The sequence below is a fragment of the Neofelis nebulosa genome, chromosome 3 (genome assembly GCF_028018385.1).
Source record: "Neofelis nebulosa isolate mNeoNeb1 chromosome 3, mNeoNeb1.pri, whole genome shotgun sequence".
Lineage (NCBI taxonomy): Eukaryota > Metazoa > Chordata > Mammalia > Carnivora > Felidae > Neofelis > Neofelis nebulosa.
The window spans coordinates 82891655-83035833 of record NC_080784.1 but is presented as its reverse complement, the minus strand read 5'-3'; the positions used below and the strand labels follow the sequence as shown (position 1 = coordinate 83035833).

The 144179-nt window shown below is 39.4% G+C and overlaps 1 protein-coding gene across 2 annotated transcripts; it reads left to right on the top strand.

Moving 5' to 3' along the window:
- Window positions 1-44210: 44210 nt before the first annotated feature.
- On the top strand, window positions 44211-123981 carry SMAD1 (SMAD family member 1). Of its 2 annotated transcripts, none has more exons than XM_058721259.1 (7): window positions 44211-44342; window positions 75848-76430; window positions 106572-106829; window positions 109352-109468; window positions 112622-112843; window positions 118528-118784; window positions 122601-123981. In XM_058721259.1, the coding sequence occupies exons 2-7, from the start codon at window positions 76031-76033 to the stop codon at window positions 122742-122744; spliced, it is 1398 nt and encodes a 465-aa protein (XP_058577242.1). In that variant the 5' UTR covers window positions 44211-44342; window positions 75848-76030; the 3' UTR covers window positions 122745-123981. The 2 variants fall into 2 exon arrangements, with proteins under 2 accessions (XP_058577242.1, XP_058577243.1); XM_058721260.1 differs by lacking the exon at window positions 44211-44342 and adding an exon at window positions 45152-45169.
- The last annotated feature ends 20198 nt before the right edge of the window (window positions 123982-144179 follow it).

Sequence of the window (144179 nt, the reverse complement as noted above, 5' to 3'; positions counted from 1 at the left end):
AGGTCTCTAGGGACCTTACTAAGAGCATCTGTGGTAAAGACAATCCAGGGTGGAGTGGATGGAGTTTCTGCTTGACAGAACTCTGGGGAAATCTTTCAGTGCAGAACCACTGTCCTACATGGGACACTTTCTCTGAAGCATAACTGGTCTCAAAGTTCATCCTCAAAGAAGTGAACTAGGCAGAGCTTCAAGGAACTGGGGCTGGAGAGAGGCTGGCTTGCACAGAGGGCACATGATGACAGCAGTGTGGCTGTAGAGATCCTGAGCCTAGTGGCCACCAAGGAGATAGGTGGGGGAAGAAAATATCTTCAATTTAGGTCCTGTGGCAGAGACTGGCATAGCCAGTAGGCTATGCTGTTAAAATCCATCCTACCCTTTCCTCATGGACATACAACTAAACTACATCCATCAGCCTCTTTCAGCTAGTTGTGGTTATGTGGCAAAGCTCTTGTCAATATGAACGGGAGCTCGGTGGGCAACTTTTGCTCCATTGACTTAAGAGAAACCCCAGGCCCACAATATCCACTTTAATGCCCTTTATACTACCCAAAATGGCAATGACTAGGTTGACTTTGGAAGCCAAAGATATCAAAGACAACAGAGACAGTGTAAGCCTGGGCCTCTGAACAATTGGGTGGAACAAAGATGTCCACTAGTTCTAATGGCTCACCTTGAGATTGGTACATAAAAGAGAAATAAACTTCTTTGTTCTTTAAGACACATTGTTGAATCTCTTGTTACAGCTGCTTAACCTATTATCCTAATAGAAGATTGCTACCCAGAACATGGTAAGTATTGTACCACCAAAACAAAAAACTAAAATCATGCTCATTGACTTGGCAGGGAGTTTGCAAGTGGTCAGAAGACAGATATTTCAGTCTGGAAAGCTGGTGACCCCATTAATATCATGGCAAAACATTTAGTAGAATTTTGCCTGCAATAATTTAGAAGACAGTGTGCCCACAGAGCTGTAAAGCTCTCATGAAGGGGTGGTAAAGATCCAAAATAGAAATTTCTATTACCTGCTTATCAGAGGTAGATATATCATGAAGTTCTTGAAACTTATGTTTCAGGGCCCCCCCTCACTGGCACAGACCCACAAGGAGACTTGGGAACAATGTGTTCATATAGGCACATGTTTTGTACATGTTTCAGAATTAATATATTTCATCTATAATCAGTTAAGACCATTCTCTCTTTATACTCTAACTTTCCCTACATCGCATGTCCCCTGTCTTTAAGTGATGATGGAGTAGCTGCATTTTAGGATCTGGTAAGGGGAAGTTGAATTGATGATGCCTTCATTTTGGGTGGAGTGAGACATATTTATATGGTTTGCTGTTACTTTCATGTATTGGCAGGTTGTTATTAGCCATCCTAGTGTAATAATGGCTTCCAGAAATTTTATTACTGTTTGGTGGGTCATTTCACTGAGAATCATGACAGGAAGACTTGGCATTACTTTATGAATGAATTACTCCTAAGACACTCAGCATCATTTGTATTAGATAATGGTGAAGAAACAATCTATAAAATGTATAAAACCAGAAGCTAGTCTGTGGGAAATTCTTTCAATCATCTAACATATAAAATTATAAATATAATATAGCTATGCTTGGCATGGAAAACTTATTACTTTTAAAATATGTGCATTGTTCTGCATATATATTTTATGTAATTTAAAAGTTTAAAATTTTGGGGGCGCCTGGGTGGCTCAGTCAGTTGAGTGTCTGACTTCGGTTCAGGTCATGATCTCACGGTTTGTGGGTTCGAGCCCCACATTGGGCTCTGTGCTGACAGCTCGGAGCCTGTAGCCTGCTTCCGATTCTGTCTTCCTCTCTCTCTGTCCCTCCCCTGCTCACACTCTGTCAGTCTCTCTCTTGAAAAATAAATAAAAACATTAAAAAAATTTTTAAAAAACAAGTTTAAAATGTTTAAGCAGGAAATTTGATTCTTATCAACGCCTAGTCAAAAACTAAAGTTCCGGTGCGCCCGGGTGGCTCCGTCAGTTAAGCATCCGACTTCGGCTCAAGTCATGATCTCAAGGTTTGTGAATTAGAGCCCCGCTGTGCTGACAGCTCAGTACCTGGAGCCTGCTTTGGATTCTGTGTCTCCCTCTCTTTCCCCCTCCCCCACTTGTGCGCTGTCTCTCTTTTCAAAGATAAAATAAACATTAAAATTTTTTTTAAAAAGCTGAATCTTCTTTCTGTTAGGGATATACTTACCAATATAATCTATGCAACTTAAAAAGTACCTTACAGTTGTGTTTTTTTTCATCTGGGATCTACATATCTTTAAACTACACTATTCAGATCATCTGCTAACAGCCCCAATTGCTGTTCCACTGAATCGATCACTGCATTCGCCAGCCAATGAGTGAACATGGCAGAGGTACTCAGGTCTACTGAGGCAGGCCCATTTTGGGAAAGGCAGGACTCCTTCAGTAGGTCAGTAAGGCCTGAGGACTCCCCAACAGCCTGGAAAAACTTCACTGGAAATACACTGCAGTCTAGGACCCCTTCCCTTCTCTTCTGTCCCTTCAATTACTTTCCTTTCCTTTCCCCTTCCCTTGTCTCCCTTCTTTCCTTCCCTTCCCTTCCTCTCCTTCCTATGCTCTTTCCTTCCACAGATCTCAGACCTGCAACATGGTCTGAAGGCTCTCCCTGCCTTCTGTTGCTCCATCTACCAATAAGTCTTATGTATATCTCATCTCATGTTAGCATCTCCTTCTCAGTGAACCTGAACTAAGGGAACTGATCCTGAGAATGTTCCAAAGAGCAGGCAGTAAGATGGATATTTGAGACTGGTTTACCTACTGCCCAGAAGGCAAAGAGGACATCATCTTGAATGATAGGTGGGGCACCCTGGCCAAAGGTGGCAGTTCAATTGTTAAAGATTTTAGTGGTGACAACATAAGGAAATGCCCCAGGGGAGGGAAACAAACTTGCAATGGTTCAGACAGACATGGGATCCAATAGAATGCAGCATACAACCAAGAGGCCCTCTTCACAGTGAAGGAGGTGTGAGAGTGGGCCTGTAGCCAAGCGATCCGCCAGTATCTGCATATCATCATCCAGAAGCAGCCAGCCTCGTGGAATACTGGAATGATGTTTTAAAGGTACAATTTCAATGGCAGTTTTGAAATAATACACTGCAAGGATTAGGTACCATGCTTTAGGATATAACACATGCATTTAATCAGAAAGCTATGTTATGTCTCCACTAGAAAGAAAACATGGTCCTAGAAACCATGGGGTGGAAGTATTATGGTCCCACTTGCCATTAATGACCCACTTCAGATTTTGTTTTTCTCATCCCTATGACTCTGGGTTCTGCAAGGTTAGAGGTCCCCAAAGGGCCCACTCTTGGTGTCCCACTCTTACCAGTGACACAACAAGTGTCCTGTTGAAAACAAACTAGTTTGGCTACCCCCAGTGCACTTTGGATTACTTATGCCTAGGGACTGGCAGGTGATAAGTCAACACCGTGGCAGGGGTAATTGACCCTGGTCAGGAGGATGAAGAAGGTTACTCATGCACAACAGGAACGGGAAAGAACCCATGTGGAATCCAGGTACTGTGCCTCCTGGTGTTACCTTGCCCTTCCCTAAGGGTGACTATGATCAGATACATGCAGCAACCCTAGTCGGGGAAGGGTATGATTGCCAAGAGCTCAGACTCCTCAAGAATGAAGGTTTAGATGACACCATCACGTAAGTCACAAACGTCTGCTGAGGTGACAGTGGGGAGTGATGGCAATTAGGAATGGATAGTGGAGGAGGGCAAGGATGAGTCCAGTCGTAGATCTGGGTCCCACTGCATCAGTGGAGGCTGTAGTTCATCCCACTGACCATCACTTCTGAGTGTGCCCAGAAAGAGTTCCATGGAAACCATGAAGGCGTTCCTTTCTGAACCTGCATGGAGAAGTAGATCTGTGTGGCACAGGCTGGCTGTGTAGCCCTGAGAATTTTGCTGCAGGGAGCATAACTGCCTGCTGGCCCAGCTCCTGCCCCTCTGGACTCAGCACTGGGTTTGTGCTGAGGCTATACTCGCAGGAGGTCATTCACAGCCAGGGACTAAGCGCAGTGGGCCCCAAAGCAGCCAGTTCTGGTGAGGTGAGGGACTCTTCCAGCTGGTGACTTGGCATAAGGACTCCCCATCAGCCTAGCTGACAATCCTCGGAACTGTGCTGGAGTCTGAGAATCTTTCTATTTTCCTTCCTTCCCTCTCTTCTTCCAGACCTACATCACAGGCTAACGCTCTCCCCACCTTCTCCTGCCCTCCCTAAATAAATCCCTATCACATCTACCTGGCATCTGTTCTTCAGTGAGCCTAAACTATACACAATGAAATAAAACTGATCAGAATTCCTATATTTGTAAGCAATACTACAAACAGACTGTGAGGCTGTGTATTTTATGCACACCGTTGTAATTTTCCTGACACATCAGGTCCTGTTACAGATGAAAACTGCCACTACCATAGTCATATGGCCCGATGATGCAAGTATTCCAATGAGAAAACACCCTCCCATATTCATAATAGGTCAATGTATGTATGGTAAAGGTAATTTGATTATGAAATTTTAAGTGTATTTTTAAATGCTCTTATGTTTGCCTTCATTTCTGATTTTTACACTTTTCAGAATTACTGATAATACCAAACTGAGAATTTTATTTTGATGAAAATGGTGATGAGAGTCTTTCATTATGGTGATATAGTGAGCAATAATTTCATTCGCTATTTTTTTTTAATGTCTATTTACTTTTGAGACAGAGAGACAGAGCACAAATGGGGGAGGGGCAGAAAGAGAGAGAGACACAGAACCCAAAGCAGGCTCCAGGCTCCAAGCTGTCGGCACAGAGCCCAACGTGGGGCTCCAATTCAAACTGCTAGACCGTGATCTGAACCAAAGTCGGATGCTTAACCGACTGAGCCACCGAGGTGTCCCTCATTCACTATTGATTAGTGAGAGTTGCTTTTTTTTTTTTTCCAAAATCAAGATTCTCATAGTATTTATAGATAATCAAATAGAACATACAGTGAATCAAAGAGGTGCTTCTCAAGTGGGTATTTGAAAAATTTTCGAAGTGGCAAAACTGTTGTTTTTTTTTAAATTTACTTTAAAAATGTAAATATCTCCCAATAGTTAACAGATAAAGAAAATACCATACTGGTTTAGTTAATGTGGTTGTTGTATTTTCTTTTCCAAGGAATACTGATTAGAAATATTTACACACCCACTTTTAAGTCCATGTTTAGCACTCTTATTTGTATGGCTTTAAAAGTTATAGCACAAGATCTTTACATTAAGGATCAGGGGAAAAAAAATCATTCAAAACAAAGCCTGATATATTATATACATGTTTTTCTCTGTACTTTATTTTAAGTACATTAATTTTTAAATGATGTTTCTCTTTTTTCCCTTCAGTTGCCATTAAATTAAATTTCTCAACCTAACTTAAGTTACCAAGAAAAAGAGTTGCTAGTTGCCATTATAAGCAAAAACATAAAGTACTATAGCATCGCCTACATTGCTCCTTACAACAAAACTTCGAAAGAACCAGAGACGCTTTATAGAAGTTTAGTTGGTTTTGAAAAGGCGCATGGGTGTGCTTTGTTTGCTCTTCTTTTGCATTCTAGAAATTTTGCCACCACTGCTGTTTCTGTTGGAGAGATGACATCTGTGACTATCAGTGTAGACAAGAAGCGTGTTCAAACTAAAGAAAGCCGGAAGCTGAAATTTTAACCGCACAGTAACAATGTACTTTTCTTCATACAGCCTTGTGTTTCCTACATATCCAATTTTCTAACATGCATTAGAATACATAAACTTGTATTCTAATGATTTCAGGTTTGATTTTACAACACAGAAAAAAATCTGAGAAGGGACCTGGGAAAGAGAGAGGGGAGAACCCTTATCACAATGAAAATAAATACATTCATACCCAACTATATAACAAGAATATAATCCTTTTGGGATGAGCACTGGGTGTTGTATGGAAACTAATTTGACAATAAATTTAATATAATAAAAAAAATAAAAAGAATATAATCCATTTAAGCTTCCAGAAATAATACTTCTCAAAGCTCCCCATTCACTCATGGGAAAGATCCTTCCTGTGTGGCGTTAAGTGGAGGGGTGCGGGGATCAGTTTGTTTCAACAGAAACAGTTCAGCATAACAGGAAAGACTTTAACTTTGCTCCGCTTGTCTACTAGCTTTAAGGACAATCACACTGCCCAAGAAGTGATAAAACTGTTTTGAGATTCTGGCTTACTCTAAGGCTGAAAATTACATATTTTGTTTTGTTTGCAATTTTTTTTCAGTGAAATGGATGTACTTATATCAGATCGATTTTCTGGCTGAATGTTGTATTGAGATCCTCTTCAAAGGTCATCTGGGTCCCCCAGAGCAAAAGAAAGCAAGTTCACCTGAATTACACATAAATCAAATAAAGGTGCGCTGGACAGATAGTAAACCAGGAAGAATATCCAGTTTTATTTGGAAGTAAAAAGAGTAGTCTGCTTATTTAATTTTTTTTTAAAGATTTTTCTTTTTTTATTATCTATCTACCTATCTATTTATTTATAAAGATATTTTAAGGTTATTTATTTATTTTGAGAGAGAGAGGGACAGAGCACATGATCAGGGCAGGGGCAGAGAGAAGAGAGAGAGAATCCCAAGCAGGCTCTGCACTGTCAGCACAGAGCTTGATGTGGGGCCTGAACTCAAAAACCATAAGATCATGACATCATAACCTGAGCTGGAACCAAGGCCTAACTGACTGAGACACCCAGGCACCCTAGGATTTTCCTTTTTTTAATGTGTATTTATTTTTGAGAGGGGGGGAGGGACAGAGACAGAGAGGGAGACACAGGATCTGAGGCAGGCTCCACACTGACAGCACAGATCCCGATGCAGGCGCAGACCCATGATCCTGTGAGATCATGACCTGAACCGAAGTCAGACACTTAACTGACTGAGCCACCAAGCATCCCATGGTTATTTAAGTGAAAGGAGTCTGCCTTTCAGGGATCACAGTGTAATGTGGTGCACTTCAGGCAGTGGAAATTTCATGGACTGTATCAAACCAATTGCTAAATCTGATCTTTTTTAAATTTTTATTCCATAAGTACATGGAAATATGTCAAAATAAAAGACTCAATGTGACTTATTTATCCAGGATAGTTTATGAAAAATTGATAAAAACAATGTGGAAAATATGTATATAATAAACCAGACAATAGATACTATTCTGTTCTTGTCGATGCTACCCACCAGATATAACAAATACTAACCAGATGATAATTATTGTGTGACACAGGGAATTCTAAGAGTTATTTTTAATTTATTTTTGCTGGGGTGCCTGGGTGGCTCAGTTGGTTAAACATCCGACTTCAGCTCAGGTCATGATCTCACGGTTTGTGGGTTCAAACCCTGTGTTGAGCCCTGTGTCAGGCTCTGTGCTAATAGCTCAGAGCCTGGAGCCTGCTAAGGATTCTGTGTCTTCCTCTCTCTCTGCCCCTCCCCCCCACTCAGTTTCTCTCTCTCTCTCTCTCTCTCAAAAATAAATCAACATTAAAAAACTTTTTTGTTTCTTTTTGCCAACCAAAAATCATCTTTCATCCTTCTGTTATTTTATTCAGCAAAGTGAAGTTCTGGATGGTTATAATCTGCCATTGAATAACAGTCATGATAAATCTTAGAATAACACTCCTGTGTGATCTTGAGGACAAAGGAGTGCAAGCATATCTTAAAACATTAATGAGTTTGCATATGTGCTATGTAAGGGTCACTCCTTTCATCTCATCTAAGTTTTGCAAAGTTATGTGTCTTTCCAGTTTGCCCATTGACGGACTGTTTTAAATATATAGGCTGTCATGGGCTGAATTGTGGGCCCCCAAAATTTATGTGTTAAAACCCTAACCCCCAGTACCTCAGAATGGGACTCTACTGGAGGTTGGGTCTTTAAGGAGGTGACAAAGTTAAAATGAGGCTGTTAGTTAGGATGGTTATAGTTAGTTAGTTATAAGAAAAGATTAGCATATAAAAAGAGATATAAAGATATGCACAGGTAAGAGATCATGTGAGGACACAGAGAGAAGGCAGCCATTTGCAAGCCAAGGAGAGAGGTCTGAGAAGAAACAACCTGCCAGCACCTTAATGTTGGACTCCAGAATGTGAGAAAATAAATTTCTATTGTTTAAGCTACCTGGTCTGTGGTATTTTGTGATGGTAGCCCTAGAAAACTAACACACTGGCTAACTTGGGTTTTTCTTTAAAAAAACTAAATGTATTCAGATGGTCCACCCTGAATAAATCCATTCAAGTCTTCCATTTTAAGGATAAGTTATGTTTTCAAAGATTCAAAAGAGGAACCTAAATATAAATCCATTTTAATTTCTGAAAAATGTTTATTCAAAAAATTAATACAGCAAATTATGCCATTTTAACTGCAATTCGCACAGATGTTTAGAATATTAACAATAGCCACTCTGAACATATATAAAGGTTATTTTCTTTTGTCATTTTTAACTTTACATATTCAACAACAGAAGGAAAACTCTATTAAAATTACTACAATGTGAACGTGATAATGCTGATTGATGAAATCAATAGGGATTATTTTGGTTTAAAGCAAATTGTAACAACAACAGCAAAAAACATTTTCAGGTCTTACCAAAACCCATAAATCATTAAGAAAAATAGATCCATTTCAAACAGAAATAATGAATAGTTTCTTCAATTGTTCAGTAATGCAATTGATGGAAAGAAGGATACATTCAAATACATAGGAAAAATAGAAATTCCTAGTTGAATTGGCAAAATTTTGATATCATACAGATGACATAAATTCATAATGTTCTGATAAACAAGTACATCAGTCTTCCATGACAAACTATTCATTGAGTGTTGTCAGTTCAAAGGCTATTTAAAATAATTCCTACAGGAGGAGAGCAGTTAAGATGGTGGAGGAGTAGGGCAATCCTAAACTTGCCTCCTCTCTCACTCACAGCTAGATAAATATCAAATCATTCTGAACACCCAAGAAATAGATCTGAAGACTGAGAGAACAAAGCTGCAGTTCTACAAGTAGAAAAACGACCACCTTGTGGAAGGTAAGAGCTGCAGAGAGTTGATTTGGGAGAGAAAAGAGCCGTGGTCACTGCAGAAGGAAGGGAGCCTTGATCACAGAGAGGAGTAAGAGAGAAACAGTAAAAAAAAAAAAAAAAAACCGAATGAAAACACACACAAGGAATTGCACAAGAAAACTTCTACCCCAAACCATTGACTGGGAAAAAGAGAGGGGTTAAATACCACAAGTTTTTTTTATAAGTAGCAGAGAGCAAAGTCTGAAGTTTTAGAGGTCCATGCCATTGCCAAGATTGCACCTGGCAGGATTAGCAGTGCTCCTGTGGGGAAGGAGAGCAGAGACCCAGAAGTGAGCAGCATGGTGTGAGGATCCCCTGGGTCACACAGGGAGAAGCAGTTCCTCTGCTTGGAATGCATTTGGGAGAGGTGGCATGGCCTCTCTGTAAACAAAAGACCATTCAGTAACCATTGAGCTGGCCCATTCACCTGCATAGGAATAAAGATGCCAGCAGAATACAGCATAGCCTTGGTCCCAGCTTTCTGCTGCATTTTACAATAAACTCCAAGCCACTGAGCAGTCACACAACCATTTTCTGGAACAAACTGGCACCCTGCCACAGCACAGCAAGACCCTTCCCAGAGGATCAGTGTGGGTCTACACTACAGGGTTTTCTGAAGTTTGGAGTTTTGAAACCCAGCCACGCCTAAGATAAAACATGGGAGTACTTTGCCGCAGGGCAAGAGGACAGCCTGCGGACAGACAAGGAACATTCGGGGTTCTGACAGAAGCCAGGGACAAAGGAGGGGTGATTGTTTTCTCTTCTGTGAGGGCTTCCTGAAGAGCAGTGGGCCCAAACTCCCTGAGCTGGAGACTAGAGAGGGAGGCAATGCCATTTCCACCCCTGCTTCATCAACATTGACCCATTTTGGTGAGAAAAAAAGTGCCACCAAGTAGAAGCCATGGCTTCTTACACCAAGCCCTGTGCCTCTGTGCCCTTCAGGTGCATTTCCACTAGGGCAAGTCAGCCTGAGAATCAGAGCAGCAGGCCCCTTACCCAGAAGACCAGTACAAACCCCTTGCACATACCAAGTATATTAGTTTACTGATCATAGAGTCTTGAAAACCTTCAGCTCTAGCAGAAACAAGATTTAGCTTCCTTTGGGTTTGTTTTAGATACAGAAAAAGCAATTTTTTTAATTTAACTTTTTAATTTTAATTTTAATATTTTTAAATTTTTAATTATTTTATTTTTTTGGATCAAACTTCTCTTAACAAGCAGGCCAAGACACACCTAGTATCTAGCTTCCTTTTTTTTTCTTTTTATCTCCAGAAGGACAAGATGGAGAAAGTCATCCCCCAAATAAAGAACAGGAAGAAGTCATGGCCAGAGATTTAATTAATACAGTTATAAGTAAGATTTCTGAACTAGAATTTAAATACAGTTTAAATACAGCCAGAGATTTAATTAATACAGTTATAAGTAAGATTTCTGAACTAGATTATAAGGATACTAGCTAGGATTTAAAAAAGCACAGAAGACACTAGAGAATTTCCTACCACGGAGATAAAACTAAAAACTAGTTGGGCTGAAATTTAAAATGCTACAACTGAGATGTAAACCTGAATTATGCAATAACAATGAGGATGGATGAATCAGAGCAACGAATCAGTGACAGAGACGATAAAATTATGGAAAATAATGAAGCTGAAAAGTAGAGGGAAAAAGGTACTGGATCACAAATGTACACTTAGGGAACTCAGCAACTCCTTAAAACATAGTAACATTCGTATTATAGGAGTCTCAGAAGATGAAGAGAGAGAAAAAGGGAAGGAAGGTTTATTTGAGCAAAGTATAGCTGAAAACTTCCCTAATCTGGGAGAGGAAACAGACATGGAAATCCAAGAAGCACAGGAACTCCCATTAAATTCAATGAAAGCCAGCCATCATAAAGACATATCACAGACAAATTCACAAAATGCACAGACAAGGAAAGAATCCAGAAAGCAGCAAGGGAAACAAGTCCTTAACCTACAAGGGAACACAGATCAGGTTCACAGCAGATCTGTTCACAGAAACTTGGCAGGTCAGAAGGGAGTAGCATGTTATATTCAATGTGCTGAATGGGGAAAATCTGTAGTTAAGAATATTTTATTCAGCAAGACTGTCATTCAGAATAGAAGGAGAGATAAAGAATTACCCAGACAAGCAAAAACTAAAGGAGTTTGTGACTGCTAAACTAGGCCTGCAAGAAATATTAAAGGGGAGTGGAGTGGAGTTGAGGGGAGATAAAAAGACCAAAAGCAACAAAGACTAGAAAGGCACAGAGAACATCACCAGATACACCAGCTCAATAGGTAACACAATGGCACTAAGTTCATGCCTATCAATAATCACTGTAATGTAAATGGACTAAATGTTCCAATCAAAAGATGTAGGGTATCAGAACGGATTTAAAAAATAAAAACAAAAACCAAGACCCATCTATATGCTGCCTATAAGAGACTCATTTTAGACCTAAAGACACCTGCAAATTGAAAGTCAGGGAATGGAGAACCATCTATCATACTCATGGATGTCAAAAGAAAGCTGGTGTAGCCATAGTTACATCAGATAAACTAGATTTTAAACCAAAGACTGTAACAAGAGATGAAGAAGGGTATTACATTATAATTAAGGGGTCTATCCATCAAAAAGATCTAACAATTGTAAATATCGATGCCCCCAACTTGGAACACCTAAATATACAAATCAATTAATAACAAACATAAAGAAACTTATTGATAATAATACAGTAATAGTAGTGGGGACTTTAACACCCCATTTACAATAATGGGCAGATCATCAACAAGCAGAAAATCAACAAGAAAACATTAGCTTTGAATGACACACTGGACCAGATGGACATAACAGATATATTCAGAACATTTCATCCTTAAGCAGCACAATACACATTCTTTTCAAGTGCACACAGAACATTTTCCAGAATAGATCTCATACTGAGTCACAAATCAGCCTTCAATAGGTACAAAAAGATTGATATCATACCATGCATATTTTCAGACCAAACACTAAGAAACTTGAAGTCAACCACAAGAAAACATTTGGAAAGACCAGAAATGCATGGAGGTTAAAGAATATCCTACTAAAGAATGAATGGGTTAACCAGGATTAGAGAAGAAACAAAAAAGTACATGGAAGCAAATGAAAATGAAAACATGACCATCCAAAACCTTTGGGATGCAGCAAAGGCAGTCCTAAGAGAAAAGTATATTGCAATACAAGCCTAGTTCAAGAAGCAAGAAAAATCTCAAACACACAACCTGACCTTACACCTAAAGGAGCTAGAAAAGGAACAGCAAATAAAGCCTAAAGCAAGCAGAAGAAGGGAATTAATAAAGATTAGAGCAGAAATAAATGATACAGAAACAAACAAAAAACAGTAGAACAAATCAATGAAATTAAGAGCTGGTTCTTTGACAGAATTAATAAAATTGACAACCCCTTAGTCAGACTTACCAAAAAGAAAAGAAAGGACCCAAATAAATGAAATCAGAAATGAAAGAGGAGAAATCACAACACCACAGAAATACAAACAATTATAAAAGAATATTATGAGAAATGATATGCCAACAAACTGGGCAATCTGGAAGAAATGGACAAATTCCTAGAAATCTACAAACTACCAAAACTGAAACAGGAAGAAATGAAAATTTGAACAGACCTCTAACCAGCAAAGAAATTGAATCTGTAATCAAAAAGCTCCCAACAAACAAAAGTCAAGGGCCAGATGCCTTCCCAGGGGAATTCTACCAGACGTTTAAAGAAGAATTACCTATTATGCTCAAATTTATCCAAAAAATAGAAATGAAAGGAAAACTTCCACACTCACTCTGCAAGACCAGAATAACCTTGATTCCAAAACCAAAGACCCCACTAAAAAGGAGAAATACAGGCCAATATTCCTGATGAACAGGGATGCAAAAATTCTCAGCAAGATACTAGCAAATTGAACCCAACAGTACATTGAAAGAATTATTTACCACAATCAAGTGGGATTTATTTCTGGGCAGCAGGGGTGGTTCATTATTCACAAATCAATCAATTTAATACACCACATTAATAAAAGAAAGGATAGGTACCATGTGATCCTCTCAATAGATGCAGAAAAAATGCATTTGACAAAATACAGAATCTATTCTTGATAAAAACTCTCAACAAAGTAGGGATAGATGGAACATACCTCAACATCATAAAGGCCATATATGAGAGACCCACAGCTAATATCATTCTCAATGGGGAAAAACAGAGAGCTTTTCCTCTATTGTCAGGAATAAGATAGGGATATCCACTCTCACCATTACTATTTAAAATACTACTGGAGATCTTAGTCTCAGCAATCAGACAACAAAAATAGATAAAAGGCATCCAAATTGGCAAGGAAGAAATCAAACTTTCACTATTTGCAGACAACATGATACTCTATGTAGAAAAGCTGAAAGTCTCCACCAAAAAAACTGTTAGAACCAATACATACACCAATTCAGCAAAGTTGCAGGATATAAAATCAACATACGGAAAGCTATTGCATTTCTATATACTAATAACAAAGCAGCAGAAAAAGAAATCAAGAAAATGATCCCATTTACATTGCACCAAAAAACATAAGAAACCTAGGAATAAACCTAAGTAAAGAGGTAAAAGACCTGTACTCTGAAAACTATAAAACACTTATGAAAGAAATTGAAGACACAAAGACATGGAAAAACATTCCATGCTCATGGATTGAAACAACTTGTTAAAATGTTTAGACTACCCAAAGGCATATACACATTTAATGTAATCCCTATCAAAATACCACAAGCATTTTTCACAGAGCTAGAAAAAACAATCCTAAAATTTGTATGGAACCACCAAAGACCCCAAATAGCCAAAGCAATCCTGAAAAAGAAAAGCAAAGCTGGAGACATCACAATTCCAGACTTCAAGCTATATTACAAAGCTGTAGTGCTCAAGCCTGTATGATACTGGCACAAAAACAGACATATAGATCAATGTAACAGAACAGAAAACCCAGAAACGGACCCACAACCATATGGTCAACTAATCTTTGAAAAAGCAAAAAAGAATATCCAATGGAAAAAAGTCTCTTCAACAAATGATGCTGGGCAAACAAATGATGTTTCATTCCAAAACAATGAAACTGGACCACTTTCTCACACCAAACACAAAAATAAATTCAAAATGGATGAAAGTCCTCAACGTGAGGTAGAAGAGAACACAAGCAGCAACCTCTTTGATCTTGGACATAGCAACTTCTTACTAGACACATTACAGGAAGCAAGGGAAACAAAAGCAAAAATGAACTATTGGAACTTCATCAACATAAAAATCTTCCACACAGCAAAGGAAACAATCAACAAAACTAAAAGGCAGCCAACAGAGTGAGAGAAGATAATTTGCAGATGACACATCTGACAAAAGGTTAGTGTTCAAGATCTATAAAAAACTTATCAAATTCAAACCTAAAAAAAACAAATAATCTAGTTAAAAATGGGCAGAAGACATGAATAGACATTTTTCCAAAGAAAACATCCAGATGGCTGACAGACACAGGAAAGGATGCTCAACATCACTCATCATCAGAGAAATACAAACCAAAACAATGATGAGATACCACCTCACACCTGTCAGAATAGTTAAAATTAACAACACAAGAAACAACAGGTGTTGGTGAGGATATGAGAAAGGAGAACACTCTTGCACTGTTGGGAGGAATGCAAACTAGTGCAGCCACTCTGGAAAACAGTATGGAGATTCTTCAAAAAGTTAAAAATAGAACTGCCCCATAATCCAGCAATTGCATTGTACCCAAAGGATACAAAAATACAGATTTGAAGGAGAACATGCACCCTGAAATTTATAGGCATTATCAACAATAGCCAAACTATGGAAAGAGCCCTAATGTCTATTGACTGATGAATGGATAAAGAAGATATGGTATATAGACACAATGGAATATTACTCTGCCATGAAAAGAAATGAAATCTTGCCATTTGCAATATCACGAATGGATCTAGAGTATATTATGCCAAGCAAAATAAATCAGTAAAAGAAAGACAAATACCATATGTTTTCACTCATATGTGGAATTTAAGAAACAAAACAGATGAATATATGGGAAGGAGGGAAAAAAGACAGGGGAACACACCATAATAGATTTTTTTCTTATTTTTTTTAATGTAGGCCTCATGCCCAGTGCAGAGCCCAGCACAGAGCTTGAACACATGACCCTAAGATCAAGACCTGAGCTGAGATCGAGTCAGACCCTTAACTGACTGAGCCACCCAGGTGCCACTATAAAAGACTCTTAACGATAGAGAACAAAATGAAGGTTGAGGGAGGGAGTTGGATGGGGGATGGGTTAGATGGGTGATGGGTCATAAAGAGGGTACCTGTTATGATGAGCACTGGGTGTTTTGTATGTAAGTGATGAATCACTGGATGCTAGTCCTGAAACCAATATTGCACTGTATGTTAACTAACTAGAAATTAAATAAAAAATTTAAAAATAAAAAATAAATAAAATAAAACAAAATTAGTCCTACACTAGAAAACTTGAAATGTCCTGAAACCTTATAGCCCATACATAAAAGAACCTGGATTGAGGTTTTCCCAAATTAGACAACAACCCTAGAAATTTGAGAAAGCATCAAAAATGAAAAATAAATAAAATCCACATACATACATAGAAATTAAAAATAGACTACTAAGTCATGGTTCAAAACAATCACTTTTAAAAACACTTAGAAATGAGTGAAACGTGAACATTTCAAAACTTGTGGAATGAGGTGTAAATGGCACTCTGAGGGAGTGTTATATAAAAGAACAGAGATTGACAATTAATGTGATAAATGTCCCACTAGTAAGTTAAGGGGTAAGAAATAGTGTAATCCTGCAGGAAAGAAATAATAAAGATAAGAGCAGAACTTGGGGTACCTGGGTGGCTCAGTTGGTTGAGCCTCCAACTTCAACTCAGGTCATGATCTGGCAGTTCGTGGGTTTGAGACCCGCATCAGGCTCTGTGCTGACAGCTCAGAGCCTGGAGCCTGCTTCCAGTTCTGTGTCTCCCTCTCTCTCTCTGCACCTCCCCCACTTGCCTCTCTCTCTCTCTCTCTCTCTCTCTCAAAAATAAATAAACATTTGGGGCACCTGGGTGGCTCAGTTGGCTAAGCGTCTGACTTCAGCTCAGGTCATGATCTCACAGTTCATGGGTTCAAGCCCCTCATAGGGCTCTGGGCTGACAGCTCGGAGTCTGGACCCTACTTTGGATTCTGTGTCTCCCTCTCCTCCCTTCCTCTACTCGCACACTCTCTCTCTCAAAAATAAACATTAAAAATTAAAAAAAAAGAATAGCAGCCAGCTATTTTAAAAAATAAAATAAATAAATAAACATTTAAAAAATTTAAAAAAGATAAGAGCAGAACTTAAATTAGAAAAATGATTGCAAATGAAAAAAGCACTAAAATCAAAGTTGGTTCCTTGAAAATACTTAATGAAAAGTCAATCTCTTTCTTGTAAGATTGATCAAGGAAGAGAGAGGGAGCGCAAGTAATCAATTCCTAGAATAGAAATAGGAAGCGTAAACTCTATTGTATCCATGGTTATAATACCAAGGTTACTATGGACAAGCTTATGTCAATATAAACTTGAAAATAAAGGTAGAATGCATAAATTCTTAGAAAAATATATCCCCAAACTGACTCAAAAAATATTTATTTATTGTGTATATGTAATAGGCAAACCTTGCCAAACTTCATGAAATTAATAATTCTAGTCTCATACAAACTTACACAGAGATGTAAAAAGAGGAAAAAATCAGGAGTGCATATTCTGAGGAATTTTAACTTTGATTCTAAAACTAGAAAAGAGTGGCACTGGTCAATCTGAATTAGGAACATAATGAAAAAATTTTAAATAAAGTATTACTAAACTGAATCTAGCATGCAGAAAAAACACACGATTAAGTTGCATTTATTCTAAGAATGCAAGAGTGGTTTGGTATTAAAAAAATCTATGTATGTCAGTTACCACATAAATATATTAAAGGAAAAGAACCATGGGATAATTGCAACAGACCTAGAATTAAAATCATATAAATGTATCAATCATTTTTGACAAAAAAAAAGTGTCTATCAAATTTTTTAAATCCCTATCAAAAATAGAAACAGAAGAGAATTTTCTCATCCTGATAAAGGCTAACTACCAAAAACTTATATAAACCATCATTTTAGATGGGAAACATTGAAAATATTCCCTTTCAGGGGCGCCTTGGTGGCTCAGTCGTTAAGTGTTTGGCTTTGACTCAGGCCATGATCGTGCAGTTCATGAGTTCGAGTCCCATGTCAGGCTCTGTGTTGATACCTCAGAGCCTGGAACCTGCTTCAGTTTCTGTGTCTCCCTCTCTCTCTGCCCTTACCCTGCTCGTGCTCTTTCTCTCTCTCAAAAATAAATAAACATTAAAAAAATTTTTTTTTTTAAAGAAAACATTCCCTTTAAAATCAGGAACAATACTGGGGCGCCTGGGTGGCGCAGTCGGTTAAGCGTCCGACTTCAGCCAGGTCACGATCTCGCGGTCCGTGAGTTCGAGCCCCGCGTCGGGCTCTGGGCGATGGCTCGGAGCCTGGAGCCTGTTTCCGATTCTGTGTCTCCCTCTCTCTCTGCCCCTCCCCCGTTCATGCTCTGTCTCTCTCTGTCCCAAAAATAAATAAAAAACGTTGAAAAAAAAATTTAAAAAAAAAAAAAAATAAATAAAATCAGGAACAATACAAAAAGGCCCACTGTCGTTGAACATTGTGTGAGATACTCTAAGCCAGCTCAGTAGGTCTAGAGAAAGAGATGAGAGATACAAGGAATGGAAAGGAAGGGGGGAAAACCGCTATTTTCCATAGATGATATATAATAAAAGACTCAATGACACTATAGACAAATTATTGCAATTTGTCAAGGTGTTTGGCCAGAAATCAATATACAAAATTAGTTGCTTTTATATGTGACAGCCGCGAAGAGCAAATAGACTCTAAAACTTTCACTTGCAATGGCAATAACAACAAATATGTACTTAAGAACAAACCTCGCCAAAAAATATGCAAGACCCTTATGGATAAATTACAAAATGCTATTGAAAAACACTAAAGTACTAAATAAATAAGAAAGATCCCATATTCATGAATATGAAAACTTGATTCTCTAATTATGTGAAGAGTCTTCAAGCTGATAAACTGTTTAAACACAGCACAATTAGAATCCCTATAACGCTTTTGGTGGAACTTGATGAAACGTTTCCAAAATGCCTATGTACTAGGAATCACCAATACTCCTGATGAAGAGAAACAAGGTGGGTGTATTTGCTCATCAGCTATTAAAATAATTTAAAACTCTAATAATTAAGATAGTATTGTCTTGGTGCAAGAAGAGACAAGCTGATGAGTAGAATAGGATAGAGAGCCCAGAAAGTAGACATGTGTTGTATGGCAGAGACCATACAGCAGTTCTGTGGGGAAAAGATAAGACCCTTGGTAAACATGTTAGCATAACTGCTTATCTTCTACAGGATTTGTCGTCTCAGCCTGCCATAAAAAATACTCCAAACCAGGTGGCTTAAGCAACAGAGATTTATCTTCCTGACAGTTTTGGAAGTTCAAAATCAAGGTGTTGGTAGAGTGGGTTTCTGATGAGACCACCCTCTTTGGCTTGCAGAGGATGCCATCTCCCTGGATTTTCACATAGCCTTTTCTCCGTGTGTGCATGCTTTCCTGGTGTTCCTTCCTCTACTTGTGAGGACATTAATCCTATCAGATTAGGGCCTCACCTTATAACTTCATTTAACCTTAATTATCCACTTTAAGATCTATCTCCAAATACGGTCATATTGAGGGGTTAGGGCTTTAACATACTAATCTGAAGAGGACACAATTCCAGATGATCAAGGACTTAAACACAAAGGACGAGAGTTTAAAACTTACTGAAAGTGAACATAAGATATTGAGCAACAGTTTTCAGACACTGGCCATCAGGCAGCACAGGACAGCAGTCCCTGAGGGAATGGAAATAAATACCAGAAAGATTGCTGCAAAGAGAAGAAAGACCTACATAAAAAGAGTTCTAGAAATTTGCAGAGGTTTCCCCCTTGAATCTTCAGATGATTATTGATTTGTTCATGTATGTGCTGAGAGCCTGGGAAAGAATCACCAAAAAAGAGCAGTTGGAAAAATCCCCAGAGATCACACAAGTCTAATGTAGCTGGAGTGGAAAAACCTCATACTACACAGAGCAACAGAGTTCTCTGAAAGGTATTTCTTCAGGAATGGGGCCAAATTAGCCCTAGACTAAAGGCTGCTCTTGTCCTACATAAACAAGCTTAAAAGCAAGCTTTGAAAAGACCAAACTGATTCCAAGTAGCTTAACTGCATCCCAGAACAAAGTTCAAGAATACTTAAAGGAATAAAGACATCCAGAATGCACAATATGAAATTCACAATGCCTGGCATCCAATCGAAATTTCCAGGCATTCAAAAAAGAAACACAATATGTCAAAGAAGGAGGAAAATATGATCTATGATGAGGTGGAAAATCAATAAACAAAAACAGACTTAATGAAATTAATTATAGAACTAGTGAATAAGGATGCTAAAATAGCTATTATAAATATACTTCATATGTTCTAGAAGGTAGAGGAAAACATGAGCATGTTAAGAAGAGACATGAAAGAGATTTTTAAAAGACCAAATAAAACTGCTAGAGATGAAAAATATAGTATCTGAGATAAAAGATACACTAGATGGGTTCAAGAGAGTAGACCCTATTTTAAGAAAAAACTGGTAAAATTGAAGACATTTAAAGACATAGCAATAGAAACTATCCAAAATGAAACAAAGAGAGAAAAGGAAGGAAAAAAAGAGGGAGAGAAAAGGCCAGATCATCATGGGGGTATGACAATGTGTAATTGGAGTCCCTACAGGATAGGAGAGGAGAGAAAAGGGAACACAAAAAGGAATTGAAGAAATAATGGCTGAAATTGTTCCAGATTTTATGAAATACATTAGAAATTTATCCCGATTTTAATTAAAACTAATTAAATTCCATTGTGGATAGATAGATAGATAGATAGATAGATAGATAGATAGATAGATAGATAGATACCACATCTTCTTTCTCCATTCATCAGTTGATGGACATTTGGGTTCTTTCCATAATTTGGCTATTGTTGATAGTGCTGCTATAAACATTGGGGTGCACATGCCCCTTCAAATCAGCAGTTTTGTATCCTTTAGGTAAATACTTTGTAGTGCAGTTGCAGGGTCATAGGATAGTTCTGTTTTTAATTTTTTGAGGGACCTCCATATTGTTTTCCAGAGTGGCATTCCACCAACAGTGCAAAAGCATTTCCCTTTCTCCACTTCCTCACCAACATCTGTTGTTTCTTGTGTTGTTAATTTTAGCCATTCTGACAGGTGTGAGGTGGTATTTGATTTGTATTTCCTTGATGATGAGTGACGTTGAGCACCTTTTCATACATATATATATATATATATATATATATATATATATAATGTAATACTACTTGGCAATGAAAAAGAATGAAATCTTGCCATTTGCAACAATGTGGATGGGACTAGAGTGTATTATGCTATGTGAAATAACTCAGCCAGAGAAAGAAAGATATCATATGATTTCACTCATATGTGGAATTTGAGAAACACAACAGTTGAACATAGGGGAAGGAAAGGAAAAATATGATAAAAGCTCAGAGGGAGGCAAGGCTTTTAGAAGACTTTTATAAGTCTTTTATAAGACTCTTAAATACAGAGAACAAACTGAAGGTTGCTGGAGGGAAAGTGGGTGGGGGGATGGGCTAAATGGGTGATGGGCATTAAGGAGGGCACTTGCTGTGATGAGCACTGGATGTCATATGCAAGAGATGAGTCACTGGGTTCCACTCCTGACGCCATGACAACACTGTATGTTAACTAACTTGAATTTAAAATAAATGAATACATACAAACATACATACATACATAACAAATAGAAAAATAAGAAAACATGGTAAAAAACCATCAGCGAAAAACTATCAAGACACTCACTAGGTATCCATCGATGGATGAATGGATAACAAAAATATAGTGTACATGCACACACACTGGAATACTGTTCGGCCATAAAAAAAAAGCAAGTCATGCCATTTGTGACAACACGGATGGACCTTAAAAGCACTATGCTAAGTGAGATAAGTCAGACAGAGAAAGATGAACACCATATGATACACTCACATGTGGAATCTAAAACAAACAAACAAAGCCCAAACTCCTATGAGTTTGTTACATAGAACAGATTGGTGGTCGCCAGGGCTTGAGGGGAGGGTGGCACACAACATGGGTGAAGATGGTCAAGAAGTACAAACTTCCAGTTACAAAATAAATAAGTCCTGGGGATGGAACATACAGCATGGTGACTATAGTTAGTAATACTGTATTGTGTATCTGAAAGTTGCTAAGAGAGTAAATCTTAAAAGTTCTTATCACAAGAGGGGTGCCTGGGTGACTCAGTCTATTGAGCATCTGACTCTTGATTTCACTCAGATCATGATCTCATGGTTGTGAGATTGAGCCCACATCAGTCTCCGTGCTGAACATGGAGACTGCTTTAGATTTTCTCTCTCTCTCTCTCTCTCTCTCTCTCTCTCTCTGTCTCTTTCTGTCTCTCCCCACTCTTTCTCTCTCAAAAAAAAATTTTTTTTAAAGTTCTCAGCACAAGAAAGAAAAACTGTAACTATATGTGATGGTGGATGTCACCCAGACTTACTGTGGTGACCATTTCGCAATATACATAAATATTGAATCATTATGTTATACATCTGAAACTAATATAATGTTACATGTCAATTATATCTCAATTAAAAACAAAAGAAATTCAACAAAGTTTCCAAGGGGTTTTTCTTGAAACCCTTCCAGTCATTAGAAACCTCACACACAGAGATTGATTTTTTATGCTGTCATAAAAAGACATCAGTTTGTAGTTGAGAGAGAAAGAGAGAGAAGTATACCAAATATTGGAAGTTTCCTACTTTCTCAGAGTAGACATTGGTGACTTAATTCTAAATGACTGATGATTTTAGAACTGGAACCACAGTCCACCTTTATCCATTTCCTGTGTTTATAAATGCTTGAACTGAGAACGAAGAAGGTAACTAAGTTAAATGACTTGCCCAAGGTGACATAAACTGTTACAGAATTGTCACTAGCATTTAAGTTCCTTCGTTCACAGTGTAGAGTGCTTTCCAGTAAATCAGATGAAAAATACCATGGTTTTTTCTTCTCTAAATCCCTGTACCCTCCCAAACTATTTAATAATCTTTCTTATTTAATAAGAAACAAATTGTTTAATCACAATACTTACTTCAGAGAATATCCCTGGAAATGTGGCTGTGCTTAGGGGATAAAGAATAGTCTGGTTTAATGGGAATATGAGGTTTGGTTGAAAAACAGTGATAGAGACGCAACAGCAGTGGTTCTCAATGCACAATCTGGAGACCTGCAACACTTTCAAAGGGTCTGAGAAGTCAAAGCTATTTCCCCATCCATACTGAGATGTTATTTGCCTTTTCAGTCTCCTAGGTATATAATGGAATTGTCCAGAGGCTCCGTGACCTGTAATATCACAATAGATTGACTGCAAAAGCGAAAAGAATACAGCTGTCTGCTATTAAGTCCAAAATTCGAGAGATTTACTAAAATGTGAAACAATGCTGCTCCTTTTTTGTTTTAGAAAACAGTTGGGGCGCCTGGGTGGCGCAGTCGGTTGAGCGTCCGACTTCAGCCAGGTCACGATCTCGCGGTCCGTGAGTTCGAGCCCCGCGTCAGGCTCTGGGCTGATGGCTCAGAGCCTGGAGCCTGTTTCCGATTCTGTGTCTCCCTCTCTCTCTGCCCCTCCCCCGTTCATGCTCTGTCTCTCTCTGTCCCAAAAAAAAAAAAAAAAAAAAAAAAAAAATGTTGAAAACAGTTATTTTTCATAAAATGTGGTCTCTATGTTAATCTGTGATAAGCTTATTATTGTCATTTAAAATATATAAATATTTAAAAAATTTCTTCACTCTTAATTTCTAATACAGTGAATAGTGATATAGCCCATATAAATGAAAGTTCTTTGGTGTCCTTGAGCATTTTTATGAATGAAAAGGAATTCTAAAACAAAAATGTTTGAGAATCACTGTTATGGAGGAGTTTCTTCCTTCTTTTCTTTCTTTCTTTCTTTCTTTCTTTCTTTCTTTCTTTCTTTCTTTCTTTCTTTCTTCCTTTCATGTTAATTTACTTAGAAAGAGAGAGAGGGAGAGAGAGAATCCCAAACAGTCTTTGCATTGTCAGCGCAGAATCCGATGCAGGGCTCAATCTCACAAACCACAAGATCGTGACCTGAGCCGAAATCAAGGGCCTGATGTTCAACTGACTGAGCCACCCAGGCACCCCTGTTAAGGAGGATTTCTGAAACTATGTTGAAGAATTTGTCTTCCACTCACATGTAGTGACTTGTCACTGAGGAGTTTTGAGCAAGGAAGTGCAAGATTGGAGTCGGGCTTTTGGAAAGACTCAACCTGGCAACTGGTGGCAAGGTAGACAACCATGGGGGGAAGTGAAGATAAACCAATCAAAGGCTGTGCTAGTGCAGTTGAGAAGCAGTGAGATGGTAGGACTAGAAGGAGAAGCAAGTTAAAAGATACAGCAGTAGAGGGGCACCTGAGTGGCTCAGTCAACTAAGCAACCGCCTCCTGGTTTCGGCTCAGGTCTTGATCTCATGGTTTGTGAGTTCAAGCCCAGCATGGCTCTGTGCTTGCCACACAGAGCCTACTTGGGATTCTCTTTCTTTCTCTCTTTCTCTCTGCCCTTCCCCCACTCATGCACTCTCTCTCAAAATAAATAAATAAAACTAAAAAAAAAAAAAAAGATACAGCAGTAGAATTTGTGGGAGAAGCAATTGAGGGGACCCAAGGTGCAGGGGAGAAGAAAATGATCAATAAGTTCCATAGTTGACTCGAGAGTGGTCATGCCATTAAAGGGGAATAGGGAAGTGAGGCAGGGGGAGTATTTTAGGGTGGTTTGACTTTACGCTCTGACAGGTTAACCCTGAGGTAAAATTGTAGAAGGTCACTGGAACTGATAAGAAAAAGTAATTTGAAACCTTCAGGAACAGTGTCAGTGGGCTACTGGGGACCCCCGATTTTAGAAGGAAAGACTAAGTGGTGACAAAGAGGAGGCACCAAGTGTAGACTACTCATGCAAAATCATCACTGGGACAGAAAGCACTTTATAGTGAGGTGGTTGGGGACATGTGCTCTGGAGCCCGAATGCTTGGGTGTGAGTCCTGGCTCCATCTCTTTCATGTTGTATTGTCTTAGGCAAATTACTTAACCTTGAATGGGGCTGACTATAGTATTTGCCATGTAAAGTTTCATGAGGATTAATTATGATGCTGCACGTAAAGTGTTTAGCAGGGAGCCAGGTATATGGCTGGCACTCAATAAATATTAGGTGTTATTATTGCTCATCAAGTTACACTTCTATCTATTATATTATGAAATATGAATATGCATAGTAACCTTGGGCCTCTGAGAATTCAATTAATATTTACAGTGTACTCCCAATTATGTATGCTAATGGTAATATAACATGAATATACAAATTCATTACTAATAAATATTTATTGAAAACACAATGCCTGCACATGTGCCAGGGATAAGGAGATAAATGAGTTGTTATCCTTTCCTTAAATGCTAACTGGCAAGCAAAACAGAAAAAAATACATAGCAATACAGGTCAGCCATACACCATGTTCTAAATATGTGATCCAGACCAAAGTGGTTCTGGAGTTTGAAGGTTAGGAACAAGTTGGAATGGATAAACTCTCAGAGGGTGAAGGTATTTGGAGAAAGAACAGACATCCCAGATAAATGCACTGTTAGAGTCAGAAAGAGCAACAGGATTAGCCAGTGTCTAGAAAATGAGAGTGGCTAGGGCAGAAAAAGAAGAATGGGTAACAGTTTCAAAGACAGAAGTCTAGTAACACCTGGACCAGGGGGAGGTCAGGGTCACAGCGTGGTGAGCCAGGACTCTATTCCCTCAAAAACAAAAGCAAAACACACAAAGTTACAGGTTTAGAAACTTTCTGGAGGTGTTAAAATATTAAACTTTCAAGAGCAGTTTCTTCCAAAAAGTAGGACTTAAGGAGATTTTATTTTTGTATTTATTCTGCTGTAGAATTGAAAAGTTTTCAATTTTTAGAATCATGAGCCTGTATTTCTTTTATAATTAAAAATAGTCATGATTTTTAACAATTTGTGCCAAGGTCAAAATTGTAAACAATCTGTCCCTGTGGAATAGGAGAAAAAAAACAAACAGGTGTCTCTCACTCATTATTCTACATATTTATACTTCACAATTTCTTATTGTGCATAAGCTTTTTTATAATTAAAAAAATTTAAGAGTTTCTAAATATTTTCACAAAGAAGAAAAACAAATCTTTGGTGTTGTATTCTATGGTGTTCAAAGTTTAGCACTAGGAATGAGGATACATGCCCTTGGAAAGGAAAGACATAGGACATAATGTAAAGTAACTTCTAGGACCTAAGTCCCAGCCTATGTTTTGGAGATAAAGAATAGTCTAGTTTAATGGCAATATGAGACTTGGTTGAGGAGCAGTGAGAGAGAAGGGCTTAGTGGTGGTTCTCAATACACAATCAGGGGGCCAGGGGATCCTTTCAATAGCCATAGTCCTAGAAACAGACATTTTAAATTTTTTTTTTCAACGATTTTTATTTATTTTTGGGACAGAGAGAGACATAGCATGAATGGGGGAGGGGCAGAGAGAGAGGGAGGCACAGAATCGGAAACAGGCTCCAGGCTCTGAGCCATCAGCCCAGAGCCTGACGCGGGGCTCGAACTCACGGACCGCGAGATGGTGACCTGGCTGAAGTCGGATGCTTAACCGACTGCGCCACCCAGGCGCCCCTAAAAACAGACATTTTTAATGCAAAGTTAGTATTATAATGAGGTCCCTTTCTGCCATATGGCCAAGAACAGTCCCTTGCAGGATATTGCTTCATCATAGCGAATGATTTAAAAGACCCTCCAAGTTATGAAAATACAAGGCAAATAGGCAATCCTTGTTTGTGAAAGTTTGTGTGTGAAGTGTGTGTGCTAAACACCTATGTTTTTGTTGTTTAACAACATCTGTCTTTCCTTTTTATGAGCAACAGGGAGATCCCTTGGTGGGAGATGCTGATGTGGTCCCAAGGCAGGGAACGATGCCACAGCAGACTGAACAAGGCTTCCTGGGGAAGATCTTTCCAGTATGACAGGAGGCTGAGGCAGGGTCCCCCAGCCATGGCCCACTGGGCACTGTGCTAAGCATTAGGGGGAAATGGCTGAGTGTGTGAGTATGATCTACAAGAGATGTGGCCTTGGAGCTTGGGGGCGGGGGGGGGGGGGCGGGGGGGACACTACTGGGTGATGGGAAGAAAAGAGCTGAATCAATAGGCATATTGTAGCAACCACAAACAAATTTCCTGACATCAGAATGTGCAGGACCCACCTGTGACCCAAGCCACTCACACTTCCTGGTTTTCTCCTTCCTGGCTTTTTGCTGCAGGACCCATGTCTTTTGAACTGAGTTAGTTCCTAGTGTTCCTGCCCAAGTAAGGTGGTTGGAGGAGGCCTTGGGAAATAAGTGGACTTCCCGTCATGAAGGGCAGGTGGGTGCTCAAGCAATAAATTGAATAAATAAAAGTGAGGCAGTTGTGTTTGTACTCTAAGCCAGTAAAATGATCATTCCAGATACACTACTTGACATGAATTTCTGCAAAATGAGTCATTTCCCTTACGGTCTTTCTTAAATTTCTTCAGTGTATTCCCACAACACCTGTGGTTAAACTCAATGTTTCTGGGAATATAAGAAGCAAGGCAGGCAGTCTATCTATGAGAAAAATGGACCTGCAGGGTAACAGTGAGAGCTTTGAGAACAGGAAATCGGCATGCACTAGTCTGGTTCTTTGTGCCTCTTCTTATATACTAGCATGTCGCCTGTTGGAAGGCACCTCACAGGACATTTGCAGGATCCACTACGACAACTGTTCCGTGAAACCAAAAGTTCTGTATTGCTGATTGACCTGCAGGGGGGCCTGGTAGATGCTCAGGAAATATTCAGTGGACAAGCAAATGTATCTAGTAAGCTAACAGACATGAAAGCATCCAAACATTACAACGTAGGGCTGAAGATTAATGAGGGTTAATTTTTGTCCATTGAAAACATTCCTAGGAAGGGAGACATTTCCTGGGAGATGATTGGAGAGAGAGGAAGAAACACATTAATACAAATACATTGGTGAGAAACCCTGTGTGATGGAGGGCTTCAGCCCAGGTTCCTTTAAGCCAAATTGAACCAGAGACCATTTCCTTACTGAACAGTATCCCTACCTAGAGGAAATTGCTTCAGGGAAGGGGAAGTAAATCTTGATTTTCTGGGCCTGATGCCAGATATTCTAGCACACTAAACATGACAGACAAAGGAAACAACACCTATTCCAAGTTGTGTATTTCCCTCCTCTGTGGGTTAGGCAGCGTTGAGTAATGTGTGTCCGGGAAGTAATAGAGGATGTGGGGAAAGAAGTTTCTTTCTCTGTAATTTTAGGAGCCACACCATCAGGGAGGCTTGAGGTCTTAAGGCAGACTGCAACGCCCAAACTAAGTGAGAAGAAATGAGAAGATGAGAAGACATACCTTATCCAAGGATTTTTATGGCTAAGCACGTACTAATAATAGCTGATTTCTTCAAGAGTAACTGAAAGGGTCAGGATAGCTTCTACTTCCCGGGAAAGAAGATTTTATCTTTGATAAAAAAAAAAAAAATTGTTACACTGTTGGAAAACTCTATTGCTGCAGTTCTTCTGGGACTTTGTACAATATTTTTTTCTCTATGCTACTATTGAGAATGATCTAGTAAATCAACTGTATCTTGCTGTTTTTAGTGTAGGAAGAGTTTTTGAAAGGTAGAATCTTGCAAAGGCACAGGATCTCTCTGGCCTGAAAAGTTTATACCTCATTCAGACAAAATGGAAAGGCTTTCTACAAAATTGGGAATGTCAAAGTGTAGGAGTCTGAAAGCCTCGAAGGACAACAGGCTTCAGAAATCTTAGCAGGAAAACACACATTCAGGGCTCATGCAGGCTTGGATTCTCACTACTGGCAAAGTAGAGGTAAAATTTAGTAGGCAATAGTACTTTATAATTCATAACGCATTTCCTTGTTAGGGAAAGGACGATTTAAATGTTTGAAAGCAATTTTTCCAAAAGAATACACTGGTGGTGAGATTGTTTTGCACATTTAGCATTACTGACATTTAAAAAAACATATTTATAATAAAGTCAACTGAATTATAACATGTATTTGTCATACTTTCCAGTTTTGATTTGGTGTACTGCTCTATTAATAAACGTTTCACTGAAAACACTATACTGATCACATAGCAGCAGAGACTTAGAGCCCATTCATTGAGTCTTCTGTCTGAATTGAAATTAACACCAAGGAAATGAATTCATTTACAAATATGTATTGAGCACCTATTATGTGGCAGATCCTATGCTAGGTGTTTTGAACACATTGCTGAATAACTCCCAGGCATTTGCCCTAAGCAGCTCATAATCTACCTAGGACATGCCCACACAAAGATAATTCATAAAAATAGGTAACACAGGGGCACGTGGGTGGCTCAGTCGGTTGAGTGTCCTACTTGGCTCAGGTCATGATCTCACATTTCATGTGTTCTAGCTCTGGATCAGGTTCCTTGCCAACAGTGCAGAGCCTGCTTGGGATTCTCTCTCTGTCCCTCTCTCTTTCTGCCGTGCTCTCTCTCTCTCTCTCTCTCTCTCTCAAAATAAATAAACTTTTTTAAAAAGTTTTTTTTTTAAATAAGTAACAGAGCTCTTACCAAGTGTCAGCCAGCACTATACACAGTTCTCATAATCTTACAATATAGGACCTATTAATCCATTTTACAGATGACGAAGTGAAGACCATGAGTTTCTTGCCCAAATTCACACTGCTTATCTGGCTCCAGAGCCCTGGAAATATTCTTCTGCTTATATGTGGTATGTACAATGATGGCCATACATGCACTAATATAAAAACAGAGAAGTAGGGGGCCGCCTGGGTGGCTCAGTCAGTTAAGTGACCAACCCTTGATCTCAGCTTAGGTCATGATCTCATATTTCGTGAGATCAAGCCCTGCATCAGGCTCTGCTCTGAGCACAGAGCCTGCTTGAGATTCTTTCTCCCTCTCTCTCTGTCACTCCCCTACTTATGCACTCTCTTTCTCTCTCTCAAAAACAAACAAAAAACAACAACAACAAAACACAGAAGTAGGGCTTTTGGCTGAGGCAGAGATAATAGTGAGGGAAGTCTTGTTAGAGGAAGTCAGGCCAGAATTTAGCCTGAAAAGATGAGGGTGTGTTGAGTTGATGGTTGCGATGAGGCAGGCTGGAGCCAGATCATGGAGAGTCATGTGTACCCTTCCATGGGGCTGGGAAATTTTCCTTATTCAGGAAAATTCTACCAAGGGGTTTTAAGTAGGAAACAGCATGGCCAGACTTGCATTTTAGACAAATCTCTCTGATGGTGTTTTAGGGCAGTGAATTTCGAACACTAGCACGCATGTCAGCATCACCCTAAGGGCTTTTCAAACAGATGTCTGGGCCCTACTCCCTGATTTTCTCACTCAGTGGGCTTGGTGTGAGGCCTGAGGATTTGCATTCCTAACAAGTTCCAGGTGATGGTCTGTGGCTTCAGGGACCACGTTTTGAGAACCCCTGTTGTGAAGGATGCTTCTGAAGGGGGCTAGACTGGAGACTACCCAGTAGGCTATATCGCTAGTCTAGGAAAGAGAAAAGGAACAACTAAAGTCAAATCCAAAACTAAAATATAAACTCTGTGAGAGCAGGGCTTTTGTCTGTTTTATTTAATTTTGTATTTCCAACACCTAGAAAGCGCCTTGCATGTGGTAGTGCTCAATAAACACTTACTGAATAAACAAAGGAATAATAGGGGTGCATAGCTTGGTTAGTCAGAAGAGCATGCAACTCTTAATCTTGGGCTTGTGAGTTTGAGCCCCAACTTGGGTGTGGAGATTACTTAAAAATAAAATCTTAAAAAAATAAAAAGAAAAGAAAACTCTTAAAAAAAACCCAAATGAATAATAGGTTTAATAAATACTCAGGAGAGAAAATCAATACTACCTGATGATATGGGAGGTAAGATAGAAAACACGTCAAGACTGGCGTCCTCATTTCTGGTTTACATGACCATGAGTGATGTCATTGACAGTGGCAGAAACTAGAGAGTAAAGGGCAGATTTGGGGTGAGAATGATGATCTGCTTGAGATATGTTGCATTTAAAGGATGTGCAAGATTTTCAGGAGAACATAATCATTAAATGGTTGGATATGAGAATCGGAAGATGAGAGAGCGAGAGATCTGGGCCAGAGATACCAGTTTGGAACCCTCTGGTAAACAGATAGGTGGTACTCAGAGCTAGGAGATTTCTGAATGAAATCACTCGAGGGGGGGTAGGTGGGGTCCGAAGAGCAATAAGCTAAAAATGAAACACGGTATTTTATGGGACAGGCAAAGAAGAAGGAACACATGAAAGGAGGAAAGAGAAAATGGTCAGAGAGGTAGAAGAGAACTGGGGAGTGCAGTGCCATGGGAGCCAAGGGTTTTTATTTAATTGTTTTATGTTTTATTATATAAAATTTGAAACACAAAGAGTAGAAAGAAAGTATGATATTTTCCCATAGAGCCATCAATAATGGTCAACTCATGGCCAATCTTATTTTACTTATTTTTTTTTAATCTTATTTTATTTGTATCTCTACCATGCCTTTCTACCAACTAAATTGCATTATTTTTGAATTCTTTTTTTAACGTTTATTTGTTTTTGAGGCAGAGAGAGACAGCATGAACGCGGGAGGGTCAGAGAGAGGGAGACACAGAATCTGAAACAGGCTCCAGGCTCTGAGCTGTCAGCACAGAGCCCGACGCGGGGCTCGAACTCACGGACCGCGAGATCATGACCCGAGCTGAAGTCGGCCTCTTAACCGACTGAGCCACCCAGGCGCCCCAGAATTGCATTATTTTTGAAACAAAGTAGGTGTCATGTTGGTTCATTAGCAAATATTTCAGTAGACATCTCTGAAAGATAAGAGCTCTTCTGAAAATGTCACAACAATATCATCATATCAACAAAAAAATTAACAATTCCATAATATCATTAAATATTTAGTTAATATCCAAAATTTTCTAATTGTCTCTTGGTTTTACGGTTCGGTTTGATTTGGTTTGATTTGGTTTGCTTGAAGCAGGCGCCAGATAAGATCTGCACAATGCAATTAGTTAATATGTCTCTTAGATCTCTTCTGACAGTTCCTCCCCACCCCCCACTTCCTATCTTTCTTTCTTTTTTTTTTTTTTTTTTGGCTATTTATTTATTAAAGAAACTGGGTTCTGTAGAATTTCCCACATTCTGGACTTTGCTGAATGCCTCCATTGTGTCATTTAATATATTCTTTATCTACTGTATTTCCCATATTTTGGTAATTTAGATCTAGAGGCAAGGCTTGACCAATTTATGTTCCATTTTTTGGCAAGAATACCCTCACAGGAGGTATTGTGCACTTCTGGTTATCTTTCTTTTGGTGATAGGGCAGTCATTGATGATTATTACCTAGATCTATTATTTGACTAGAAATTATAGTAGTAGTATGATTCTATCATTCTTTTTCATGTATCACTTTTTCATTTGTTAATGCAAATACATTATAAAGAGAAATCCCCATATCACTTATTTGGTTACCTGGAAGTATAGTCATATTAGAAATAATGCATCATCCTTTCTTTTTATTTACCAGTGTTCAATATAAGTTGGTTCCCTAGCAACCAATGTGATCAAATGGGTGTTTTCAAAGTATTATCATAAAGTCATTTATTTAAATATTTTTGTGTATTTCAATCTATGCAACTATTTTATTGATACACAAATTGTCCCATCTTTGGCCACAGGAGCTTCTTCTTTTTGTTTTTAAGTTTATTTATTTATTTTAAGAGAGTGAGTGGGGGAGGAGCAGAGATAGAGGGAGAGAGGATCCCAAGCAGGCTCCACACAGAGTCCATTGTGTCAGTACAGAGTCCATTGTGAGGCTCGAACTCAGGAACCATGAGATCATGACCTGAGCTGAATGAAGTCAAACGCTTAACTCTTGAGCCATCTAGGCGCCCCTACAGGGGCTTCTTTGAGTCCATTTCTGAGTTTTCTGAAATAACTCCAGTAACCATTGCTTCCTTTGCTTTCTAGTATGATAGGATGATTCATAGTCATCTTATGTTTTTCTTAGTACAGATCCACAATCAGTTATTTCTCAAAAAAGTTCTGGTCTCCTTAATGGGGCATGGTATTCAGAGACCACAGTTTGGGAGCCGGAGGTGCTCGTTGCTATTACGTTGGTTATTATTTGTAGAACTTTTTCCTCAAAAGAGCCTTTTTTAAACAAAATACATCATGAGTTCATACTGATATTTCTAATTCAAAAATAAGATTAAAGCATTTTTATCTATATTTGTATTGCTTTTCTCCTATGCTGAAAGTCTTGGTTTGCAACAATGTTTAAATAATTATTTTTATTATATATTTTTATTACAACTTCAGAAAAAAATGCCAAATGTTATTACTAACAATGTGACTTGTGAAAATAGTTGAATTTTTTAAAATTTCTTTTTGTCCTTAGATTATATCCCACTAGGTATTTACAGTCAGACTGCTGTATTTTTTTGTCATTTGAAATATTTCCCTTTTTTATATTACAGGCTTGATTTCCAGTTCGGTTCATTTGTTCATTTTGATTTTTGTTTTTTGTTTCTTTTTAAAAATTACCTTTGCTTTGTAATTAGGTAAAACATTTTAAGGGTTCTAAAGTCAAATCCACAAACATGATATATTCAGAGAAATCTAGTTTCCATCTCTGTTTACTTTATTCTCTTTCTCCCCTGTATATAACTTGTTAAAAAAAGGTTTGGTTTATCCTTCCATTTTTGTTTGATATGAGCAAATATATAGAGAGATATATTCATATCCCTCCATTTTCTTTTTTTTTTTAAGTTTATTTATTTTGTGTGTGTGTGAGAGAGAGAGAGAGAGAGCAAGCAGGGAAGGGGTAGAGAGAGGAGAGAGAATCCCAAGCAGGCTCTGTGCTGTTAGTGCAGAGCCCAACACGGGGCTCAATCTCATGAACCATGAGATCATGACCTGAGCCTAAATCTAGAGTAGGACACTTAACAGACTAGCCACCCAGGTGCCCCTATCCCTCTGTTTTCTTAAAATAGATGATAACATACCTACGTAGATGAAAACTATACACACTTTTCTCCACCTTACTTTTTTTCACTTAACAATATATCTTGGTGATACATTCATACAGAATATAGAAAACAATCCTAACTCCTTATTACTGTTCCAAAGTACTCCATCATATTAATTCAACTAGTTCTCCAGGAATGGATGTTAGCATCATTTCCAGGCTTTCACAAAGCTGAAGTTTTTGAGAATAAACAAATGATAAGTAGTGTCCAATGAATCTGAACCATCCAACAGAAGACAGACAAGCATTCAATGGATTTGGCAATATGAAGGTCAATGAAATCTTAACGAGGACTGTGTAGTATATGCACAACTAACCCAGCAATGTGCAGTGGTCCTAGCTTAGCAAGAATAGTTTCAATGCCATGGTGCAAACTGAAATCGGATCTTAGCGGGTCACAGAGTGAATGTGATATAAGAAATAAGAGACAGCAGGAAATATAAACTGCTTTCTCAGGAAGTTTGAATGAGAAGGGACATAGAATAGATATAACTAGGGAAATATTTGGGAGCAGGATTGGTTTTATTTTAGTGGCTCTCTTTTGTAGGTTTATGAATGTTTGTGTAGTTGTGTTTTTAGGATAGCAGATATTAGAGCATGTTTATTACTTGGGGGAAGGGGCCATGAAGAAGAAAAGTTAAAACAAGAGGGAAAAAAGATATTGCTGGTGGAGAAATCTAGAATTCTTTATTTGTGAAGAGAAGACTCTTGAGGTTGTTGAGAGTGTGGTTGGAAAATATAAATGTGTGACCAGCATTATATCTATATCTATATCTATATCTATATCTATATCTATATCTATATCTATATCTATATCTATATCTATATCTATATATCTCCCTGGCCCAATCCTTGTCCTCTTGAAGCTCATAGTACAAGAAGTATTTATCCTTTTTACAGTGTTCTCTCTTCTGATCCATCACTGTCACTAACTCCTAGTCCAAACTACTGTTTGTTTTCTCTTATGACCACTGTCACAGCATCCTACATGGCCTACCTGATTTCCCTTTTGATTCTTCTGTTGTTCCTACTTTTCTATAGAGAAGCCAGGAAAATGTAACCCAAATCCTGTCTCTTCCCCGCTTAAAACTATTCAATGACTTCCTGTTGCACTTTGGATAAAATCCTAAATCCTTATGAGGGGCTACAAAGGCTCTGTAACTTCTTCCCAGCTTCCTTCGCATTGTCCACATCTCAGCTTAAAATTTTCCTCTCAGGTAGGCCTTCTCTGTCCACCCTATCTAAAATAGAACGCTGCCCACTCCCTGAAGGTCACTATCACATTACCTTGTTTCATGCCCTCACAGCTTAAATGATCATATCATAACTTACCTAGTCTTCCCTTGTTCATTGTCTGTCTCTCCAATTAAAATATGTGCCAACCAAAAGTAAAAGCTACTTGTTCACTATTATGACCTTGTGCCTAAAACTATACCCAGCGCATAGTAGGCACTCAATAAACATTTCATGACTGAACTAATATTGTTCTTTGTAATCTTCCCATCTTTTACCTATTATTTTCTTGCCTTTGGTTTTACACAAGGCATTTCAGGTTAGCAGTTACAGTTTTGGGGGCCAATACAACTCCAGAAACTTTGAAATGGATAACATTTGGGTTTGGACTCCATAAAAACAAACTGCAAACTTCAGGCAACTTTATTTAGGCAAAGTGGAGTATTCTTGGGTTAATCAGGAAAACAAAAGAAAACAATAAGCAACAACAACAACAAAACCCTGATCACCTGGTCTCAGATGGAAAAGGGCAACGTTATGCTTTCTTTTGAAAAATGAGCTAACTGGGCATATGCAGAGTGAAAGAATCCTCTAGGAAACCAGAAGAGGATTCTCTGTGAGGGAATGACCCTTTTGATCCACAGTTGTACAAATAAATTGCAGTCTGTGGCTGTTCTACTATGCTAATGCATGAGACTTTCTAATTTGGAGGTAAAATATTAGCAAGTCAGTTTGGCCACAGCTCTATGGCTACATGTTACCATATACTTTCTAATTAGCAAAGATCATATTTTGAGTTCCATCTGCCTAACTTCTGGGTTTCGTTCTGGTTTGCCTCCATACTCAGGACAGGAAGCAGGTGTTATTTACTGACTATCTTCCAAAAATTCCTGAACAGACAGAGCTCAAATGTGGTTGGCTCAGTTGGATACCCAAGCCTTCTAGATTAATCACTACTGATCATTGTTTTTATTTTCAAATTAGATTCCTCATCACAACTGCTACGGTTGGATAACATTCACTAAGGTAAATCCTACACAGCAAGTTTTTTAAAAGAGAAAATATTTTAAACAAAAAAAAAAAATTTACTATCTTCAGTTATGTAATGGACTTTAGAGGTAACAAAACAACACTAAAAATTCCTGTCCTAGAAGGAAGTATCCAAAGAGATAAAAACTTAAAGTTTAATGCAAAATTTCAAAGGCTTTTTCTTGTCCATTTATCATAATAAGAGAAAAAGAAAAAGCTAAGATACATTTTGCAACTCCAAATCATATGTGACTTTGTTTCTGGTATTCATTTCTAAATAACCTAAATTCTATTTTGCAGGTAAGAGCCCTTGGGTGGGGTCATGTTCACAAGCCCCTGAGGTTTTCTTCTCATTTTTTGGCTCAGCTCCTGAAATCATTTTTCTTATTGCCTCCCTCCAAACCAAAGGGAATGCATTCTTTGTCCCTATCAGTGCTATGTTTTTAAGTGCCTGTTTGTGTTAAAAAAAAAAAAAAAAAAGGGGCGCCTGGGTGGCTCAGCTGGTTAAGCGTCCAACTTAGGCTCAGGTCACGATCTCACGGTTTGTGAGTTCGAGCCCCGTATCAGGCCCTGTGCTGACAGCTCAGAGCCTGGAGTCTACTTTGGATTCTGTGTCTCTCCATCTCTCGGCCCCTCCCCTGCTCATGCTCTGTGTCTCTCTGTCTCTCAATAATAAATAAATGTTAAAAAATAAAATAAAAAAAATTAAAAAGCAAAAAAGACCTACCTAGGGAGTTGACTCCTTAAGAGTGAAAAACTATGGATTCTTTCTCATAACCATCCGGAGAAAATGTTCCCACTTTACTCTTTTCCCAGGAAGAAAGTTTGGAAGAAGACATTATTTTAAAGGATTATTTGTGCCTCAGTAAGGTCATATACCTTAGTTTGGAAAAGCTGCTCTGTCTTAGGCATGACCTGATTTAACAATTGCCTCAACTACAAACACAGAGGCTGTTTCTACACGTATTTCTGCACTTCTTACTAGAACAGATGATTTTTTACACAAAGCTTATTAAGTTCCTGAATAGACATTTATAAGATTTTCATGACATGCCTCACTTACTACCAAAGAACAACTTGTACATTCTCTGAGGAAATACCAAAACACAATATAAATGCATATGCCTAACATTTTTATGGAATAAAGAGAAGGGGAGTATTAATATACCAAGATCTTCAAAAGATTGCCTGCCTAAGTGTTCATGGGTCTCAACCGTTCTAGTTGGAAATAAGTGACAAATATAATAAGGCAAAATAAAAAACTTTCTGGAACTCCTAGTCACCTATCCAGTATTCAGTGGTATGCTGGTAAATGTTTGACAACTGGCTCTTTTTTTTTTTTTTTTTTAAAGGGCCTTAATTTGTGGTGTTTGCCAATTTTTGTGGTGTAAAGACTCCCACGGTGACCAATTTCAGGCTACCAAGGTGTTTAACAACCAGCTTGTAAAAATCTTGAAAATTTACCTATTGGCTCTCACAAGCCAAGCAGAGCCATTCAGAGCACATCACTGCATTCACCCTCTCCTTCTCCATCACCAGCAGAAACACCATCTGTTGTGGCGATTTTCTAGGATTAAGAACAAAAAAATTGACACTTGCCAGCCATCTTTGCAAAGAGAGGAGGCCAGATGACAATATTTACTAAGGAGAAGTAGACACATGTCATGGTAGTAGTAATGGCCTATCACAGATGGTGGTGGTAGTGTGTATTCCTTAAAGGACTTCAGACTCAGTTTACCCTTTTTGTCCTTGTCCTTCTCTTTTTCCAGCCTGGAATGCAAACATGATGACTAGAGCTCCAACAGTCATTTTATAATCACCAATGAGGGAGAGGACAAGGAAATCACAGAGATCTTGGCCCTGACATCTTTGACTTGCCTCACCACCCCTGGAATTCCTATTTTTGATCTTCTCTTAACAAGAGATAAAGTAAGCTCCTTTATTGCTTAAGCCACTGTCATTTAGCTTTTGTGTTAAAGGCAACCATTTTAGTCTTTCAATTAAATTTGTCAATGGATGCCGGCTTAGTGAAGAGAAATTGCCACCAGAAGAAACACTATTTAAGAGTTTTTTTCTTTTGGGGGTGCTAGGGTGGCTCAGTTGGTTAAGCATCTGACTTCAGCTCAGGTCACGACCTCACAGTTCTTGGGTTCAAGCTCCACATTGGACTATCTGCTGTCAGTGCGGAGCCTTCTTCGGATCCTCTGTCCTTCTGTCTCTCTCTCTCTCCCTCTCTCTCTCTGCTCCTTCCCTGTTCTCTCTCTCAAAAATAAATAAACATTAAAAAAAAAAAAGAATTTTTTTCTTTTTGGAAATCAGATAGTCGTTACAACTTAAAAGCTGACCAGTCCACTAAATATTTTGTTGGTATGAGTCTACCTAAAACACTTGACTTTGGAGCCAGAAGTTGTACCCAACACACACCAGGCACTGTGAACACCGTGAAAAGAAAATTGACTACTTTTACTGAACATAGACAATATACCAGATACCAAGTTAAGCACATTCAAGGCATCAGCATACTTGCTGTGTGACCTTAGGCAAGTCACTTAACATCTTGCACTTCATTTTCTTCATCTATAAAATGGAGATAATATAATAGCTATATCGCTGGAATTTTTGAAGGCTAAAGGAGTTAAAAACATATGTAAGGTGCTGAAAACAATGCTTGGAAAATTGTAAACACTAAATAAGTATTAGCTATCACCTTTATTCTTATTCTTATCCCCCCACTAACCCTATTCAGTAGGCACCGATATTATCAGCAGATGAGAAGAATGATATCTATCTCATGGGGAGGTTCTCAAGCTGGAAAATGATGCCTCTCAGGCATCTCGTGTGGGAGAATGAAGGAGACCAGGCAGGAAACATGGGTCAGGGTCATACTTCAAGGAACTTTGGGTACCAGGCCTCAGAGTTAGAAGTCTTTTGGGAGGCACTGCTGACCCATTGAACTTTTTGGTCGGGGGGAATGACATGGACAAACAACTCCTTTTGGGAGATTATTCACCAATTAGAATGATATGAGTTTCACTCAATGCATGGAGGAGAGTTGGAGACCACCACAGAGGTCTAGGCATGAGATCCAAGTACCTGGGGGCATGGAAAAGGAAGGACGTGAGCGAGTTTGAAGAAAGATGTGAACATCTTAGGAAAGGAATGAACCCATGGAAACTTCTCCCCGTATGATTTAACTGGCAAGGAGTAGATGTGACAATTCAGCAGTTTAGCACGAGGCACAAGCTTGGGGCTGAACATTTGTTAGGTGAATTTAGAAACAATAGCTTGAACAATAGGTCGTAAACTCATAACATTAGGATCAGTCTTGGTTAATAATGGTTGAGTTAATAGACGTCAGATAAGCAGAAAATGCTGTGGATATATTACATTTTAGGAATTCAGTAGCACTGATACTCATTGTGAGATTTGGGGGAATAACAACATTGAAGTTCTTTGTGGCAGGCAAATGGAGGAAGAAATAGCGTTTAAAGGCTTGTGTCTAGATGCTATAAATACTGCACTACCCCGCCTGGAAATGGGGCCCCAGAGAACAATTCTGCTAAGCAAAGCTTACAGAACATCCCACAAACTTCAGAAACTGTGGGAATTCATATAAAATTCTACTGTCACGATAATACTTATTATAAAATGTTGACATAGAACTCATAGTGTATAGACTGTTCTGAAACTCTTAGAAAGGGGCTAACAGTGTTTTGCAAATTCCTGGAATTTATAATTAGAAATTAGAAATTTAAATAAGTAAAATAAATATTTATTTAAATAAATAAATTAGAAATTCAGACTTGAGAGTGAAGGCAATCATGAGAAAGAACCATTACTGCAAAAATATGCTGTCCTTTAAGAAAAACACCAATTGGAATTTTCACAGCAGTTACAATTAGATATTTATTCCTTCAGCAAATATTTGAGTGTCTACTGTGATAGGTCTGTGCAAACTTTGGGCATGCAGTGGGGAAACAACTAGACACAGTTCTCACCCTCATAGTACTTAGAAGGCAAGTAGGGTCTTCCCACAGATATTCAACAGCATGCCTAAACACATTCCTAATTATAAGCAGCCAAAAACTCTCTGGAGGAAAAGGTGCGATGAGAGAATAGAGGGATTTCAACATCAAAAATTCATAATTTGCGGGCATCTGGGTGGCTCAGTCAGTTAAGCATCTGACTTCTGTTGAGGTCACGATCTCACAGTTCGTGGCTTCGAGCCCTGCATCAGGCTCTGTGCTGACAGCTCAGAGCCTAGAGCCTGCTTCGGATTCTGTGTGTCTTTCTTTCCCTGCCTCTCCACTGCTTTGTGCTCTCTCTCTCTCTCTCTCTCTCTCTCTCTCTCTCTCCCTCTCTTTCAAAAATCAATAAACATTAAGAAAAAAATTTTTTAATTCATAATTTGCACTTTTTCCCCCAACTATACCTATCACTGGAACATTCCTTTTTAATGTGTAATATACCACACCAGGGATCTTTGGCGGGCTCATTCCAGGGAAATTGATTCATTCAAATTCACTTAAGGTCTGTGACACAAAACCCACATTACATTTTTTATATTGAGTAGAGTCATATCTTTTAAAATAAATTTTGGGGTTCATATTTTGTATATTTAGTATTTGCAGCCAATTTTCAGGGCTCTCCCTTATTGTAAATTAGTAGTTGTTTTTTATTTTAAACAAGCTAGTTCAATAGCATAATTAATTTGCCTTCAGTTCCTTGATACCTCCTTTTCTCTGAGGAGCTTATCCTCCTCAGCCACCCACTGTCTCTGGTCACACTGCTAGACCTCGGCATTACCCAAACTGCTCCAGCTCCATCATTTCAAACATCCCATTCTCAGACTGTTCTCCAGCATTTGGGAGTGGTTCCCAACTTCAGGAATTCTTAGATTCCACTGGGACCTCCAATCCATTGATCCTGTTACTTTTCCATTGTCCTTTACTCCTGTATGTCCTCACCTCCCTCCTTCCCACACCCTCTTCTCTCTAACCCTTTTTCCCTCCATCACACCCACCTGCAAAATCCTAGCTTTGCCCCTTAGGCTGACGAGGCTGGGAAAAAATCCACAGCCACGCTGACTGGTCCTGCTTTAAATTCATGACCACTAACCTCAAATGGGCACTTAATAGCACTGCCTGGCAATCCTACCACATTTCCGTAGTTCATTTGCTCTCAAACTCTCCCAGAAGATAACTCATATCTGCTGCTCTCTCCAAACTCCATAGTCTCTCCCACCCTCTCCATTGTCAGGAAGTAGGGTCTGTGGCTATTTCACTAGGATAAGAGAAGCAGTAGAAGAGACCTTCCCTATGTTCCCACCTCCACAGCCACCAGCCCAGGTACATCTGGGCCCACACACTGTCTTTCCTCCTATGTCTAGCTTCTCCTTTGGTCAGCACACTGGCCTCCTGGCTCTTCTGTGAATGGGTGAAGTAGACTCAGGTTCAGGTGCCCTTCACTTGCTCTTCACTCTGCTTGGGAGTCTGGAGACCCTCCTCCTAGGTCAGTAGCATGCCCTGTCTTTTCCTACAAGACCTCTTGTTAGGGAGTTTGCCCTGGCCCTAGAAATAGCAACCTTCCCCATTCCTAATCCCTTCCTACCCTGTTTCTTCCATCCCATGTACCATCCTCCACCCTCCACCCCCAACCCCGCTAGCATATTTGTGTGTTTATTCATTATTTGTCTTCTTTGATGAGAGCACGGATTTTAATCTGCATAGTTTGCCATTATATGCCCTGTAATTAGAACAGTGCTCCACTCATTTGTTCATTCATTCATTCAACAGGTGTTTAATAAGCTTCTATTAGGGGACAGGTACTGCTCTAGGCTCTGAGACAATAGCAATGAACAGAACAGGAAAAAAAATCCTGCTTTTTTGGCTAAGCAAGTAGTTAGGTAATGATAAGTGAAACATCCACGGCCAAGCAGGGAAAGAGCATTATAGGATGTGTGTTTGGGAGAGGTGGGCAAAATTTTAGAGTGACCAGGGTGGGTCTCATTGAGAGGGAAACACTTGGGTGAAGACCTGAGGGGGGTGAGGGAGCAGCCCATGGTGGAAAGGGCTTTCCAAGGAGGAAACAGCTAGTGCAGAGGCCCTGAGGTGGATTGCACCCGGGTTGTTCCAGGACGTGTGAGGAGGTTAAGTTGACTTGAGGAAGTATGAAACCGAGAGAATAGGAGACCAGATGGGAGCGGTAAAGGGGAGCCAAGAGGGCAGATTAGGTAGGGGTTTGTGCACATTGTGAGAACCCTTATTTTGAGTGAAATGGGGAGCCACGGGAATTTTTTTTTTTGATACAATGATATTAATAGACAAGCCATATTCAAGCTTTGACAATTGTCCCAATAATGTCCTTTAAAAAAAAAGTATCTAATTTTTTATTACCATTTAAAGAAAGAACTTGCATAAAGGGCAAAATCAAATTGCATGGCATGTATAGAATTAATAATTATGATTTGCAGCTACCAGGTACGACTGCACGAGGAAAGGTCATCTATAGCTTAAAATTTAATAATTCTATAATTTTTGTAATATAAAAACTAAGTTTTATCATGTCATTTTGTAGCTTCTTCCCTAATCCTGGATCCAGTCAAGGAGCATACACTGCCCTTAGTTGTCATGGCTTTTTAAATAGCTGTATTGAATAAAATTCCTATAATTTACCTACTTAAAGTGTACAATTCAATAACTTTTAGTATATCCACAGAGTTGTATAATTATCATTACAAACTAATTTTAGAGCATTTTTCACACACACATGCCCCCAAAAGAAACTCCAGAACTTTTAGCTATCACTCCTCCACAACCTATTTCCCCAAACACAGGCAACTACCATTCTACTTTCTGTCTCTATAGATATTCCTATTTTGGATATTTCATATAAATGGAAGCTTACAATATATGCTCTTTTGTGTCTGATTTCTTTCACATAGCGTATTTTCAAGTTTCATCCATGTAGAATGTGTCAGTGTTTCATTCTTTTTAATGACTGAATAATGTTCCATTGTATGTATAGCACATCCTATTTATCAAGGAAGGGTTTTGAGCAGAGGAGTGACCTGATCTGAGTGGCATTTAACAAGGCTCACTCCAGCTGTTGTTCCAAGGAGTGGAGAATGATGAACTGTGTCAAATGCTGCTTTTAGGGAAAATGAGATGAGGCCCAAGAACTGACCAGAAAGTGCTCAAATAGTTTAACAAAGAAATTAGCTGGAACATTCTGATCTATAATTCATAAACGGTATTTTATGTGTTTCATGGGATTTATTGCATATCCTTTGAATAATTACACATGGGATGCAGAAACAAATTAATAAGTAAGAATTTTAAATAAAATGTGGACATGTAATCGCACATGAGCAATTGGAGAGTACCATTATTTCGGTCTCCGATATTTTTCTTATATTGGTGGTAGGGATTCTTTTGGTTCATGTGCAGTTTATTCCTCAGAGTAATTACTCCTCTCTAAACATAACTCAACATTATGGTGATTATCCAAGATTTCATGCCAGCTTCCAGAGAGCTAGCCAAGGGAAAAATTAATCGTTACAAAAAGATATGTTCAACGTCTTTGCAGATCAGGTAGATGAGGGCCAGTTTGTTTTTATTTTGGGGGTTGGAGTCATCTAAAAGATTGTAGAAATTGGATCAAAAGTTGAGTTCCATTGTGGCAGCTGTCAAACAATTAGGTTAGATACTGGAATCATTAGATCCCGAACTGGCACAAAACACTACTGATTCCGGGTTTGGTGTAAGCACTCGCAACAGAACTAGGCTATCCAATTCTGGGTACAAGCAACTTCTGGGGCTTGCAAAACAGGAAAGTTAGTGAAGGGCAATGGAAACTAGACAGGAAAAGGAGAGCCTTGAAAGATAATTGTCAAAAATGCACTCCACGTTTACGGTACCGTTCGGAGGGCGCGGTGGACGGGTGATGAACATTTCAGGAAATAAATACTGAACACCAAACTTCATTTGAGGATAATGCACCAAGTCCGCTCCACCCGGACTAAAGGAAGCAGGAGGAGGAAAGTTGTTTTTTCTCCTCGGAATAAATGGGGCGTGGGGCCGGAGGCGGGGGGAGGTGGCTGGCCCCGCGTTCGCGCTAACCGGCGGGGAATTTGGAGAGGATCCCTGGTCGCGCGGCGGCGGCGGCGGCGGCGCGCGGGTGCGCGTGTGAGCAGGCGAGCGAGCGTGCGGGCGGGCGAGCGAGTGCGCCGGGTATTGGCAGCCGAGGAGTGGAGGCTGGGCGGCTCCGACTCCCTGACGCCAGCGCGACCAGATCAATCCAGGCTCCGGGAGCGAGCGGGCGGGCGGGAGGAGGAAGGAGAGGCCGAGCGGCTCAGCCCGGGCCGAGGCGCGGGGAGGGACCCTGCGAGGGCAGCGCCCCGCCGGCCGGACCGGGGCCGCGGGACCCCGCTCGCCCGGCCACTCGTGCGCCCGCGCGGACGGGCGCGCCGCCAACCCGGTAAAACGAAACAGACCTGAGCCCAACTTTCTCCTTTGCCGCGTCCCCGCCCTCCTTCGGCTCCCTGGGCTTTCCAGCGCCGCCGCCGCCTCTTGTGGGGCAGGCGCGGGCCCGCCGGGCTGCCGCGGTCGTGCGGGGCCGGTGACGCGGGCCGCGGCGGGGAGGGGGCTCTTCCCCGCGTGGGGCGGACCGGGGACCCCCCCCCCCCCATGATGGCGCCTCCCGGCCGTTCCGAGGAGCGAACCTGCTACCTCCTCCTGTCCTGGCGCCCAGGCGGCCAGGCAGGCAGGGCTCGGCCGGGGTTCTCCTAGCGTCTTTGTTGGGTCTGCGGTGGGGAAGCCGCGCTCCCCGGCTCCGAGCCTCGCCCCCGGCCCCGGCCGCGGCGGGACCTCCCATTCCACCCTCTCCCTCCGCCCGCTCCCCGTTTCTCTTTCCCTTTCCGCAGCGGGCCGAGGCCCGTCCGCGCGGCCCGCGGGCCCATTGTGTCCCGCGCCGGCCCGAGCGACCCTTGCGGGAGTTGGGCAGCCGCAGGCGCTGCCCTCTACGCCGTCGGCGCCTCGCGGAGCGGGTCTGGCGCGAGGAGGACACCCGGTGCCCTGCTCCCCTCCGCATCCCGGACGGGCTCCTTTCTCTGCCCCGACGAGCCTCTTGGGGGTCGAGGTCAAGGAAAGTTCGCACCGAAATTCCCTCTAATTTATTCAAAGGCTTGGCGGCGGCGCGTAATTTTTTTTTTTTTCCCCTCTTCCGCCTACACCCCGTGCGTCTCCCAAGTGTCGTCTCATTCCTTTCCCTTTACCGGATTCGATTGCCTCACTCCATGTGTATTTGTGAGTTCGCTGTTGAACAACTGTTCATTTACTCCGCTGTCTTTGTTAGTGTTTCTCGGGGTTGCTGCTGTAGTAAGGTGGGGGGTAGTGGGTGTGAGATAGACAGACGTGGGCTTGTTTTTCTAGTTGCTTAATATACATGTAGGCTTAAAGAGAGAACGTTTCCTTGATGTACTTTAGGAAGGGAGGAGGAACAAATGCCTGCCGGATCTTACAACTCCAGTAGCTGCGGCTTTTGTTTATTTTGAGGTGCATACGACTTTTAAATAGACTGTGCAAGATAGCCAGTAAGACGCTTCCCTTCTGAAAATTGAGGCGCGTCTCAGAACCATCTCCTTGAGAAACCATCGTTTCCGTGAGTGCTGTGGCAACCGGCCTTTGCCTTTCTCCTCCTGTTCTCTTCTTGGCATGGTATCTGAAGTTTCAGAGTATGTGGAATGATAGAGAAGTTGCACGATTGCAGTGTGCCATCCTGTTGCTGGAACTCTTAGCACCTAGATCACAGAATGCCTTTATTTCAGAACGTTTGCTCTAATTGCGTGTGTGGATAACATGCCTGCATTCAGTAACACAATGAGAAAACTGTTCTCTGCCCATGTTGATTTTTGATCTTGTTTATAATTACCACTTTACGTTTTATTGGAGGTAGGTGAGTTGTATTGGAACCACTATTTCAAAAAAGTCGAGGCAGGACCAATGTTCACGGCCTCAGCATTTTCAAGGAGTATAAATATTTTGCATCATTGCTGTTCTGATGTAGGTGCCAGGCCTGAGTATGCTGAACTGATTAAAGTGTTTGTCCTCCTCTCTCCCTCCCTCTTTCCCATTTGCAGTTATTTGATATTTCTCTGCAGGTGGCGTACATTTGTGTGATATTGCAATTCTTAGGAAACTGTAACCAGGGTCGTGAGAGATGATTTTCTAGAGGTGGGTGATGCCAGATCCTCTCTGGAGGATCCAGGCAGGATCGGGTTTCTTCTGAGGGTAGGGATTTGTCCTTGATTTAGTTTTGACCCCTACAACCATAGGTATGTAACCAAATACATTTTTCCTTTTTGCAGTATCCATTGGTTTTATACCCTTGAAGAGCTGATGACCTTTGCGTTTTAGAGAAATGACCGTTTTTAAGCAATTAAAAATGTTAACCTCTTACATCTCTTGGAATTTAAGTAATTTTTTTCCTACTAAGTTCATTAAAGCATTAAGTAAGTCCCATTTTCCCCATATACATTTATTAGTTAAGAAAACTAAATTTCGGTTTGTGATTTTGATTTATAGTAATTCTGGGCTAAAGATAAAATGTAATGACTCGGTTAGATCGGAAAAAGAAGAAACTAGAGTGTAATTAGATGAGTATATTTAAGCTGTAGTCGCCTACATAATCAAGGCCAAGTTGTGTGTGTATAAAAGATCTCATTTGTGTAGTCTTACAAGGCTAATGGAGGCATCATTGAGGCTTTATAAATAATGTAAGTTGTGTATAATGTAGAGTCTCCAGAGACAGCAGAGAAAGCATCATTACCAGCCTTTTCAACCTGCTTGAGATCTTAAATTGATTTACAGCACTGAACTGGTGCAAAATGATACATCAGGATGACATGGGGTCAGCCTGTAAAAGTCTATGATGTCAGCCTATTAGTTCAGTCATCATAATTAAACCATATTACAGGGGCAGCTAAGCAGGAGTCTGGCGTTATACTTCAGATATGGGTGGTTCATGGATTTTGTTTATAGTGGAAAAGCTGAGCAGCCCAGGAACGCTAGTGTTTCTGAAAGAGGGAAAGGCTTACAGAACTCTGAATTTCCAAAGAAATTGAAGATAAATGCAGGGATGTTCAGTCTGCCTTGCCTAAGTAGCTTTCCATTTGGTAGTGGAGGAACAAATGCATTGGGGTTGCTGATAAGGACCTTTGCAGCTCTGATCTGTGTACTGAATCATGCTTCATGTGAGCTTGAATTTAACTTGGCCTTAGGGACCTTCTAAAATATCAGAGGACCACATACTTCTTATCTCTGATCCTTTCATTAGCACTAAGTTGCACCGTATTGATGTATCAGCTGGCATGTTATTTCTTTAACTAGTCAGGGTTATCAGGTCTCCACTGAAAACAAAGATACTTGAATTGAACATATGAACAATTCAGGAAGAGAAGACCTTTACTTAAATTTCTGGCAGTCGTATTCAGTTTATGGGTCGTCTGAGGATGACCATATGGCGGTGGCTACCATACTGGATAGTGTATGTAGAACATTTCCGTTATCGCTGAAGGTTCTGCTGGATAGTGCTGCTGTAGCACCTTTGCTTCTCCTTTTCCTTCTTTCAGCTACTTTTCTGCTTTTTACTTCTACTAGTCAGTTTGTGGGGTCAAAAAAGAAAGATGTATCATTAATTTTTCTACTTTCTAGTTGGCTCTTGATAAGATAAACGCAGTTTGGAATTAACAAGTACTGGATAAAATGAGGTTGACTTTTCTATGGGTCATGTTTATCATAGACCCTAATTTGATTTAGAGCTTTGGATAAGATAAATAGTGGTAGCTAATATTTTCTGAGTTTTTACTGTATGCCTAGTTTTAATACTCATACCTCATTTGAACCCCAAAACTTACCTAAGTACTGTTGTTACCACATTTTACAGGCAAAGAAACTTGAGTTCAGAGTGATTCAGTGTCTTGCCTCAGGCTACATAACTAGTGAGTGATTATGATTTATAATCTTAGCTGGGATATGAACAGGCAGTTTGACTCTGGAGCCTCACTTTTAACTATATATGCATTAAATATATAAAATACAAATGTTATGTAATATATTTATTATATAATATATATTGTATATATTTAGTTTGACTATATATTTTATATATTTTAGTTTGTATTTATATGTATACTTTTTTTGCTTAGAATATTTGAATAATCCTTGTTCTGCTCTGATTTGCTATTCCAGTATAGACATGACTTTACTTTTAGACAAATTTGCCCTCTATTTTGCTTTTCCGGGCTGTCTTCTTTTAAGTACTTAAGAAGAAATATAATGTCTATATTATACATATCTAAGCAGAACATAATTGGAAGAATAAATATGACCAAAAAAGCAATGCATTTCAAAGCTGAATTGTTGTCCTCTCTGTTTTTCAGATAATTCCTGTCACTTTCCCCTTGTGTTTTTCTTGTAATATCACAAGCTGATGGTAGTGAAAAGTTCTAGTAGTTTAATGACATCAAAATTAGCCTTCTCTTAGCTGTTAAACACTACACTTTGAAATGAAAATAGTTCATTGCAAATTCTGGAATTTTTTTCCACATTTGTCTACTTTTGTGTAGTCTTGCAGTGATTTTTTTTTTTTTTTTTTTTTTAACGGTGAGGCTGTTTAAGAATCTGATGATACCATGGATCCAATGTCTGCTCATTCCCATCCTCTAATCCAAAGATGTTTATATGCCCTGGTGAGCTTGTATACACACAAGTACCCAAATTGCATGATATTTCAGGTGAAGGACATGATGGGACAGCCTTGCCAAGTGCATTCATAAACATTAAGATTTGTAATTTCCTCTGCAGAGAATAGAGATATTTAGTGTTAAAAGCTGCTTTGAAGATTTTCTCATCCAGTTGGTTCATATCAGGCTGAGCAATCTGAGGCCCAGAGAAGACAGCTGACTTGCCTAGAGCCACTCTTCTAAGTGACTAGAAGAGGCAAAGCCAGAACCCAGGTCACTCTTTTTGCTGTTGAGTTTTCATTTGTTTATCCTTTGCTGCCATGCTCACTGTTTCCTAAGGCTGTGGTCTGAATAAATCCACTGTAATTTGGGGAGGGAAGGAAAGGATAATTTTTGGCATGGTATTGACTTTTTGTACCTAACATCATTTGAGCTGAATAGGAATCAAGTCTGACAACCTCAGAGAGATGTTTTTTTTTTACAGATTAAAATCGATTTTTCTTTTTTTCATTTTAGAAATGGAAAAGAAAAGCCCTGTGTCTCAATCAATGGGACCTTACTAGAAAATGAGACATCCAAGATTGTACAAAGTTCAAGTTAACTCAGACAGTTCTGTATGAATTTTCTGTCTTGACTCTCAAAAACAAATCACATTTTTAACCAAAAGCCAAAGTGTGGGGTATTTAAGGAAGGTGCTAAGGGGTATTAGGGAGAGAATTGGAAAGATCTGAAAAGAAAAAGGATAGTTTACATACAAAGAAGTAGAGAAACTTGATATTAAGTCATAAAGTGAGGCTGATGAAGTGTTCTCTATAAAGGTATGTCGTTTCAGTGTTTTCTGTGTGTGGTTTTACTGTTTTCTCTCCCTTTCTTTCTCTGTCTTCCTCTCTCTCTTTCTCCGTCTCTCTCTTTCACCCTTACTTTCTCCCTTTTACCAACAGATTACCGGTTTATTATAAAGGATTCAACTCAGGACCAGCCAGATGGAGGAAGCACACAGGGCAGGGTACAGAGGAAGGGGCGCAGAGCTCCCGTGTCCTCTCCGGGCATGCCACTCTCCTAGCACTTTGTGTTCAGCAACTGGAAGCTCTGGTTTTACTTTTTGTGCCAAGATTAGCAGGGTATGCTTTGATAACAAATAGGGGCATCACCTTTTCTCTCTGAAGTGAAATCTCTTGGCTCTTTATATTCCTTTTCTGCTGTTACCTAGTAGTGCACATATTCAGTCCAGTTTGGTGATCTGTCATCTGATTTGCAGCAAAAATACTGAAGTATTTTTAACACATACTCTGGAGTAACTTTCTTATTAAAAAAAAAAGCAAAACTAAGTAGCATGAATGTAATTACTTAAAATCTAAATTAAAATGATTTTGCTGTGCATTATTAAGATGGTGTCAGTTTTAGGGGCTCCTGGGTGGCTTAGTCAGTTAAGCGTCTGACTCTTAATTTTGGCTCAGGTAATGATCTCACGGGTTCGCGGGTTTGAGCCCTGCATCGAACTCTACACACTGATAGTGCGGACCCTGCTTGGGATTCTGTGTCTCTCCCTCTCTCTCTGCCTCTTCCCTGCTTGCTCACTGTCTCTCTCTCAAAATAAATAATAACTTTAAAAATTTTTAGAGATGTCAATTTTAGAGATGTACAAGTGCTATTAGGTAAAAACAGTAACACAGCTATTGCTGGCTGATTTGCAGAATGACCAGGCTCTGTAGAACATTCATTTATGTAAGAGAAAAAAAGTCAAAACTTTCACAAATAGTTCAACTACAGCGATTATATCAGAGTTTTTAGGAAGGTACTGGGAACTACAGTATCTGAGGAGTTTTACATCTTTGTAGTTTTTGTTATAAGCTCAAATCAGAACTTCAGGGGAAGACTCCCTCTTAAAGTAACTCTTTATGGTCTGAGTGAATCCTTAACCTGGCAATTTCCTCCAAATCTCTGCTCAGTTTCCAGTGTTCAGATAAGGAGACTTGTTCCCTTGTTAAGAACCCAGAACTATAGTGTGGATCCATTTCTGAACTAATTTTCTTAAGACAATAATCCTGAATATAAAGAAGGAACACATACATATATAACAGTTAATTATGCATCTGTATCGTTTTTGAGCTCAGAATGTAAATATTCATGATTTCACGTTTGAAAGATAGAGGGGTCTTAACTATTGATTCAAAACCATTTATATACATAATTTTTATAATTTTTAAATGCTCTATTTGTAGTTTCTCCTTAATTTTAGGGTGGCTGTACTATAGATATTTTTTCCTATAATCTCAGATAGTTAGGGTATAGTTACTCAAACTGTTCATTCATTTTCTTTTCCTTGTCTATCTTTAGTGGTTTCTTTGCGGTGTGCTTATGCAAAGTGGAAGTATTTCAGACCTTTAAGGTTTTTTTTTCTTTCAGAGTCAAACACCACAAGGAAAAAAAAGGGGAACTAATTATCTTTCAAGTATTATAATTAGGCATTAAATTAAGTCATTTAGTTAGCTAAATGCAAGATCTTTTGTTTAAATTGAAAGAAAACATGTCTTTTTAATAGAGAGGGGGTATTACATATACCATTATTTGATAATTTTGATGCAGTATTATAGTCCGTATGTACTTCATTTATTCCATTGAATATTTATTAGTTCTGAGTGGCTCAATAATTAAAAGACACACAAAAATGAAAAATTAAATGCAGCAACACTGCAAGAATTGTTGCAGGGTAATACAGGAGGAAGTTGAGCAGACAACTTGCATGAGGACCACTGTGGTATGGAGGACATGCGAATTTGCATAGGGAGAGGAGAGAAGTGTTCTAGGCAGAGAGGTGGTATGGAAGACCAGAGAGGTAAGCACGTATGCTGAGGATCTGTATAGCACTGTCCAGCAGAACTTTCTGGAGTGATGGAGATGTTTTGTATCTACACTGTCCAGGATAAAAGTCACCAGCCATAAGTGGCTACTGAGCACTTAAAACGTGGCCAGTGCAACTGAGGGGAGTTGCATTTTTTTAATTTTAATTAAGTTATGTTTAGACATAGCTGTGTTTATCCTGCGGCTGTCGTGTTGGACAGCACAGACCCACAGGCTGGTGAGCAGCCCTCCCTCACCACTGTGGGTATTCCTGATAGGGCTCAGTGTGGTCAGGTGGGAGACACGTTCAGAAAGGTTAAGTTGGAGTGAGAATTTGAGACCTTACAGTGCCAGAATAAGGAAGCATCGGGAATCACTGAAGGTGAACATGCAGTGATGCCAGCAGATTAATAGGGAAGTATTTGAGTTATCTGTGTGATATATGAGATGGGTTTTGTGAGCAAAAAAACCAACTGGTGGTTATTTGGCTATAGAGTAATGGGAGAGAGGGGTCAGAGAGTGTTCTTAAGTTTCCAACTCGAGTGGCTGGAAAATTAATAAAACCTTTTCTTAAGAATAGGTACGAACTGGGGCACCTGGGTGGCTCATTCGGGTAAGTGTCCGACTCTTGATCTGTGCTCTGGTCGTGATCTCATGGTTCATGGGTTTGAGCCCCTCGTGGAGCTCTGTGCTGGTAGTGTGGAGCTTGCTTGGGATTCATTCATTCTCTCTCTCTGCCCCTCTCCCTCTTGTGCTTACGTGTACACAAGCTTTCTTTCTGTCTCAAAATAAATAAATAAACTTAAAAATTAGGGAAGAACTGGTTGTGGAAGGAATAAAGATTGTATGAATGATAAATTAGAATTGACATGTTGAGGTAAGGTGGGATAGCTAAGGACAGTGATGAATCCAGAGTCATCTCCTGGAAATGATGGTTGGACTTCTAAGGGTGGATAGGTATTCTGAGAGAACCATGAAAGAGAGCCAGTAAGTTGAGTCTTCCACTGAAGTGCACAATTGGAAATTAATAGAAGGGAGAGGCATATATTTAAAGTGAATGAGGGGTGCCTGGGTGGTTCAGTCAGGTAAGCATCTGACTCGATCTCAGCTCAGGCCTTAATCTTAGGGTCGTGAGTTCAAGCCCGTGTTGGGCTCCATGCTGGTCATAGAGCCTACTTAAAAAAATAAAAGATAAAAATAAAGTGGATAGAGGAAGAAACTGGAAGAAACATGTGAGCTCAGAGGAGCAGTGAAACAAAGCCTAGGGAAGAGAGATTCCAGAAGCAGGTTCAGAGTGGGAAAATGTTGTATGGTTTATGGTGAAGGATAAGCCTGGGTAATCAAGTGAATGTAGTTGTGAAGAGACACAGCAGATTGAGAAATGAGAAATAGATTCTCAGATGCCCTCAAGTGACTTATATTTCAGAATCGATGAGATTGTTTTGATTCCAAAGGTTGAAGGAAAGAAGTTAATGGACAGAGAGCAATTAAAGATAATGGAGTTAGTGATCTGAAGTGCAGGTGACAAAATATAACGATGGTAAGGAGGGAGAGTTGTCTGAGACAGAAGCACAATGGAGTCCAAGTTGGAAGAAAGGAGATGGCAGAGCGTGTGCTGATTTTCCCAGCAGTATGGGAGGCAGGTCCCTTCACTGGGTTGGTGAGGTGGGCGGACCAGCAGATGGTATTGGAAGTTTAAAAATAATGGAAAAGTTTTGAAAGAACTATCGTAGGTAGTGTGCCAGGAAATCTATGGAGAATCCAAAATCTAACCAGCAGGGACAAAGCCTGATGGGAAGGGTGATGCGGCTGTAGACTAGGTAATTGTTACTTTCTGGGATAACTTAATGGCCTGATAGCAAGATTAGAGAGAAATGTCGGTAAAGATGATTCTGGCCAATGGTTGGCAAATCAGTTAAGAGATGAGGCTCTAGAGGCAGATTGCCTGGGTTTAAAGTCTAAGCCCCAACACTTACTTGCTTTTTGTAACTTTGGGGGAGGCTGCCATTCACTTTGGTGAAAAATTGAGATGATAGTATCAGCCTCAAGATTGATAGTAAGATGAAATGAGTTACACTTCCATATTTCATCTAATCTAAGATGCTGCTAATTATTTCATTGCATTATTTCATGTACTACTTGAGGACAATGTCAGACATACCATTGATTGTAGAGTTCCTGGTTTCAGAGGTGTTAAAATGGGGGCGGTGGGGGGGGGGTGCATTTTACACTGAGCATAGGATCCAGTGCACAGTAAGCATTCAGAAAACATTAGCTGTTTATAAAAATCAATGTGATTTTTAGAGTCTAGAATGTTAATGAGAGCAGTATTGAGTCCAATCTAGATAAGAGGTCACGGGTTACAAGGAGTCTAATGGACTTAAATGAATTGAGAAGAGTTAAGCAGTGGGAATCCTGGTGATGACGTTGTGAAATATCAAGTTTGGGAATTTGTAGATGGAGCATTTCCCTGACAATTGTAGATAAAGGCTTTTGAGAAAACTATAGTAATTGAGTTAAGAGAAGAATGCCCTTTAATGATTTAAAGAAGTTACTTAAATTGCCCAGAGCTTTTAAAGATAAGTATTTCAAATTTATCTGTGGCTTTTTTTTTTATAGCATTCATTAGTGTTAAATTTTTTTTTTTTTTTTTTTTTTTTTTTTCCGGTGGAGTAATACATGCTCAGTGTAGAAAGATTCTGGCATGGATTCTTGTCATAATGACAGAAGGAGAGAGGGAGGTGGTTGTGCCATTTCATCAAGAGATAGGAGGGAGTAATTAATAGCTAGCTCTAGAGCCTCCCCCCTTTTAATTTTTTAATGTTTATTTTATTTTTGAGAGAGAGAGAGAGAGTGTGAGCAGGGGAGGGGCAGAGAATGAGGGAAACAGAATGTGAAGCAGACTCCAGGCTCTGAGCTGTCAGAACAGAGCCCAGTGCAGGGCTTGAACCCACAAACCATGAGATCATGACCTGAGCTGAAGTACGTTTAACCGACTGAGCCACCCAGGCACCCCTCTAGAGACCTTTTAAATGTAAAAGGCAAAAGCCATAAAGGAAGATTTGATAGATGTGACAGCATTTATATGGCCAAATACACACGTACAAATGACGAAACATGGACTCACACAAACAATCTTTTAGGTAATATATTTGCAGCAAGTTACCATTCTATGTAAGAAACTTCTAAAATCAATAGGAAGACACCCCCAGTAAAAAACAAAATTGGCAAAGGACAAAAATAATAAAATGCTAAGTATTAAGAAACAAAAAATGTTCTCCTGTGTCCTGGTCAGATTCCTCACTGAAATAGGAATGATGTCTTTTATATCATTGTGTTATTCTTTGTGTGCCAGGAGGTATCCGTCTGGGAAAACTGGGTTTTTCTTATTGAAGCCAGTATTTCCCAGCTGCCGATGCAAAGCTGCAGTTATTTGGAGGTACCCAATATATGTAAGCTGGAGTTACAAGAGACAGGCCTTCTCTGTCCTGTTTCCTTGATAATACCCTGCTCCTCTCCATGACTTGATTTGGGGTCAGAGTCTCCTAGGAATGTGAGGTGTTCCAGCCCTATAGGGGTTATCCATTATATGCAGTTTCTCAGGCAACTGATGGGATTGATGAACCTTAAAGACACCATTGCTTCACAGAGTACGTGAAAATGGGCCTCTTTCTCTCCTACCTGGGTTGCAGGATTAGTTTTATTTGTACTGGCATTTTCTTATTCCTAGGAGACACACCGGTGGTCTTGGAATATGGTTTTGATTGTTGAGATGGATTAGTTTATAAGGTATTAAAGTGAGAAAAGTTCTCCCATGTAGTAGGAGTTCTTATAAGCTGAAAAACATTTAGAGTTAGGCATCAGCATTTAATTTCTCAGATTTTCTCCTAAGGATAATAGTGATCAGAGGTGTTAAAAAAAAAAAAAAAAGGCTTTCATACACTGCCTGTAAAGGAAACATCTGTTGCTTGTTGGTTAGATCCTTACCTAACTGAAGTACAGTCTTACTCAGCATTGAGTTCTTCCCTAGGAGCTAGACAGAATAGAATTAATTTGTTAGCATCTTCTGCCTCACCATCTTCTTTCTTTTAAATGACCTGAAAAGATTTCAAAGTTAGGGGGGAAGAAGGACTTTTTTTTTTAATTTTTTTTTTTTTTTGGCCTTTATTTATTTTTGAGAGAGAGAGAGACAGAGTGTGAACAGGGGAGGGGCAGAGAGAGAGGGAGACACAGAATCTGAAGCAGGCTCCAGGCCCTGAGCTGTCAGCACAGAGCCCAGAGTGGGGCTCAGTCTCACAGACAATGAGATCATGACCTGAGCCGAAGTCAGATGCTTAACTGACTGAGCCACCCAGGTGCCCCAAAACACACTGAAATCTCACCTAAAGGCTTACCACTTGGCCCGATCCTATCCCCTCCTTGTTCTGAGTGAGCATGTGTGAGAACCCTGAGCTGATATGCCTTGGTCAGACTTAGACTCTTTAAAAGCTGAGCTGGGGAGAAGGGAGGATGAACTGCAAAATGGGTCTTAATTTTAGCAGAGACTGACTAGCTTTTCCGTGAAAGGGAATAATAATGCAGTGCATGTTGCATTAGCACTTAGCCCCTGTTGAAACCCAGGATGGCAGGTTGTATATGGCTTGCCATCCCCTCTATTACAGCTTCCTGTTTTGCTTTTTGCCCATTGCTGGCTTTGCAGTCTGGCATGATTAATAACCACCTCTTTATTTTCCTGTGTTTTTGTTTGTGTGCTTAGGGTTTTTATGAAATTTGTTCAAGCTTCAGGGAATGTTTGATTGGTTTTAAATGTTTTCCTCTTAACTGTGAACAAAATTAACCTGATTAACATTCAGATGATTGGCACACAAACTATTTATAGCATTTATTTGCATTCAGACACTGAGGAGTTTTGTCAAATTGTGCAGGCTGAGATGTTGATCTCTGTTTGGGGAAAGGCTCCTTTAAGAAGGTGCATCCTCACTGTGGGCTTCTGCCTGTTGTGGCATCCATATTAACCAATTCAGCAAGCAGTTCATACCCTCCTGCTGCCTGTCCACTGTGTTTGGGGAGGGAATGAGGACTGTATAAGTCAGTTTCTGACTTGAAGGAGCAGTCTTATTAGTAAGAGACTACAAAAATAAGAAAGTTAAATAACAAGTCATCATTGTTAGTGTTGCGTATTTTTAATTTGAAAGTATTTCTCTTACAATTGGGATAACCTTTCAAAATCAAGAGATTGAGAAAGAAAGCTGAAGGCGCAGTTGATAGAGCTCTTGCATCCTGCCCTTCAGCAGTTTTTGTGTCTGTATTTATACTTCATAGGGTATCCCCTACACAGTTGATAAAATTGGAGTCGGCGGTCATAAATGTTAGGCTTGCACTAAAAATCTTGTAACTTTGAGGAAAAGTACAAGCCAGCTTGTCTAGCTTTTGTTTTAATTGCTTTTATTACAGTTATCTATTAACTCTTTAGACTGAGTTACTTGGAGGTACACAGGCAGTGTCTTTATGATCTTTGTGTTAGCACAATTGTTCTCACCTTGTCTGCACATCAGAATCACTTCAGCAACCACCACAGAAGTGCATGGACCTGCCTCTAGGGGATTCTATTCAAGGGTTATGGCGGGGAGTTTTTATAAAAGTGTTACAAGTAAGTTTAATGTACACCAGCATTAAGAACTATTGGCCTGACACACAGTAGGTACTTGATGAATTTTTTCATTTTGATGTAAGTTCATTGTGGATATGAACTAAGTCTTTTATACCCAAAAGCACTTGACCCTGGGTGATACCTGTTGTAAGCGCTCAAGACATACCAGTTAATTCTGAGGAATGGTTGTTTTGTTCCTGCTTTTCTTGTTTGAGGAGAAAAAGAGGAAGAAAGAATGTGTATGTTTAACTTCTTTCTCTTTTCCCTTCTTGAAGAGATCAGCAATTCCTTGTGTCCTAGTGTCTAGAAGTAGAGCCATATAAAACCGTTGAGGCCCGAGGCACTTAGATAACAAGGAGGAAAGGAGAGAAAAGCATAGCTGAGCACAGCAGTGGTTCCTCTGCCAGGAACTGGAGAAATTTTGGGTTGTCACAACTGGGGGAGGCAGGGCATGAGTGATTCAACAGCATCAAGTGGGTAGAGGGCAGGGATGCTGCTTAATATCCCATAATGCTAAGAAACCCTGCAGTAGAGCAAGAAAAGGCAGGGATTAGGAGGCACATAAGAATTGAAGTGTTAGTGCCACCAGCCGATGTTTCTGCCATACAGAGACACGGTTTGCTTTATCTTCCCGTCTGCTCCTCCTTCCTTCCCCCACACCCTCCAGAGTGCAGAGTAGTATTTTTTGCCAATATCTATAGATAGCATTGTGATTGTCAGCTGTGTGCTAGCCACTAAGATGAATATTTTAATATTTTACCTATACTTAAATTTTCTCCATCTCTACATTTGCTTGAATGGAAAAGTATTACCTTTAAAAAAAAAATGAGCCAGTAGTTTTGATTTGTTTTGTTTTCCATGAAGGACTCTTGAGAATAACCAATGGAAATGTAAAGAAAATGCATTTCGTAAAAGGAGTTTAATTTTAATGTTCCACAGACTTATCATAAGAAAAGAATATTAAAGGGGCACCTGGGTGGCTCAGTCGGTTGAGCGTCCAACTTTGGCTCAGGTCATGATCTCACAGCTCGTGAATTTAAGCCCTGCATCGGGCTCTGTGCTGATAGCTCAGAGCCTGGAGCCTGCTTTGGATTTTGTGTCTCCCTCTCTCTCTGCCCCTAACCCACTCGCATTCTGTCTCTGTCTCTCTCAAAAATAAACAAACATTTAAAAAAATAATAAAAAAAAAAGAATATTAAGAGTTGAACACATATATGGTCTGTTGGTGTGAAGCCCTCGTGCAGGTTCCTTATGTCTTGTTGAGTTACAGCTTATGATTTCTTATGCCTATTTTGGACTCTTTAGATTAAAATGAACTTCATTTTGTCATTGCTGCCCTGATAAAACTCTTGGTTTTTCCTGCGTTCTAGGAAAGTGTATCAAGAAGGAAAGAACAATGAAAACAAATAAGTTGGGAAGGGAAGGAATTAGAGGGACTAAAATAAAACCATAAGCAAATCCTTGATTACCAGGCTTCTGCTTTATGCATGAGACACAGGAGGAGGTCATTTAAGAGGAGCAGGTTGCCTTGGCAAGCTCCTGAACATTTCTGTACCTGTTTCATCATCTCTAAAATAGTCCTTGTAGGATTCCTGTAAGGATTACGGGAGTTAATAGGTATAAAGTGTCCAAACAGTGCTTGGTGCTTCATTGTGGGGTGGTAGTGGTGGTGGTGATAAGAGGATAATTTTTGATTCTTTTTGAATACTTGAGCCGTGCTGAAAATTGATGGAGACCATGGATGCACTCTTGTATAATGTCACCCCTCGAACCATGTGCATGACCGCTCCCTCCCTTTGCAGTTGGTAGTGATGGTAATGAGAGTTTGTTGAATCTTCAAATTAGTGTGTTTCAGATGTTCTGTTAAGGCTGTTTCTTGCCTACAGTCAGAACTTCAAGAGGAGGGTGGGGAGATTTATATGATAAAATATGTTTTGCCTTGGTAAATTTTATAATATAGATATATGTATTTCATATATAATTTATAATATAGAATATAGAATAAAACCATTCTGGTTAACTGTGTCATCCACTTAGAGATTTTCCACAGCAATATTTGAGTCTTGCACAAGCCTTTCTTTAGACTTTACTGTGTTCTGAGGGGTGTCTGGGTGGCTCAGTTGGCTAAGCGTCCGACCGGCTCAGGTCATGATCTCACGGCTTGTGGGTTCAGGCCCCACGTCAGGCTCTGTGCTGACGGTTGAGAGCCTGGAACCTGCTTCAGATTCTGTGTCTCCCTCTCTCTACCCCTTCCCCACTCATGCTCTATTTCTCTCTCAAAAATAAATAAATGTAAAAAAAATTTTTTTTAGAATTTACTATATTCTCAGGGTATATATAATAGCTTTATTATTAGTGTAAACAACATGTGGAAAGGAGTTAAAACCTTTCTTGATAAAGCATAATACATTCCAAAAACTGGTTAATTTTTTTTTTAATTCATTGAGGTGTAATTGATATACAGTATATTATTTTCAGGTGTATAACATAGTGATTGGACATTTATTTACATTGCGAAATGGTCACCACAATAAGTCTAGATATCATCTGTCACCTTACAATGTTAGTACAATATTATTGACTGTATCTCTCATGCTGTATATTACATCCTCATGGTTTATTTATTTTTTAAGTGGCAGTTTGTACTTCTTACTCTCTTCCACGTATTTTGCCCCTCTCTCCCAATTTTTCTCCCCTTTGGCAACTACCAGTCTGTTCTCTGTGTCGTGAGTCTGGGTTTTTTGTGGTTTTGTTTTGTTTGTTTTTTTTTTAGATTACACATATAAGTGACATCTTGTAGTATTTGTCTTTCTCCATCTGGCTTATTTCACTTAGGATAATACTCTCAAGGTCCATCCATGTTGTCACACATGGCAAGATTTCATTCTTTTCTTATGGCTGAAGAGTATCTCTGTGTGTGTGTGTGTGTGTGTGTGTGTGTGTATCACATCTTTCTTATCCATTCATCCATAGTTGGACACAGGTTGCTTCCATATCTTGGGTATTGTAAATTACAATGTAAATAATGAACATAGGGATGCATATATCTTTTTGAATTAGCATTTTCATTTTCTTCAGGTAGATACTCAGTAGTAGAATTGCTGGATCATATGGAATTTTTTTTTAGGTGCCTCCATACTGTTTTCCACGGTGGCTGCACCAATTAACATTCTCACCAACAATGCACAAGGTTTCTCTTTCTCCATATCCTCACCAACAGTTGTTATTTCTTGTCTTTTTGACAATTTTTTGATAAAAACCATTCTAACTGGTGTTAGGTGACATCTCATTGTGGTTTGACTTGCATTTCCCTGATGCTTAGTGATGTTGAGCATCTTTTTATGTGCCTGTTGACCATCTGTACGTCTTCTTTGGAAAAATGCCTACAATGGTTAATATTTATTTATTTATTGTTTTATTTATTCATTCATTTATTCATTTATTTATTTAGAGAGCACACGTGTGTTGGGGAGAGGGCAGAGAGAGAGAGAGAGAGGGAGAGAGAGAGAGAGAGAGAGGGAGAGAGAGAGAGAGAGAGAGAGAGAATTCCAAGCAGGCTCCGTTTTGTCAGCATAGAGCCCAATGTGAGTTTCAATCCCATGAAAGGTGAGATCGTGATGTGATCCGAAATCAAGAGTCAGATGTGTAACCGACTGAGCCACCCAGGTGCCCCTACAGTGGTTACTTTTTATTAAGGCTGCTTTGGATTATCCATTTATTGTTCATACTGATGTGACTGGTTGACAGTCAGTTGAACTCAATTTGTATTTTTATTGCATGGTAAGTAACAAAGCCCAGGATGCATGTAACATGTAGTTGTGGCAAAGAAAACAGCATAGATTGTTGGTTGTTCATCCTGTGTTCTCCTTAGATAAACAGCCTGAACATATTGTGTGGCTCTTACCACCGTCATCGTTCTCCCATCTCTCACTGACACACTTCATAACTCTAAGCTTGGTCGTGGTGGGAACTGTATCATGCCCGTGTTCTTTCTACTGTACTTTTATGTTGGTGGTAAGGGATTAAGGAATTTGTTCAGTTAAGTTGTGAATTAATGAAGACTAACATTCTCTTAGTAGTTGGATGTATAAAGGAGGAGATTTTGGGTTCTGAAACCTTCTGAGAGCTTTACTAGGTGTTTGCGTTCTGACTGGTAAGTAAGTCACTGTGGAAAAGTTAATAGATAGGACTGGACTGAACAAGTCCGGACTTAAAGTACATCACCTAATTTTGTAGGTTATGCTTGCCTTTATCCAAAGCATTTTTTCCATGACCTAGTGAGACATATTGCATTTGTTTCTTTTAGCTATTAACTGGAGGGAGCTGTTACTGTTCTGGAAGGGGGCTGCTCTTGTTTTATTCAGTTTCTTCTCTGAGGTAGCCAGGCAAACATGTAAGTCCAGTCCTGTTTTTGGCAGATGGATAACAGGCTGTTGTCATTGATTGTCATGTGGAAGAGAGTCAGTGTTTCAGGGATTGTGTAAACTTTGATTTTTAGAAATCATTTCATTCTCCCAAGTAACAGATTTATATGCTGGAAAAGTGACAGGACCAAATTGCTTTTGAAGATACTTGAGTAATACAAAACTTTTTTTGGTAAGAAATTTATGCGTTGAAAGGTTTGAAGGATATTTGAATTGCTAATGGAAAGAGGATTCAAGGACTAGAATGAGAAGGTAAATTATTTTTTGTTATAATACATGTTTTGTAAAATTGAACTTTTTGATCATGTGGCTGAATTGCTTAATAAAAAAATCATATTCCCACCAGAGGTAAGTCATCTATTCCAACACTGTACACAGGAAGAGATTTCTCTTGAAATCCCACTTCAGTGATATTTCCACTCCGTGCAGAAACACTTTTTTTTTTTTTTTTTTTCTTTTAACATTCATTCATTTTTGAGAGACAGAGAGAGACAGAGCATAAGCGGGGAAGGGGCAGAGAGAGGGAGATGCAGAATCTGAAACAGGCTCCAGGCTCTGAGCTGTCAGCACAGAGCCCGACGCGGGGCTTGAACTCACAAACTGCGAGATCCTGACCTGAGCCGAAGTCGGACGCTCAACCGACTGAGCCACCCAGGCGCCCCTGTGCAGAAACACTTTCAATTATGTTTTTCTTTATAAAAAGATAAATCTTGCCACCTCTTGTTCATAATACTGTCTTATAGAGCCATGTGGAATAAATGTTACCCTCTTCAGTTTTTACTTATCTTTATTATTGGGGTTTTAAAATTGAAAACAGTAGTTGGTTATAAGTAAAAATGTTCTGAACTCCTCTCCTTCCAGCTCACTCCTAGAGGGAACCACTTGTTCTGTTTTGTTTCTTCCTTCCAGGCCTTTAAAAATGCACATATGTTGTACCTGTACAGTTTTTGTTTTTATTTGTGTTTTTAAAATGGAACCATACTGTGTATATTGTTCTGCAACTTTTTTCAAACTGAACGGTTACAGTATGGCTTTATTCCCGTTAGACATGAAAGTCTGTCTTTTTTTTTTTCTTTTTTAACAGTTACATCATTGTCGGATGTACCATAATTTATTTAATCATTCCATTATTGTTAGACATCTGGGTTATTTAGAACATGAATGTCTTTGTGTATGTTCATCTGAGGATGTTGCTTCCTTTGTAACGGTCTCAAGGCGTGGCTGTTTTCTCTCATAACTCTCATATCGCAGTGCCTGGAAGTGGGTGCCCTGTTCATTGCCGTCAGACCATTCTTCCACTATCCTCCATAGAGACACCCAGCTTTGACTATCATGTCAGATTATACCACTCCCTTCCCTTCCTTGTTAGTGATTTACTGCCAGTCCCCATCATTCCCCCTAATTCCGAAAAGAGTTCAGCTTCTAGTCGTTATTCCCTCCCTACTGCTTCTGTGATCATTCCTGGACTACTTCTCCAGTAACCTTGGACTCCACCTCAGAGACTCAGTCTCATAGTTCTATAATGTGGGATTTTGCATGTCTAAAAATTAAACTGATTTCTCCAACCTTATGGTTATTTCCTTTATTTACTTTAGCAATAAAACGTGTTTGTTCGTGGCCATACCTTTAGAATATATCCAGGATCTGACTCTTCCGCTACACTGATCCAAACCTTTGTCCCTCTCAAAACCACAACAATTGCTATGGCGTCCCAATCTGTCTCCTAAGTTCTTACTGCTGCCACTACCACTACCTCGCTGCTCCTGCTTCCTACTTCCATTCTTTCAGTGGGCCAACCCATGGTAATCCTTTCAAACTCTGGTCACATCCGTCCCTCCCCCCTCCCCTCCCCCCCACCCCAGGCTTCCTGGCTCAGTTCAGAATGAAGGCTATGAAGTCCCTATGGATTGGCTCCCTTACCTGTCCCATCTTCTCTCTCACTACTGTCCCTTACCTGGTGGCCTTTGCACTTGCTCTTTCCTGTGCTTGCAGTGTGCTTCCCCACTTACCCACAGGGCTCAGCCTCCCACCTTTTTAGGCTTCTGTTCAAATATCATGAGGTGCCTGGGTGGCTCAGTCAGTTGAACATCCAACTCTTAGATTCAGCTCAGGTTGTGATCTCCTGGTTCCTCAGTTCGAGCCCTGTGTCGGGCTCTGCACTGATGGCACAGAGCCTGCTTGGGATTCTCTCTCTCTCTCTCTCTCTCTCTCTCTCTCTCTCTCTCTCTCCCCCTCTCCCTCTCTCTCTCTCTCTCTCTCCCTCTCTCTCTCTCTCTCTCTCTCTCCCTCCCCCTCCCACATGCTCTAAATAAATAAATAAACTTAAAAAAAATAAATATTACCTTCTCAGGGAGGCCTTACCTGACCACTGGAATGCAGGTCTCATAAAGGCATGAGCTTTTAAAAATCTGTTTTTTGTCTCGTTCAGTGCTGTGTTCTGAGTGCAGTTATATAGCCTTCTCTCTCTTTCTTTATCCCCCTTTCTCTCTCTCCCTTTACAAAGTTAGAACTTCATAGAACTGGCACAGCTAGGACAGAAACTCTTTTTTTGTATATACAAGGTGTTAAATTAGGTTCCTTGTTTGTGAAACTTGTGTTAATAAAATATATTACATTTTTCAGCATGTTGTGATTTTCAGAGCAGTTTTATGTATTCATACTTAACCCAGCGGGATAGGTGGTGGAATCAAAGTTTTGTGGAAAAGCAAATGGAAGCTCAGAGAGGTGTTTTGTTCAGAGGGCACCTCCTGAGTGGGTGCTACCATTCAAGCCTAGCTCTTTTCTTTCCAAGTGAAGGGCTCTTGTTTTCTCATTTAGAAACAGCTTAAGATGACAGAAAAATTGTAGAGGCTTTATTTGAAAGTGTGGGATATGTGCCCTGATTTCTTATTTTGGATTTGGTCTGCCTTTTGTTTCTATTTTAAAAGTACACAGAATAAATAGTTAACTTTAAAATTCCTGACAATGACAGATCAACAAGTTTTATTTCTCTCACCTGTGGAGGAAGTGGCCTCCACCCAGTTTTACTGAATTAGGGGGGAAGTGATTTTTTCAAGTGATAAAAAGAAATAAAATTCCATGCTCTTCCCAGAGGAGGAGTTCAACAATTGAGAGAATGGCGTGAGACCATATGTTGGTTTGTAAAAGGATATAACTTGTAAAGATGTTTCCTTTGATGCCTGTGATGAATATGGATGTGTTTCCCTTTTAGAGGGTCCTGATTAAATTATTCAATTAAGAGCTGAGCAGAAGGTTCTAAATATAGGGAAGAGGGTTCAGGCTGTCCTGCCTTGTGTGTGTCAGCTCACCCCTACAGATGTGTGTTTGTTGTCATAAACCGCACCTGTGAGATCTGTGGGGAAGGAGAAATATGTTCCAAAAAAATGAAATACAGCAGGATTTTTTTTTTTTAATAAAAGGGCAGTGTTTTTCCTCCTCTGGCCTATTCCATTTTCATCTGAATTTGACTTGTGAATTAGTTTTTTTTTTTTTTTTAACCTGATTAATGGACTTTAACACACCTATTCTGTTTTAGTTACCTGCTTAAAATGTAGATCTACCACTAATTAGAATATGAGAAAGTTACTTCACCTCTGATTCTCGGGTTTCTTAGTAAAATTGAGATACTGATACATACCTTGAAGAATTGCTGCAGGAATCAATAAGATAATGTTTGTAAACACAACCAATACAATGCTTGCATAAGCTAATAATGCAGTTAGAATAATTTTGTTCATTTGTTGGTGGTGAATCGTTCATAACTGACCACTTGTGGGAATTTACCACGATTGGCATTCTTTGCAGTCCGTGAAACTGCTCTTCTCCGTTAACGGTGACTCAGAATGTTTTTTTTTCTAAGAGACAACTGTGGTAGAGTTTTTCTTCTTGTCAATAAAATGAAAGTTTAAAATGTCTCCAGTCTTCAGTCTCCTGTGTTCAAGGAGTGAGCACTTGCAGGCCAGATGACTCCGGTTTTTGAGTTGAGGTGAATACAGATGAAATTTATCAGTGTGAGGTCATTAGGACCTGGATGTCTTGAAGTTACTATGAACCGAAGGACATTTTTCCATTACAAGCACAAATTGGAGAACAGGGATTCAGTGGGATTAAAGAAAGTGGTACAACTTCTGGAGGAAGTGGCAAGGAGATGTACAAATAAGACAGATTTGTTTGTGGAAGTTGAGGATGGTAAGAAAATTCCTCAGTGCCTTCAGTCTACTTAACAAGTAATCATCTAATGAAACAAAACAGAGCTGACACTTGCTATTCTCTAGGGAGTGTCTGTGACTAAGAATAATTGACCGCTTGTCTTATAAGCAGCCTAGGTTTGTCAGGATGGAAGGACTTGTGCATGCAGAGCAGAACCAGAAAGCGTTCTTGTCTTAAAGAATTTTCCAACACAGTGGAGATGTATCGGATAGTATATTTGGCACACCTAAATATGTAAACCAGAGTGCTGTCCTCTTTAGAGTCTCATGTAATTGTGACATCCATAAATTCCTTGCTTCACTTTCATCCAAGGGATGCTACTTTTGAAATTATCTGGCCACAGTGTCACAGCTTGCAATGAACTTATGAGTGGTAAGTAGTAAGCTGCTCTTCAGTCTGCGTGTTACTCCTGTCCTTTTAGATTCCGGAGTTTCCCACTCGGTTAACACTGGTGACAGACCACATGGCAGCTCTTGCTTGCATGTCTCCTAAGTCGCACCTGAGAGACTGGGAGACTGGCTGTTAGCATCTGTGTTTTAAGGTAGTCGTAATTGCATTACTACTAAAAATAGGTTTTTGAGAGCTCATCCTCCCTCCCACTGTCACACACCGGTTGCCCGGATTTGGAAAATTAATCTCTGAAAAAAGATTTTTAATGAAAAAATGGCAGCCGTAACTATTCAGAGTCATTAATTAACATGCTTAGAAAGTTGCGAAGTGTTTGGAAGTAACCAAAACAAGGCTTAATAAGAGGCTCACTAAGGTGAAATTTGACTTCTGGATGTTTGTAATGGCAGGACTTTGATGCTTTGATCTAAGACCAGCAGAATTCTTCTGTGGTCTCCAGTGGATCTTCATGTCACTTTCTTGTGTAGGAATTTGTTTAAATACGTTTTCTGAGGATTCAGTTGAAGTAGAGTTCCTGGCAGCAGAGTAGGTAGTTTAAAAAGTGTTTTCAAACCTGCAAAAGTTGGAGAGAGATGTTATCCATCCTCACTTTCTTTTTGTTCTAGGATTATTTTGGTTAGTGTGAGTTTTATTTAGCTACATTTGACCCATTTGAAACTGAACATCAAGGGCTAACTGCTATTTTAAAACAGGAAAAATAAATCCAGGGGCACCTCACCTGTTTTTTTCTACAGGTCTAATATCTCAAAATGAAGTTAGTTCCTAATGAAGTAGCTGGGGAAAAGAAATCTTTGTTTGGAACCAGATCACAGAGCTTTATAACTCTGAGGTATTTGTCTGAGACCAAAATAGATGGAGAAAACCCATCTCTGTTTTTATATTCATTGTAATGACATTATACTTGTATAGCAAATTTTAACTTGTTTTTTTTCCTGGTTTGCCTTAACAGTGGATAAGGATGTATCATTTTCCTTAATGAGCAGTATAATAGTCTTTGTGCTTTTGTTAGGCACTGTTTAGAGTTGATGCTGCTTATGGTTGTATTTTACTTGTTCCAGAGCACTGTCTCTACCTGCGTTCATAACTTTTTCACAGGTACTGTTCATAGGATTGTTTTTCCACCCGGAAATGCGAGTGTATGTCCTTCTTCTCCTTCAGTGCTAAGCCAGTATGCGGATTGTCTGCTGTTCTACTTTCTTGGGTAACAGGTAATTTAGTTTTACCAAAAGTTAGAAGTTCTCTATTCCTCAGGACTTTTGACTCTGTAGCCTAATTTTACTTAGGTCTGATGAATATGGTTGTGATCCCCTTCTCTTCACCACCACCCCCCCCCCCAACCCTTGTGCCATTTTGTGAATTTTCTGTCTTACTCTTCCATCAACAAAGCTCATTGCAATTCTTGGCTTAATGATGAATTGCTCTTTATGGTTTAAAATATTTACTGGCATTGAATCTCTGGAGTATTTTTCTTTGCAGCCTTCGTGTTTTTTAAGTATTTTTAACCGTAATCTGTTGTGTCTACTCTTCTGTGATTCTGTGGTTTCTTTGAGTGTCGGGAAGTTTTAGGGTATCTTTGTTTTATCCTTCTTGAGAGTCATGATCTGTTTTGCCAATACTGCCTTTGGTAGGAGTATGCAGTTGACTTGGGTACCCAAATGAAATCAGGTAGACTTAAAAAAAATGGAGTAGTGAAAGTTACATTACAGATCCTCTGGCATGTTCACTTTTTAGCCCTTTATGATGTCTTAATTTAGTCAAGCACCTCAGAGGAGGCAAGAATTCTTACTAGGCCTTAAATCCTATTTAAAGTTGGATGCAAGGATAGATGACACGTACCTTTCCATAGTACTTGTACAACACATCTCTGAGGTATTTTACATCTCCATGGCATTCTAATGAGGTATATAATGAAACATCTTAGGTATAAAAACTAGTGCACTACAAAAATCATACAGTTGGCTTATGATTTCTCTGAAGCCCCATTGTGGCTCTTCTTTGGGAGCTCAAGTCTTAACTTTTTCTGCTTATTCACAAGATCATCTGCTTAAGAAGAAAGCTTAGTGGTATAAGTCAGGAAATAATGCACACAGCTTGTTACTTGGAAATACTGGTTTCCTAAAAAAATGGTTCAAGCATTTTTATAGAAAGGTAATTTTTGTAAAGTTGTCTTTTTTTCCTAAATAACTTATCCAACTGTTAAACAGTTTCAAAGTGAAGTTAATCAATACCCTGTGCTTTTAGTTCCTTAATTCCTTTGATCTTTATGCCATGCTGTTTTACTATTAGAGTTAAGACAAAGTAATGAACCAGAGAATGAGAAGTGAAAAAAAAAGTTGCTTGCTTCATTGACAATAGACCATTTATCTTTCTTTAGTTCCTTTTTTTTTTTTTTTAAGGTACTAGGATAGGAGTCTTTGTTTTTTTTCCCCAATCACTTTTTGCAGCCTATATTTTATATTTATTTTATTGTATAATTTAATTATTCCCTCAATATTTAATGGAGCCATTTATTTTGTCTACTTCATTGAATTCCATGCAAGTGCAAGAATTATAAGCCACACTAGTCTGAAGCTACAGAGGGATTTAATTTGGTCATGATCTGTCTCCTCCCTCCTCCATCCTTTTATAAAGGTACTTGTTTTGTACCACTTGGCAGCTACTCTCCCTCTTCCCTTTTTTAATTGTATTTTCAGATACAAATTAGAATAATTATTTTAAGACTTTGTGTGGGAATCTGGGATCTGAAAGGTATTGAATAGTAGATAATGTATTTTGTTTATATTCACACAGTTGGATAATTACATGCTTCTTTACTAGATGAGGCCAAGATAAAGAAAATGTCCATTGTGCAATTGGCTAATTAGGTTTCCTTTAAATAGAAAGCAAGTTACACAGCAGTTAAAGGTATTTTAATTTTTTTTGCTTTTTTCCTTTTAACATTAAGGAATAGTACATGGGTTGCAAAATTAAATAGCCAAGTCAAAAGGAGTATGAGAAGAGTATTTTTCTCATTTGACTTCTGGCAGTGCTAATAGAAATCCTTCTCATGGGCAGCACTCCATAAGGAAAAAATCTGAATTTAGAACACTGTTTTAAACAGGGTTTAAAAAAACGTATTTTTATTATTTGCAAAATCAGATCACAGTCTAAGTCCAACCTGGCTTTAAAAGCAGTTTGTATGTGGCTTGACCTCATAAAATTGATTTTTTTTTTTGTAATTTGCAAATATTTGCATATGGAGGCTTTTTTTTAAATTCAGAAGTTAAAGTTTTTCATTAAATGTTTGAAAAGTTTAGAAAAGTAGGAGAGACATATTACTAACCTTCCAAATCCAGCCACTGTTAATATTTTGATGTATTTACATAGTTGTTCATGCTACATAACCCATGTTATTTTGTGCTTAAGGTTTTTTCCAAGTTATTACATAGCTTTTATGAACATAATTTTTAAGGGCTACGTAATATTCTATTGAGTGGATTGTACCATAGCTTACTTACCTGTTTTCTAGTTATTAGCTTTTCTCTTTTTCCTCTAAAAAAGATAATACTTTGATGAAAATCTTTGTGCAAAAACATTTTACCTTTCTAGTTCAGAATATTTCCTTAGAGTAAGTTTCGAAAAGTGAAGTTGCTGGAACAAAAGATAGTATTTTTAAGGCTTTTAGAGGTTCTTTACTGAGTGAATGATTTTTTTTTTTTTTTTTTTTTTTTTTTTTTTTTTGTCAGTGTGAAATGTTTGTATTTGGAGAAGAGGGAAGGAAATCTCTGTTTGCTGACTCATGTTTTTATTTTGCACTTTAAACTGATAAGGCCACTTAGCTTTTGACATAAACTAAAGCAGGAAGTACAAAAACGGGCAGAAAAAAAAATGAGCTGTCTTGCCAAGGCCACAGTATCATGGACTCATTGGTAGGTGACTTGTTTGACTTGTATATTAAAAAAATACTTAACTCAAGTAGACAGATATTAGTCATCGGCTGGCATTTTGTTTCATCTACGCACATTTATATGTAAAGGTTTGTGATCTTGCCACTTTTAATTTTTGTGAAGTGGCATTGGGACAGTCCCTCCAGTTGGCTCCTGCAGTGTTTAGAGGTAGCGGTTTGTTTTTTGTTCTCTGTATGGAGAAGTCTTCCTGTATTAAGGCTATCACCTTGGCTGTCTCTGTGAAACACAGATTAGATCTGTAGGTCTAATCACAGCATTGCTGTGATAGAAAACCTTCCACTTGTCTACGGGATAAGATGTATCACAGGCCCTTGCCCCTGCCCTTCTTATCAGCCCTGTGTCATCGCCAGCCACCTTGAGCCCTGCATTTCTATTTTGTGTCTGTTAGAACTAGCAGTTTCTTTGTTTTATTTTTTTAATATAATTTATTGTCAAATTGGCTTCCATGTAACACCTAGTGCTCATCCCAACAAGTGCCCACCTCAGTGCCCATCACCCACTTTCCCCTCTCCCGCACCCCCCATCAACCCTCAGTTTGTTCTCTGTATTTAAGAGTCTCTTATGGTTTGCCTCCCTCCCTCTCTGTTTGTAACTTTTTTTTTTCTCCCCTCAAACCAGCAGTTTAGACAAGTGGCTAAAATATTGAGGCTCTCTTAGAGAGCACAGATTCAGACCCTGGCTCTGGCCTACAGCTGTGTCTGTAAACTTTGGGCAACTTATTTCACTTTTCTGTATTTCACTTCCCTCACCTGTAAAAAGAGGGAAACGATAGTGTTTACTCAGAGGGTTTGTTGTAAAGGTTACACTAGTTAGTAGATCCAAACTGTCGGAACAGTGTCTGTCAGGTAGCGATAGCTCAAAATGTTAGCTCTGTTGTTTCATAAAATTCTACTCATCCTTTAAGACCTCTTTGGGAAAACTTCCTGAAATCCTTGGAATTAATTGTTTTCTTCTCTTATATATTATTGTTTACACTCATTTTAGAGCTTTTCTCGTACAGTGTTCTAGTTAGTTCCTGGTGGGCAAATGCACAGTACATGGGCCTCCGCTTCTACTCCTGTGCTCATGTTCTACCTTGGTATATAGTCACAGTGTGATCCTTCTGGATGACTCCCTGGAGATGGCCTAACACTTCTCAACCCAATCCTTTAGCGTTAGCATGGACACCAACTTGCCGCAGAGAGCGTTGTTGACTTCCTGGCTCTTTTCTCAGCTTGTGAGCCCCTTTAGGATGCAGACATTTTTGCCCCTGTCCCTGTATATCTATAGCACAGTGCCAAACACTTAGCAGGCACTCAGTATAGCTTTGTTGAATGAGTGTCAGTTTGAATAGTTAAAACAAAGGTCTTAAATGGTGGTTCTTAATCTCACCCCGCAACATACTTGCCTTGTATAACCCATCACTGACAGTGTTTGAAATAGCCCCTGGTGATTTTGATATAAACTCACCCCGTTCTATTTGAAAATCATTGGCTAAAATATAAAAAAGCGGTTATTGGAGTAGAAGAAAAGGCAATATAAAATAAGAAGAAATACATTCCCTTCGTAATTTGTTATGAGAAGACTAGAAAGAAGTTGTCCTTGTTCTTTTGCAAAGCTAATCTAAAAGTAAATGATTATTTCAGTAGGTACACTCTGACCAAGTGTGACTTTTGATAGCAGCATGGCTTTGTTTTCTCTTTCCTTTTCTGTTAAATGAAATTAATACCAACTTCAATAGAACTGGCAAATTTGGGTAAAACTCTTTACTTTGAAAAAGGAAATAACTGATTCTCTACAGCCCATTGAGTGATATTTTTATTTAGTAATATTTACTCATAGTTTATTGAGTAAAGTTGGAGTTCCACGGTTGGCCTTCTGATTTGTTCAGGGAGCTAAATTATTTATTAAACATTTATTGAGAATCTGCTGGGTGCCAGGTACAGTGCTGGCTCTGAGGATAGGAAGATACTAAGATTGAATTCCTCAGTCACTTTGCTGTAGTGAGGAACGCATGTAGACTACCACAAAGTAGCTCTAGATGTGCATATTGCTGTGACAGCAATTAGTAATCCGTATCCTTTTAACTTGCGAGGATCAGTAATGATTTCCCCTTTTATTCCCATTGTTACTAATTTGTGCCTTCACTTTTACTGACCAGTTTTGCTAGAGGTTTGTCCAATTTTATTAGTATTTCTGGGGAAGCAACTTTGATTTTGTAAGTTTTCTGTTATGCCTTTTTTTTTTCCAATTTCTTATCATTTCTACTTTCTTTGAGTTTAATTTACTGTTCCTTTCCTTTTTCTTGTGGTAGATACATAGACCATTAGTTTTCATCTTTTTTTTTCTAATATATGCATTTCAGACTATAAATTTTCCTTTAAGCATGGCTTGAGCCACATCCTGCAAGTTTTGATGTGTCATATTTTTATAATCATTAAGTTAAATATGTTTTTCAGTTTTCACTGTAGTTTCTTCTTTGACCCATGAGTTATTTAAGTGTAATTATTTTAGAGAACGATATTTTTGTTACTGATTTCTTATACTGTGCTCAAAGGCATATTGTTTGGTTTTGATATGTATAGAGATTTGCTTTATAGCTCTTTATATGGTCAATTTGGGTAAGTATTCTATGTATATTTGAAAGTATATTCTACAGTCATTGGGTACAGTGATCTATGTACATGAATTGGATCAAGTTTTTTTACAAATGTTGTTAATCTTCAATGTCTGTTGATTCTTGTTGACTTGTTATATCAGTTATCGTTTTAATCTTCCACTAAGATTATGGGTTTGTCTGTTTGTTATTTTAATTCTGTCAGCTTATGCTTAATGTATTTTGACACTTTTTACATGAAAATTTGAGGTTATGCTATATTCATGGTAGATCAACTCTTTTTTATTTCTTTTTTAATGTTTATTCATTTTTGGGAGACAGTGGAGGTGGGGGTGGGACAGAAAGAAAGGGAGACACAGAATCAGAAGCAGGCTCCAGGCTCTGAGCTGTCAGCACGGAGCCTGACGTGGGGCTTGAACTCACAAACCGTGATATCATGACCTGAGCTGAAGTCGGAGGCTTAACCACCTGAGCCACCCAGGCACCCCTAGATCAACTCTTTTAATGTTATGAAATATCCCTTTTTTAAATATCTGGTGATACTTCTTATTTTTGAAGTATGTTCTTTCTTATTGGATAGTTACAGAAGCTTTTTTGGTTAAAATATGCATAGTATATCTTTTTCCATCCTTTTTCTTGCAACCTTTCTCTGTCCTTTATATTTAATGTGTGCCTCTTGTAAGTACATAGTAGAGTTAGGTATGATCCCCATCCATCCCTACCCATCTTTTACTTGCATATTTAGTCTGTTGATATTTAAATAATTAATGATACTTTTGGAATTAGATCTAAACCTATTGTTTTCTGTTTGTCCCACGTATTTGCTCTGTTTTTTTCTCTTAAATTCTTTGCAGTAATATTTTTTTTAAAAATCCGTATTTTTTAACTTCTCTGGATGAATCATATTTTTAAAAAGAATTCTATATTGTATAAGTTCTCTATTACCTTTTTATAGTTTTTTTAAATTATCCTATCATTAGTTTTTTAAATTATTGTTATGACAAGACTTATCAATAATAATTCAGTGCTTTATCACAACCTGGGTAATACAGGGACCATAGAACACTAATTTCATTTACTCCTTTCTGTTTCTTTTTGTTTTTTCCATGCATTTTAATTCTATTTTTTAAATACCACAAGAGATTCCTATTATTGTTTTTGTAAAGTTAGTACTCATTTAGACTTACCTTTATTTATCCTTCTGGAGCTCTTCATTCTTTCCTCCATTCCTTGCTTCTTTCTGGGATCTTTTTCCTTCTGTTTCACAAATTCCTGTCAGAAGTCAGTTCTCTCAGATTTTGTATGTTGTAAAACACATTTATTTTACAATCACTATTGCATGATTTTTCCACTAAGTATAGAATTCTAAGTTACTAGTTGTTTGTTTACATTTGCACGTTAATGATTGCCTTCTTGTTTCCATTGTTTCTGTTGGAATGTCAGCTGTCAGCCTTATTGTACTTATTGTAGAAAAATAAGGTGTCTTTTTAAAGTTTTTTGTTACAGGTTTTCAGCAACTTTACTGTGATATGATCCATCAAAACTTGTGGGTTTCTTTATATTTATCCTTGTTGGGATTTGTAGGGCTTCATGGATCTGTGTCTAGATGTCTGTTGTCAGTTTTGGAAAATCCTTGGCCAGTATCTACAAACATTGCCTCTGCAACAGTTTTCTCTCCTCTATTCCCACCAATTAAGATGATTTAAAAAAAAAATAATAAAAAAAGATGAATTCAGGCCATGTTTCAGTATAAAAACTGGTCCATTTCATTTTTTGCCCTTACACTAGAGCATGCCCCTTTGGGGTCTCCCCCTATGAGGCCACTGAAATCTCTGCTTCATTCTTGAGCCCCCTTCAGCTCGGCTACCAGGCCTCTTGCTACTTACAGTGCAGGCATTGGTAAGGGCCCTGAGAAGAGGAGCAGAAAAGAATGTTCTGCTCACTTCATTGCTTTTCTGTTCTAAGCATCTTGGCCCTCTAGTCCTGAGGACTTTGGCTGCTCTTTGATGTATTTAAAATTAAAGTGGGGCGTTTTTGTTTGTTTATATTTTATTACCTTTTAGAGTGATTCTTGGGAGGAGGTTGGTGTGATACATGCTCTACTATATCTTAGCTGGAATTTGTGCAAAGTTTCCCTCTTTAAGCTTTCTCACCTTTTCTGTTTTTGTCTGGTGAGGAGTAACTGGAAGGCTTGATTGAGACAGCTGGACTAAAGAATTTGGTACAGTATGTGTTCATGTGCTCCATTCCTTTCCTATCAATAAAAACCAAATTTCCTACTTTACTTGCCCTATGGCCCATAGACACAGGCTTGTTTACTGAATAAATACCCTAAAATCTTATAATGTTTACATAGTAGAAATAGAACTAATTTCTCTTTCAGCATAAAGATACTTGAAGAATAAACCAAAAACAGATGTTAAGACCACTGTATGTTTTTCTGTCACTTTCAGTTTTTGTTGCTTGAGGTCTGTTTTGAAATACATTTTTAGAGCTTCTCAATGAATCTGAGTGTAAAGCATTACAATATTGTTGATAACTTGGACTTTTTTGCACGAAGGTGTCTACTGCTTCTATCTCAGAACAGTAACTTACTACTTTTTAAACTGTGTCTCTGTAAAATGGCAACGACCGTATTACCTCACTGTGAAGACTGTTTAAAAAAACTAAGTGTTAGTCTGTTTGGGCCGCTGCAACAGAATACCTCAGACTGGGTGGCTTAAACAGTAGAAATTTATTCTCACAGTTCTGGAGGCTGGGAATACCAAGATCAAGGGTCCGGTCAGTTTGATTTCTGGTGAGAGCTCTGCCACAGGCTTGTAGACTGCTGTCTTCTCTCTGAGTCTTCACATAGCCTCTCCTCAGTGTGTGTGCAAAGCAGGGAAGCCCTTCCTCTTGTAGAGCCACCAGTCTTACCAGATCATGGCCCATCTCTTATGACCTCATTTAACCTTAGTTACTTCCTTAGAGGCTCCATCTCCAAATACAGTTGCAGTGGGGGTTATGGCTTCAACATGAATTTTAGGGAGGACATGATTCAGTCCATAACATATTGTAATACATAAAAGTACTTAAAATAGTACCTGGCCCATAGTAATTGTGCAGTGAATTGTGGTTTTGTATAGCGAGTATTTTAAACATTTTTTTCCCCTTTTTTCTTTTCTAGGTGCTGACTTTGGAGTACTTTTTAAAGCACTAGGCATGGTAATTTCTACTTTTTGGGACCTCAAAACCAAGAAGCTACAGAGAATCCTATGTCAATAAAGTGAAATCTCTTCCATTGTGCTTTTGCATTTGGAGACTCCTGTATTTCCCCGTACACAAGGAGTGTAGAACTAGTGTGGTCATTATGAACGTGACAAGTTTATTTTCCTTCACAAGTCCAGCTGTGAAGAGACTTCTTGGGTGGAAACAGGGTGATGAAGAAGAAAAATGGGCAGAGAAAGCTGTTGATGCTTTGGTGAAAAAACTGAAGAAAAAGAAAGGTGCCATGGAGGAACTGGAAAAGGCCTTGAGCTGCCCAGGGCAGCCAAGTAACTGTGTCACCATCCCCCGCTCTCTGGATGGCAGGCTGCAAGTTTCCCACCGGAAGGGACTGCCTCATGTCATTTACTGCCGAGTGTGGCGTTGGCCCGATCTTCAGAGCCACCATGAACTAAAACCACTGGAATGCTGTGAGTTTCCTTTTGGTTCCAAGCAGAAGGAAGTGTGCATCAATCCCTACCACTATAAGCGAGTAGAAAGTCCTGGTAAGTGAGTCCTTTTATATTGATGTATTTAGCAGATTCGTGTTGTTTAAAATACGAAAATAATCCCTTTCCATGTTTTTAGTTGTGATTTTTATTACTTTTTTTACAAAAGTTTATGTATTTATTTTGAGAGGGAGAGAGCACATGTGGGAGGGGCAGAGAGAGAGAATCCCAAGCAGGCTCCGCACTGCCAGCGCAGAGCCCGATACAGGGTTTGAATGAACCGTGAGATCATGACCCGAGCTGAAACCAAGAGTGGGATGCTTAACTGACTGAGCCCCCCAGGTGCCCCTAGTTGTGATTTTTAAATATTAGGGGAAAATGTGCCAGCCCTTGAAGATTTTGTATTTTCTAACAACTTAGTCCTCTCTAGTTAATTTTGTGTCTTAGGAGCGAGGCAAAATTGTCATAGCAATACTGACAACTCTAATTATGAATGAATGAATGGTTTTCTTTCTAAATTTATTTTTTATGTTTATCATTGGTCCTCTGAATTTCTCTAGATAAACTTAGCTGTGATTTTATTACAGAGGAATAAAATTCAGAAAGAGAAGAAACATGGGGTTGCCACCTGTGTACTTGAGGGAAATACATCTTTAGTGCAATTGCTAATGACTTGTACCACTTTATTTTTAAAGGTAGCATCTTTTGGGGGACCTGGGTGGCTCAGTTGGTTGGGTGTCCGACTTCAGCTCAGGTCATGATCTCGCAGTTTGTGGGTTTGAGCCCCGCATCGGGCTCTGTGCTGACGGCTCAGAGCCTGGAGCCTGCTTCGGATTCTGTGTCTCCCTCTTTCTCTGACCCTCCCCTGTTCATGCTCTGTCTCTCTCTGTCTCAAAAATAAATAAACATTAAAAAAAAAATTTAAAAAAAGATAGCATCTTTTATCATCTCTGGTGGAATTTTGCTCCCTGTGGAGGATATGAGGGAATTCTCTCTGCTGTGGAATCATTAGATGCTATTACTTTAGAGGATATTCCTAGTTTTTACATGTATGACCTTTTTTGAGGGTATAATATGCGTTAAAATTTGTATGGTTTTGCCCTCAAATTAGAATCCCCATTCTAGACAGTTTGCATCAATTGGAAAGTAATTAGGCAGTCTTAAGCACTTAAATATCTCATTGTCAGATTGGAACCCATTTTGTTGATGGATTAGTTATTAATGATTTGTGGTTACCAAGGGTTCCTGAATGAAGCTGTGCATTAGAATCACATGGCTCCCCTCCCAGACATTCTGATTCTGGCACAGCCTTGTAATCCATGTTTTTAACAAATATTTCAGATGGTGTCGAGTAGCTATTGGACTGGTGTTGGAAACTACTATGCTAGATCATGTAGTAACATTCTCAAATAAAAGGCATTCTGTTTTTGTGGGTTTTTAAAAAAAAGTTTTTGGTTTTTCATGGAATATTTAAGACCTACAAAAAGAGTTTAAAGACTAGGGAATAGTATAATAATAAACACCTCTGTATCCACTTAGCCTAAGAAATAAAAGATTACAAATAAAACCCAAACTCTAGGTTTGGCCTCTCTGATTCAGTTTTTTTCCCTTCAGTAACTATTCTGAATTTTTTGCTTAAAATTTGATGTCATCATTCCCATGTGTATTTTTATACTGTTATTATGTATGTCTGAATCCATGACAACACATAATATTATTTTATATGTTTAGAAGAGTTACCGATATTGGAACATCCTTCCACAACTTGTTATGTTCATTCAACATTATATTTTTGTGGTTTCTGTATTATATTCTTTTGGATTACCTTGTCAAGGTCTGTGAAAAATCCTCTGGAAATTTTTTTGGAATTTCATTGGTTTCATTTGCAAAGGATTGACTTAATTTTGCATTTTCTACATTTATTTAGGTCTTTTTCTTTAAGTTTCCTCCATATAATTCTTGTAGATCTTTCTTTAGATTTATGTCTAGATAACTAGTTGGTTTTTATTGTATCCATTTAAAAGTTACATTTTGTTAGACTTGATCTTTGCTAAGACTGCATTTGCTTTTTTCCACCAACTTTGCTGAATTCTTATTCTAAATTTTTTTTTTTTAACATTTATTTATTATTGAGAGACAGAGACAGATGGTTAGCATGGGAAGGGCAGAGAGAGAGGGAGACACAGAATCTGAAGCAGGCTCCAGGCTCTGAGCTGTCAGCACAGAGCCCAACGCGGGGCTCGAACCCACAAACCGAAAGATCGTGACCTGAGACGAAGTCAGATGCTTAACCAACTGAGCCACCCAGGCGCCCCTGCTGAATTCTTATTCTAATGCAGACATTCTTTACTAACTATTATATGTGCTGTGAGGTAAATTAAAAAGCAGAAAGTCAACACAGAGATACATGGGCTGTTAGCCAGAAATTGAGATGGAGTTAAGAGTTTTGGAGAAGAAATAAACAGTGTATACAAGTAATATGTACAAACAAGATTATTTAGGTGTGTGATTTTTTTTGATTCACCATAGTAACTTTAAGGAGGTATACAGGGAAGATTCTAATCCTACTTCATTAATGATGAAACTGAGGTCCCTATAAATTTAAGTAACCTGTGTGCCAGACAATTAAGTTTCACTATGTCTTCTCCATCCACACTCCTGCCACTCTTCTCCACCCTTTCAGCAATTCATCTTGTGCCTCCTGACCCATCACTCGCTTCAGGCCAATATCTGCACTACACAGAGAGTTCTTTAAGATGCATGTTATGATCCTGTTATCTTCCTGTTTCCCATTGCTAGTACACAGAGCTCTGCACGTTCTGGTCCTGCCTGCCTGCTGTTCCAGCTTCTTTGCCCGTTCTTCCATATTTTGTGTGTTTGAGTCATATGGGAACACTCTGTTCTTTTCCTCTGTCTGTAACTCGTTTCTCCTCCCTCTTTGTCTAGCTCACTCTTATTTATCCTTCAGTTCTAAGCTTAATGGGTTTCAGCTTTGCTGAGAAGTCTCTCTTGATTCCTCTTTTGCTACCCTCCTGATAGGGTAGTCTCTGTTTCCTGTAGCAATCTGAATTTCTTCATAATGTTCCTCATACTTACACTTGTCTTTTTGTTAGTCTTCCTGGCAAGATAGTAAATAAATAAAACTGTGAGGGTAGGGCCCATATGTATTATTAGCATTTCTACTTTAAGCAGCTAGCACAGTTCAATAAATTTTTTTGGTTGTAATATCTTTGTATGGTCATTTGTCCATTTTTTGGAAATGAGTTTTCAGCTTGCCTATGTCCTCTGAACATCATCTTCCCTTGTTCGTTTATTTCACTACTAACAATGAAATAACACTATTACTAACACCTCTGACATGACAAAAAGTTTTTCTTTAGGTTAAAAATTAATACTGAGATGATTTTGTTGCTCTTAGTAACTTACTTATAGAAGGTATGTTGGGACAGGGGTGGGATGGGTGGAAAACCAGCTAAAATAAGACATTTGAGACTACAGGTGACATTTTGTCGCCCCCCCCCCCCCAACTGTTAGCCAAAAATCTTGTGAGGCATGCATAGAATAGTTCTAGAAAACTTTGAGGCTGAGGCCAAGATCTGTTGAATTTGAACACATCAGGATTTAGTTTATATTTTTCATATTATAAAGTGACTAATGTGGGAATAAGAACAAATGACCTTTTTCCAGAAACCACTATGAAGCAGCCCCTGCACCTTGTGGAGGGAGGAGCAGAGAGAGAGAGAGAGAGAGAGAGAGAGAGGGAGACAGAGGATCTGAAGCGGGCTTTGTGATGACAGCAGTGAGCCCAATGTGGGGCTTGAACTCAAGATAAGTAAGATCATGACCTGAGCTGAAGTAGAATGCTCAACTGAGCCACCCAGGCACCTCAAGGGGTCTGGAATTCTAAGCTACAGATACACAGCTCTACACGGAATTACTTTGAACTATGTAACAACTTAGCTCAGATAAATTATTTCAAAGAGCAATTTAGCAGTTTAAGCATTAGTTAGGTCTCCCAGACTTGGTATTTTCTGCAGAGATTCCTGTTGAGATCTCTGGAGAAAAATTCAACAAAAACTGGGTGTCTCTAGTTTAAAGGAGTGGTTTTCAAAGTATGTGTTCCCCAGACCAGCAGCATCAGCATCACTCGGGACCTTTTTAGAAATGCAAAGTTTTTGGGGTGCCTGGGTGGCTCAGTCGGTTGAGCGTCCGACTTCAGCTCAGGTCACGATCTTGCGGTCCGTGAGTTTGAGCCCCGCGTCAGGCTCTGGGCTGATGGCCCAGAGCCTGGAGCCTGCTTCCGATTCTGTGTCTCCCTCTCTCTCTGCCCCTCCCCCGTTCATGCTCTGTCTCTCTCTGTCTCAAAAACAAATAAATGTTAAAAAAAAAAAAAATTTTAAAAAGAAATGCAAAGTTTTAGACCCTTGCACAGACCTACTGAACTGAACTCTGGGGATGGGGCCAGGAATCCGTGTTTTGACAAGCTCTGTGGGTGATTCTGATGCAGGCTACAGTTTGAGAACCACTGGTTTAAGGTACCTAGACAAGTCAAGTCCAGTTGACTAGATGAAGTTGTCTATATCGAAAAGAGATGCTAATGGGTTTGTCTTTGAAGTTGTTCGTTCATCATTTTGAACTTTGCATGTTTTGTTACAGATATAAAATTGACCCGATCTTCCAGGACTTCCCTTCTTTCTGATATTCATTAAGATCAGCACTCTGATAAAATGTCATAAGGTGTATTTAAGGAGGTGGAGGAGTCAAGGAGAAAGGAATGCTTTGTTTTTGGCCCAATGCAGGTTTTAGAATTGTGAGTGCTTTGTTTTTGGCCCAGTGCAGGTTTTAGAATTATCCTTTTAATGTTCCTTTGACCAAAAATACTTTCTTTAATTTTTTTGAATATTTATTTATTTTTGAAAGAGAGAGACACAGAGCAGGAGCAGGGGAGGGTCAGAGACAGAGGGAGACACAGCCTGACGCAGGGCTCGAACCCGCGAACCATGAGATCATGACCCAAGCCGAAGTTGGGCACTTAACTGACTGAGCCACCCAGGCACCCCCAAAAATACTTTCATGGATTTAAGGAATTGTGTTTTTTCTTTAACCTATGTCATTTATTTTGTTATAAATAAAGAAGTCTAAAAATTACAGTGGGGGGAAAACCAGAAGTTACACAAGCACTGTGCAGACTTGTATTCATCATAGTTAACAATGGTAAAGAGTGTGAAATGGGAAAGAACCTTTCTGTTGGTGAAAGGTACTACCTTGACCATCACTGAAAAATTTATCTTTGGGAAAGTAAAAAAATATTAAGGATTTCTTTTTCTACAGTGTGTGAACAGTTACAGGAAAGAAAGTTCATGCAGTTTCTGACCGTGACCCTCTTGATGATGTAACAGGTGACTGTTTATTTGGACTTTTAGTAGCCTTTAGAATTAAGGCTAGTTATTAGTGGTTGGGTTAAATATAGGTTTTCCTTTTCTTTACCCAACTAGATGCTGACAGTCGTAAAGTAAGTCATCTAACTGTGGTATTAAGAAGACCATTCAATTGCTATCTGTGGATATTAACATGCCTTTATGGAGACTTCCTGTCATTAGCCTTATTTGTTTTTTATGTTTTTCACATTGTTCTTGAAAACTGTTTTCTGTACTTTAAACTTAATCAACTTGAAAGGCCGTATTAAACCTGAATTTGAAATTCTGAGATTTCTTTTTTTTTTTTTTTTTTAACGTTTATTTATTTTTGAGACAGAGAGAGACAGAGCATGAACAGGGGAGGGGCAGAGAGAGAGGGAGACACAGAATCTGAAACAGGCTCCAGGCTCTGAGCTGTCAGCCCAGAGCCCGATGCGGGGCTCGAACTCAAGGACCGTGAGATCACGACCTGAGCCGAAGTCGGACGCTTAACTGACCAAGCCACCCAGGCGCCCCTGAGATTTCTATTTCAGTCTTTAACACCCTGGAGTTAACCTTCTGGTGCTTCCATTTTTGGTAAAATGGCTCCCAGCTGTTAAAATATACCTAAAAGTCTCTTCACCTGTTGGCTGTATGAGAGTTTTGACTCTTTATCTGCCTCAGTCACCATGTAATTCGTGGCTTGGTAAATTTTATCTCAGAAAGTCTTAAAATTCTAGGAATGGAGAATGAATTTAGTGTTTGCCAGGGACTGAGAAGGGGGTGGGCAGGAGGGAAGTGGGTGTCACTGTAAAAGGGTGAAAACATGAGGGATCCTTGGGTTGATGGAAATTTTATGCGTCTTAATGGTATTGATGTCTATATTGAAATTGTTTTATTATTCTATAGTTTTGCAAGATGTTACCATTGGATGAAACTGGGTAAAGGTTGGATTTCTCTGAATTATTTCTTACAACTGCATGTGAATGAGTCTACAGTTACTTCAATGTAACTGGGTTACAGTCGGTTAAGCTGAGTCGGTTAAGCGTCTGACTTCAGCTCAGGTCATTATCTCATGGTTCCTGAGTGTGAGCCCCGCTTCGGGCCCTGTGCTGACAGCGCAGAGCCTGGAGCTTGCCTCACATTTTGTGTCTCCCTCTCTGCCCATTCCCCGGTCATGCTCGCTCTCTCTCTCTCTCTCTCTCTCTCTCTCAAAAATAAGTAAACATTTAAAAAAATTAAATAAAATTAAAAATAGTGAACTGTGAAAAAGCCCCTAATTCACCTCAGGACTCAATCACACTACTGGTTTTCCTCAAGAAAACCATTGTACTTTGGTAAATGCAGCAAAGATGTTTATGTGTACTTGTTATTTTACACACAGATTATTAAAAAGACATATACTTAAGGATTGAGATTTAATAAAATTAATATTTTAAAAAACCAAAATGAAAAAATTTTTTTAATTGTGTCTCTTCATACTGCAAATGTGGTTTTACTTGAGCCAATGATGACAAAAACTTACATACAAGTAAAAATTTTTCCTTTTTAGGGTTGTGTTAGTATATTCATTTGGAAGATTGGAGTGGAGGAGAAGTATTGACTTTTCCTTCAAGTTTATCTGAATGGTGATACTTAGGAGTCTGATAACTGAAGTTGTAAGCCAGATATCAAGATATAATCATCGATCCTGAAGATTTTGGATTAATTAACAAAATTAAGTCTAAAAATTAAAATAAAGCATTATGACGTGTGTATTAAGGTTCTCCAGAGTAATGGAACCACTAGGATATATATAGATATATGCATATAAGAAGTGATTTATTATAGGAATTGATTTACACAAGTATAGAGGCCATAAAGTCCCGTGATCTGCTGTCTATAAGCTGAAGAGCCAGGAAGTGGGTGGTAGAAGTCTCAATCCTAGTCCAAAGGTCTGAGAACCGGAAGCATTGATTGTTTGAGGGCAGAAGATGGGTGTCCCAGTTTACGCTAAAACACACACACACACACACACACACACACACACACACACACTTGCCTTTCCCCTGCCTTTTTGTTCTATTCAGGCACTAAACAGATTGGAGGATGTCCCCCTTGCATTAGTGAGAGCAACCATCTTTACCCAGTCTACTGATTGAAATGCTAATCTCCTCTGGGGACACACTCACATACACAGCCAAAAAAAATGTTTTGCAGCTCTCTGGGCATCCTGTAGCCCAGGCACGCTGACACCTAAAATTAACCATCTTCCCCTATAATTATCTGCATCTAAATTCTTCATTTAAAAATTTATGGCACATATACAACTCCTCATGAACCGTGTTTGCCCAAGAAAGGCTGGTATGTGATGATAGCACAGGTTGCTAAATCAAATAGTATAAGTCGGGCAGGGGGATGCAGTTAACTCTTAAAAGGCTGAGAGTGGTCATAAAAAAGCTCATTCATCTCTAACACATCTCGACATTGTGTTCCAGACTGTGTGGTAGTGCAGATATATATGCAGATATATATGTATATTTCATTGTACCCAGGATTTAAATCAGCTTATAAGAAGACATACACTAAAGTAGAAAGTATTAGACCAGTGAAAACAAAATAAAATGGAAGGTCAAGACTAAGAGGAAAATAAGCACATATGCATTCCGTAAGAGTTGCTATGATTGATATACAGCTATATATAGCTTCTACATGTTTGTGTCTTAGTCTGGGTGGTTCTGTAATACTTTTGGTGTAGGAGAGAGATGTATATAATGCTTAGGTGAAAGAAGAATGCTTTGAAAGCTGTAAGAGGAACATATCAAAGCATTTGTACCTGTGAAGGGGGGTGGTGGGGAAGAGACTTTGAGGCCCTTAGCAGAGGCTGTGTGCAGGAAGGATACCTTGGGGCAAGGAGAATGTCTACCTTGGGGCAAGGAGAATGTCCCTGGCCTTTGCAGTTGCTCTTTCAGAGTCTACTCAGGGTTCCATTCTTTTGTCCATGTGGAAGTTCTCTTTTGAAAATTCTGCTTCTGTACAAGCTCAGTACACAACCAAGGGGGCATGGAGTTTAGATGATGAATTTTTCTCTAAGATATTATCATTGGCTTTTGACTTGTGTTTGATAATTTTATCATTGGCATCTACCATCTTACTAGAAACAGATGAAGTAGTATAATTATGCATAGGATTTTATACCCAAATCTTTTAGCAGATTCCATATTCTTAAAGGCAAAATGTGAAGTTTAATCTAATTCTTTTTTTTTCCTGAGCAACTGTTTTTAGTGCATTATTTGGGGGCATTGGTATTGTGCTATTTATTAATTGATGAACATAAGAAAGAGCAGTTACAACAGATTACTTTTACAAAAATTGTAAAACTACATAAATTGAGGTAGATAACTGGACAATTATGTGATTTGTTTCTAGATGGGACTTTCTGTTGACAAATACACTTCAATTGGAAATAATTACGACTATACAGATTATACAAATATCTTCCTCATCCTTTTGCTTTCCTGACCATTATCTTCCACTTTATCCTTTTTCTGTCTCTGCAACATTAGGTGGGCAAGAGAAGGTATTTTCACATCTTTCTGATTCATTCAGATTCTGGCACTCTCCCATCCGCCATTGCTAGTTTATAGGGCCAAAGGAACACTCGCCCACTAGCAGTTGTTAAAAACAAAACACAGGGGCGCCTGGGTGGCTCGGTCGGTTAAGCGTCCGACTTCGGCTCAGGTCATGATCTCACGGTCTGTGGGTTCGAGCCCCGCGTCGGGCTCTGTGCTGACAGCTCAGAGCCTGGAGCCTGTTTCAGATTCTGTGTCTCCCTCTCTCTATGACCCTCCCCCGTTCACGCTCTGTCTCTCTCTGTCTCAAAAATAAATAAACGTTAAAAAAAAAATTAAAAAAAAAAACAACACAAAAAGCATGGCTGATGAAGAAAAAACAGTTTTGAAAGCCATAAAAAGTTTGTCATAATAAGTGAAAGATGTAGTTATACAGTAATTGCAATTGTGTGAAAATTATATTTTAAATTAAAAGGAAAACCTTGGCTTCCAAGGAAGGCTAGCTAGCTTTGAGTGAAATAAAATGAGACCTGTGAGTTGTGCTTTTTGGCTTCTTATCCCCACATGTGGAACATCTTCAAAGGGTGATTTTTTTTTTTTTTTTTTTTTTTTTGTAGGATTGCGAATGTTTTATGTGGTTGGGTACAGGAGTGACAGGTGATTTGCCCCATGTCGGAGTGCCCTGTGCTCTTGCTCTTGATGGATACTTGCAAACATGAGAGAAACAGAAGGGAAGGTTGGCTTATTTAATGCCTAGGCTGATTATCTCAGTGTTAACTTCTAGCCTCCTTGATATTAGATATCCAGAGGCTCAAAGAAGACTGGAGATTTCTTTCCCCAAAATATATGTCTCATCACTTTGTCTTTTTCTACTTCAAAATGGAAATATTCTCCTGAAAAACTCAACATCATGCCTAATAATCTTGAATTAGCCAAATGATTAGACCTCTGTCCTAGTAGTTAGAAAAGTGAGTTTCTTTGGGGAAGAGATTGGGAAGGAAAGAGAAGATGTTTATTTTAAAGAGCAGAGCTGGGGTACTTTGGGCAACCATAGTCTCGAGCACAGTGTGAAAAATCTAAGAGGGTCTAGAGGCGCCTGGGTGGTTCAGTCAGTTAAGCGTCTGACTTTGGCTCAGGTCGTGATCTCGCTGTTCGTGGGTTAGAGCCCTGCATCAGGCTCTGTGCTGATGGCTCAGAGCCTGGAGCCTGCTTCAGATTCTGTGTCTCCCTCTCTCTCTGCCCCTCCCCTGCTCATGCTTTGTCTCTCTCTCACTCAAAAATAAATAAACGTTTTTAAAAAAAAAAAATCTCAGAGGGTCTGAAGAATAGGAAAGCAAAAAAACACAAAAAATGAAAAACCAACACCCAATGTTGTTAATTTGCCAGCTTGGCAGGAGATTAGTGTAGTTCTTAGATACGGTGTTAGGACTGGTTTGAAAGGCTGCAGACTTCTGTTTCCCCTGAGTTTAGTCTGGTCTGGGCTTCCACTGTGTCAATAGTGATTCTTCCCCATGTGTGGGAGGTGGGCAGATAAACATTTCACTTGCTGCTCACCCTTTCCACATTCCTAATTACCAGTGCCCTCAACAGGATTTCTCCATTCCTGTGACCTTAGCACCGAAGCCTGCCTGTAATACTCTAATGTGAGTCTGCTCTTCATAAAACTGTTGTAAGTGACGTGGGTTGTATAACTAGAAGTAACTGTAACTTCCATGATAAAAGATCTAGAGTCTGGAAACACAGGCCATGTTTAACTAAAAAGATTTAGGGCAACAAAGGACTGTTTGTCAGATTTTCCTCCAAGTTCTTTGTATTGTTTTGGTTTTTAATTTTTACTTATTTATTATGAGAGAGAGAGAGAGGGAGAAAGAGACAGAGGGAGAGAGAGAATCCCAAGCAGGCTCTGTGCTCAGCATAGAGCCTGCCGTGGGGCTTGAACTCACTAGTCATGAGATCATGACCTGATCTGAAATCAAGAGTTGGAGCTTAACTGACTGAGCCACCCAGGTGTCCATTTCCCCCAGTTCTTTATATCATCAATTTTATGCCCTGGAATCTTAGGAGACCTTACAATGGAAGAAGGTCAGGTTTACGTTCTGCCTCACCACCTCAGTTCTAACATCCCTCTCAAAGAGATGTGTTCATAGTTCTTAACCCTTCCACACGAAGGAGGCATTTCTTATCCAAGTAGTGGTCTGGTTTATAGAGTCACACATCACTTTTCCCTGACCACCTCCTGCCTGCTTGTCTGTCTGGGATCTTCACTTACAGTAAGGCAAAAGGAGAGCCTGTGATTGTTGTAAATGGTTTGGGGGCAGCTTTTAGTAAAGTAAAAGTAAACCTATGTAAGACAACAGAGTGGGGTTGCCTTGTATGTTTTTTCCGTTATGTTTCCCTGTCATTTCGCTGACAGTTATGTCTAGCTAGCCCTGTAACAGATTCAGCAGTATTTTTTTCTGTGACACTTTCTTGGAGTGTCTAAGAAATTTATCCAGGGTATGGTGGTGTGCCAGACAGATATTTAAGTATGATGGTCAAGTTAGGGAACAGTTTTGGGTAAATGCTTTTGAAACAGTATCACCTGCAACTTTTAAATTGGAAAAGGAAGTGCTAATTTTAAAATGAGCTATGTAAAGCAAAAAAACCCCAACAACCTGATGGGAGCATGTCATGACACAGGGGTCAGTCTGAAGGGGCTGCCCCCTGGCTCAATCAGAGATAAATTGATCAACAAAATAATTATGGACTGAAAATAATTATAAACCATTTAGGGATAAAAACAGGAATCCATGCTGATGATAAATAAATCGAGGGGCTCTTATTCATGGTAGAATGCCAATTGCTGACTGGTAAATGTGGAGTGGAGTTCCTTAGGATATTCAGGACAAATAAGACCATTTAAAGCAGATATTTATTTCTCTTTAGTTATAAAGTTAAAATATGGTCAGGAGGAGTCTTGGGTCACAAGGCCTGGACTAGAATTTTGACACTTGATATCTTTGACCTTGGGCCAGTTAGTTGTCCTCTTTGAATTGGTGTTTGCTCACCTGTGAGATAGGGTGTGATTGTATCTACTTTCCAGGGTTGTGGCAAGGATTGAATTAAATAATGAATGTGAAAAGGCTGTATGCATTCTTGAAACATAACATTGGCTGAAGTAAGGAACATAATTTCCATGTACATTTTGAGAATAAAAATGAAATTTGTAATGTAAGTACATTTTCATTAAACACGTCTTTGGAAAATTAATGCTTGTAGTTACAGTAATAATAATAGTAACAGTGAAAATTAAATTAGTAACTTTTTATGCTTGCTCTGTGCCAGACTCCGTGCTGGCACATCACATGTATTCTCATTTAATACTGACCACAGCTGTAAGCTGTGGAGGTGCCAGCTGGGCTACTGAGATGCCTTTTAAGTAAGTTGTCACACAACTTGTAACAGGCTATCTGGGGATTCACACTGAAGTCTAACTCCAAGACCCATGGTCGAACCACTACACTACACTGCACTGCTTTCCAAAAGAAGTAGCTTTTTCCCCTTTAATCAATATAACGAAGGTGAGGGGTATCTAATGTTTTTAATAGTAGAGTATGTAATCTCAGCTGTTTACCAGCTGCATGAAGTTGGGGTCCATAATGGTAAAGTGAGAGTCTACCCCTGTGTTTCAGGTGTGTATAGAGGCTTTATTTATGTTTATCTCCCATTGGTCAGTAATCATCATTAGATAACAAGTATCTGTTTCATGGAGTATATTTAATGGAATCAAATTTGAACTCATAATGAGAACTAATTACATTCAGCTGCAATTACAAATTAAGCCACACAGCCTGGTGTGACCCCTAGGGATGGTCATTTACATGTCAATAGTGTCTAATCGATGACCCACCAGCTGCTTGTGTAATTGTAACTGCCCTTCACTGAATGCCTTCCATAGCCCAGGAACTTGCTTGTGCCACACAGAGAGACGCTATGGCACAGTGGTTAGGAGCCTAGGTTCTGGAGCCAGATGCCTAGGTCTGTATCCTGTCTCCACTGGTGGCTGGTTATATTCTTGTAGGCAAGTTAATCTCCATACCTGCGTATCCATCTGTATAAAGTGGAGGTAATGACTATGTAGGTCAGAGTTAGGAGGATCAAATGAGTTTTCTTACATCACTTGGCCTAGATAATAAGCACCATATAAATGTTCAATAAAGAGAAAATCTGTGAGAAGTACTACTATTCCCATTTTCTTGTAAGAAGTGAAGTTCTGATAATTGGATAGTAAATAGCTGAGCAGGGGTTCCAGTTTCAGAAGTCTAAAACTAAAACCCACCTCTAATTGTTGTTCTCCTCCGATTACACCTTATGAAGGATTTTTTTTTTCTCCTGTTATTTTTAGTTTACATTCTGAAGTTTTTCTTCCTCTAACAAGCTCTGAAGCTCTAATAACATAGCGCCTTCCTTCTGTGGTAGTTAAACATTCAGCAGCGGAATGGTACCTGGGGTAAGGGTGGGAAGAGAGGAGACAGGGAGAGAGCCAGCGTTTGAGAGCCTGCCCTGTGCTGCAGCACCGGAGCCCCACAGAGCTGTTGGGGGGCTTGTTTCATTATCCCTACAGACACTGGTGAGAACTTACACTGTCTACTTCAACACCCAGCACTCTTGGCAGTCTTGATCCAAAGCCAACACTTGTTCTGTCATACCATGCCACCTGGCCAAAACTTTGGACACTTCATAAATTTTCCTGTCAGCTTAGTGTAATGCCCTGCTGGTCTCTTCTATATCATTGTCATTTTAATCTGTATAGCTGAGAATTAGAACTGATACTATATAGAGTTTTTAGGGGTAAGAGGAATAATCTCTAGAAATTTGATATAAAACGAGAAAACTGAAGTTCAAGTTTCACAGCTACTTAGAGACATAGGGAGTCTGCACCCAAACTCCAGACTTTCTGACTTTATGTATGTGGGATGAGGCACAAGAATCTGCCTTTTTAAATAAGTGTCTTGCTAATTCAAGATGCAGGTAGTCTGAGGACTTGGAGAAAGGTCAGTCTGTATTAATCAACTCATAATAAACAGTCCAAGAATAGTAATTCATAAACACATTAATTATTAAGAATCTATTACATGCTGTGCACTGAATAATACAGAAGGAAAAGAAAACTTAGTTCTATCCTCTAGGGTTTTAGGGTCTGAGTGAGGTGAAGTCAAATTAGCAATACAGTGTTACAGATGCTTATGATGGAAGTCTGTGTAGGCAGCAGTGGGGCACAAAGAAAAGAGGAATTCATTTTTATTGGGGGTGAGTAGAAAAACCAAGAAGGGCCCCATAAAGGAAAGGACACTGAGAACTGAAACTTGGAAATATGGTCAAGTGAGCCAAGGTGCAGAGGTATGGGGGCGCCTGGGTGGCTCAGTCAGTTAAGCATCCACTCTTGTTTTTGGCTCAGGTCATCTCACAGCTCCATGATCTCATGCCTCCACTCTGGCAGCACCTGTTTGGGACTCTCTCTTCCTCTCTCTGCCCCTCCTCTACTTGTGCACACGCATGCCCTCTCAAAATAAATAAACTTAAAAAAACAAAAGGTACAGAAGTATGCAACTAGCAGATGGAAATGGCAAGAAGCATGAGGCAGCTAGGCGAAGAGAGTGTGGGAGGACACCTACCCCCAAAGACAGGTTGGAACGGGAATCTGGACTAGGTCATGGGGTTACTGGAGATATATTCTGGGTGCATAATCTCACAGATAAGATGTCTTTCAAGGAAAGCAGCTGTAGTGTACAAAAGGAATGACTGGCCTGGAATTATCTGGGAAATTTCATTCTCAGAAGTTGAGTTAGATTTAGGCTACTTTTAAGTAAATTTAATCTTAGGCAGGTTCTCCACGCTCACTGTGGAGCCTGACACAGGGCTCCATCTCACAATCCCTGGATCATGACCTGAGCTGAAATCAAGAGTCAGATGCTCAACCACCTGAGCCTGTTTTTTTGTTTTGTTTTGTTTTAAGCTTCAGGATACTGTTATTGAATGCAATTCATTTCTCTGCTTATATTCAAATTGTGTTCACCTACTTGTTTTCTGTTAATGTATTTGTACTTTAGGGTAATTGATATATTCCTGGAAAATAAATACTGTCAAGTTACTACTTTTAGGTAAAAGTATAGTAACTTTAGAAAAAAATGTTCTCCCAAAAAACTAAACAGAAGAACGGAAACAACTTCCAGGATCTCTTTCCAGTTTTATGGGACTGAGCAATGCAGTCTGGTAGTGATGAGTAGGCCTTGATTCAAAGCCTGGCCCTCCATTTAGCAGCTGGTGTGACCTTGTATGTATTACTGAACTAGGCTGAGCCTGCTCCCTCATCAGTTGTGAAGACTCGATGAGCTCTCATGAAGTCCACATGCGCAGGGACAGTGGCTGTCCTGTTGACTTCTGCACCCACAGTACCGTGTGCAGGGCCTTGCTTGTATGCTTGCTTGTATTGGGTATATATGTAGTGCTAGGTGAACATTAATATTATTTCAGACCCTCCTTCCTGTTGCCTGTCTACCACTGAGCAAAGATAAAATGTCAGTACTCAGGGATTTGGAGCTATATTTTTATTAAAGTTCAACCTCGATTAAAGATTCTCAGAATCTTTTCTTCAGTGTAGAGTTTCCCTGACGCATCCTGAAGTAAGGAATTCTATTTCATAAATGCATACACTATTAACTTTTAAGTGGTCTTACCCTCTCTGCCACTGTCTACTTTTGAAATGTTTCTGTTTAGAAGGTCACTGAACATACACTGTATCTAGGGACATCTGTCTAGTATAGATATTATAGCAGGCACAGCTGCTTCAACAGCCTGGCTGTCCCTCGTTTTCACAGGAGAGCTGCAGCCACTGAACTTGCTCTTGGGCCATTCTTCCATTAGCTCTGGGCCACCTTCCTGCCCTTAGGTGACCTCACTGAGGCGTCCTGAGACCCAACTGAGATGGGGTCTGGCACTGAATTTTATACATGTGAAGCTCCAGATATATAAAAAGCAGCATTATCTTCAGTCAGAAGACTTGCAGAATTTAGGGCCAGAAGATCCCTTGGAATTCAAATCCCTTGCGCTTTTGAATGAGGAAATTGAGACTCTGAAAAGTTTAAGTGATTTGCTCAAAGTCACAAAAGTAGTTATTATCATAGCCAGGGCTGAACTCGGATGTCTTGACTGTTACCTGAATGCCTTTTCCAAGTCCTCAGAACTAAAAAAACATTTATATACCACTGGGTAGCATCTAGCTTATTAGCCGTTATGTGTATGTGAACAGATGTAGGCAAGGGCCTGGCAGCTTTGTTATCAGAACTCGTGTGTTTTTAAAAAAAACTCACCACCAGCATTTAGTGGGTCACAACTTTGGTAGTGATTTGTCAGCCTTAGTCTCATTACTAGGCTACCACTGATTTGATGATAGAATTTCAAACAGTACTTCAAAATCTTGAAGAAGCTTACAAATCTAGAGGGTGTGCATGAATGCTTAGCAGAGCTCAGCTCCTCTTTTCCAATTTTAGTGTTTCTTTCTCATTCCTTTTCCTTGTGTCTTGGCGATGCAGAAAAGCTGAGTCCAGTAGCAGAATCACAATTGTCTCCCGAAACGAAAATATCTCCTGAAACTTTCTTAGTTTGGTTTCCCTGTTGACTGAGAAAGGGATTTTATGGTTTTAACTGAAGGAGAGATCTAAAAATTGGAAGAGTGGAGGTACATCTCCAAGAAAAGGCAGCAATCTGACTTTTCTCCGCCTTGATTAGTCAGGAAAAGAAGGGAAGAGAGCTTCCTTCTTTTAAAGATCTACAGCAATTAGAGATTTTCAAGTGGGTGGAAGGAGGCATTGTGAAATTGCCTAGGCATCTCCCCCCACCCCTACTCCCCACCCCGAATGCACCTGAGGAGGTGGTGTGGAGCCAGGCAGGGTTTTTACAAGGGTTATAGGAATGACACAACACAGTCTGATTTTTAAATTATTCAAATCAAAAATTAGTGTGTGTAAGGAAGGGTGTTTTACCATTGGGCTCCTCTTTCCAAGGAGATTCTTGAAATTCAAATTAGCCAAAGGAGCAGCTCTTGAAGGGAAGCCGCAAACGTGAGTCATTGTTTGAAGATGCCAAGTAGGAGTAACCTTTTTGGTACACCGAAGAGAACTTTGGTTCCCCAGAAGAGTCAGAGCTCGCATATTTGTTTCCCATAAAATAGAAGTAGCCTGAAACATGGAAAGAAATATTAAAAGGAAGACCCTCCTCATTGTCTCCCTTCCTGTTCCTGACCGGAGTCAGGCCTAGAGTTTGCAAATCCTAGTTCTTTCAGCTAGTTGATCAACCTTCACCTAAGAAATAGAAATTGTACATAGAAGGGGCCTTTACACATGGATAATTCACCTGCATGTTCATTCTTTCCTTTTTCTCCCAGTAGAAAACAGAGATCACATAGCACCTGGGCGGCTCAGTCGGTTGAGCGTTCGACTTCAGCTCAGGTCATGATCTCATAGTTCGTGGGTTCCAGCCCTACACTGGGCTCCCTTCTGTCAGCGAGGAGTCTGCTTAGCATTCTCTGTCCCCCTCTCTCTCTGCCCCTCCCTGCTCATTCCCTCTTTCTCTCTCTCTCCCTCCCCCCTCACAAAAATAAACACTAAAAAAAAAGAAGAAGAAGAAGAAAACTGATATCTTAATCATTCCTTACCTGAAATATTACTGACTGAAGGCGACAAGGACTAGGGGTGGCAGAGTGAAGAGACATCAGAGAGAAGAGCAGCAGCATTATCCTTTTAGGGCCCACCCAGGCCACAGAGGCTTGGGCCTGGTTATCCTAGAGGAGCTTGTGCATGTAGACGTGACCCTGCCTCACTAGCCTCCACGTGTCTCTTCCCCATTAACACTTCTTCCTAGGGGTAGCACCTGTTCAGATCCCAGACCCAGCTCTTTCTCCTCCTGCATTTCAGTAGTTACTGTTTATACTTTGGATGCCCATAGAATTTGTTGTCCAAAGCAGGACACTTTTGAGAGTGACATGGGTCACCTATTATAACTCCACTGGACAGCCCATACAAATCAGGACTTGTCCCAGGCAAGCCAGGACATATAGACATCCTACTTCTAAGTCTTCAAACTCTACAAATCAGGTTTGATAATCATCTATTATGCACCATCAGGGAGTTAGAAGTCTCCCATAACTGAACTTGTTAAATTAGACTAGAGTTTTCCCCTTTAAATTGACCTTAATTTGTCCAGAAACACTTCTGGAATTTATTCTACTTATCCATCTCTTAAACTATATAGAACATAATTTAACATTCTTGGAGACTTAGGGTCACTGAAGCAGTAGAATATCATAGTTGAGGGTGCTCTGTGCCTTCCTAATTCTTGATACTTCTTGTGTGACCTTAGGTAAGTTACCCCTCTAAGCACTCTTATTTCCAAAGTGGATAGAACATGCTCAGCATTGGTCCAGGCTTAGAACAAATATTTGTGGTGATAGTGGTGTGTTAATGTAAATTCTGTGATATATGGTGATCACCTAAAATTGATTTGAGGAGTGTCTCTTTGTTTCTACATAAATGCTCTTAGTTCTGGAATCTGTTTTGTACATTATTTGTCTCCCTTCTTGCTGTTAGCAGTCACTTTTTGGCTGAAGTTTTCTGAGAAGTTAATAACTTGTTAGAATTGTTACACCGAGTAAAGAGGAAATCTATACGTTCAAAGTAAGGTACTACAACCCACCCCAGCACAGTGTGCCATTCCAGGTACTCTGAGCCAGAGGTTAAACTGCACGTCTTCATGGAGTATCAGTTTTACTTGATTCCAAATTACTTAAAATATCACCTTTATGTTTGGTAAGTATTAAGGAGTAGAGCATAAAATATGTTTGAATTTGGTAAGACAAAATTTTCAGTGAAATTTCACAATTCCAGTGAAGCTGCCGGGACCCCTGATGAATTCACTGTCTGTCACTGCTGTTTACTTTGGTGAAAAGTGGTAAGAAACATTGGGAAAATGTCTCTCAGAGATTCTGAGGGTAATGTGAGAGAGTCTGAAACACTGGTGGCAGCCATTAGTTAGAGAGTTAAAGGGAACTTTAGATAAATTTGATAGAAAAGTTATCTTTCAAGAGTACATAGGATATCCATTTACTTTTTACCTTGCAGTTCTTACTAACTTCTAACAGACCATACAAGACATTGAATGTCTTAAATGTTATCACCGCTTTAACATGGAACTTCCTTGCAGCTCCTTACTTTTGATATCTTCAGTTGGTTTTCACTGTAAGAACTGGTATGTCTGTGATAACCAACTGGAATCCCTTTCCTGGATGAGGATTCTGCATTGGGAGATACACATTATATAGTCTCAAGAAATAAAGATATTAGGGTAAAGCCATTTTAGTTGGGTATTAATATACTATTGAGAGCTCAGATTAATAGTTCCCAAATTTTGAAGATGGGATTGGAAAAGGAATAGATAATGGAACATTTTAGCCATGTTTAAAAATTGGTAAAAGACAATTTAAAATTGCCTCTTCACATTTACTTTTTGAACAGTTTTATTGAGGAATAATTCATATAGAATAAACTGTACATGTTTAAAAAGTATGATATAATTAGTTTTGACATATACCTATGAGAGTATCATGACAGTCAAGGAATATACACATCACCTCCAAAAATTTACTCCTGTACCTTTGCAATCTCTCCCATCAGCCGTTACTGTGATCCCATTCTGTCACCATACATTGGCTTGCGTATTCTAGATTTTATATGCATGGAATTATATGGTATGCACTTTTTCTGTCTGCTTTCTCTAAGCATATTTGGAGATTCATCCATGTTGTATGAATCAGTATTTCATACCTTATTAATGCCGAGTAGTATTCTGTGTTGATATACCATAATTTGTTTTTTCATTTGTTTGTCAGTGGACATTTGTTGCCAGTTTTTGGCTATCACAAATAAAACACACATCTGTATTTCATTTTTCTTGGGTAAAAACCTAGAAGGAAAATGGCTGGGTCATATGGTAGGTGTGTTTCACTTTATAAGAAACTGCCAAAATATTAACGAAAGTGGTTATACCACTTTACATTCCAGCTAGCAATGTGTGAGAATCCCTATTGCCAACGCTTGGTATGTCGATCCTATTTAAAAAAACTGTATTGTGGTAGGTCGTGTATAACACAGTACTTACTACTTTAGTAAGTACTTACTACTTAGTACTTTACCATTCGTAAATGTACAATTCCATGGCATTAAATAAAGTCACAGTGTTGTATAACTGTTACCACTATCCATACCCAAAACTTTCTCATCCTAACAAAAACTCTATACTCATTAAGCAATAACTCCTTTTTCCTTCTTTCTCCATGCCCCTGGTAATCCTCTGTTCTACTTTTTATATCTATGAATTTGCCTATTCTAAGTCCCTCATATAAATAGAATCAAAATATTTGCCCTTTTGTGTCTGGCCTGTTTCACTAAACATGATGATTTTAAGGTCATCTTCTTTGGTGCAGAGTCTTTTCACATCTTTTGCCTAATTTTTAATTGGATTATTTGGTTTTTTATTAATGAGTTTTGAGGTTCTTTATATATTCAGGACAAAATCTTTTATCACCTATGTGACTTGCAGATATTTTCTTTCAGTCTGTGGCTTGAATGTGTAAGACAACACTTCAAAATAAATATCCTCCAACAAGCATTTGGGGGAAAAATCAGAAATTTGGGAACTACATAAATGGACAAAAATTGGAAGAAAGTCAATGACAGTTGCTAGAACTCAGAAAATAAATTTTAAAACAAAAACATTTCATGAGTAAAGAATAAACTACAGTGTGCCAAAGGGAGAATAGATTCTTTTTTTTTTTTAATTTTTTTTTAATGTTTATTTATTTTTGAGACAGAGAGAGACAGAGCATGAACGGGGAAGGGTCAGAGACAGGGAGACACAGAATCTGAAACAGGCTCCAGGCTCCGAGCTGTCAGCACAGAGCCCGATGCGGGGCTCGAACTCACGGACTGCAAGATCATGATCTGAGCCGAAGGCGGCCGCTCAACCGACTGAGCCACCCAGGTGCCCCAAGATTCTTATTAAAATGTAATAAGGGGCGCCTGGGTGGCGCAGTTAATCAGTTTGGGCTCAGGTCGTGATCTCATGGTTCTTGAGATCGAGCCCTATGTTGGACTCTGCCCCGACGTCATAGAACCTGCTTGGGATTTTCTCTCTTTCCCTCTCTGTCTCTACCTCTCCCCCACTCATACTTGCTCTCTCAAAAAAATAAACAAAAATTTTAAAAATGTAATAAGACTCACTGAAGAAAGCAGGAAAATAAAGAATGAATGGGAGATTTGAAAAGAGGTAAAAAAGGTCTGAGAGAAAGAGATTGGAATGGAAACAAAGAAGATCCAATATATGTATAAATGGAGCTCCTAAGTTCCCAGAGACCATGGAACAGAAATTAGAGAAAACCTAAATTTATATATAGAAAGGACCCACCAACTACTTGGGAAAATTCACCTAGAATGATGAACTTTTGAGACATACCTTAGTAAAACTATATTAGACTTTCAAAACAAAAGTCCCCTGGGCCTCTAGATAAGAAGAGCACATAGCTTGTAAAGGCAAGAATGTCCTGAACTCAGACTTCTCAAAAACATCATACAGAAATTGGCAACAGTGGAAAAAGTTCAGAAAACTTAAGGAATTTCAGGGCAAGCCAAGCTTTCCTTCAGGTATCAAGACTACAGAAAGTTTTGGGGTGCCTAGGTGGCTCAGTAGGTTAAGCGTCTGACCAGCTCAGGTCATAGATCTTGCAGTTTGTGAGTTCAGGCCTCACATTGAGCTCTGTGGTGACAACTCAGAGCCTAGAGCCTGCTTCAGATTCTGTGTCTCCTTCTCTTTCAGCTTCTCCCCTGCTCACATTCTTTCTCTCTCTCAAAAATAAATAAACATTAAAAAAAAAAAAAAAACTACAGAAAGTTTTAAATATGCAAGAGTGAATACTGTTACAGTGAGCTTTTCCTGAGAAATCTAATGGAGTAACCTTATTCAGCTAAGAGATGACTGGGAAAAAAATTGTCAATGAAATTGTAGAGATAAGGCAAAAGTAAGAATGGTGATAGTATGTAAACCTAAGATGTTCTGATGAAGTAGAAAGTGCAAATTTAAAAACGGAATAGAAGATGGGGCACCTGGGTGGCTCAGTCAGTTAAGCATGTGACTCTTGGTTTTGACTCTGATCATGATCTCACGGTTTGTGGGTTCGAGCCAACATGGGGCTCTGTGCTGACAGCATGGAGACTACTTGGGATTCTCTCTCTCTGCACCTTCCCTGCGTCCTCACTTTCTCTCAAAATACATAAATAAGCATTTTTTAAAAATGGAATAGAAGAATAGAAAAAGGGGAAAGTGGAATAAGCTCATTGATTGTATAGATAATAGATGAGAACCAAAAGATAACCATTTAAAACTGACCAACTAGAAAATACATGGTTAAGTAAGGAAAGAACAAAGGTTGAAGACACCAGAAATACAAATACAAAAATAATCCTACGACAGAAATACAAGGCCATCTTTAGAACTTTCTTTAAAAATATAGAAGACCAGGAGTACCTGGGTGGCTCAGGTTCAGGCACTGCATCAGGCTCTGCCAGCAGCTCAGAGCCTGGAACCTGCTTCAGATTCTGTGTCTCCCTCTGTCTCTCTCAGAAATAAACAAACATTTAAAAAATAAAAATCTAGAAGACAAAGGATTAGATCACATAGAGAAATATGGTAAATATATGACGATAACTATTGTATACAATAACGTGACAAGAGTTGAGACCAAGCATATCAGTCATATCAATAAATGGGCTTAACAAGTAAAGAGATTTTCAAGTTGGTTCATAAAGCAGAAGTCAGTGCTGTATTCAAGAGACCCATCTCTTCAAAAGATAAGAAAAGTGATTAAAAAGTCTAAAAATAAAGGATTGGCAAGGGTATATCAGGCAGATTGAAACAAGAAGTAGGAGTTGTGAGTCTGATATCAGAAAAAGTAGAATTCAGACCAGAAAGTATTGACACAAAGAACACTTCATAATGAACATATATGTACCAAACAACATAGCAACCTCCTGTATAAAGCAGAAACTATAGGATATGGCAGCAAAAACAAATAGAAGCACACTAATAATAGGAAGTTTAACATACCAGTCTAAATACAAGACTGGTCATGAAGAAAAAACATAAGTAATGATATCAGAAGAGGTATGCAGACTCTGCCCACAGGCCAAATCCCTTCTTCTCCCTGTTTCTGTGAAGAAACCAAAAATGTGAAGCTTTCTAACTCAGCTACATCCAGTTTTGGTTTTGTTTTTTTTTTTTTTTTTTTTTTTTTTTTTTACATATTATCTATGGCTTTCTTATTGCAACAGTGGAGTCGAATAGCTGTGACAAAGGCCATATAGCCCACAAAACCTAAAATATTTACTTTCTAATCCTTTGTAGAGGAAGGTTGCTGACCTTTTACAGGAGACCTAAACAGCATTATTAATAACCTAGTTCTTAAAGATACTTTTTAACAGTGTACCTTGATAGAAAATATATCTTCTTTTCTAGTGCAAAGAACATTCACAAAAATGTATTCTGTTGTAGGTTGTAAAGAAAATATCAAGTTACATAAGTTAGAAATAGTGTAATCAACAGTCTTATCACAATACCATAAACCTAGAAATTGAAAGTAAATAAGCTCTTTTACCTGGGAACTTTAAAACTATTCTATTAAGTGACTCATAAGTGAGGAGCACCCGGTGGCTCAGTAGGTTGAACATCCGACTCTTGGTTTTTGCTCAGGTCATGATTTCACAGTTCATTCATGAGTTTGAGCCCCATGAGCGCTGACAGCGCACAGAGCTTGCCTGGGATTTCTGTCTTTCTTTCTCTCAAAAGGTGGATAAATAAACTTAAAAAAAAAAAAAAATTACCCATAAGTGGATGGGCAAATATAAACAAAATTTACATGCCTTTTGGAAAATAATGATCACAATCTACATATCAGAATCTATGGGATATATTTAAACCAGTGACCAGAGGAAAATTCATAGTCTTGAACACTTATATCAGTAAAAATGAAAGAATAAAAACAGATTAATTTAAAACTTCCAGTCAAAAAGGCTAGGAAAAGAACAACAAAGTAAATCAAAGGAAGTATGAGGAAGGAGATAATAAAGATGAAGCAAAAAATAATGAAGTAAAAAAAAAAAAAAAAGATCAACAAATCTTACCTGGTTTGGAGGGGGGGAAAAAGGCCAAGGATCAGGTAATTGAATAAAGAAAAAAAAGTCAGCTGGGGAGAAAGCACAAATATAAAAAAATAAGAAATAAGAGGGATATACTTATTGATACAGAGGATATGAAACTTAACTGTAAGATTATTTTGCATACTTTATGCAAGTAAATTTGAAAACCACATAAAATGGATATTTTCGAGGGAGAGTATAATTTACCAGAATTAACCTCAGTAGGCATAGAAAGCTTAAATTTATTTCTATGGAATGAATAGAGAAAGTAAGGAACTGCTCCACAAGAAAGCACCAAGCCCAGATAATTTTAATGGGAAGTCTACCTAACATTTAGAGACTAGTTAGCAACATAAACTCTTCTGAGCACAGAAACAGTTATCAAACAAGTACAACACTGACATCGAAACCTGATAAAAATAACATACCAAGAAACTTAGATCACAATCACTTATGAATATTGGCCTCAAATTCCTAAATATTACTATAAACACCCCTCGTTAAGAAAATAATACATCGTGGGGCGCCTGGGTGGCGCAGTCGGTTAAGCGTCCGACTTCAGCCAGGTCACGATCTCGCGGTCCGTGAGTTCGAGCCCCGCGTCAGGCTCTGGGCTGATGGCTCGGAGCCTGGAGCCTGTTTCCGATTCTGTGTCTCCCTCTCTCTCTGCCCCTCCCCCGTTCATGCTCTGTCTCTCTCTGTCCCAAAAATAAATAAAAAACGTTGAAAAAAAAAAAAATTTTAAGAAAATAATACATCGTGACCAAGCAGGCTTTATGCCAGGAATGCAAGAATAATAATTAATCATATTAATTAGGTCTAAGAAGAAAAATCAATACTATCTTAAGAAATGCTATAAAATCTCTAATGAAAATTTAACACCTGTTCCTAATAACAACACTGAACTACAGGAATGGATGAATACTTCCTTAACTTAATTAATATATATATGTATCAGAGTTTTAAAGTCAGCATCTTAATGGGGAAACAAACACTAGAGGCATTTCCACTAAGGTCAAGAATAAGTCAAGAAAGTTCACGGTCTCTAGTACTTTTTAACATTATATTAGCACTGTTAGCCAATGCAACTAGACAAGAGAAAACAATTGGAAAGGAAAATTGTGTTTTAACTGTTCAGTGACATGATCATTTACCTGGAGAACTCTGTAAGGATCAATGATAAAACTAACTCAGACAACAAAAGAATCCAGCCAGGTAGCAGTATATAAAAGCATGGCAATATCAATAGCCTTCATATATAAAAACAGTTACCAGCAAGAAGATATAATGGAAGAGAAAACTTTCATTTAAAATAGGAACAGAAAAAATAAAATACTTATAAATGTAATAAATGTATAAAACCAAGTGCAGTGTTTTAGATTGAATTGTTCACCACCCCCACCCCAAATTTGTATGTCAAAGCCCTAATCATAAGTCCTTCAGAATATGACTGAATTTGGAGATAGGCCTTTAAGTGAGGCCATTGAGGAGGGCCCTAATCCAGTCTGACTGGTGTCCTTATAAGAAGGGATAAGGACATACAGAGAGACACCAGGGAAATAAGCGATGTTAGAAAACACAAGAAAATAGCCATCTGCAAGGTAAGAAGCTTCAGGAGACATGAGCCCGCCAACACCTTGAGCTCAGACTTCCAGCCACCAGAGCTTTGAGTAAATAAATGTCTGTTGTTGAAGCCACCCAGTCTGTGATATTTTTTTATGGCAGTCTGAGCTAATACAAGAACTATGGAACACTCTGAAAAGATGCAAAAGTAGCCTTGAAGAAACTTTCCTGGGTTTTAAATAGGACATCTGACATCATCAAGATTTTCTTACTAAGTTAATTTATAAATATAATGTGACCCTCAGTAAAGGTACCAAATCTCTTTATTCTGGAGGTAGACAAGATAATAACTAAAGTTCATATGGAGGAGTAAGCATGCAAGCAGAACACTGAAAAAGAACAACTGTGAGAGGGGACTAGCCCTATCAGATATTAAAACATAAAGCCTCTATAATTAAAACAGTGGTAGCAGGGCACAGACTAGAATAGAATTGGATGGAATGTCTAAAAATAGACTCTAACATATATGGAACTTTATGAGAAAGGTGGTATATCCAATCACTAGAACAAAGAAGAGCTTTTTAATAAATGGTGTTGGGGCAACTGGCCAACCATTTGGAAAAAGATAAAATTAGATCTATTCCTTGTAGTATAAATAAAACTGAGCTACAAACAGATCAGAGATCTAAATAAAATAGGAAACTTTATATGTACTAGAAGAATGCATGGATGAACTCCTCCTTATGGGTGTAGGAGAAGCCTTTTTATGATCAAACTGCATACGCAATAAAGGAAAATATTGGTAAATTTGACTACCAAAAATAAAAAAATAAGCTTCTTCACATAAGGAAAGTCAAAAGACAAATGACACATTGCAATAAAATATTTGTAACATATAAAATGTCACACAGGCTAATATCTCTAATACATATTTTTTTTCTTTTTAATGTTATTTTAAATATTTTTTAAAATATTTATTTTGAGAGAGAGACATTACAAGCAGTGGAGGGGCAGAGAGAGACTGATAGAGAGAATCCCAAGCAGGCTCCCCGCTGTCAGCACAGAGCCTGACACAAGGTTCAATCCCAGGAACTGTGAGATCATGACCTGAGCAGAAACCAAGAGTCGGATGTTCAACCGACTAAGCCACCCAGGAGTCCCTATATATAATGAAAAGACCAAAAAATGGGCAAAAGGTACAAGAAGACCATTTACAGAAAAATCTATTAAAATGTCCCCTGAAGTACATGAAAAAATGATGGACTTTCACCGTAATAAGAGAAATATAAATTGAAATTGCACCAGAAGGGTGCCTGGATGGCTCAGTTGGTTAAGCGTCTGACTTTGGCTCAAGTCATGATCTGGCGGTCTGTGAGTTCAGGCCCCTGGTAGGGCTCTGTGCTCACAGCTGGGAGCCTGGAGCCTGCTTCAGATTCTGTGTCTCCTGCTGTCTCTTCCCCTCCCCTGCTCGCTTGCATGTTCACATTCTCACTCTCTCTCAAATAAACATTAAAAAAAAAATTGCACCAAAATATCATTTCTCACCCATCCAGTTGTCCAAAAAATCAAAAGTTTGACAAAATAGTTGTGGGATTGTAGGGGGAAAATCGCTCTCTTACATGATGGGTACTTGACAATAACAAAGTTGTATCTGCATTTTCAAAACCCAGTATCTCTACTTCTAGGAATTTACCCCGAAGATAATCCTTTAACAATACTGCAGTGTATATACATGGAGTTATTCATTGCAGTATTATATGTGATGGTAAAATAGTGTAAACTACTCAGACATAAGAGATTGGTTGAATAAACTATGGTGCTGTACAAAGTGCAAGAGAGTCTATAGAGTGGGCTACTTTCCTTTTTAGTAATAAAGACAAAGTAAGAAAGCACATATTTATCAGCTTAATTTTTCAAGAAGAAATACAAGGATAAACCAGAGGAACAAAAGAAATTGATTATCCTCTGAGGACGTTAGGTGGGGGGACTGAGTAAACATCTTACTATATATATATGGTATACATAACATTGGATGAATCCTACACACATAGTGTTGAACTAAAGAAACCAGGCACAAGAGTACATATTATATCATTTATATGAAGACTTGTGCATTTTATTATAGATGTGTGATACTCAATACAATTTTTTAAGTTTATTAAAAGATACTTGTGCGTATGTCAGCAGTGGCAGAATTCATCTTATCTTGATAATCAGAGGTGAGGAAAAAGTTATTTTTCTTTTTAATGATTATTTTTGAGAGAGAGAGAGAGCAGGAGCGGAGAAGGGGCAGAGAGAGAAGGAGACACAGAATCCAAAGCAGGTTCCAGGCCCTGAGCTGTCAGCACAGAGCCTGATGTGGGGTTCAGACCCACGAACCATGAGACAATGATGTGAGCCGAAGTTGGAGGCTTAACTGACTGAGCCACCCAGGCGCCCCACAAATTCTCTGTTCTAAAATTAAAGACAATGAGAGGTGCTGAAACAGGGACTCGGTTAAGGAGCGTGTGGGAGGGGCAGGGCAGGGGGTGGGTCCTCCGTTAAGGAGAGTGGGGGGGGGGGGGGTGCGGACAGGGCAGGAGGTGGGTCCTCCGAAGGGTTGAGATGGAGGATTGATTCAAGGTGCTATGTCTGGTGCTGCATTTTGGGGGCAGGGTTTAGAGGCCAGTATTTGCCCCCCTTTTAAGGCACCAGTCAGAAATGAGGCTATCGCTAGATGACCATGAAAGGCAAGTTGGGAAGTAGTAACTCAAGCCGCAGCAGCTAAAAGAAAAAGGATGATTGCATAGGTAATTCAAAGGTATTGTGCTATTTCAGAGCCTTTGTTTATTTTGCAATATAGATTTCTGTTGACATTGGAGGAGCCTTTATGACAACTGGGAATTTTTTCTTTAGCAAAATAATTTACATTTCAGATGACTATTGAAAGGTAGAAGGAGGAATTAATGCTTTTGGGGACTTAATTTGGGCAGATTCCATTGCTGTGCAGAAAAGGAAATACGTTTATTATACTAAAAAGACTTATTTCTAAGGGATCAGCTTAGAGAAACTAGTAGATCTTATTTCTACAGATTAGCAATTTAAGATAATAACATAAGAGACCATTTAAGACCTTCAGAAACCTATTTTTACTTAAACAGTTTTTAGCTTATGAATAAGTAAGTGATAATGCAAGTGTTCATGGCACATTTTCCTGCAAAAATGGTATACATTATAGATAGAGTCCCTGGAAAGCCCTCAAAAATCTACTTAATTCCTAATACCACTAAATATTGTTTCTTTGGGAGAATATATTTTGAGTTCTAACTCCCAACAACAATAGAAGATTTTAAATCTCCTCCTCTCTCCTCCAAGCAGATTTCCAAATGGGTGGTTTTTCTAGGCAAGGCTGTGAGCATAGTAGTGGTTCCAAGGGCCCCTGTTACTGGAGAGGAGGTGTCCGGGGACTGTGGTGGGAAGTTGAGGATCTAACCCTGTTAGGGTTTACTACCCAGTCCTTCACTTCGATTAGCAACATAATTTATAGTGGCTTTGCCTCTAGAGGTTTCTGGAGGTTGCTGACCATGCTAATTATTAACTCCTTAGGTACCTAATGGAGCTTTCAGGCATGACTTGAGCTGTTTTCTTTCATTCTCTAGTGGTGTGTATGTTTTTGGCTTTTAAACCTTGAGTATCCAATCAGCAAAATGTGGTTTATATGACCTGTTTCCTCCTTTGCCTGTCAGGCAAAATATGGATTACTGAAAAGTGGGTTAAATGCATGAAGATCATCAGAGAACAGAGTTTTGTGAAGTAGGATGACTTGGACACAACATAAAATCTGTCCCACAAAACATCATATTTTGTCTAATTAACTACCTTTAATGGCATTTGGATTTTATGCTGCTCACTGTATTTATCCTCTGAACGTTATTTACTGTGCCTCCTTTTGTTTCACAGTGAGTTAATGTGTCCATTTAAAACATTTATGGTGAATAATTCATACCATTCCATAAGTATTAACTCTTAAATGGAACATCTTATCAACCAGGGCTGGAAAAGTGGAATTGTCAGTGGTGGTACATGTTCATAATTTTGCTTTGGTTTTTAGTGAATGAAAACATTAAGAATGGGGAAACCTTGTGGACATTTTTAACTTAAAAGGTGTTTCGCAGACTTTCCTTGGGCAGTATGTCAATGCTACAGGTCTGGGGCATAAGTCACGGCAGATTCTAAAGAGACCACTTGTTACTGCATTTATTCCTCAGTGGAAAATGGCTCTTCATTTGCATGATGCTTTTGAGTTGGCAGCGGGGCAGGGTTCAGATAATTTGTTGTTACTTACAGATTATCTTTCTACTTCATTGTGCTGTGATTACAGATTTTCATCATTTTCATTTTTGTCTCTCTCTTTTCTTCCCCCTTTTCTAGTTCTTCCTCCAGTGCTGGTTCCAAGACACAGTGAATATAATCCTCAGCACAGCCTATTAGCTCAGTTCCGTAACTTAGGACAAAATGAGCCTCACATGCCACTCAACGCAACTTTTCCGGATTCTTTCCAGCAACCCAATAGCCATCCGTTCCCTCACTCCCCCAGCAGCAGCTACCCCAACTCTCCTGGAAGCAGCAGTGGCACCTACCCGCACTCCCCCACCAGCTCAGACCCAGGAAGCCCTTTCCAGATGCCAGGTAGGTCGGAAAGTTCAGTGATGTTCCCGCAAATGGCCCTGCTGCTGCGGAGTCGGGGGAACTCTGAGCGGACCTGTGCGCAGAGAGCTCTTCGGCTCTGGTACCTGGCACTTGGCTCTCAGACGGGGGTACCGCCCTGGGCGAAGGGAGACCTCACAGTCAAGGAAGCAAATGCCCGGTTTGTCAGGCGCAGATGCTTGAATAAGTTTTATTTCTGATTTTGAAGGGTTTTTGAAACAGCTGCATCCTTCTGGGAGTGGCATAATTGTTACAGTCTTCGCTCTTGATAAAAGAGAGGAAGAGAAAAATAATGTGCTGCGCACATTTGTTGTACGTGAAAAAAAAAACTCCTGTTATAAGTGCAGCCTCAGAAAAGATATTTCCTGAGGGATCACACCCCCCCCACACTTAATTAAATTCATTTAAGTGGTGATGTAATCCCAAGAAACATATACTTTAGCAACAAAGGAAATGCAACAGAAGTACTGGAGACCATCTGCTTGTTTAACTTAGCAAAGACAAAAACAATTATCCTCCTTTTTTAGACTTAACTGATGGTGTAATGTTTATCAAAATAAATGATTAATTAGGACATTATATTTTTCAAATTATAGGTTAGGAAGCAAGCATCTCACAAAAAATGATGAGTGCCAAATTCCTTGCCAGTAGACCTCAAGGAGGATACTGTAAACAAAGATGTACTTAACATCGATTAACATTTCAAGAAAGGAAAATGGGTGGGCAAGCAAGTTTATTAGGCAACTTGAAATGGGTTTAAGTGAATGGGAATTTGACAACAGGCTGGTTATGTCCTCAAAAATTGAAAAGCGTCCACATTTGATAGTGCTGTCTTTTGTTACTTTTTTTGTTTTCAGCCTTTTATTTTGCATCGTTTTGTTTTGCAATCCAAAACTGCTTCGAACAGGGCAGTGGGTGTGTGGGAAGGGCAGGGGAGGGGGAAATATAGATTAGTTTAGAAATCAAACTAAGTATCGTCTGCTTATTTCCTATTGCCCCCACCCTCACCCGGAACTGTTGGGTTTGATAAACAGGTTAGTGGTGAAGAGATGGTTTCAGAAGCTTGGGAGCAGCAGCAAACCCAGGGTGGGCCCCCGGAGTGAAAAACGGGAAGATTATTGCTTGAGTTTACACTTTGTTCCCGGCTGTCAGGGATTAAGACGCAGGCCAAGCAAAAGTGATGTGGAAAAGAGAAAGCCGCCAAGGGTGGGAGGAGGCACTTGTGGGCATAGTAGAGCATCACCCATAGGTAGCTGGTAGCACTTTCTCAGTGCTGCTGGTGCCACAGGCTGCTGAGGACATTTTCACCAGCTCGTTTGTGGAAATTTATCGGATTTGGTCTCAGAGGATGCTCTAGGTCTTCATTCCTGGCTGGAAGCAAAGCGGAGTCTGTGTTACAGCTGCAGGGAAGAAGCTGAATTAAAATAAGCTGGAGGAAAGGGTGAAAAAGGCATCCAGATAAGGTCCCCATAGTCCTGTCTTTGTGTCGTGAGTCCTTGCTTGTTAGCCGCTGGATGGTGGAAGTTACTGGGTTGCAATTCAGCTGGAGAGTCAGTCTTTGGAAATCTCTGAAAAGCTGTGAAGGAGCAGCAGTATTAGCTATTTGTGTTCAGCAGTTGCCCTGAGTGATCTGGGCTACTTCTCCAAGTTATTCATGGTTCCCTAAGGTAAAACTTTGTTCCCTGCCCTGTCTGGTGTGCTAGATGGGCTCACAATAGCCAGTGAGGAACTTGTTTTTTGATCACAAAGGATTATTTGTGGGGAACCCATACCCCTTATTTTATTTAAGAAAACACAAAAGACTTATATTAGTGTTCTTTGTTTCAAGTCATGTTGTTTGCCTCTTATTGCCAGCTGACTTTGAGCTTTCTAGAAGAAACATGTAAATTCTGAAATAGAAGATGGCTGTGATAAATTGATTTATTTCCTGTTATTCTGCTACTAGGGGTTTTAAAACTAGTGATTATTTAAGCAGGTAGGGGTAAGGTAGCCCTAACAGATTGCTTGAAGTCATGGGAAATTAACAGTTTAAATCCGTAAACTAATTGGCGATAATGAAACTCAGTTGGTAAATTCCTAAAAGCCTGTGGGTTTAAAGTAAGAAACCCTGAAGCTCTTTTTCTTAAGAGATCCTATGTAGCTTTCAAAGGTTTTCCATCCACCAGTGAAACTATGAAATGCAGAGGTCCTCTTAAAGTGGACTGTATGAAAACATGTTTAAATGCTCTCCTGATTGTTTCAAGACAGCATGATCCTGGAAAGGCAGACGACTTCTGGAACTGGCATATAGTGCTTTTCCTCCCCCTGAATTCTCTCTACGGTTGTACAAAATCACGAGATGCTGGTCATTTTCAGGAAGTATACACCAAGTTCAGTGTCAAACGTCCATTTTCTGATGAGGTTGAAATGGCAGTTTAATCTCAGGAATTTCACAGAATTTATGTTTTAAGTGTGTGTGGTTATTTAAAGATAAAGAAATCTTTTCTTTCTCTTAAACTTTGTAGCTGATACGCCCCCGCCTGCTTACCTGCCTCCTGAGGACCCCATGACCCAGGATGGCTCCCAGCCAATGGACACAAATATGATGGCACCTTCACTGCCCTCAGAAATCAACAGAGGAGGTAAAATGAATTGCTGTTTATCCCTTTTTAGTGTCTGAAGTTTATCTGTCCAAATGTTACTTTCTCTCACAAATGTTTATCAGTCTGTAAAAAGATAGCTTTGGAGAAAGCACAATAAGAGAAGCTGGATAGAGAGAATTTTTTGGATTACAAGTAAGTCTTTTATATGAAGAACAAACACACTGATTTGACTAATGAAGGCCTGTGTATAATTGTGTGGTCATCTGTTTTGAGCACAATACTTAATAATTTTAAATTGGCAATAAAAGAATATTTTTAAGTGAAGGACAAAGGTAGGTATTGAGAAACAGTGAGCATAACTTTACTGAAGTGGGGATGTCACTGGTGATGTCCAAAATTAGAAGTTCATATAACAAGGCTTCCCAAAGGTTCCTTTGTTGGTAGAGTCTTAGCCTTTATCCATACACAGCTGCAACTAGAAAGAACTACTAACATTTTTTTCTTGCTATATTTACTTGTTTCTAACCTTGTTACAGAAAGGGGTTGAGGCATGTGTTTTTCCTGTTCTCACCTGGAAAAACTTAGAAGCAGAACCTATAAGCAGGTCGGGTCATTCCTTTCCCTTTCTGGTGGAGGATGGGTGTGTTTCGAGGTCTGCAGTGGCTAGCGGGGTAGGCCTAACGGAGCAGAGAACTGAGAGCAGTGAGTGTCGGGAGAATCCCTGAGCACCTGTAGGAAGTCATGACCAAATGGTGGAAGAAAACTGTTCCCAGACAACCTCTCGTGGAGGAAGATGCTTCACTGGTGCACTCAACACGTGGCATGAAACTTCACTGTGTAAATTTTATGCAAATTGAAGTTATAAGGCAATCTAGTTACTAGGTGTAGGTCTCATTCCATTCTGACTTTATTAAAATTGGAGATATCTCAGACTTCGTCAGAGTTGCTTACATCTTTTAAGTTCTTAAAATATGATGAAAGAACCTTTTTTAGATGTGCAGTGTAATAAATTGAAATGTACACCTTCCTATTTTATTTGTTTATTGTTAAAGTTTATTTATTTTGGGGAGGGGAGGAGGAGTAGAGAGAGAGAAGGAGACAGAGGATCTGAATCAGGCCCTGCGCTGTCAGCGTGGAGCCCGATGCGAGGCTCAAGCCCACAAACCATGAGATCACGACCTGAGCCAAGGTCTGACGCTCAACTGATTGAGCCATCCAGGTGTCCCTGAATGTACACCTTTTTCATCTGTAAAATATTTTTACATCTTCATTGGCTCTGTATCTGATGGTTCCTGATAATCTCTAGAACATCTTCCCAAACATAATTATGAACCAACAGATAAAGCTTCTGGTTGGGGAAAGTGACTTGTGTCTCACACATCTTTGGAATTGGTATTTGGGGAACAAGGATCGCAGGAGAGAATGGACACAGGACTGCTCTACAGCTATGAGCGTGTGGACCCTGTAGCTATTGTTGTTAAGCCTAAAATGTCTGATTTCAGGAAACAGGCCTTTAAATTGCTTTAAAATTTTTCCTTTAAATAGCTTTTAAAAATTTCCCCATTAGAAATAAGTTCACAGTTAATATCTTCATGAGGAAAGAATGTCAGCCTTTCTGTTACTGTTTTTACCTTTGGTGGTTTTCCTAAAGCAGGAGTCAGCACACTACAGCCCACAGGCCAATTCAGCCTGCTGCCTGTTTTTTGTAAATAAATTTTTATGGGAACACAGCTATGTCCATTACACATTATCTGTGGCAGTTTTAGCACTATGAGGGCACAGTTGAATAGTTACAGTAGAGACCATATACCCCACAAAATCTTTCTGGTCTTTTACAGAAAAATGTTGTCATCTTCTGACCTAAATGAGTAGTATTTTGAACAATCCTGATAGCTGATAAAAGCCTTCTATAATGATGTTACAGTCTTCTTTTAAGATTTAACACTATGTAAATCACTAAAATTTCATTCTTTGAAATACAGTAAATTGACGTGGGATAGTTGCTTAGCAGGGAAGATAGTGTATGCTTGTTTTTGGCTCACCTGATCCAGTGTATAGAGCAGCTAATGTGTGTGTGGATTTTTTTAAGGATTGTTCTGTTTTCCTTACCGAATTCTAAAATAAAGTGCATTATGATATTTGTGGAGGTTGTTGTTAAGCGAACACAGAAGTACTTTTTCCTAAACAGTCCAGTTTATGCTTCTAATGTGGATATTCTTTCTCTTTGTACATTTGTATGCTCAGGACCTCGTAAACCTCAGATCATTACACATTGGCACAGTGGGCATACGTGGTTTATATTCCTGGAATCTCTAAAGCAGTGGTAAAAGAGGTTTTACTACAGAAGGAACTTATCTTTAGAACCTTTTAGTTGCAAATGTTTAGAAGCATGTTCTGTTTGGAGATTTGTTAGTCTTAAGAGATTTGACTTAACAAGCTGCATCCTGTCAGTAAAGTTGGGTAATTTCCATTGTTGGCCCATTCTGGGAATGGAGAGACAAAACACACCTGCTCTGCATGACTTAAAGCAAATATAAGGAAGTTAGCATGAAATCTGGATGAGAGAGATATGATTCATTCTGTAAAAATGGCCAGCTGGCAAGATTTCTTCCTGAGTTTAAGGACTGGAGCAAAGCTGTGGCTGTGATAGTTATTGGCAGCTTAATGTGAAGTAAGGGAACTTCTTATCAATAATTAGAAACCGATTTTCATTGCTTTGAAAAAGCATAGGCCTACTAAGGCTTTGTTGAAAGTCACCCTTTTTCTGCCAGCACCTTTGGCACATTTCCTGTCCTCGATTGTTCTCTTTCCATTTGTTTTTCACTTGCCACTTGTGTTTCTTTAGATGGTGAGCCAGCATCTGTGGTGGGGGTAATTTCCATTTTGGCATATTACGGAGCAAGTAGCATATTGTGAGTGTGCAGCAAATGCTGTTGGTATGCTTGCTTAGCTGGCGTTTTGGTTATCTGATAGTAATTGAAGAAAATTATTTTCCAGTTGAAGGAGGACGTCACACTTTGTGAGGTGAGGAGTACCTGTTGCAGATATCCTAGAGAAACCGTATACATTCTAATAGCAGTTGCCTTCCCGTACCTGCATTCCAGGGTCCTGAGCCAGTTTGACAACACAGCTTCAGTGTTTGAGAGCCCCAGGCACTCGCTGAGGTTGACTGTAAGGTTTTCTTTCTTACAGATGTTCAGGCGGTCGCTTATGAGGAACCAAAACACTGGTGCTCAATTGTCTACTATGAGCTCAATAATCGTGTGGGCGAAGCGTTCCATGCCTCCTCCACAAGTGTGTTGGTGGATGGTTTCACCGATCCTTCCAACAATAAGAACCGTTTCTGCCTTGGGCTGCTCTCCAACGTTAACCGGAATTCCACTATTGAAAACACCAGGCGGCATATTGGAAAAGGTGAGTTTTCACTTGAACCTCTTTCACATATGTGTCTGTTGTGCCCCTGTTCCCCTAGAACTGACGCAGTTGTTCCTGGAGCAGCCTACCAGGGCAAACACCAGGTAATAAACACTGGCTCCGGTTTGTAAATAGCTTTTCAGTTTGTATTATCAGGACGCTACTCACTTTTCAGTCAGCAGTGTTTGTGTCCTGCCACCTCATAGGAATTGATATTAACCAGCTGAAATATTGATCTGGGGGTGGGGGGGGCAGTCTTCCATCTTGTGTTTTGCTGCAGAATAAAATAGCTGTTAAAGAGTGACTTACAACCTAAAACTAAATGCAAGTTAAAACAAGTAAACCTAATATGTTTCAAATGAGTACCATAACTCACTGGGAAAAATAAAGAAAGAACCAGTCCAGAATAACTTAGGAATATAGTATTTGGCTGTGTTTCTTCAGTCTGGGCCAGGTAGGGTAGAGTGCTTGTGAACAAATCCCGAGCTCATTTTAGTAGGCTTTGATTGCTTAGTGGCAGTATGAATAAAAGTTATGGAACTTTTAGTTATAAGATTAAGCAAATGACTGAATGTGGATGTTTCCAGGAGCCTGGATTTTCACTGTGGAGTAAGAAACATACAAGTATGGAGGAGGGCAAAAAATTCACCCTGTGGAGGTATCAGGGTGAAATCATGACTTAATAATACATGTACGTATGTGTGTACACGTGGATGTGTGTGTGTATGCGTATGCATATTTAGATGTGCTCATATGTGCATGTAGTTTCTGATCTGTCTGCTGAAAGGGCCAGCAGGCAAAGATGCCCAGGAGCCATAAACACGTCTGGTTCTCAGCTCATCGTCTCTAACACCATTTCCCACTGAGAGGAGTCAGGACTCCTCAGGGAAAGGGCTGACTCCCAAGTCCGGACCAGGTAGACAGAGTTGAGCCTGGAACATTTTGTTATATCAGAAAGTGAAGAGATGCCAATGAAAGTGATGGGGGCGTGTCACAGGAGCCATCTTGGAGGTGCTTCCCCTGGCCACTTCTGGGACAGTTTGAGTAACAAAATAATGAAGTATGGTCATGGATTTTAAGCCACTGAAAAACCATAGTAATTTATAAGCCCGTGCCAATAATACATAGATAAAGATAAGGAATGAATGGGGAAAGCTGGTTCACGAATGTGCAGTGAGTGCTAGAGTTTGAAAGTCATCATTTTGCAGCCATCAGGCAAGAATCCTCAGTGAATACTAAAGAGAGAATTTTTTGCAAGAATCAGGATATTTGCATGGTCTTACAGTGTCTCCTCACAGACTGGCTATTAGTAACAAGGGAGAATAGAAATGAGTAGTTATACAGTGGAGACATTGGACAGCATCTTGACTGGGAGATCAAAATTATCATCACCAGTGAGAGACAGATGGATCCCATATACCACCAGATGTGATGCCCTGAGAAAGAAGTAACATCACCTGTGCAGAATTCCAGTTGAGAATGCAAATCTGAATCTAATCATGGGGAAATTTCAGACAATCCAAAATGAGGAACATTCTATTAAAAAGGGTGAAGAGGAACTGTATTCTTCTAAAATATCAATGTCAAGAGACAAAGGTGTGAAATGTTCCAAATTAAAAGAGATTAAAGTGATATGACAGCTAGGTAATAAGCTGACCCTGGGCATGATCTGTGCCAGACAGGAAAAATAACACAGAGGACCTTATTGGGATCAGCAGGCAAAGTTAAAATATGAGTGGTAGATTGGATGAGAGTATTATATCAATGTTACATATACTGGCATTGCTAACTATATTGTCACTATGTAAGAGAGTATGCCTATTCTTAGGAAATACACACATATATGCACATATACAAATATCTATCCATCTAAAACAAATCTGTGTCAGAATATATATATGGATGTATATGTGTATATATGTTTATGTATACATATACACATATGTATGTATATACATATATGCATATGAGAGTGTGTGAAAAAAATAGAGGGGAAGGAGGTGCGAATGATAAAAAATATAGAATAAATTGTCACAATAAATGAATCAGGATAGTGGTTACATGGGTCTTCTTTTGTTTTTCTTGGCTGTTCTGTTTCTGTACATTTGAAATTATTTCCAGAGTAAACATTTTTTTTTAAATGACCTACCATAAAATTTAGAACAGTGGACCAAATTAAGAGGTCATTTAGTAAATGCTTAAAAGGCATTTGAGGTAAAGTTCAATACTCGATCCTGGAAAAAACAAACAAACAAAGAAAGAAACAAAAAAACCTCCTAAAACAGGACTTGATAGTTCCTTAATATGATTAAGGGGGAAAAAAACCAAATCCTAAACTCCGCATTTAATGATGAAATGCTTGAACCTAGGTTCATAACATATAGATCTCTTTCCATGATCTGTAAACCCTGAAAATTGTACATAAACACAATATTGCATATATTTGGGATCAAGGGAGAAATTTTTCATTAAGTTCTAAAGTTGACCGTTACCCCAAAGTAGTAAAAAGCCATTGTACTCTAGAATATTTCTATTAAAAATTAGGAAGAAAATACGGATTCTGGGAATGCTGATACTTAACATTGTTCCAGATATCTTGACTAGCATATTCAAATGTAGAATTATTGATAATGGAAATAAGCCAAAATTGTAATTATTGCAGATGATATGATTTTTTTTTTTTTCTCAACTTTTTTTTTTTTTTTTTTTTTTTTTTTTTTTTTTTTTTTGGGACAGAGAGAGACAGAGCATGAACGGGCGGGAGAGGGGCAGAGAGAGAGGGAGACACAGAATCAGAAACAGGCTCCAGGCTCCGAGCCATCAGCCCAGAGCCTGACGCGGGGCTCGAACTCACGGACCGCGAGATCGTGACCTGGCTGAAGTCGGACGCTTAACCGACTGCGCCACCCAGGCGCCCCTGCAGATGATATGATTAATTGATAATATTTTTGGGAGAGATTCTTGAACTGAAGTTAGTAGGTCAAGGGTCTTGATATATTATGCCAATTACTTTCCAGAAAGCTTTTATTAATTTCCACTTATACCATAAGTCTATGGATGAGTGCCTTTGTTCTTTCACCGATGTAGGTATTACTGACATAAGAAATACTCGTGGTTGTTGTGTTTATTCAGAAGTTATGGTTGTTTATCTAGAAACCTTTAAAGAATTTAGTTTTAGAGATTTTATGTCAGTTTTCTTTAATCTGGCAATAACCAGTTAGAAAATATAATGTAAAGGAAAATCATGCTTCTAATATCAACAGAAAACGTAAAATTTTGGAAATAATATGAATGAGCAACACATGAGAATTAGGTAAAGAAAACCAAATTTTACTGAGAGAGAAAATTTAGATATGTAAATAAGCAGTCTGTGTTCCTTAAAGAGAAGGCTTAATATTGTGAGAATATTTTAAGGATATCCTTTCTTCCTAACTCAATTTATGGTTTAAAATAATCTATGCCAGAATCACAATGTGTTATTTTTTGAAAGTCGGAAAATATGATCTGAATATTACCTGGCAGGTTAAACAAGTGAAAATAGCTAATTTTTTTAATGGAAGAGTAAAGAAAAAATTCTTGATGTTAGGTTAATTATGAAACTACAATTAAGTCAGGGTATAGACAAAATGGTAGAATAAATTAAACTCAGACTATGTTGTATTTCAAAATTAATGTATGTTAAGTGAAGCATAACAAATCAGTAGTCTTCTAATGGTCCTGCAGTAACAAAGTTAGTTTTTAGTTGAGGCTGTAGGGAGGAACCCTGACCTCATTTCACATATGTAAATAGATTAGTGAATTGAGGGGTTTTTTTTTTAATGGCAAGCTGTTAAAAAGCAAGAAGAAAAATACATTTTATCGGAGACAGAAATTTTCTAAGCATAAAAAGCAATAGAAAAGATCACAAGAGAATTTGACTACTCAAAGCTTTCAAACTTCTGTAGGTTAAAAAAAAAAAAACCAAACACCAAGAACAAAATTAAAAGACAAAGGACTGATAGGGAAACAAATAGGAAATAAATTATTTATATCTTACTTGCAGCTCATAAAAAAATAATAAAAATATTAGAACCCCAGTAGGATACATAGGTAAGAAATATGAACAGTAAGTTCGTAAGAGAAACACAGATGGCTAATAAACATATGAGAGCATATCCAGTCTCACATGTAAATGAAAACAGTATTGTTTTTCGGCGAAAATTTATTTTAATTTATTTGTTTTTGTCTTAAACTCACTCAATACTGGCATGGGCAAAATGATAAAGGCACTCATATACTGCCAGTAGGGTGTAAATTGATATAAGCATTCTGGAAAGTCGTTTGGCAAAGTGAATCAAGAGCTTTCGATCCAGTGATTTAACTTCCAGGAATCTCTCCTAAGGATATTATCAAAAATTATCCAGAGACATTCATCCTGGCATTGTTACAACAGAAGAAAATTAGTGTCAACACTATGGTCCAGTAACGGGAGAATCGCTAAATTGTTGTATCCATATAATCGTGTAGATAACTTTAAATGTTTACAGAGAAAGTTTAGTAGTAGTCAAAACCAAATAACAGCACATCAAACTGTTAACTTTTGCCTCTACATCACTAAACAAGTGGTGATATTTTCTTATTCTTTATATTTTGTTTTACTTTCTAAATTTTTGAAAATGAAAATTCCTCATTTTTATAATCAGGAGAAAAAGTAAACACGTGTACGCACACACACAGTTTCTCGTGCGTGCGCTCTCTCTCTCTCTCAAATTGTTTTCTCTACATCAAGCAGGAAAATGGACTTCTGCTCCAGCAGCTATTTAATTGCCACAGAAGTCGTAGACATTGTGTGTACATGTAAACACAACGCATAATATTTTGGATTGGATTGGAGACCGTAGTTTTAGCATTGGCTGAGCCATGCTGGAGTTGCCTGCAAGGTGGATTGTTTAAAGCCACATGGCATGGGACTCTGTTTGCTGCGTGGCCTATAATAATCTCCCTTAATGGTGTAGGGCTTTGTCAGAACGTGTCTCCCCCCACCCCCCCCCACGTTTCCTTTTTTTAAAGGCTGGGTAGGATCAATTTCCAACACTCCTGGCACTCCAAGATGTCACAGGAAGAAGTTTGGAGCAGATGGTAGTTCAGGGAGATCAGATTCCACACAGTATGAATTATTTTTATAGTTCCCCCCCCCACCCCCCAGACCTTCATCTTCTAGCTCTTAGCACTACTTCCTCCATGTGGTTTTCTAGCCCTTTTACTTTTGATTCTCCCTTCTCCTACCCTAACATTTTCAAAGAGCTGAGCTACAAAATAAATGCAAGAAAGAGAGCTCATATGATGAGTATATGTAGAATCCAATAAGTCCGGCTTTATTGTGCTGTATTTTTAGAGTGAGAATATGCTTTCAATCCATGGCCAAATAGGGCATTAGACTCTTATCAAAATGAACTTGCTGTATCTCGCTACTAATTTTTACGAGACTGTGTTGTTATATTATTTCTTCGAAACCTCTTAGACATACACGTTAACAAAAGGACATTGTATTAGCTAATACGGTTAACTAAGATTTTATCAGCTGTACAAGATTTAGAGAAAAACCAAAGTTTAAATCCATGCGAATTCATACATTGAAGAGACACAGATGCCTTTCAGCTGTGAGAAATGATAATGAATATGATCCGTCCCTTGTCTTCCTACAGGAGTGCATCTTTACTATGTGGGAGGGGAAGTGTATGCCGAATGCCTCAGCGACAGCAGCATCTTTGTGCAAAGTCGGAACTGCAACTACCATCATGGATTTCACCCCACTACTGTTTGCAAGATCCCTAGTGGGTGTAGTTTGAAAATTTTTAATAACCAAGAATTCGCTCAGTTATTGGCACAGTCTGTGAACCATGGCTTCGAGACAGTCTATGAGCTCACTAAAATGTGTACTATCCGCATGAGCTTTGTAAAAGTAAGTATGTCCTCTGCTTAGGCTTTAACATGTTTGCTGTGCTTTCTCGCAGTATATAAATCTATATCCTCTTGATATATGTCCATAGAAGCCAACATATTACCTAGGCATTTTTTAAACTTTAGTGAGGATGTCAGTTATTAGGATACAATTAGAATATAGGAGTGTTTGTATTTAAATGTCAACAGTGTAGCAGGCTTTAATAACTTTTTCCTCTTCAAATAAGCACTATTTTAGCTACTGTAATACCATAAGAATATGTTTTGTTGTATATTTAACATATATAATTTAAATGCACGATTTTCTTAAAAGATTAATTCAGTAAACAAACCCCCCTTCCTTTTTCATTCTGCGTTTTTAGTACCTTTATGATGATAACATTTGTTGCTTTTGTTTCAGCAATAAATGAGTGATCTTTTTTAAATAAAAGTTCACCATGCTGGGGTTTATTTGTGATAGGTCAGGTTTTTTTTAATGGTTCCAGTAAAACCTCATGGTTTTCCTATAATTCAGAAGTTAATAAGACCCTTGCCCAAAGATCAGTAGATACCTTCGTTCTAAGACTGTTGTTAGGGTTGAGGATGGAGAAGGTTAAAGACATTGCTCACAATAATTGATCTCTTTCTCCCTTCTCTTCCACCTCCAAGAAATAAAAAAATTTTAAGATGTCAAAATTAAATATCAAATATCTGACTAGATTTCATGAGTTGTAACTTATTCTAGTAACTGACTTGTCTCTAAATACTCAAAGATAAAATTTCATCCTCTGTTACCTTGAGAAACAAAACTAATTATATATTTGGGTGAGGCAATCACCTTTTATGTCCTCTCTTCAGAAGCTCACCCAACTTGTTGTGAAACCTGTTTTGTAATGTATGTATTACACAGGGTAATTTTGGAACCTTACTTTGTTAATCATCCTTTAGATCAAAGATGCCTTTCCCTGAATATCATTTTTTTCTTACTTGAATCATATTAGCAGATTCTGAGTTTTTTCTCCTGGTGTTGGTTTTCTTGAAACATAATTCACCAGTTTTGTGATGTGTGTGTGTGGCTGAGTATGGTACCTTGTTAGTATTAAAGGAGGGTTTTTACCTTTTAAAGAAGTTTACCAATATGCTGTGTACCTATGGGACTGGAAAGATCTTTCTCATGCACTATTAACATTCACGGTTTAATTTTTGACTTTGCATTTGGCTAAAATGAATTTTAAAATGAAGACTCTGACTTGCCAGCGATGGTTTTTGTTTGTTGGGTTGTTTTTTTTTTTTTTTAATTTTTTTTTTTACAGTTGATTTATTTTGAGGGAGAGAGGGTGCGTGCTTGCACAAGCAGGGAAGAGGCAGAGAGAGAATCCCGAATAGGCTTTGCGCTGTCACCACAGAGCCCAGCTCAGGGCTCTGTCTCACGAACCATGAGATCGTGCCCTGAGCTGAGATCAAGAGTTGGACCCTTAACTGACTGAGCCACCGAGGTGCCCCTTATTTGTTGTTTTATTGGTATTGAGGAAAGAATACCTATTTTTTTTTAATGTTTATTTATTTTTGAAAGAGAGAGAGAGAGACAAAGTGTGAGCGAGAGAAGGGCAGAGAGAGGGAGACACAGAATCTGAAGCAGGCTCCAGGCTCTGAGCTGTCAGCACAGAGCCCAACACAGGGCACGAACCATGAGATCATGACCTCAGCTGAAGTCTGGCATTTAGCAAACTTAGCCACCCAGGCGCCTAAGAATACCTATTAAGAGTCAGGAAACCCAGGTTCTAGTTTTATCTGCCATTTTATTTTATTTTATTTTATTTTATTTTATTTTATTTTATTTTATTTATTTTTTAACATTTATTTTTGAGAGAGTGAGAAAGAGCATGAGTGGGGGGAGGGGCAGAGAGAGAGACCTAGAATCCAAAGCAGGCTCCAGGCTTTGAGCTGTCAGCATAGAGCCCCACGAGGGGCTCAAACTCCCGAACCGTGACATCATGACAGGAGCTGAAGTCGGACGTTTAACCAACTGAGCCACCCAGGCGCCCCTTAGCTGCTATTTTAACTGTGTGATTAAGGCACAGGGATCTTTTGCCCTTCCTCATGTTCATCTTTAAAATGGGTGGATAGAGTTGGGAACTGTGGTAATCATTACAGAGTTCCCTTGATGAGTCTATTATTCTTGAAGGGCCACTCAAGAAGAATCTATGACTCTACTGCTCCAGTTGGATTTCTCTTCAAACTCATTTCATATTGTTTACCCTGTCACTTTTAATGGTTTTACTTTTATAGATTTTTAATTATTTACACAAGTAAAAACAAACTTTATACTAGTAAAGAGTATTTATGATACGAGGATATGCATTAAAAATGTATTGGATTTCATTCATTCAGCAAATATTTTTAGCACTATTCCAGAGAATTAACACAAAGATGAAAAGAAGCACCTTAAAGTTTCTAGCTTCACAAATGCTTACAGCCTAGTATATGCTTAATTATAAAATAACGTGATATATACTGGAAAGGAGGCTAATATAAGATATAATAGACATAGCTGGGAAGCTGGATTTGGAAAGCTAAGGGTGAACAAATTTTGTTTTAAAACTCCTGCTGACATGATGAAGGGCAGCTGCTTATACATTTGCAACAACAAGTTTGCATAGTGTTTATATGGTATTGTTCTTTATTAAAACCATAAGGGTTTTATACCTTGCCCTTGCACACTTAGCATCTTAGAGAAATTATATAGGTCATTTTGCTAATTTTAATAGCCAGTCTTTTTGCCATTTTGAAGATGATTATCTTGGACTTTAAAACATACATTTTCTAAATTATTTGCACAGTAAATTCCCCATATATCTGAAAAATCCAAGTCCATTCAGCTGAACACGTATTTCTAGAGCTTCTGCTTTGTGCCAATCACTGTGCTAGATGTTTGAGATGAAGATAAATAAGATCTGATCCCTGCCTTCAAAGAACTTACTGTCTAATGGGGGAAACAGGCACACATACCTTTAAATTAAACATAGCAGTGTATTGATATTTGTACAAATGTATGAATGTATATACATATGCACTTCGTATATCACACCTTCTTCCTGAGAGTTCTGATATTTATATGTACTTCTTGAAATTCCTGGAGTAGATAGGTATCAGATAAATAGAACCCAGCCTTCTCTGACATTCCTCATGAAACAAGGGTTTATCAGAGCTTTATATTCCATTGCCCACCACACTAGTGAGTTTTTGATCACTGCAGTTGCAAAATTACCTTTGTCTTTTGCAACTTTAGTGTCCCGATTCAGTCATACTGAAGATGTCTGGCAGACTACCTTCTTGTACAAATGTATAATGGAATCTATTGATTCAAAGCAATGCTTCAGTGTCCATAATAGCTTTCTGGATATGTATGTGCCTCTGCCCGTTTGCTTAGAGACTGAAAGATCAAGAGCTCTGTGTTGGTAGGAGGACCTTCAGTGGCTGAGGAGGGAAGAAGCAGAAAGTCAGTTTGGCTAACATGACTTTTTCTTTATTTTCTTGATGATAAAAAGTTAAAAGGTGCCTTCGTTAAATGAAACAGCCTTATAATATATTTGAAACTTTCATTCCCCAAGACCAGTGCTTCTTAACTTTGATTCTGTGGAGGGAACTTAGGGAGCCTAGAACGTACCCATCACCTGAAACTGCCTGCCATACTGTATGTGTTTGTGCACACAAGCATCTGTCTTATGGAAGGCATCTGTGTCTTTAATCAAGAGTGTCTGATTACTTGAATTCTTCTTACTTAAAAAGTTTAATCAAGGAGTGAAGCAAGTTAAATGACCTCCACTGTGTCTTCTAGGGTTGGGGAGCAGAATATCACCGCCAGGATGTTACTAGCACCCCCTGCTGGATTGAGATCCACCTGCATGGCCCCCTCCAGTGGCTGGATAAAGTTCTTACTCAGATGGGTTCACCTCACAATCCTATTTCATCTGTGTCTTAAACAGCCTCAGGCTTCTGCCTCTTGAAAACTATTGAGCCTTGCATGTACTTGAAGGATGGATGAGTCAGACACGATCAAGAACTGACAAAGGAGCCTTGATAATACTTGACCTCTGTGACCAACTGTTGGATTCAGAAATTTAAAAAAAAAAAAAACAAAAACCTTGGTAACATACTGTCGATATCGAGAACCTGTTTAGTTTACATTGTAACATTCTATTGTAAAATCAACTAAAATGCATACTTTTAGCAGGACTTCGTGTATAGTTAAAGGAGAGATGGCCAAGCCAGGGACAAATTATCTATTTGGTCCTAAGAGAAATGGTCCTAAGAGATTCTTTTGTGTTTGGCACTTTAAGGTCATCGTTTGGCAGAAGTTTAGCATTAATAGTCTTTCTGAAGTGTGTTTTTATCAGGTTTAGAACCCATGTTGAGTCTTATTTTCATGGGTTTTCATAATATTTTAAAACTATTTGTTTAGTAATGGGTTTTGTTTGTTTTTTAAGTAAAGTTTAACCTGATGATATACATAGTAATCTTTCTAAAATTGTACGCTGACCATACTGCTGTCAGAATAATGTTAGGTATATGCTCTTTGCTAAATATATATGTACAGAATATTTGGAAGTTAAGAATGGATTAGACTAGTGGACTTAGTATTTGAGGGGGTGGGGGAGAGGGAAATGACAACTGCAAATGTAGAATATACTGTAAAAAGTCAGTTTGTGACTTTCAAGAAACAAACTGATGCCTGAATTTTGCTGTGTTTCAATTTTTTAGACATTTTATCCTTTTCTTTTTTTTTTTTTCTTTTTTTTTGGGGGGGGCGCCTTCTATCCCATCCTCTCCAAAAAGCAGTTGTGCAGCTGGTTAATTCATGTAACTGTGAGAGCAAATGAGTAATTCCTGCTACTCTGAAATCAACTGCCTATATGTCTCAATACCAACCGTATGGAGTGCTTCAATTTAATAAGCAGTTTTTTATGGAGTTTACAGAAACAGGCTTTAATTTTCAAGTGAATTGTTCACCAACTGTTAAATATTTGGAGGATTTAAAGAACATCCCTGTTTAAATCCATTTCAAACTTTTAAGGATTTTTTTTGTACTGTGTTTGGTTTTATTTTTCTTCTGCTAATCTTTTATATTCACTTATGCTCTCGTACATTGAGTACTTTTATTCCAAAACTAGTGGGTTTTCTCTACTGGAAATTTTAAATAAACCTGTCATTATTGCTTACTTTGATTAAAAATTTGTCATTTCCTTATTTCACATGCTAGATTTTAGGATGAATCAGATTTACTTCTGAATCTTCGGAGAGATTTCTGTCAATTCTTTGCCAAACATAAAAAACTAAATTACTAATACAGAGACAGGGAAACTGAATCATGAAGAGGGCAGCATCCCTGTAAATCAGAAAAGGACGTGTGGAACTTTGGAAATTAAGAAAAAAGCAAAATTTGGAATTTTAGACCTAACCGTATAAACTTGTTTATGTGAGGAATTGCAGCACCAACAATTCCAGATGGACAACACTCTACAGCATCTCAGCTTCACACAAAAAAGCAAGTGTAACGTTGGCCCAGAAGGAGAGCTCAAAACTGCAGCCAGACGGTGTTCGCTTGCCCATCCACCTCCTACGGGAATCCTCTGTCCTCTCTCCCATCCCCCATCCCAACCCCAGACAGTTTGCCCATGAAGGACACAGACTTGAGAAGACTTAGATTCTTCCCTTGGCCACATCGATGCCACCCCTTCTTCTTTTGATACGTCCTTCCCACAGTTGTTTACCATAGCCCCGTTTCTGCCCCGAACTGTGACCAAACAGAAACTTCTGCTGCATCTTGCTGTCTCCAAAAACATTGTGCCAGTGGAGAAAGCCCTGGATAGAATACCTATATTAGTGCACACGTTTATGGGCATCTGCTGGGTCACTTAACTTCAGTGAACCTCTGGTCCCTCACTTGTAAAAAGGAGACACTGTTTCCTTATCACAAAGTTGAGGTGAAGCTCTTTTGGAAGGAAAAGGTGTGAAAATGCCCTGGAAACATTACTGCATGTGAGTACGGGAGTCACTGTTAAACCCTCCCCTGTGTGCTATTTTCCCATTTCCCTAAGTCATTCCTCTCACGGGTGATCAGGAGTGATGATGGGGATTAGTGTGATACAATAAAGTTAGAGAAGATGAATAAATTAAAACTATTGAGCTTCAACAACGAAGTGTCGCTGAAAATTGTCCAACAATAAAGAGCCAGGGTCATTTTTCTCACCCTCTTCCTAGCAGTTAGCTACTTTTTGTTTCCCCCAGTTCCCATGGCTGCTTGCTGGTACAGTTATGCAAATTGTTAACTGGGTGTAGCACACTAGTAGGCAGCTTGGAGATAGACTGGGTCAAACTCCAAAATAATCCAGAAGATTGAAACCTATTGGAAGGGGGGACCCTAGGAATTTGCGGCATGGTAAATGAGTCCTTCCTGCTCAAGTGCAATTATTTGTGTTTTTGGTAAAATCTTGATAGAGGTCATTGTCGTCATAGGAGACTATTGAGTCTCCTGGAAGTTTCAGATTAAGGGGGGAAAAAAAAGAGCAACTGTTTGGATTACTTTAAATTCAACAAATTCAAACAAAAAGCAATGTGAGATGTTGCATAGTAGACCTATTTCCTGCCACCAAGAAACCACAAACGGGGATGATTAGAATTGGAGGGCCTAGAGCTCCTCACTCCCTCGTTTCCGACATCCAGTGAGTTCCTTAAGTTTCCTGCACCTGTTTAATCACCCATAAAATAGAAGCAACAAAGCCTATCTCTTGGAGTTACCATGGAAATTAAGTCAATACACGCGAAGCACTTAGAACTTCTCAATAGATAATAATACGACCAATTCACTGTCTGGGAAAGCAATCAGAAAAGAGTTCAAATCAACAAACATTTGATGAAGACTACTTACCTTTAAAATATGTAAGAAGCATGGTGGGGAATCCTGACTGACCTCAGGGAGTATGTAGTCTAGTGATCAGAGAAACCCAACAGAAGAAAGCTAGCGATTTGTGAAGGCTTCCCACGCCAAGCACTGTGAGGCAGTTTCCACACAAGAACATAAAAGAATACTCTATCCTCAACTCCTGTCATTTTTCTTATAAATGAGGAAACTAGCCCAGAAGCTAAATAACTTGCCCAAAGTCACCTAGCTAGTTAGTCTGGGAATCAGAATTTCAATTCAGGTAGGACTTAAAAATTTAGAGTTAATTCCATTATATATGTTTCTGTTGTTAGTTGGCAGACATATAAACAGTATAAAATAAGGCAGAAGGAAAAGCACAAAGGAAAGAAGATACAGTTCAGACTTCAGTGAGTAAAGAGATCCATAAAGGTTTTACAGAGGAAGTGGTATTTAAGGTTGAGCTTTGAAGGTTGGAAGCATTTTCATAATTGGAGAAACTTCTGGGCAAGAGAACAGTCTGAGTAGAAGTATACGTGACAGATAACCTGTTGCTTGGTCCACCCCGGCATCTGCCCACCAGTTTCTGAAGACATTCCTCCAACCTACAGGATTACCGTGGGATTTATCAAACAGTCCCTCTGGCCACTATTAGGTGGTCTCCGTAGGGACCTGTTCTGTAGGAATGCTGAGACTAGAAGAGTTTTTCTGTGTCTGGCTGAAGCTAAGGTAAACCTTGGGATTGCCCCTACCACCTCTTTGGCTCTATGGGCTGGGGGTGAGAACATAAGAGAGAGTTTTAAGGGCATCCAGACTGTAGGGTGTAGGACTTACCAAGCGCTGCCACATTCCTGTTAATGGTTATCCTGCGAAGGATAACCATTAGATCCAGAATCTTTATGGCTAATCCGCTCTTTCGCTTCATGTAGTTTGAGTTTTTGTCAGCCTGCAAGAATACGTGGTTTAAGCAATATGGTATGAACATACTTGAATTTTTATTTATTTTTTTATTTTTAAAATTTTATTTTTATATGTTTTAATGTTTATTTTTGACAGAGAGAGAGAGAGACCAAGCGTGAGCGGGGGAGGGACAGAGGGAAGGAGACACAGAATCCAAAGCAGGCTCCAGGCTCTGAGCTCTCAGCACAGAGCCGGATGCGGGGCTCGAGCCCACAGACCACGAGATCATGACCTGGGCTGAAGTCAGACGTTCAACCGACTGGGCCACCCAGGCACCCTGAACATACTTGACTTTTTAAAAAATGCTTGCTTATTTATTTTGAGAAAGAGAGTGCAAGTAAGCAGGAGTGGGGGAAGAGCAGAGAGAGAGAGAGAGAGAAAGAGAATCCCAAGCAGGCTCCGCAGGACCATGAGATCATGACCTGAGCTGAAATCAAGAGTCAGACACTTAACCAACTGAGCTACCCAGGAGCCCCATACCTGACTTTTTTAAAGATACACCATTTCTATAGGTAATTTTCTTTTAACCAAACAATAGTGGTTCGCTAAAGATTTTTAAAGTCTAAGGAAAACAAAAGGAAGAAACTGAAAGTCACCTGTACTAACCGTTGGTGATTAAATTACTTTATCCTTGAACCAGGTGGTTATGACAACCCGGCATAGAGATATTCGGCATGCTATAGGAAATTCAGGTCTAAAGGTTAGTCACTAGCATCAAGGTGATTGGCTCCATTTGTTAAGCAGTTATCGGCACCAACCCTGTGCCAACCATTGTGCTGAGTGATAAAAGCGAATAAATCCCCCGCCCTACCTGCGCAGCTTGCACTCTAATGAGAAAGGAAGATAAGTGACACAATAACATTGTGCTGTGACAGCAGAGGGCACAGAAGGGAGTATAACCTGGACCCGAAGACTCAGGGAAGACTTCTCAGAGGGGATGGTGCCGAATGCCTGGCACATTACCGTACCAGATTTAGATCTCAAAACTCAGGTTTCACCCAACGCAGAAGACGAGCTGTTTGGTCTCAATGTGCATTGATTTCTTTGTTACATACACATTTCTTATTTTTTCTGGGAGAATTGGGATTGTAGGCAGTTTACTGGAAACTCTTTTTTTTAATTGAGTCTGTTGACTGTAATTTTAAAATCCGCACAATTCTTAAGTGGTTTTTAAGGCAGTGGTCCCCAAGGATGGTGCTGGAGGGAATTATCAGGCCTACAGTTTCCAAGCACTGGAACTGAAAATCTCTTCACGGAAGATCTGGAAGCTCAATGCTAGCAACTGAAAAGCCATAATACATTCTCACCGAGATGCAATCGCAGTTTAAAAGGCAGGGTCCTGTTATATTTAAAAGCTCAGGAATGGCTTTAAGGAAGACTTTGTGAAAAGCTGACAATGTGTAAATTACCCCCACCCCTGCCTTGATCTCAAAGACAAGTAAATCAAAGTAAGATAGCCTTGGAGAGTAAGTTTTTAAAAGGTTAAAAAAAAAAAAAACAAATTGAAATCAAGCTGCTGTTATTCCTTAAGACTAGCTATTTTGTGAGAAAATGAGAGAAAATTTTGTTTTTTCCTCTAGTCTTGGGTCAGATGGAGACAGAATAAATTCACCTCCACCATATTTCCATTGCATGGATTTCCATTGCATGGATGTATAGTTATGTTGCAGATGTGATAAAGAGTCCGGGCACATGAATTATTATAGACATTTTTTTTTTAATGCTGACTCTGTCACCTTCCAGCTGTGTCATCTCAGGCAAGCGAATTAATGTATGAGCTTCAGTCTCATCATCTGTAAATGGAAGAATAATAGTCACACTCTCACAGGTTGTGTGATGCTGTGATGTGCACTAAATACTTGGCACAGAAGCAGGCACACAGTAAGTGCTTAATAGTGGCTTGGGTACAATGGTGACGATGACCTAGAGGGCTTCATCAATACAGGCCTAATAAACTCTTTTTTTTTTTTAATTTTTAATGTTTGGAGCACCTGGGTAGCTCAGTCAGTTGAGGGTCTGACTTCAGCTCAGGTCATGATCTCGCAGTTAGTGGGTTCGAGCCCTGCATTGGGCTCTGTGCTGACAGCTTGGAGCCTGGAACCTGCTTCGAATTCTGATTCTCCCTCTCCTTCTGCCCCTCCCTTGCTCATACTCTGTCTCTCTCTCTCTCTCTCTCTCTCTCTCGAAAATAAGTGTTAAAAAAAATTAAAAATAAATATAGAGAGACATAGCATGAGTGGGGAGGGTCAGAGAGAGAGGGAGACACAGAATCCGAAGCAGGCTCCAGGCTCCGAGCTGTCAGCACAGAGCCCGACACGGGGATCAAACTCACAAACCGTGAGATCATGACCTGAGCCAAAGTCAGATGCTTAACCAACTGAGCCACCCATGTGCCCCAGGCCTAATAAATGAACTCTTATCTCTGGGACATCGTAGATGATTTGAAACCCAGTAAGAATTTTTTAAATCCCCACAACAATAATAAACATTAAAGAAAAAAAAAAGCAGTGGCCAGTGTGTATAGCACAGCTAATGTTAATAAAATATAAATCTTGTCCATTTTCTCCTGCTGCTTCCAACAAGAATCCCACCTATAGATTCTTGACAGAAGATTCTTGATGTAACACTATTGCCAGTTTTATTCTATTTACTAAATAACTGCTTTCAGAGTACTTACAAATATTGATTTACATTACTCCTTAATCCACCCTTAATTTATAGACTAGCCACTTATTAGGATACCTCTTACCCTTGTGTTTTCCAATATTAAAATAATGTCTTTATTCCTGGTTCCATCCTACGTTATTCTACCTTGAATATTTGCCAATCCCGGTCTCAGAATCGTAACTCCTGCCTTAGAGTGTCACTAATCCCAAAGGATTTGGGCTTCTCTAGAGTTCTGACCCAGAGTCTCCTCCATCTGCTGAGAGGCCACCCCACTGGAAATTTACATCCAGTGTATGCCTTCCCCACAACCTTAGCCATTCTTTTTCTGTGTCGTTCCAACATTCCAAATTCTTGTTTATCCCTGTGTAGGCAAGGATTTATTTTGGTAGTGTAATTCTGTCTCCTCTGGTCAGGACATGGAAGCCTCCTATTCTACTTCTGGAAGCGTATGATTCCTAACTGGGTGAACTGGCAGTCACTGTGCCCTGGGTGTCTGCCTAAATACACAGCGGATTCTACCAGTTACCAGTCATCGTATATTAATAACCCACTCGTATCTAGTAAAATCCATTAACTCATGTTCCTACCAATTTTCCAGCTCCATCCCCTCACTTGACTAAGTATATTTAGAAATTTAAATTTGCATAGTCCTTTTGAGAGGAAGGAGACAAGATAAACCCATTTAACCTTTATAGGATATGTAATTCTACTTAAGCATAAGGCATTAACTGTAACACCACTAAGAAATAAATGTCTCTAAATCTAATCCTCATGTGACAGTAAAGAGCCTTTATTTTTTTGTGTGTGTTTATTTTTGAGAGAGAGAGAGAGAGAATGAGTGGGAGAGGGGCAGGGAGAGAGGGAGACAGAATCCAAAGCAGGTTTCAGGCTCTGAGCTGTCAGCACAGAGCCTGACACGGGGCTCAAACTCATGAGCCATGAGATCATGACCTGAGCCAAAGTCAGACGCTTAACCAACTGAAACACCCAGGTGCCCCTATGTGACAGTAAAACGCTTTAAAATTTCAATGATTGAGACACCAATCCAAATAGGTTGTGACACTGATCAACCTTTTTTTTTTTTAAGTTCATTTATTTATTTTGAGAGAGAAAGTTCAAGCAGGGGTGCAGCAGTGGAGTGGGGGGGGGGGGGCAGGAAGAGAGAGAATCTCAAGCACAGAGCCCAAATGGGGCTTGAACTCATGAACTTTGAGATCATGCCCTGAGCAGAAGTCAAGAGTCAGATGCTTAACTGACTGAGCCACCCAGGTGTCCTGATCTATCTTTAAAATGGATGGAGGGTTCCTATATATATTCCAGACTGGAGCTTCTGTCTTTCAGGAGACTGGAGCAAGAGGAAGTAAGGGACAGAGAAAGGGTCCAAGTCAGAGACCTATATCCAGACTCTGGCCCTTGGTGATCTCTGGTGATCCTTGTGAAGTTCTCCAGTCCTTTGACCCTGGGTTTCTCTCTGTAAAATGGGAGTCACACCCTTCAGTGATGTGTGAAGAGGGACAAGTCTGCTTGTCATATTGGTACCTGAGTTGGTGCCCAATAAACAGGAGTTGCCATACTTATGTTTGGTTAGGCTGCCAGGGTGATTTATTTTTTAATCTATATGTGTCTATTTGAAAGTTCACCTTCACTGCCTTCAAATTAAAAAACGATAAAGTTGCATGATATGAAAGTTATATCTTAATAAAGCTATAAAAAAGGAAGATTTTTAAAATTAAAAAAAAAGGAATCCATCAAATTCCCTTAGAGAATATATAAGTGATTTTTAAGCTGAAAAACCTCAGTGCCTATTCTGTAGGGGGCCAATAAATATTGATTAATAGACTTCATCTGTAGTTTTTCATGAGAAGGCAAGCCCAAGTTCTCCCTTATGTAGACTGCCCTTAATTCAAACATTAATTACTACTTTTGTATCACAAGACTGTTATGATAATCATACTCTATGCATTGGGAAATAATTTGAAATTCATGAAGAAGTACATCTCCATGCTTTGATAAATGAGTATAATTAGTTCCAAAATTTTTGTTCATAAGCCAAAACTGGTGTCATTAATCATTAAATATTCCCATTAAAATTAATGTAAAAACTTCAGTGTTGCTCTTAATGGAATAATTAATAGAGTAGAGGCCTCATTTAATGGTGTTGGAGGGCCCCAAGGCTCTGTCCTAGCTGTCCTTCTCCTCTTTATACACCTCCCTCCCAAGGTGACTTCTTCCACTCTCCAATCCCATGGCTTTGATTACCTTCTATATACCATTGACTCACAGATGTGTCTCCAGCCGGGGCATCCCTTGGGAACTCAGACATCCAAGTGCCTGCTTGACATCTCCACATGGGTGACATCTCAAACTTAACATGGCCAAAACTGAACTTGATCCCATGCCACACCCCCACATGCTCTTCCCCTTCTTGGTAAAGACCACCATCATTCACGCAGTTGCTAAAGCCACAAATCTTTTCTCATCCCACATCCATCCCATCTGTAGATCCCATTGCCTCTACCCTCAAAACACATCTTTCTCCACTTCTTTCCATCTCTGCTCCTTCCTTCCTAGCCTAAGGCACCATCATCTCTTACCTGGACCACAACCATCACTTTCTGGTTGGTCTCCCGGGTCACTAACCTTGCTCTTGCTACAATTGACTCTCCACATGGCACCAGGGAAAACCTTTAAAAATGCAAATCGGGGGCGCCTGGGTGGCTCAGTCGCTTAAGCATCAGACTTCGGCTCAGGTCATGATCTCACGGTCCATGAGTTCAAGCCCCGTGTCGGGCTCTGTGCTGACAGCTCAGAGCCTGGAGCCCGTTTCAGATTCTGTGTCTCCCTCTCTCTCTGCCCCTCCCCTGTTCATGCTCTGTCTCTCTCTGTCTCAAAAATAAATAAACGTTAAAAAAAATTAAAAAAATAAAATAAAAACGCAAATCAGTTCATGTCACTTCCTAGCACAAAAGCTTTCACTGAGTTCCCACAGGTGCTTAGCATCAATTCCAAACCCTCCTGTGGCTCATGAGGCACTGCCTCAGTGGTTCTCATTCCTAGGGGGTGATTAGAGTTTTATCGGATTATGATTATCATAGTGATTGGGAAGGGGTGCTGCGACTGGCATTTAGTGGGCGGGGTAAGTATGCTAGATGTCCTGCAGCTACAGGATGAGCTTTCTTTCTTTCTTTCTTTCTTTCTTTCTTTCTTTCTTTTTTAACTTATTTATGTATTTTAAGAGAGAGAGAATGAGCGGGGGAGGGAGAGAGTATCCCAAGCAGGCTCTGCACTGCCAGTATGGAGCCCGACACAAGGCTTAAACTCAGGAACCAGGAGATCAATGACCTGAACTGAAACTAAGAGCCCCACCCTTAACTGATTCAGCCCCCCAGGCGCCCCAGGATGAGCCTTCATTCTGCCTGTTGATCATTACCTGAGCCTGGATCCAGACTTGATATTACATATTAAGTACAAAATAGAAAAGGATGTGCTGTGTTTTGTTCCAAATTTTACCTAGAAATGTTCACCATTTCAGAAAATCTCCTCACTGCTGAAGGAGCCACTGACCATGTTTGAATCATTACTGCAACATCCTTTCTTTTTTTAACGTTTTTTTTTTTTTTTTTTTTATTTTTGAGACAGAGAGAGACAGAGCATGAACGGGGGAGGGGCAGAGAGAGAGGGAGACACAGAATCGGAAACAGGCTCCAGGCTCTGAGCCATCTGCCCCAGAGCCCGACGCGGGGCTCGAACTCACGGACAGAGAGATCGTGACCTGAGCCGAAGTCGGACGCTTAACCGACTGAGCCACCCAGGCGCCCCATACTGCAACATCCTTTCACATGCACGTTGATTCTGCCTAAGTGGGCCGTTATCTGCTTACTTCTGTCTTCCAGCGGAGTTGTGCCTAAACATTTACGTGTTGAAATACAAAGCACTTTATTATAAATTGCTTTTTAAAATTACTCCTTTAACAGGAATTAATGGTTGATTGATGATACCAGTTTGGACTTACGAGCAAAAATTTTGAACTAATGATACTCATCTGTTGAGAGATGAGATGAGGGAACTTCTATACGAAGCAAAAATTATTTCCCAATGATAGACTATGGTTACCATGGCAATCTTACAACAAAATAAGTAATAATCAACATGGGCCATGGAGGAGAGGTCTCACTCTTCTCATGGGAAAAATTGCAGATGAGGTCCATCAATTCATTGGCCACCTACAAACTAGGGGCAGGAATTCATGGTTTAATACCATTCTTATTGTTCCTAGGGAAATTTGATAGCTTTTGTAGTCTTAATATGTTTTTAAATTTTAAAACAGTGAAGGTGAAATTAACATAGAAAGGAATTTCCTTTTTGAGCCGCAGGAGGGGCACTACAATTCTTTTTTAAAAAGGCATTGGGTCTTAGGTTTGAGATTTGGTGTCCCATGCTCTCTGGTTCTGGCTTACCTCTCCTGTCTGACCTCCTCCCACCCCAGTCCAAATTCTCAGACACACCAAGTTCTTACCCGTCTGAGTACCTCTGCACCAGCCACTAATTCTCCCTCCCTCCAGTGCTCCTCTCCCTGCTGTTTGCACAATGGCTCCTGCTTGGGTATTACTTCCTTGGATCCTTGCTCGCCCGAGGCACTCTCCATCACATCGCCAGAGATCACCACCTGATCGGGGACCTTCTCTGTCTTACACAACAGAACATTGAACATTATCTGAGAATATGGTAGGGGCCCAGAAAATGTTTCTAGAATTAAAGCATGAGTAGAGGGAGGCAAGCTAAAGCATCTTGGTGGTAACATATGAATAGCATTCATAATTCTGAACATACAAAACTGTAAATGCTTGCATTCTAAAAGAAAATGTTAAGACATTTGAACCAATATGGTGGCATTGCCAGCACCCATGCTCACCGTTTCAAAGACTGCAAATTAGTACCAACTGCAAGTACATTCACAATAGATTTGTGAGCTCTTTCTAGTTAGGTGTGGTATTTCTCAGTTAAAATATATCTGTGGTCGCATATGCAGGGTATAAGAGCCCATATAAGTGATTTCTTGTTCAAACTGAGGTTAAAAACAAAATCATGATGGAGGAACATGGGGTCAAACATCTCCCAGCAAACCTTGATGACCTATTGAGCAAGGAGAAATGTTTACCAAAAACCGGCATATAAGCATGGGGCTTAGGCGAATAAAACTTTCATCAGGAGAGCATCCAAAGAGAGATGTGTGTAAAGAGCATTAACTAACCTGCCTCAGGTTCCCCCATCTTTAACCCATCCACTACATGCGCTTGCTAAAATTCCAGGGTTATCACTCTACTCTGATGAAAATCCTCTGGTAAGTTTTATCACCATATATGGCATGTATAATAATGAGATCAGAGAAGTGCCACCTACTTGCAGAGCATAGTCTGACTGCTCCCACCTGCTAGCCTGTCCCCTCGCAGGCCCTAAGCTCTAGTCACTCTGGAAAATTTGTTGTCCTCACCCATGACAGCCACTGTCCTGGGCAGTGGTGGAACCCCATCCCCCCTCCGCCATTATGCTACCATAACACCCTCAGCTTATTCCCATTTAAAGTGATGCATGTTCCTAGTGCAATTTTCTCTTCCTATTCTTCCACTGGACTAGCTGCTGTTTGAATGCAGGACTGTATCTCACTTATCTTAGTCTCTCCGCACTACCCGAGGCTCAGAGCACGATAGACACTCAGTGTACATTGGTCTGAAAAAAAAACAATGAATTTACCTAAAGATTTAACGATCTTTTGGTGGAATAAGCTGATAATGATCTGATATTTCAGAAACTGCTATTCTAAATATGATTTTTATCTTTTCACAGTTGAACATGATTTGCTCTTTCCATAGGGAAGGCTCACCCTGAGTCTGAATGTGAGATCTGAGCTTCCTTTCCTTGGGATTCTTATATTCTACCTCTTCAGAATAGTGTTCAGTAGCAACACAGGGGATTCAGGAAGGCAGGTGAATATTTACAGATGTGAAATTCCATAATCTTTCATCAAGGGCATTTGTTGACTGTAAGACTACAATAGGGGGTTCTAAGAGTGGAGGATGTGGCCCAGCCTGGTGAATAGCTAAGGGGAGGCAGCCCAGCAGCCTCAAGAAGGAGAGAACTTGAAGAACCAGGGAGAACATCTAGCCCACATGCCCTCATACATCCATGTGCATGGGGCGGGGGGATGGAGAGGTTGGGGGTGCGATGAGCCCCTAAAACTGCATGTAAAATGTTTTGTGTATGTAGCGAGGTATATTTTCCCTGTGGGTGGATGGGCCCACCCCATTCTCAAAACCATCTGTGACCAACGAACGGTTAAGATCTAGCCCAATATTGGAGTGTCTGGCTGGCTCAGTCGGTAGAGCATATGACTCTTGATCTTGGGGTCATGGGGGGGTGCATAGAGAGCTCACTTAAAAACAAAACTACAGTAAGATAAAATATAAAATAGAATAAAAATAAAATAAAATAAAATAAATGTAGCCCAATATGAACTTTCCTCCCTCAATAAAGAAAACTCTGGCCTGGGAGGTTGGGTGAGTTGTCCAAGGCTGCGTGGCACCTTAGTGTCCTAGCTGTGCCTGGAACCCAGTCTCCACTGCTTGTTTCCACTGCTTGCCCATGTTGCCTTCCCATCAGAGAGGGCTGATGCTTCCGGCAGTTTTCTTAGAAAGGCTTCTTAAACTGATGGCAGTATCTCAGTTGTCCTAAATGGAATACAATATCAGTGGGTACCACTTTAAAACTAGGGCTAAGGCATATACTTACTGCACTTGATCTCTGTTTTACACCAGATTGTGTGACTACTACGACTGAGCACTATTTGATACTTTCATTTGTCCCCCACAACACACACCCTTTGGAGATACTTTAAATTTTGTTCAAATTGGTACTGCAGGTCAGAATGCAAATTCTATAATAAAATTACTGAGCTGTGTTGGAGCTCCTGAAATTGCAGTTTCATAGGCTCTTAGTTTCTAAAATTGTGATGCCTTGCTTTATTTATACATGGGCCAAGTTATTTAAATTTTTTACAGGGACAATGTTTTGTTACTTCGCGTTCCCTATAGGGAATGACAACTAGAAGTTCCCTTGAAAATTATGGTTTCAACTCCATTTTTGTGCTTTTAGAAGAGAAGCATTACAGGACTTTGGTTTGGAATGGTAAAAAAATTTTTTAAAAAAGGTTATTTATTTTTTTCTCATGAAAAATTCTTTAGAATTACTGCCTTGGGGTGCCTGTGGCTCAGTTAAGCGTCCTCACGGTTCGTGGGCTCGAGCCCCATGTCGGGCTCTACGCTGATAGCTCGAAGCCTGGAACCTGCTTTGGATTCTGTGTCTCCCTGTCCTTAACTTTGCTTGCTTAACCTGTCTCTCTGTCCTTAACCTTGCTTGCACTCTGTCTCTCTCCTTCTCTCTCTAAAAAATAAATAAACATTAAAATTAAAAAAAAAAAAGTATTATTGCCTTGATGCAATGGCTGTGGAGAGTGACAAGAACAGTCTATTATGGTGTATCCATTTTCCCGGCTTTTAAATACTGAAGAACAGGAGGTCCTTCCCAGGTTGCACGACTGCCTGTGGTGATTATCCTTGAGGCTTGGAACTACTGCTGAAAAAGTCTTATTCAGAGTTGCTTACTGGGGGAGAGAGGGAGAGAAGGCTCCCAAATGCAGAACCGCTCAATGAGGTGCATCTAGCATGAAAGAGCCAGCTGGGGGGCGAGTGGTGTGTAGGGGGTAACCTGTCCTCCCTCTGTTGTAATTCCTAAAAAAGGCTAGACACTATGCAGGAAGAAACGCAAGAAGGGAAATGATAGGAACATTCTGTGAATGTGGAGAAGCCAAGTATTAGAATTATGTACATAGGATGTGCATTGCAGATGCTGAACAGAACTGAAGGGTGGCCAGGAGGACACATGAAAGCCCAGGTCCCGGGGCCGAGTGGCACAAGGCAGGAGAGAAAGAAGACTTCAGAGCAAACGGCACAAAGAGAAAGCTAATAGGAAAAGCCAGCTGTCCGTGGCCTGCTCTCGCCCCCACATCCCCCACATGCCGCCTGGCATGCCCACCCCTCTCCCCCACCTGCAAAGATCCCTAGTACCCGCTTGCTGTCCTGCTCGCCCCAAGCCTCTCTTGGAGGCTTTTTCCTCTGGCTTCTAATCATTCATTCATGTATGCAAGCATTTATTCAGCAAATGTTTATTGAGAGTGGCTTCTGGTAAGAGTCAAGATTTCATCTAGCCTTGGAGCACAGCTGCCAGGAAATTGCGACGAGGAAGTAAAAAAACCTGGGACAGTTCCAACACAAGCCTTAATCACCTGCAGTGTGTGGTGACACTCTAATAGAATTGGGGTCACTGGCAGAACAGTCTCCTCCCTCTGGGTTCCTTCACATAGTGGCCAAGCCGCTGTTTGATGGGAGCTGACTACATGTGAGTGGCCAAAAGGCAGATGGCCTGAGAAGCCAGGCAAGTTGGAGAAATGCCCTGTGCTATTGATTAGGGGTCAGATGTTATTACCACATGATACTTGACTTGTCCTCCAGCATTCTTCCCCAGTCACCAGGCCAGCTGTGTGCGAGGTGCTGAATGTTGACCCCCAAGCACAAATCTCGGGAGGCCTTACTGAGGCCGTAGGCAGGAGAAGGAGGCTGGATAGTAATCTTGAATTTCTGTTGTAAATAGGATTACTACAGTGCCCTCTGTCTAACTTGCATCTTTTACGTAGCTCATGCAGCCTTTCGTTTTGGTTTGAGATTTTGTTTACAAATATGATTGTTTAAATTTTTCATAAAGGTGACATTCCTGTGATTAATTAACAAATAGTACAGAAGACTTCTTGCAAAACAACAATCCCTTCTGCTCTCCCCTTTCTCGGTTGGGCTGCCCTGAGGCACCCATTGTCATCTGCTATTGTTTTTCTTTTGGTTGCCATCTCTGCAGCTCTAAATAATAAGCTTCTACTTCTATTTCTTGATTTATCGATTCTAGACCTCTTTTATTGATTCCGCCCTGTGATAGATGACGTAGCTAACTTCTACGGCTCCCACATCCCCTTCCTGCCTCCGCCCAGGGTAGCAATTTCATGATTCTTGTTTCCTTCATTTTGCCCTCAGCTTCTCCTCCTGGCCTTGTAACCAGAACCTCTATTTGTACAATGTCAAGGTTGATGGCGTTTACACTGTGTTCCTTAAGCAGAATCAAGTCTGCTGTGATTTGCACACAGGTTGATTCTAAATGTTCCAAACCAATAAACAGCATTAACGTTATCATAACTACATAGAAAGTATCCATCCAGAGCCAAGTGACTCTGTGGTTCTAACATCACAACAACCTCATCCCTTGGAGGGAAATGTTTCTAGAGTCAACTTCAAATGGGTTCTCCTTTTGTGTAATCAAAATAACATTTGATTTTAGCATACTTTTTATTTGGACCATAAATTTTTTTTTTTTAATGTTTATTTATTTTTGAGAGAGAGAAAGAGACAGAACATGAGTGGGGAAGGGAGAGAGAGATAGAGGCACACAATCGGAAGCAGGCTCCAGGCTCTGAGATGTCAGCACAGAGCCCGACGCTGGGCTCGAACTCACAGACCGTGAGATCATGACCTGAGCCGAAGTCGGACGCTTAACAGACTGAGCCACCCAGGCGCCCCTCAAGACCTATTGTTTCTTGATTGTTTTTCTTCACTAGGATCCTATTCTTGTTTTATGAATATCCTTTTATTTTAAGAACATGTATCTTTTTTCATGTAGATTATCTCAAAGTGAATCTGAAATACCTTTTATTTCCCAAAATATCTTTTTTTTTCTGAAAAAATTTTAAATATCTTGTTTAATGTTTTCCTGCTGTAGATTTTTCTGGGTTTTCATTGTTGTTGCTGTGGATTTTTAATCGTGGACTCTCTACATCATGGTGCTTGCTTTTCTCCAATGAATGTTGACCTCTTATTCTCCATTCATCCTGACAAAAAAGGCAATAAAAAGGCCAATTAGAAGCCTGACACCCTCTGAGTGTTAGCAATGGGCTTGTTGCTCAGCAGGTATCCTTCTTAGCTGTATGTTAGCAGCATGCTAAATGCCAAAATTAGCAGGGTTTTATTCTGGAGTCCAAGACCATAGTGGCTACCCCAGTTCTTCCCAGAGAGTTTGCTGGGGGAACAATCCTCCAATTTCTGTATCTTAGAGTAATGGCCAGGCTGAAGCAGTTCTGCAAGCAAAAGTTGGAGAGGGAGATGACAGAACTCTTCTAAATATTAGTCCTTCTGTTCTCTACCTCACTTCTCTTCCTTGTGCTGTGATGTCTGTCATTGCCAGTCCCTTCCCATAGCTACAGCTCTCTCACCTTTTATGTTCTAGGCAGCTGCTGCTTCCTCTCAGCCTCATGGTCACAGTCTTCATCCTTTCCCACAAATTCCAGAAATGGGTTGAGCTCTCTTATCTGCTGATGGATCCCTTGCATTTGTTTTTTTATTGCTGAGATTTTATTTTTAATTTTAGGTTACTTTATGACAATATTAATGGTATCTGAAAGGAGAGTGGAGCTCCATGTGTGTGCTTTGGTCTGCCATCTTGAATAAGGTCTCCTGTGGAATTCTCACACATCAAAAAGTGGGCCAGAATGTGGTGAAAGGAAAATCCACAAAAGCATAACTTGAGGCAAATGGGCTTGATTGTGCCTTGAAGGACAGGAAATATAACCACAGACAAAATAACATGAGGTTCCTATACATATGAAATATTAAGAACAGTTTTGGGGCACCTGGGTGGCTCAGTCAGTTGAGCATCTGGGTCTTGATTTTACTTCAGGTCATGATCTCATGGTTCATGAGACTGAGCCCTGCACTGGGCTCTGCGCTGACAGCATAGAGCCTGCTTGGAATTCTCTCTCCCTTTCTCTCTGCCTCTCTCTCAAAATAAATGGATTAACTTAAAATAAAAGAACAGTTTTAAGTGGCCCATGAATGACAAGGGAGTTAGAAGTACCCCCAGTGTTGACATGCATCATGATCATGGTTTGTTTTATGTGTTATCTTGACTGGACTAAAGGATGCCCAGAGAGCTGGTAAAACATTATTTCAGGGTGTGTCTGTGAGGACGTTTCCAGAAGAGGTTATTGTTTGAATCCATAGACTAAGTAAAGAAGATCATCCTCACCAATGTGGGTGGGCACCATCCAATGTGTTGAGGACCTAAATACAACAACAACAACAACAACAACAACAACAACAAAAGGATGAATTTGTTTGTTTTGCCTGAGGTAGGACCTCCATTTTCTCCTGCCTGACACTGGTGCTCCTGGTTCTCAGGCCTTTGGATTTGGACCAAATCATATCCCTGGCTTTCCTGGTTCTTCATCTCACATCTCTCTTCTCGACCTCCACAATGTCACCCAATTCCTATAATAAATTATATACATATAGGTAGATATATAATGGTGTGTGTGTGTGTGTATATATATATGTATATATATATACACACACACAGACATGCATATGTACACTAACTCCCCATTTTTTTCAGTCATTAGCACCAATGATCACCATTCACTCAATATATAATTAAACATCTGTTTGGTTTTTTTTAACATTTATTTATTTATTTTTGAGAGACAGAGTGCAAGCAGGGGAGGGGCAGGGAGAGACAGAGACACAGAATCTGAAGCAGGCTCCAGGCTCTGAGCTGTCAGCACAGAGCCCAACGCAGGGCTCAAACCCACAGAGGGTGAGATCATGGCCTGAGCCAAAGTCGGATGCTTAACCGACTGAGCCATCCAGGTGCCCCTTAACTAAGCATCTGTTTAGTGCCAGACGCTGTGCTAGATGCTTGGGATATGACAGTGAGCAAAAATAGATGTATTTCCTACCCTCACAGAGTTAACAGTCTTGTGATCACACAAGAAAACGTAAGATTATGCCTGGAGTTAGTGCTTTGAATGAGCGGGACATTAGTCTATGAGAGTGAATGGGGGCTTTGACAAGTCTGAGGGATAGGTGAAGGTTTCTGTGAGGAATTGATTTATGAGTAGCATAACTTTCAATAAATGCCAGTGTATAGTTTATAAACATGTATGTATATTATTATTACATGTGTAGATTTCATTAAGTACACAACAGGTGAGAAATGATACAGTAGGAGTGAAAAGTATTTGGCCTAAGTATCGGGAGACCTGGGAGTCCTGGAGACTTTGAGGATCAGCTTTGCCAACAGATGGCTCTCTGGCCTTGGATGGCTGGACCTCACTTCCCAGGGTGGGAGTCCCTTTATCAGTAAAATAAAGGGGTTGGATGGAAAGATCTGTTAGGTCATTTTCCGATCTAAAAGTCTCTCAAAATATATACATTTCATTAAGAGTTTTGTCTCCCTTGAGTGTCTTGACTTAACAAATAATTCTGCTCAGGTCATCTACATATACTTTCCAATTCTAAGGATCATTGGTTCAAGAAATATCTTTTGAGTACTTATTATCTAATTGTGTGTGTGTGTGTGTGTGTGTGTGTGTGTGTAGAGAAAAGACAAGAGAAAAACTAAGCACAGGCAAGTAAGATGAGTCATTTTAAGTGAAAATAGAAATATATTTCTATGTCAGCAAATATATATTTTCTTTCTTAGAGGCATGTTGACTGAACAGAGTTTCAATCAACAATTATTTTTTGAGCATTAATTAAAGATTCTTTGGGACTTTGCTCCTGGCTTCATTTTAATGTTTATTTATTTTTGGGACAGAGAGAGACAGAGCATGAACAGGGGAGGGGCAGAGAGAGAGGGAGACACAGAATCTGAAACAGGCTCCAGGCTCTGAGCCATCAGCCCATAGCCCGACGCGGGGCTCGAACTCACAGACTGCGAGATCGTGACCTGAGCTGAAGTCAGACACTTAACCGACTGAGCCACCCAGGCGCCCCAACCTGGCTTCATTTTAAATTGAGAAAGTTTCTAGAACTAATATACAATAGTATCTTATATATGTTATATAATATATAAACACTAATATACAATAGTGTTTACTGCTCTTGAAATGTTATTTATGAAACTAGATGGAAGCTTGTGTCCATGTGCACATGTGCATGTGTATGTAGTTTATTTATTGGTAATAAAAGCCCTCCTTGGCAGAAACACAAATCTATTTTCTAGGTCCATAGAAATATCCTTAGAAATGGCCTGAGTGATTTGGCAAATTGAAAGGGAATACTTGTATGTGATCAATAAACCAAGGGTGTGATCTTTAATTCTCTTATTAGTTTGTGCTTATTCTTATACTTGATTAGAAATGTTTACGGTTCAGGGGCGCTTGGGTGACTCAGTAGGTTGAGTGTCCCACTAAGGCTCAGGTCATGATCTCACAATACGTGAGTTGGAGCCCTACGTTCCACACTCTGCTATCAGCACAGAACCCACTTTGGACCCTCTGTCCCCCTTCTCTCTTCCCCTCCCCTACTCGTGCTGTCTCTCTCTCTCTCTTTCTCTCAAAAATGAAAAATGAACATTAAAAAAAAATTTCTTATGGTTTAGAAACAATAATTTCCCTATTGCCATGTACTTTTAAAATAAAGATCTACACTTCCATCTTTGAATTTAATTTCAAAGTATCCTTAATTGTGTTCATAATTTTGATTCTTACTTTGGAGTAAACCTCTAGCATTCAGGATCTTCAAGTCAGTGACCCACTTGGTCCTCAGATTTAAGAGAGTTTCTTATTTCACCAGAGAAGCAGTCCTTCTCATCATAGTCAGACGGGGAACTCAGGTGTGGGATAGTTAAGCTCACAGAAAACTTTGCTGTACTATGACTTCTTTGGGTGGTGTTGAGGCAGTCAGAAAGGAGACATGAGGACATGGTGGGGAGGGGCCTTACTGGAGTTGTTGAAAAAGGCTATCCCTTTCACCGACATATCCTTTCCTTCCTGAAAACAGTGGCTCCGCCAGCAGAATGCAGTCCTCATCCCTTTTGATCTCCGAGAGCCTTTGAAATATGAACATAATTACACGTAAGGTTTTGGGTGGCACATGGAAATACTTAGGTAGCATCATCTTTGGAAAAGATGGTGATTTCTCTATAGATTTCAATTCAAAAGACAAATTCCTTTTCTAGAAGAAAGTTTGCATTTTTCCCATTCCCTAACTTAAACTTTGCTTTTCTGTTGCTAACTACCATTGGTAGTCCAGAGTATGCAATGAGATGATAGTCAATGCATAAATAAATATCCGTAAATTGCTAACAGGTGTCTCTAGAAATTATAGTCATTTTTCAGGATTCATCTAAGAACTACATTATAGGCAAATATGTTAGTGACACACATAACCTTGATCAGCTGTGACTATATCTAAATAGTCAAAATGCAGCTGTGAAGGGATTAGGAAAAGCTGACCAAATCTTTCCTTAAAAATTGCACTAAAATGCAACACAGGAGAGATAAAATGAGGGCGTTTATGTATTCCCTGAACTTACAAAGTCTGTGCCAATAGTTCAGATCTGCATTTTAATATTACATTTATGCAATTACAAAGATGGAATTTGTTTAGCCTTTAAAAATTATACTGTGGACAAACACTTATTGGCATGGGAAGAAGTTTGTGGTAGACTGTTAAATTTATAAATCAGGTTTTAAAAAGTGTATACTGAATAGTCTTCTTGTAGTAAATAAATGTGTATATTTATAATAAGAAGAGGGCTGAATTGATACCTAGAAATTGTTAACAGCGATTACTCCTAGATGGTGGGATCATGGGTGTTTTATTTTACTCTTTTTGCTGGTCTGTGTTTTCCAATTTTTCTTCAACAAGATCGTATTGCTTTCCTAATAAGAAAAAAAAACAATAAATGTTATTTAAACCTACTGTATTACAAAAAGTG

Excerpts from the sequence above, each read along its gene's own strand:
- SMAD1 (XM_058721259.1), top strand. The coding sequence starts at position 76,031 with ATGAACGTGACAAGTTTATTTTCCTTCACAAGTCCAGCTGTGAAGAGA. Across the intron at positions 76,431-106,571 it reads TAAGCGAGTAGAAAGTCCTG|TTCTTCCTCCAGTGCTGGTT; the intron begins GTAAGTGAGTCC and ends CCCCTTTTCTAG. Across the intron at positions 109,469-112,621 it reads CTCAGAAATCAACAGAGGAG|ATGTTCAGGCGGTCGCTTAT; the intron begins GTAAAATGAATT and ends TCTTTCTTACAG.